The 144,179-nt window shown below is 40.5% G+C and overlaps 2 long non-coding RNA genes across 3 annotated transcripts; one reads left to right on the top strand and one right to left on the bottom strand.

The window, feature by feature from the left end:
- Window positions 1–14,440: 14,440 nt before the first annotated feature.
- On the bottom strand, window positions 14,441–91,190 carry LOC140737468 (uncharacterized). Of its 2 annotated transcripts, none has more exons than XR_012101163.1 (3): window positions 91,127–91,190; window positions 88,729–88,893; window positions 14,441–14,575 (listed from the first exon to the last, which is right to left on the bottom strand). It is a non-coding gene; the product is annotated as an uncharacterized lncRNA (long non-coding RNA). The 2 variants fall into 2 exon arrangements; XR_012101164.1 differs by lacking the exon at window positions 14,441–14,575 and adding an exon at window positions 87,325–87,404.
- Window positions 91,191–94,629: 3,439 nt separating this feature from the next.
- Window positions 94,630–110,854, top strand: LOC140737469 (uncharacterized). The gene is made up of 3 exons (XR_012101165.1): window positions 94,630–94,667; window positions 98,012–98,064; window positions 110,703–110,854. It is a non-coding gene; the product is annotated as an uncharacterized lncRNA (long non-coding RNA).
- Window positions 110,855–144,179: the final 33,325 nt, after the last annotated feature.

Here is a 144,179-nt window from a genome sequence, read left to right on the forward strand (position 1 = left end):
TTATATATTATATATTATAGATTATATATTCCATAGAAAGTACAGGGCAGATAGACAAATAAACTGCAAAGGCCATGATGAGGTATATCAGATTAACAGATCAAGAATTTATCTTTACTTCATAAGAGGACTATTCAAGAGTTTCACACTCAAAATGCTGCAGAACCTCCTTAACCTTCTGAGGAAGTAGAGCCCTGGTTTACTTTCATTAGCATCGGCCTTACTGGAATGGGACAAATGGTAAGACTCTTGGCAGTGTGGAGGATCAGAGGGATCTTGGGGTCTGAGTCCATAGGACACTCAAAGCTGCTACATAGATTGACTCTGTGGTTAAAAAACATACTGTGTATTGGCCTTCATCAATTGTGGGATTGAGTTTAAGAGCAGAGAGGTAATGCTGCAGCTATATAGGACCCTGGTCAGACCCCACTTGGAGTACTGTGCTCAGTTCTGTTCGCCAGAAAGGACGTGGAAACCATAGAAAGGGTGCACAGTAGATTTACGAGGATGTTGCTTGGATTGGGGAGCATGCCTTATGAGAATAGGTTGAGTAAACTAGGCCTTTTCTCCTTGGAGCGATGGAGGATGAGAGGTGACCTGATAGAGGTGTACAAGATAATAAGAGTCATTGATTATGTAGATAGTCAGAGGCTTTTTCCCAGGGCTGAAATGGCTAGCACGAGAGGGCATAGTTTTAAGGTGCTTGGCAGTAGGCACAGAGGAGATGTCAGGGGTAGGTTTTTTATGCAGAGAGTGGTGAGCACATGGAATGGGCTGCCAGCAGCGGTGCTGGAGGCGCAAATGATAGGTTCTTTTAAGAGACTCCTGGATAGGTACATGGAGCTTAGAAAAATAGAGGTCTATGGGTAAGCCTTGTAATTTCTAAGGTAAGAACATGTTCGACACAGCTTTGTGGGCCGAATGGGCTGTATTGAGCTGTAGGTTTCCTATGTTCTATGTTCTAAATGGTTGGTGATGGCTACACCTTGGAATTTAAAGCTCTTAACTATTTCCATCTCACAACCATTGTTGGTGCAAACAGGGAGGTATGTTCTGTCCCACTTCTTGAAGTCAATGAGGAGCTCATTTGTTATGCTGACAATGAAAGAAAGGTTGTCATGACAAAATGCCAGTTGGCTCTCTATCTACATCCTGTATTCCACCTTCTGTTGTTTGAGATCCAGCACACTACATGATGTCATTTGCAAAATTGGATTGTGGAGCTGGTGGATCTGCTGATAAAGATGAGATAGAATACCTCCTCTCCTTCCAAAACTGAAATTTCCAATTTTGGCTACGTCTTTCAGGGAGAGGCTCTGTTTTGATCTTAGTGGCATGTCTGTTTTCTTTTCAAAATTCACAGTTCAAGGTAAATTTGTTCCCAAAGCATGTATATGTCACCATATACTACCTTGAGATTCATTTTTAGGCATTTACAGGAAAATAAAGAAATGTAATTGAGTTTAAGAAAAATTATGCACCAACCTATGTGCAAAAGAAGACAAATTGTGTGAATAATAAAAAAGGTAAATAAATAATATTGGGAGCATGAATATTGGGAGTCCTCGAAAGTGAGTCTATCGTTGTGGAGTCAGTTATGAGGCGAGTGAAGTTATCCACACTGGTTCGGGAGCCTGATGGCTATAGGGTAATAATGGTTCCTGAACCTGGTGGTGTGGGACCTAAGGCTCCTATTCCTCCTGTTTGATGGTAGTGGTGAGAAGAGAGCATGGCCTGGATGGCAGGGGTCCTTGATGGTGGATGTTGCTTTGTTGTGGCAGTGCTCCTTGTAGATATACTCAATGATGGGGAGGGCTTTGCCTGTGATGGACTGGGCTGTATCCATCACTTTTTGAAGGCTTTTCCATTCCTAGCCATTGGTACTTCCATACCTGGCCACGATGCAACCAGTCACCGTCTGTGACGCTGCAGTAAGTTGCCATGATTAGACTTTGAGTGTTCCAGGTTGGTACTACCTGCTTTCTTTTCAGGGTATGGATCTATTGATAATACAGCATCCTTCTCTAACAAACCAGACCCAGGAAAAGAAACTAGTCTTTGATGACATGGCATAGAAGGGCAGAAGCAATAGAACCCCAATTCAAGCTCAAGAAATCTGCAGAGGTTGGAAATCCAAAGCATCACATACAAAAATGAATGGATGAACTCCACAAGTTCAGCAGCATCTTTGGAAAAGAGTAAACAGACAACATTGTAGGCTGAAACCCTTCATCTGGACTGACAGGGAAGGGACAAGATGCTTGAATTAAAAGCTTGAAGGTTATAGGTGAAGCCAGTCACAAACAAGAGAAAATCTGCAGATGATGGAAATCCGAGCAACACACACAAAATGCTGGAGGAATTCAGCAGGCTAGGTACTCTTTTCTGTAGATGCTGCCTGGCCTGCTGAGTTCCTCCAACATTTTGCTTGTGTTTATAGGTGAGGCCAGGTGGGTGGGAAAGATCAAGGGTTGGCGAAGAAAGTATCTGATAGGAGAGGAGAGTGCACAATAGGAGAAAGGGAAGGAGGAGGAGACACAGAGAGAAGTAATTCAAGCTCATGCCTTTATGGAAAGATAATGTAGTGAGCACAACACGAAGAAGATTGCAAATCCTGACTCAGAAAAACAACATGGTTAAGAACGTAGGAGCTGCCTTTCAAAAGCACAGTGCATGTTTTAAGAATTTAATTCAGCCAGGCAAGCTTGGCAGGATAATCACCACTCATCACCTTATCAAACAGAAAATGAAGCCCTGGTAATTCAAGTGTGTGGGAGGAATCCAGTGGTTCACAGATGTCACTTTTGAATAGGTGATAGCGACTGCTTGATTGAGCAAGAGATAATAGCCATGAGGACAGTAACTTTCATCTCAGTCACAATACTGCCCATTTATATAGTGCCTTTAGCAAAGAGGAATGCAAAATGGATTCTTAAAGGAATGTATTCAAAAGGACAAAAGTAGTTGACCTTTAAATGGCATGTCAAAAAACTTCATCGAACAGATGTTAAGGTGGAGCTTCCGATCGGGCTAAGGAGGGAAATATAGACTACAGGGCTGAAAGGCTGACTGTCACTGTTAGGCCAAAGGGAATACTATAGACAATGAATAAAAAGCAAAACTGGAAAGTTTTCAGAAATCTGAAGAGCTGGAGGTCATTCTAGGCACCAATATAAGTCAGTGAGCACAGGAGAAATGGGTAAATGGGTCTGGATGAGACAGAAGATGCAATCTGTAGCATTAAAATTTACCAAGGGAGGGATATGGGAGAAGAGCCAAGTAGCATATTGAACCTGAATGTGACAAGGGCCTGACTGTGGTTTCATGTCTTCACTTTAGCTGCCTTGTTATATGACAGGATTGTTTTTGTAACAGTAGCTTTGTGGTCACTTTTTATTGACACCAGCATTTTATTGACATAAGCCGTTTATTGACATCGGCTCTTTCATTCTAAATATTTTCAAACAGAAATAAAATAGTCAAGTTTCTGATATGGGTACTTAGTCCATGTATCTGGGTTATTAATTCCAGAATATGGCTATTATTCTACGAATTCTAATGCAAAACTTCAGGCAATTCTGCTTCGAATTTGGAGTTCAGTTTCTTGTGGTGGACAAACCATTCGCTATGATTGGTATTGGATTTAAGGTGAGTCTGGATAGATACTTGAATGAGCAAGGTGTAGAGCCATCTGGAATTAATGCAGGCAAATAGGATTAGTATAGATAGGCGTGATGATTGGCATGGATACAGTGGTTGAAGAGCCTGTTTCTATTCTGTAAACCCGATGACTCTAATTGAGTCCTCATGGATCTCCTGAACATATCTAATATTGGGCAAAGTTTATTAAATTAATTTTATATTATTTTTCTCACTGATTCATGATCTATAATAACACCTCTATGGTTCCTTTTGATAGCTGTAAAAGAGCCCACAGATGCCATATAATTATTATCCCAACCTTTGGGGGAATTCATCCAATATTGCCACAAAATGATGGCATTCTTCATTAAGGATCTCCCATCATGATAACAAAAAATCTACAAGTTACCATCAGAGATATATTATCATCATTATGGGACATGTCATATAACATAATTGATCATGACCATGACTGTTCCTGAGATGCCCTCTTTGCCTCGCTACAGGAGCTTGAAGGCACACATTCAAAGCTTCAGGAACAGCTTCTTCCCCTCTGTCATCAGGTTTCTGAATGGACAATGAACCCTTGTACACTCCTTCACTATTTTCTTTCCTTTTGCTCTTTTTTTACACTACTATTTGATTTAATTATATATATATATATATTTATTCTGGTGGCAGTGTGGAGATACATCTCTACCAAAGGAGGTCTAAGACGCACTTTCCCTCTGCTAGCCTACACGTCACCCTTGAAAAGGGTGTAGCACCTGCTTAGCCCCATGATTAGTGTCACATGAATCCATGACAGCAGATGATGGATGGTCGTATGAGCAGCTGATGCATATTACAAGTCCTGGTTATGTGGCCACTAATGTCTGGAGGACAATCTCTTAATAGTATTGATAATGGTTGGGGTCACCCATCTTGTAAAGGCACTGCATTGAAAAAAGCAATAGCAAACCAGTTTGGTAGAAAAATGTGTCAAGAACAATCATGGTCATGGAAAGACCATGATTGCCTATGTCATATGACATGGCATATAATGATGATTATGGTATATTTCTTACTGTAATTTATAGACTTTTTATTTTCAATATATATTGCAATGATTGCTGTTGCAAAACAACAAATTTCACATTATGTGTCAGTGATGCTAATCATGAATCTGATTTGGATTATTATATAGAATGAATCATCCTCATCAGCCTAAGAGATCCTCTCTCTGTGGCAGCCATGAAGCTGACATAGGAATGAAGACCTTGAAGGTGAGCGTACATACAGGAAAGAGCAGAAGTACCAATCTCTGAGGCCCTGATTGATCCAAAACAAACATTATGGTATCCTTAGCAATGATGCATGCGTGATCAAGGGATATGGGCAGATCAGTCTTGTAGGCATCACAGACCAGAGAAAAGTAGTATACGTGAGGGAACACTTGAGTGATGCTTGTGCCCATGAACTGAACAGTGAAATCTGTGCATAGCAGCGCCTGTGAATGAAATATTAGTGCCACAATGGGAACCCTATTATTTACAAATCCTTGCTGATCTGTAGTGGGATTTGTTCCTTGTTTCCTTGTGCCTATTAAATGAAGGTCAACAGTTGAATCTTTATGAACTAGTTTAGTTTAGCAACTGCAGAAATAGCTGCTGTGTACAAAATGTGCAGCTGATTTTGAGCTGGATGAAGTAACACGTACAACTGGGTCCAAATACTCGGCCTAAACAATGTTAGTATTCCTATAATGATGATAATACAGTACTGTGCATATATATATAGCTAGGATGCCTAAGATGTTTGCACAACACTGTCATAATTTTAATGTATTGCATTGTACTACCACCACAAAAAAAACAGATTTCATGACATGTAAGTGATAATAAACCTGATTCTAGTATGGACCTCCATTGTGGTCTGAGAGTGGGAAGGGGGCAGGGAGAGGGGAATTATGGGTGGGAAACGAGGAAAGGAGAGGGGAGGGAGTGGGAAGCGACAGAGAGATATTCTGTAGTGATCAGTAAATCAATTGGTTGGAATAAGATTACTTCGCCTGGTGTCTCAGGACTGCATGAATCTACATCCATTCTACCACCCCCCCAACCTGGCACACCTCCTCTGTCACCTGCCCCACCCTTGTCTTTCCAAACATCCTTTGCTCCCACCAGATTTACAAACTCACTCTCTGCTCCACGTTGACAAATACAGTGCTGTGCAAAAGCCTTAGGCACCCGAACTATATATACTGTATGTACCAAAGATTTTTGGACAGTACTGTATTTTGTTAACCTGAGTTGCTGTCTTGAGGTATTTTGGACAATTCTGACATGACTTCCTTGAGCTGCTCATCTGATAAATGTTTAAAGGTCAAAGTTCAAAAGTTCAAAGTAGATGTATTATCGATGTATGTTTATGTCACTGAGATTTATTTTCCCGCAGGCATTCATGGTAAAGCAAAGAAATGCAAAAGATGAATGAAAAACTAAACACAAACAAAAATTGACAAACAACCAATGTGCAAATGAGGAAAAATCATGCAAATACAAAATACAAAAGTACATGCAAATACAAAAAAAGTATCAAATAATACATAAATTAATGAAGCTGAGAAAATGTGTTGTGGAGTCCTTGAAAGTGAGTCCCCAGGTTGTGGAATCAGTTCAGTGTTGACGTGAGTTAAGTTATCCATGCTGATTCAGGAGCCTGGTGGTTGAAGGGTAATAACTGTTCCTGAATATAATAGTGCAGAACCATATAATTTCAAATGCAGTTGACAGCCTCAACTGCTTTACTGGTAAAGAGTGAGATAGAAGGAACATAAAAACCTAGGTGTTTCTGTGCACAAAATATTGATCATGGGAGGGTAGGTCGAGAAAGAGATGAAAGCAAAAGATACCTAAAGTTTTTATCGATCCTGATGAAGGGTTTTGGCCAAAACGTCGACTGGTTTCTCTTTTCCATAGATGCTGCCTGACCCGTTGAGTTCCTCCGGCATTTCGTGTGTATTACTCTGATTTCCAGCATTGAAGATCTTCTTTTGTTTTTAAAATTCCTTTAGCTTAAAGGAGTCATATATAGAATGCAAAAACAGGGAGAATATTTTGAAGCTTGGTAAAATGAATCATCTGATCACTGTACTAAGGCTGCTGTTCATCGATAATGGTTCAGTGTTCAACACAAATATCTCATACAAACTCATCAACAAGCGTCAACATCAGGGCCTCTGTACCTCTCAGTCAGTAATGATTAGTAACAACAACACAGGTACACATCACAGCTATGTGCTTAGCCCCCCTGCTATACTATTTATATATTCTTGACTGTGTGGTTAAACATGGTTCCAATGCTGTTTCAAATTCATTGATGACACTACTGTTTTTGGATGAATGAGAAGTAGTGAGTGATGTGTCAGGTTACCAGTGTGAGATTGGTCACCTCGGTTGGGTGATATCTCTAAAACAACCTTTTACTCAACCTAACCAATGAGGACACGGATGCAATCATAAGGAAAATACTTTCTGAGGAGCTTAAGTCAATTCTGCTTTTATCGAACACTCTAGCAAATGTCCACACATGTACCGTTGACCAGTTGCATCATGGTTTAATGCAACAATTGCAATTCAAATGTGCAGAAATGTAAGAAGCTTCAGAGAGTAGTGGACTCTGCCCAGTGCATCATGGGCACATCTCTCCCCACCATCTATAGCATCTACAGGAGATGCTGCCTCAAGAATGCAAACTCTGTCATTAAAGATCCCCACTATCCAGGCTATGCCATCTTTTTGTAACTACTGTTGGGCAAGTGCTACAGAACCCCAAACCACGAGGTTCAAGAACACTACACCCCTTCAACCATTCTTTTCTTGAACCATTTGGCAAACCTCAATTACTACAATTTAGATAATTTAGATGTGCTATAACTACTATGACTTTTTTTGCACTAAAATTAACTTTTTTTTTACATTGTGTTTTCTTGTAAAACAAGAGTATTGTTGATGTTTAATATAAATTTTTCTTGTGTATAAGAGCCAAATGGCCTAATTCTACTCCTATACTTATGTCTTATATGATGCAATATACCTATAATGCTGCAAGTAAGTTTTTCATTGGACCTGTTCATACGTGTACTTGTGCATACAAGAATAACTTGACTTTGAATTTGACTTTGTGAACACCTTAGGGAATTGCAGAAAAATGTCAGCAGAATAGTACTGGGAATGAAAGACTTCAGTTTAGTTGCTAATGGAAAAACTGGAATAGTTTTTGTTGGAGCAAAGGTGGTTAAATAGAAGTATTTAAAATCATGGGGGAGAAAAAAAAGATCAGCTGTTCGTATTTGGAAGAAAGTTTGAGGCCAGAAAATGACTGGCAAAGGATCTAGTGTTTCATGAGCATAACTGAGAAGGTGTTCATGTTATGGCACTCATTGTCTGAATGGTACTGCCTGCAGATTCAATTGACACCTTCCAATGAAAACAGGATAAATATGTGAGGGAGAAAATATTGCAGGGGTTTTGGAGAAAGCTAGGAAACAGGATTGGCAGTTGTTCTTACAGTAAGTCAATGCAAGCTCGGTGTGCCAAACAACCGTCTGTGCTGTAATGGCTGCATGATTGTAATTACCATATTGGCACTGAGTACATTTTATATTCAGAATGCTCACTGAACAGAAATCGTGGAGGTGGGAAGGTGAGTGAGGGAAGCAGATCTTCTGCCCATAATTATCCAGCAATTCATGTTACTAGACATAAAGTCCCAGGTTGATTATGTTATAAGCAGTTTTTTTTCCATCCATTTTTTAATATATTCACAAAATCATTGCACATAGTAACTAAAGTATATTATTTTAAATAATGAAAGTAAATTTGCATTGTTAGATGACAATAACAGCATAAATCAGTTTCTATCCGTTGATGTAAGTATAGTTTACATCAGGGTTCTTTTTGACATGTTAAAGTGCCTTGCTACCTAATAGAGAAATTACATTGGTCTAACTGAGGGCTCTCAGCACAACCAAATCTGTGGGTTAATTATCGATCCACATTGCATATGCATGTGCAACTGACCCAAGCCTCTACACATACGCATCCATAATTGATAGTTATTTCTCCTTTAAGTCAGCTGGTCTTACCTTATGTTTCTAACATAGAAACATAGAAACATTGAAAACCTACAGCACAATACAGGCCCTTCGGCCCACAAAGTTGTGCCGAACATGTCTCTGCCTTAGAAATTACTAGGTTTACCCATAGCCCTCTGTTTTTCTAAGCTCCAAAAGTCTCTTAAAAGACCCTATTGTATCCACCTCCACCACTGTTGCCGGCAGCCCATTCCACGCACTCACCACTTTCTGAGTAAAAAACTTACCCCTGACATCTATTTTGTACCTACTCCCCAGCACCTTAAACCTGTGTCCTCTTGTGGCAACCATTTCAGCCCTGGGAAAAAGCCTCTGACTATCCACACTATCAATGCCTCTCATCTGTTTCTGTATTGACTTTTGGTTGGTGCCCTTTTGCTCGATCTTTATAAGAGCTACATTTGCAAACATCGATTCAGCAGGCTAAAATGAAATAAATAAACTTATGGAAAGATGAAACTCACCCTCCACAGATTATGTATGTTAAGATGCAGTCAGTGGCCAGTTTACCATATACACCTGTGTGTTAATTTAAATATATAATCAGCCAATTATGTGGCAGCAACTCCCAAACAGAGACAAAGTTATCAACATACATGAGTCCTACTGAAGGGTCTCAGCCCGAAACGTCAAGTGTTTTCTTTTCCAAAGATGCTGCTTGGCCTGCAGAGTTCCTCCAGAATTTTTTGGGTGTTGCTTGGATTTCCAGCATCTGCAGATTTTCTCTTGTCGAGAGAGAGAGTTATACTAGATCTCCTATTAGGGAATTTGGACAGGGCAGGTGCCGGACTTTTGAAGGAGAACACTTTGCATCTAGTGATCAAAATCTGATTAGTTTCAAGGCAATTATGGAAAAGGATAGGTCTGGTCCTTGGTTGAGATTCTAAACTGGAGAAAGACCAATTGTGATGGTATCAGAAAGGATCTAGCAAGTGTGGATTAGGAAAGGTTGTTTTCTGGTAAGTATGTAATTGGTCCTCTGGAAGAGCAGAGTGATAATCTATGCGTGGGGCTGAAAGGGATGGGGAAGGTGGATTTTTTGCATCTGTATTTACTTGGGAAATGCATACAGAGTCTATGGAAGTAAGACAAAGCAGAATGAAGTTCATGGACCCCGTACGGTTTACAGAGGAGGAGGTGTTTGCAGTCTTAAGACAAATTAATGTGGATAAATCCCCAGGGCCTAACAAGGTGTTCCCTCAAATGCTGTGGGAGAGTAATGCAGAAATTGCCATGGCCCTAGCACAGATATTTAAAACATCATTCTCCATGGGAGGATACCTAAGGATTGGAGGATACATAACATTGTTCTGTTTAAAAGTTCTAAGAATAAGCCATGAAATTATAGGCTGGTGAGCCTTACATCAATAGTGGGAAAGTTATTGGAAGATATTCTAAAGGACTGGATATATGGTCTATTTGGATAGACAGGGACTGATTAGGGACTTTGTGTATGGTAGGTCATGTCAACCAATCTCATTGAGTTTTTCATTAAAGTTACCAGGAAATTCAATGAAGGCAAGAGAGTAAATATTGTCTACATGGACTTTAGCAAGGCCTTTGACAAGGTCCCACATGAGAGGTTGGTCATGAAGGTCCAGTTACTTGGCATTCAAGATGAGGTTATAAATTGGATTAGACTTTGGCTTTGCAGGAAAAGCCAGTGAGTTGTAGTAGATAGTTGCCTCTGTGACCAGAGGCCTGTGGCTGGTGATGAGCCCCAGGGATTGGTGCTATATCTATTGTTGTTTGTCATCTACATCAATGATCTGGATAATAATATGGTATACTGGATCAGCAAATTTGCAGATTGGGGGGAAGTAGAGAACAGTGAGGAAGACTATCAAACTTTGCAGTGGGATCTGGACCAGCTGGAAAAAATAGACTGAAAAATGGCAGAAGGAATTGAATGCAGACAAGTATGAGATGTTGCAAATATGAGGGTTGGTCATGTTGAGTGGAAGGGCACTGAGAAGTGCAATAGAACTCTGGGAATACAGATCCATAATTTCTTTAAAGTGGCATCACAAATAGATAGGATTGTAAAGAAACGTTCTGGCACATTGGTCTTCATAAATCAATGTCTTAGTACAGGAGTTGTGATGTTATGGTGAAATTGTATAAGACGCTAGTGAGGCCTTTTTTGGAGTGTTGTGTACAGTTTAGGCCACCTACCTACAAGAAAAATGTAAATAAGAATGAAAGAGTGTGGAGAAAATTTACAACAATTTTGCTGGGATTTGAGGACATGAGTTATCGGTTAGGACTTTATTCCCTAGAGCATAGAAGACTGAAGAGAGATTTAAGGTATGCAAAATTAAGAGGGGTATAGATGGGCGGAATACAAGCAGGCTTTTCCACTGAGATTGGGTGAGACTGCAACTCAAGATCCAGAGTTAAAAGTGAAAGGTGAAATGATTAAGGGGATCATGAAGGGGAATTTCTTCATTCCGAGGGTGGTAAGAGTGTTGAATCAGCTGTCAATGTAAGTGGTGAATGTGAGTTTGATCTCAATGTTTAAAAGAAATTTGGATAGGTACATGAGTGGGAGTAGTACAGCGGGCTACATTCTGGATGTAGGTCGATGGGACTAGGCAGAGGAATGGTTTGGCATGGATTAGATGGACCAAACGTCCTATTTCTGTGCTGCGGTGTTCCATGACCTGCTCAATAAAGTAATTATCTAATCAGCCAGCCATGTGGCAGCAACTCAATGCATAAAAGCATGCAGACATGATCAAGAGGTTCAGTTGTCCTTCAGTCCAAACATCAAGAGGATAAGATATGCTGACTTTGATTGTTGGTGTCAGATGGGGTGGTTTGAGTATCTCAGAAACTGCTGATCTCCTGGGATTCTGACACATAACAGTCTCTGGCACTTACAGAGAAGGGTGCAAAAAAACAAGAAACATCAAGACAGCAACAGTTCTTTGGCTGAAAATGCCTCATTAATGAGTGTGGCCAGAGGAAACTGACCAGACTGGTTCAAGCTGACAAGAATGTGACAGAAACTCAAATAATAATACATTACAACCATAGTGTTCAGAAGAGCATCAATGAATGCACAACACACTGAACCTTGAAGTGGATGGGCTACAGCAGCAGAGGAGCATAAGCGTAAGTGGTCACTGAGTGAAAGATGAAATACATCTGTAGAGTGGACACAGTAATCAGAGCCTGAAAATACTCAAGGATTCAACAGTAATCACTTTGTGGGAAATGAGATGACAATAGGCAACTACAAACCTGTGGACTGCCTGGTCATCAGAGGGAGAGAGAATGGAGTGGCTGGAGTACATGTGATTGGGGAGGGGTTGGAGAGAGAGAGAAAGGTGCAATCATTGGACGTTCTCAGATATAATTACAAACCGGATTTGATGATTCTTTTCAGGGTAGTATTCCACCATTCATGCTTTCACATTGTGTTCAGAATCAGAACAGCTGTTGTGAAATTTGTTGTTCTGTTGTAGCAGTAGAATGCAATACATGAAATTCACAATAAGAAATACTGTATATTTAACAATAAATTCAGTAAGTAGGGCAAAAAGAGAGCAAGAATAATGAGAAAGTGTTCATGGGTTGGTTCATCGCTAGTTCAGAAATGCAATGGCAGAGGGATGAGTCTGTTCCTAAAACATTGAGAGTGCATCTTTAGGCTCCCCCACCTCTTTTTGGTGGTACTGATAGGAAGGAATGGTACTGGGGATGGAGGTCCTTAATGATGGATGCCACCTTTTTGAGGCATTGCCTTTTGAAGGTATCCTTGGTGTTGGGGAGGATAATGCTCATAATGGAACTGGCTGAGTCTGCAAACCTCTACAGCTTTTTCCTGTGCATGTGGCTTCTCCATATCAAATAGCAGCGCAACCATTTAGAATGCTCTCCATGGTACATCTGTAGAAATTTGCTAGAGTCTTTGGTGACATACCCAATCTCCTCAAATTCCTAATGAAATACGGCCACTCTTGTGCCTTCTTCAAAACTGCATCAATATGTTGGGCCTAGGATAGGTCTTCAGAGATACAGACACTCAGGAACTTGAAACTGCTTGCCATTTCCACCGCTGACTTGTGTATTAACTCAGCTTCCCCTTCCTGAATTCCATAATCAATTCCTTGTCCTACTGACGTTGATTGCAATGTTGTTGTTGTAACATCACTCAACTAGCCGAGGGTTTGGTAGATTCAGCTTCAATATTCCATCCAACATTTTAAAAAAACTGGCAGATGGAATACAGTGTTGGGAAAAGTATGATCCTGTATTTTGGTGAAAGGAACAATAGTGCGGACTATTATCTAAATGAGGAGAAAATTCAGACATCAGAAGTGCAAAGGGAGTGCTTGTGCAAGAGCTCCAGAAGGTTAATTCACAGATTGAGTCTGCGGTGAAGAAGGCAGACACAATGTTGGCATTTATTTCAAGGGGAATAGAATATAAAGACAAGGAGATAATGCTGAAGCTTTATAAGACACTAGTCAGTCTGTACTTGGAGTATTGTCAACAGTTTTGGGACCCTTAACTCAGAAAGGATTTATTGTCATTGGAGAGATTACAGAGGATGTTCACGAGGATGATTCCTGGAATGAAGGGATTAACATATGAGAAGCATTTGTCAGCTTTGGGCCTGTATCACTGGAATTTAGAAGAATGAGTGGGGATCTCATTGAAAGCTACCAAATGTTGAAAGGACTAGATAAGGTGGACGTGGAGAGGATGTTTCCTTTGGCGGGGGAATCCAGAACTAGAGAGTACAACCGCAAAATTCCGGACTGACCTTTCAGAACAGAAGTAAAGGGGAATTTCTGGTCAAAGCATGGTGAATCTGTGTAATACTCTGCCACACACTGAGGCGGAGGCCAAGTCCATGGGTATATTCAATGCCGAAGTTGATAGATTCCTGATAGTTCAGGGCATCAATGGATATGGTGAGAGAGCAAGTGTACAGGTTTGAATGGGATCCAGGATCAGCCATGATGAAACGGTGGAGCGGACGAAGGGCTGAATGGCCTAATTCTGCTCCTATGTCTGATGGACTTCTGGATGTGTAACTCTAGGCTAATTCTTCCTTTATTAGAGTTCTGATTCTCTTAATTTGAGAATTAATTTGCTGAATGTTTTTACATTGTAATTATTGATGGTCTGTTAACAGAGTCCTAACCTTGTATTTTTTCAAATTGTCCATTTGACAGGCAGAATTGACAGATAATCTATGATGTATTTCCCCTCCTGGAAAAGCTGTCTATTTAGGTGAGACCTGTCTCCATTACTCAGCTAAAGCACAAGGATTAATTTCAGTTAATCCTCAGGCCTCTTGGCCCAAGTAACGTCTGAGACTGAGGACGTTGCTAAAAAACTCTCTGGAATGCAGGCCCAATAAAGGCAGGAATGCAACATAGTGGTTAATATAATCCTTTACAAGGCCAATTGTAAGATCGCGGTTCAATTCCCACTACTGTCTGTAGGGAGTTAGTATGTTCTCCCCGTGACCACTGGATTGTCCACCATCCTTCCATACAAGCTAGGGCTGGTAAATTTTGGGCATGCTATGTTGACTATAGAATCATAAAGACACTCGTGAGCTACCTCCAACATGTCCTCAAAGCAGGTGGCACATTTCACTGTATGTTTCGATGTTTCAATATAGCACATTTATTTTTCACCCTCCCCTAGTGTTGCCACCATGTCCTCGTGGACCTCCTTGGGTGATAAGCCCTTGAGACCGAGGTAGCAGATGACTGCACGAAGGCCGATGTTGTCCATTTTCTCAGACAGTGCTTACTTGCAATTTTCAATTATCTGAAACAGAAATATCACAAAAGTTATTAACTTCAAACTTTCTGCATAATCACTCAAAGAGTTGAACTGCACGTCATGTAATGAGAGCTGTATAACTCATCTCCTTCTACCTTAAGCCACTAACTTATCAATCACCCCTGCTGTGGACCACTTTCTGGAGGTCCAAGATGCCGACTTCTACAAAGAAGGGATCCGTATGTTCCATGACCGCTGGACTAAGTGTGTAAGTGTAGGAGGAGACTATGTTGAAAAATAACTGTGCTAGGTTTTCTAAAATTTACTCCTTCTACCATAGGTCACAAACTTATCAATCACACCTCGTACACTAATAAAGCGAATCTTTCTATTTAATATCTTACAGATAAGTCATAGCAGGATGAAAGGTAGGCCCAAAGTGCCAAACTTTGGTCAAACAAAGAACACTTAACCCTTCCTGCCTCTTATTCCTTCACCCCACCTCCTGAATGTGAGGTTTCTAAAAAATACACCTGCGGCACAATTGCAATATGCTGTTAGTGTCACAGGCGTTTTCTAGTTGCTCTTGCCGATTTTGTACAAGTAGTTGATTAGAAAAATTTACAGGTGGCCTGGTTGTTAAAATAGCCCAGTCCTCATTTCTGCACTAGTGGTTGACTGCCCATCTCTCTTTGCTAATCACCCAGACAAAACCCACTGGAGTTAAAATCAGGGCGACATACATTGTGCACAATGTAGAACTGAATGCGGACTAATAGAGTGTTGTTCTTCACAACAGGGAGTTTAATAAAAAAAAAACTCCAAGCAATAGGTCATGGCTCTGGGGTACTGGAATTGTTTCACTGAATCAGATTGGCAGTGGGAGAGAGATGTACTGATTTCATTCTTGCAATTACAGAGACCCAGGCAGGCACCCTGCAGAGAGTATCTTACCTTACATTTTTAATTTGGAACTCCGTCTGTGAAACAGTCTGGCACCTGGCACCCTCTCTCAGTGTGCGGGATAAGTTACGAGCTTGTCTATATTTGGCCTGAAGTGTGATAGGAAAGAAACTATGATGTGGTTGTAATCAAGCTACTTTCAGTGGTATAGGAAAGAATATATGCACAGGATCATTGCTGTTTTCTTCATGCCACCGGATTTTAGAACTTCGGGTGCAACAAACTCCACTGTAACCCAATAAATATTTTACACTTTTGGTAAACAAGCTATTAGGAATTCACTGAGACTAGCCTCATGATTATTCTATCACTAATTGTCCTTCCTTTTCATGTGAGCCTGAATTTAATGTTTCCACACAGCAATGAACTTGAGCTGAAGATTGCAGTGATATTAAACATGACTGGCACGAACTTGGCTTATCCCAAATTCCAACACGCTGCCTGTAATTTCAATTTATAAACAGTTCATTAATTGGTACCTGTCCCTTTCTCTATTTCTCTGTAATTTTCACACTTCAGAAATGGATATTTTATCTGCTCCAAGCATCCCTTGGGATCAAGTACATTTGCTTGTAATCCTCTGTTTCTCGAGCTGCTGCTTATAACGCTGGAACCCCTGTCGATGTACAGTGCTGCCTGCTTCACTGCTGATTTCCTCGAGGAATCCAATTTCGAGCAGTGTTCGGGTAGAAAGGTTACTCATGTATCCCAGGCAAACATTTAGACTCTACACTTGGCTTACTTCTACGTTTATTAATCCTTTTCTCCTGAGTCATCCTTAAAGAGCAGAGAATTTGCTTCCCTTGTTGAGTGTTCAGTTAGTGACTGTGAGCAATGGGTAATCCCCTGTCCTCAGTCTGTGGCCTGAGGATTTGCAGCTAATTGATGAAAGCAAGCCAGAGCCAGCTGACAGACTCTTGAGAATGCTAATGTCTGTCAGTGAAATTATTAAAAATGTTTTGCCTAGCATTTAGCTGCAATGTTGTTTAGAATTGCTGTTAACACGACTACATTTCCTTATATGCATTAGCTATTACAATATTTTGAAACCATTCAGACACAATTAGTAAAGAGTCAAAGTAAAAAGTATCAGGATAGGTGAACTCACTATTTTTAATTTGTAAAATACCTAATCCCTTCTGATGATCAATGACAATTAAGCAAGAAATCAAATTAGGTGCACCTGCACTAATTTTATGCAAGAAGCATATTCATAAATTTCTTTGGCTTCCAGTCACCAGTCCCCTTATCAATTCCATACATAAGTATATCTAAACCGTCCTCTTTGGACAGTAGATGTCTGTTCCAATAATAATGCCAATTGCTTTTACGTTGGTGATAGCAAACTTCGATTGTCCTGTGGTCAGGAAGAAAAGTGTTGGAATTTTTTTTGACAAGAAACGAAAAGATGATTGCCTTCATTGGGTACAAACAGAAATCAAGACTCCTAAGTTGGCATTGTTGGAAAAAAAGAGTGAATTTATGATTTTTTTTACTTCCTGAAGGTAATTGGTGGTACATAAATAAAGAAATACTTTGTATAGATGAGGGGACATGATTAAATTATTTTGCTTAAAGACTGCAAGCATTTGGTCCAATAGATTCTTTCCGGTGTTTATGCTTCACAAAATTCTCCTCCTTTTATAATAATCTGAATTTAACACCATAATCTTCTATTCCTCTCTTCAAAATCTGTTTCTTAATATATCTAAACACAAGTAGTCTGCAGATGATGGAAATCCAGAGTAACACACACAAATTGCTTGAGGAACTCAGCAGGTCATGCAGCATCTATGGAGAGGAATAAACGGTCAAAGTTTCAGGCTGAGATCCTTCATCAGGACTTAATATATCTCATCATGTTTTGGGAGTCAATACTTCATACTAGTCACTTTCTGGGATTTCCGGCATCTCCAGATTCTCTCTTGTTTCTGGGTAAATAAAGATATTTATTCAAGGAAACTCCTTTGTGGATTTATCAGTGGGTGTTATTGACTCTGGATCTTGACCTCGAATGGAAGTATCTTCTTCATGTCTACCTTTTTAAACTCTATCATAATGTGAAAGGCTTCTATCTGGTCACCATTTACATTTTTAAAAATTTAATACATGACTAAATTTCCTTCCAACATGTTCAGCTATGTTTCTCTATGTTCAGCCCAAACCACTAACTGCAGCCATTACTTACTCTTGCTCACACTGCCCCAATAGACAATAGACAATAGACAATAGGTGCAGAAGTAGACCATTCGGCCCTTCGAGCCTGCACCGCCATTTTGAGATCATGGCTGATCAATTACTATCAATACCCGGTTCCTGCCTTGTCCCCATATCCCTTGATTCCCTTATCCATAAGATACCTATCTAGCTCCTTCTTGAAAGCATCCAGAGAATTGGCCTCCACTACCTTCCGAGGCAGTGCATTCCAGACCCCCACAACTCTCTGGGAGAAGAAGTTTTTCCTTAACTCTGTCCTAAATGACCTACCCCTTATTCTCAAATCATGCCCTCTGGTACTGGACTCTCCCAGCATCTGGAACATATTTCCTGCCTCTATTTTGTCCAATCCCTTAATAATCTTATATGTTTCAATCAGATCCCCTCTCAATCTCCTTAATTCCAACGTGTACAAGCCCAGTCTCTCTAACCTCTCTGCGTAAGACAGTCCGGACATCCCAGGAATTAACCTCGTGAATCTACGCTGCACTTCCTCTACAGCCAGGCACTTCCTTAACCCTGGAGACCAAAACTGTACACAATACTCCAGGTGTGGTCTCACCAGAGCTCTGTACAAATGCATGAGGATTTCCTTGCTATTGTACTCAATTCCCTTTGTAATAAAGGTCAACATTCCATTAGCCTTCTTCACTGCCTGCTGCACTTGCTCATTCACCTTCAGTGACTGATGAACAAGGACTCCGAGATCTCTTTGTATTTCTCCCTTACCCAACTCTACACCATTCAGATAATAATCTGCCTTCCTGTTCTTACTCCCAAAGTGGATAACCTCACACTTATTCACATTAAACGCCATCTGCCGAGTATCTGCCCACTCACCCAGCCTATCCAAGTCACCCTGAATTCTCCTAACATCCTCATCACATGTCACACTGCCACCCAGCTTAGTATCATCAGCAAACTTGCTGATGTTATTTTCTATACCTTCATCCAAATCGTTAACGTTAACCAGAGTATGTGGATCCTGGATCAGCCTTCAGAGCCAGTTGAGGTCGCACCAATCGAGAACACTTAAGGAGAATATCATATTTGACTCAAATGATTGTACAATAACAGGACTTCAACTGTGGGCAATCAAGTTTCCTGACTGCTTTTCAATTCTGTATTAGTTGTTAAAAATAAACTTAGAGCTAAATAAGTAATTGATATTCAAAGCAAACTTTTTCAAAGGATTGCCATCTAATGTAATGAATGCAAAACTGATGGAGCATTCAGAAATTAGATTAACTGATTTTTCTAATTAAGCTCAGAGGAGAAAGCTATGTTTTTAACACCATGAAAGAGACAGGTGAACACTGCCTAAGTATTTATAATAAAAAATGCCTTTAATACAAACAGTTATAGATGGGTAGGACATTTATTCTTATAAGGCAGCAGCTGAACCGAAATATTTTTGCAGAGGATACCTTGAAGTGATATGTGTATCTTCATACTAAAAGATCACTTACTGCTTCACACCACAAAGGGAATATAGCAAATGGGTTAAGATAATTGTTTCAACTAGGACAAACCACAGAGGAGAAAATTTGTGGACAATGTAGTCATACATTACTATGCAAAAGTCTTCGGCACCCTGGAGTTTTTAAATGGTTTCAGGTGGTATGGCCTCTTCAGAGCCCTGATCTCAAGATCATTGAGGCAGTTTGGGATAACCTGGAGAGACAGATGCAAGTGAGATAGCCGAAGTCCGCAGAGGTACTGTGGCAAATTCTCCAAGATTATTTGAAAAACCTACCAGCCGATTTTCTTATAAAACAACACGACAGAATACCTAAGAGAATTGATGCAGTTTTAAAGGCAAAGGGTGGTCACACGAAATATTGATTTGATTTAATTTTTTTTCTGTTTACTTCTCTTTAGAGTATATCTTTTGATACTTAGAAACTTTTCATTTCATTATTTTTGAAAGCATCTTCACTTTTTTTATATGTACCTAAGACTTTTGCACAGCTGAAGGGATCACATGAAAAACAGCAATTCATTCAAATATTTCTATACATTTTATTTTAAAACATGTTACATTCAGACAGAAAGAAGTACAATGGTTTTTAAAGCATTCCTACAATGTAGCTATGTCTCTGTGATTCCACTGTGTGGTGCTATCAATGTTTTGTGTTGATGATTATATTGTGCCCATTTTCCTTTTACCAATGAATATACTCAATATTTCCCAGAATTAGCAAAACTAGTATATAAAATGTTTACATATGTAAGTGAGAGCAATGCTCCTCAGACTGTGGTTATCATTCATCTGGCAAAAACTTTTTCCTAACCATTAAGGGTAAAGGAAAAAAAAATGAGATCAATCTTTAGTACATGCACACAAAATGCTGGAGGAACTCGGTAGGTCAGGCAGCATCTATGGAAATGAATAAACAGTCAACATTTATTCGGGCTGAGACCCCCCTTCATCAGGACAGGAGATCAATCTTTACCATGAATCAATGCAAGAGTTCATTTGGCACGTGGCCTTTGGCAGAACATCAGCACAATAATAGGTCATCCATCTCTCTTGCCTGCTCTGCCATTCATTTAGGTCATGCCTATACCATGAACTGAACCTTGTATGAAAACAAGCAGCCCGACATTACAAGCTGGGGAGCCTATTGCAAGTTCATCTGGGGTCACAGAGGATGATTTTCCTGAACATGTTACTGTACGTATAGACTTTGAACATGGTTGCACTGTGATATTTCGGCTGGGAGTGCATTAATTACAGTGCTGAGCCAACTCTTAGGCATGTATACATAGCTCGGGTGCCAAAGACCTTTGCACAGTATTTTAGTAACTCTGGATTGCACTGTACTGCTGCCACAAAAAAAAAAATCATGACATTTGTGAGTGATGAGAAACCTGAATCTAATTTGGGTCACTGCTGTGGAGTAAGAGTGAGAAGGGAGTACGGAGAGAGGTGGAAAGAGGAAGCACCAGAGAGACATTCTGTAATGATTAATAAACAGTTGTTTGTAATCAAGTGGCCTTGCCCCATGTCTCAGGTCCGGGTGTGCCATCCTCCACCCTTGGCACTCCTTCTCTGTACCCGTCCCACATTCCTCCCATGGCTGTCTACCCTCGCCATTGCCAACATCATTTGCTGCCGCCTGATTTACAAACTCGCTCTCCGCTCCATGTTGACAAATAGAGTACTGTGCAAAAGTCTTAGGTGCCCTGGCTATATACAGAATGTGCCTAACACGTTTGCACAGTACTGCACATGTCAGGAAGAACTCACAGAACCAAATCTTATCTGTGTATTGACTCATCAAGGCTGGAGATCTTAAATTGGCAGTTCTCAACATCTGGAGTAACATACGCAAAATGCTGGAGGAATTCAGCAGATCAGATATCATCTATGGAGAGAAATAAACTCCTCTTCTTTCAGACAAAGACACTTTATTAGGTCCCTCCAGCATTTTGTGTGTGTCATTCTGATTTCCAGCTTCTGCAAGATCTCTTTTGGTTATGTTTTCTTAACTCTATAATGGATAGCTGATGTGACTAAACATGCATGACCCCAGAATGGAGTAGGTGCAGGCATTCTGTCTATTATATGGAAATGGTGATGTCAAAGGTGGATTTCCAAGGACAGGATCACAATTGTCGCCCTGACTGAAGGAGTGTAGAAGGCCTGGCAGAGGTCAACCCATGGGCATTATCCATAGCTTCCTAATGTTTGGATTATTGCAGAACATAGGGGCTAATCTGTGCCACAATTCTCACATTGCTATGCATTGAGTCGAAGGTAGGGCATCTGATGCTGAGGAAGAACAGGCAGAGTAAGAATTCATACAGATCTATGAGGACTTAGAGACTTGTGGTTAAGGAAGTGATAGACTGCACTCTTGTGACTCTGTGAACACCCCTTCAGAACCTAAAGTTCTTTGTGAATTAAAAGGACTATCACTGGATTATGCATGAATGTTCAACTTGACCTTGACAACAAGAAGAAATTTGTTATCATTGATGCTTTGTATCAGGAGATCACATTTTTAAGGCTCCTTTCTTCCACGTCAGTCCTAGTCTGTTAAGCTTAGGTCATTACATTGCATCGGACTTCTTGTATCCTACTTATAAGGGAATGCCATGGTGTTTCTGCAGTTTGTCTGCACGTGTTGAATATCATGCAGATGTTTTCAGGCCCATTGAATCCATATTTGTTTCTTTTTGTCATATGTACTGAGAAAGTGAAAAGCATCATAGAGATCAAATCATTACACATTGCATTGAGCTAAACAAGATAAAACAATAACAATGCAAAATAAAGTGCTACAGATACAGAGAAAGCACAGTGCAGGTAAACAATAAAGTGCAAAATCATAATGAGGTGGATTGTAAGAATAAGAATCCATCTTATTATATCAGAGGGCTGTTGGAGAATCTGATAACAGTGGAATAGAAGGTGCCTTTGAGCCTGGTGGTACATTTTCTTAGGCTTTTGTATCTTCTGCCCAATGAGAGAGGGGAGAAGAGAGAACGTCCCAAGTGGGTGTGCTCTTTGATTATATTGGCCTCTCTACTGAGGCAGCAAGAAGTATAGACAGAGTGTATGGAGGGATACCGGTTCCTGTGATGTTTGAACTGTGTCCACATCTCTTGGGTTTAAACTAATGAAGCAGGAAAGACGGAACCCAAAATGATAGCATAGCAGGAGGAGAGAAAGAGGCATTGGTAGTAAATGAATCAATCAAATCTATTGGGCAGCACACCACCAGATTCAGGAACAGTTATTACCCCTCAACGATCAGGCTCTTGACTTCACTCAACTTCACTTGCCCATTACTGAATCGTTCCTACAACCTGTGGACTCACTTTTAAGGACTCTTCATCTCATGTTCTCAATGTTTACTGCTTATTTATTTATTTTATTTTTTTTATTTTTGCATGTGCATAGTTCATTGTCTTTTTGGTCATTGGATGTTTGTCCATCCTGTTGGATGTGGTCCTTCATTGTTTCAATTACTGTGAATGCCTGCAAGAAAATGAATCTCAGATTTGAAAATAGTGACATCTATGTAATTTGATAATAAAGTTGCTTTGAATTTTGGACTTTTCAACTTTGTAGTAGAAAGGCAAGGGTGGGTAGGATAAGATGGTGGTGTGCATAATTGCATTTACTTTGATGCAAGAGCCTTGCAGGTAAGACAAATGTAGAGAGAGTAAATAAACACCTGGTCCGTGCATATTGTTATGATATTGTGGCAATCAGGGTCAGGCAGAAGAGCATGGCTGGCAGCTGAAGTTCCTTGAGTATAATATTTCAAATATGAATAGGTCTCCAAAAGGGGAGGAAGTGTTGCCCTGCTGATTAGGGAGATCATTATACCAATATTCAAGGAAGCCAACCTGGAGGGTTCAGCAAAAAATGTGATATTGGGAAAACACAGAAATAAGTAAGAGGTGATCATCTTCCACGTAGTCAGCAGGATGTAGAAGAGCGAATATATGGACAAATAAGAGTGAGGTACAAAAATAATAGGATTGTTGTCATGGAAGAGTTTAATTTTCCAAAGAATGGATGGTTGTGTAAGGAAACGGGGACATAGAACAGCTGGAAAGTTGGGTGCTTGATGGATGGATAGCGAAGTAATGGATTTTGTGCTTTCTAATGCTGGCCAGACATGACTAGTAAATTTAGAAGGATTTCTAGGTGTGGCTGGGAAGTGGAGTGGAGATACATCTCTACCAAACAAGTTGTAAGGCGCTCCTTCCCTCCACTAGCCTGCAGATCATGCTTGGGCAAAGTGTAGCACCTGTTTAGTGTCAGCCCCCCCCCCCCCACCACCCCATATCAGGGTCATGTGAAGCCATGGGAGTAGGTGGTAGATGGTTGTATGAATAGCTGGTACATATCACAAGTCCTGGTTATGCAACCACTGACGCCAAGCAGACAATCTCTGAAGGGTATTGATAGTGGCTAGGGTCACCTGTCTTGTAAAACAGTGTCCAGAAGAAGGCAATGGCAAGCCACTTCTGCTAAAGAAATTGCCAGGAACATCATGGTCATGGATAAGATGATGATCGCCCACGTCATACACAGCACATGAAGATGACGATGAAGGGGAAGCACAGTTAGCATAAAGCTAGCACAGCATGACTGGCCCAAGTTCAATTCCATGCTGCCTGAAAGGAGTTTGTATGTTTTGCCTGTGGCCGTGTGGGTTTCCTCCCATGTTCCATAGATGCACAGATTAGTAGTTTAATTGGTCATATGGGTGTAATTGGGCGGGTTGGGCTCATTGCACCAGAGGAGCCTTTTATCATGCTTTATTTCCAAATACAAAATAAAATATATAAATATTAAGAAAGACTTTGTGGCGCAAGTTCATTTCTCCAGAAAAATGGTGACACTGGTGAACAGAGTAGTTCAGAAAGCATCTAGTTTGCTTACCTTCATAGCTAGGGATATTGAGTATGAGAGATGGAATGTCAGATGGATCTGACAACGGGTAAGTCATATTGTTTGCAGTTCTGGTGCAAAGGAGATTCACCAGGCTGTTGCCTGGAATGGAGAGTTTTATTTATGAGAAAAGGTTGAAAAGGTTGGGATTGTTCTCACCGGAGAGCAGGCGGTCAAGGAGTAACCTTATGGATATTTGTAAAATTATGAAAAGCATGGATAGAGTAGATGGCCTCAGTCTAAAAGGAGCCTAAAACTAAAGGTGATAGGGTGATAGGTTTAAGGTGAGAGGGGAAATAGTTTAAAAATGTCTAAGGGGCACATTCTTCAGAAAGAGTTTGGAACATGCTGCTGGAGTTTTTGAAAAGCACTTGAACAGGTATATGGATAAGAAGGGAACCAAGGGATATGAGCCAAATATAGGCCAGAGAAATAGGATTAGTACAGATAGATATCGTAGTTGTCTGCAATGACTCAGTCCAAAGAGCCCATTTCTGCGCTGTAATGATTCTATGACTAAATGTGCGTAGAAATTTGGAGGCTACAGGTACAAATACAGAAAGTATCCAGCTATGCCTGTAACAATATTCCAAAGTGAGTGAAAGCAGACTCTTTTAAAACACCGATGACTCAAGAGCAGAGTACATACATAAATGATTTATTGACAACAAATCAGTTTCATAGACTGGCCTGGAAGTCGATGCTGCCATTGAATATGATTTAACAAATAGATGCTATATAATCTTCCTAAGAAAGTAAAATAGAATATTACGCTTCCAGGAGTTATGCCTTGCCAGTACAAATGCCAGGGACTATAACCGTAGATTCTCTGCAGGTCGTAAGTATATGTTTAATCCCCACTGATACCACTGCAGGCATCAGATATTCAGTACTGTCAAATTCTATTTCTTCACACAGTCTCCCTTTTAACTTCCATGGAAGCAAATGAAAATTGCTAATGCTGCATAATTTCTAGGATTCATACTGTATCAGAGACAATGATTATCTTTACTCACCATTCAGATACAGATTGTCTTTATTTTCTATTCAAAGTACATTCTTCGATCAGAAAGTGTTTCATTCAGTCAGTGCCCTGCTAGCATCTAATGACTATAATATTGTCAAGAAAGATATGTGCCATGTTTCTGGCTCATGGCACTATCCTTTATCATCGCTCAATCATCATTAGACAGTCTTTTGAAAAATAATCTTTCCCTGATATCTGGTTGGTTGTTATGTTGTGGTCTGTGTGCTAAATAAATTGCGTACTGTAGTTGCACATTTATGATGCCTTTCACAAAGATCATATAAATCACCACAGGCCAGATCTTGCTGAAATCTGTGCACCCTGTTGAATTTCCACCTGCTGTTCCTGCTCTAGCTGGATGTGAAGAGCAATGGAATTGGCCCTCCTATACCTTACAGCTGGCCACAGATTCAAGCCTCACCCTCCAGAATGCCCCTAGCAGTGTTTGACAGCTGGCAAAGCTGGGGCTGGGCAATTACCTTTTGCCCAATCATGACATCTTAACAAATTTTAAATGTGTCTGGCATTCAATTTATATAAAATAAAGTTATTAAAAGTAAAAAGATTGTTAAAAATCTAATATATAAACAAAAAATAACTTCACTTTAAATATACAGTATATTTAATATACAGTATATATGCAGGGTGACTTGGACAGGTTGGGTGAGTGGGCAAATGTATGGCAGATGCAGATTAATGTGGATAAATGTAAGGTTATCCACTTTGGTGGCAAGAACAGGAAGGCAGATTACTATCTAAATGGAATCAAGTTAGGAAAAGGGGAAGTACAAAGAGATCTAGGTGTTCTTGTACATCAGTCAATGAAAGCAAGCATACAGGTACAGCAGGCAGTGAAGAAAGCTAATGGCATACTGGGTTTTATAACAAGAGGAATTGAGTATAGGAGTAAAGAGGTCCTTCTGCAGCTGTACAGGGCCCTGGTGAGACCACACCTGGAGTATTGAGTGCAGTTTTGGTCTCCAAATTTGAGGAAGGACACTTCTGCTGTTGAGGGAGTGCAGCGTAGGTTCACAAGGTTAATTCCCGGAATGGCAGGACTGTCATATGTTGAAAGATTGGAGCGACTGGGCTTGTATACACTGGAATTTAGAAGGATTAGAGGGGATCTGATTGAAACATATAAGATTATTAAGGGATTGGACACACTGGAGGCAGGAAGCATGTTCCTGCTGATGGGTGAGTCCAGAACTAGAGGCCACAGTTTAAGAATAAGGGGTAGGCCATTTAGAACAGAGATGCGGAAAAACGTTTTCACCCAGAGAGTGGTGGATATGTGGAATGCTCTACCCCAGAAGGCAGTGGAGGCCAAGTCTCTGGATGCATTCAAGAGAGAGTTAGATAGAGCTCTTATAGATAGCGGGGTCAAGGGATATGGGGAGAGGGCAGGGTCAGGGTACTGATTGTGTATGATCAGCCATGATCACAGTGAATGGCGGTGCTGGCTAGAAGGGCCGAATGGCCTACTCCTGCACCTACTGTCTATTGTATATAATTTTATATGTATAATCTTTATAGCCAGAATGTTTCAAGCTGACAGGAAGGTATTGAGCAGAAGAGCATCTCTGAATACACAACACATCGGACCTTAAATTGGATGGGCTACAGAAGCAGAAGACTACAGGCATACACTCAGTGGCCACTTTATTTGGCATCAGTTAGAGCAATGCTATTACAGCTTGAGGCCTTGGAGTTTAGAGTTCTATCCTGGCATCCTCCCTGTTATGTTTTGTAACCTTAAAACATAAAACTAATTAAGAGAAATACAAGGGGGTCTGGAATGTGAGTCTAACTTCATTTTAACTTTAAGCGAGGTGCACATGTATAATGTGGTGGCGTAATGATGTATGCCATTTATTTACTTTTACATATAATATGCAGTACATTATGTAAACAATGATGAATGTTTACCCAAACAATATATTTATAAGATCACTCAAATATTACTGAAATATTAAGTACACAACACTTCCTGTGGAATGCATGGGTTTTCACCAGGTCCTCTGATACCCTCACAGAGCCCAAAGGCACACTGGGTAGGTAATTTGGTCATTGTAAGTTGTCCCATAATTAGGTGAGGATTAAATGGGGGTTGTTGGGCAGTTCATCTTGATGGGCTGGAAGGGCCTGTTCCACACTGTACTCTCAGACCCCGCTTAATGCTGAGGATGCATTCCTCGGAGATGGAGCACTATGTAGATCGGTGCTAAGTAGGGTCATTGTAATACTACATAAATGGGCACGTTTGCCTGATTAAAAAAAATCAAACCTGAGATATCTGATATATTATTTTATGTAACAAGCACACAAATAGGCCTAACCTGTACATCAGCGGAGCAGCAGTAGCGGTGGGAAGCAGCCGGTGGTTACATCTTAGAGGCAGGACCAGGCTGTGGGTCTTTCTCTAACTTTGGCTTCTTCAAGTAGGGGTCAAGATTTGACTGCCTTTTCTTAGGTTTCCTCTCATGAAGTGGTTCTCGCTAGCAGGAAATCATGTCAAGAACACCTATCCTTGCCTTATTGCTTCACTCCCAGTCAGGGTCATTATGAATGAACTGGTCCATGATTTGTGTGATCGTGGTGATGCTGGTGCTGAGGTTTCTTGCTGGTGTTTCCTCTTCCCCATCCTTGTTCTCAGATTCACCCAGGATGTATTGCTCTGCCAATTCTTGAAGCTCTTCGTTATTAAGGCTCTCACCATGAGAATGCAGTAATTCTTCAACATTGCCATCATTAACATCCTCGTGCCATATCACTTGCAGTTTCACATCCATGCTAATGCCTTTCCTAGATTTCTTAGTTGTACTATTCTCACTGGAAGTTTCCAGACATTATGAGTGAAAAAAATGGAATAATTTGGCAAGGGAGCAGGAACATTTACACACACAGGGGAGGCAGAGGGTGAACTAATATGTGATTGGCTGTGAGTGGCTCAAAGTGTATGTAATGCATTCTCATTGGCTGATAGAATGTTTACTGCAATGGCAGCCACTCTTGAGGAGTTTTAAGTGTTGTTTAGAATTAATTAAAAAAAAAATTTCAACAAAGAATTAAATAACTGCATTGTAACAAATCAGTGCTATGTATGGCTACGTTATGCGGGGTCGGAGTGTGCCTCTAAATAAATAAAAAAATGAAAATCAGAATTAAACAAAAACATATATTAAGCAAAAACAAATTAATGAATAAACAATAATTTGCCTCCAAATCCTAATGTTCAAACCAAGTATTCCCATTCAAATCATTGAGATTTCAGATCCTGTGCCAGTTCTGACCAGGCATCGGAAATGTCAGGCAACTCCCTCGCACAAGACTGAAGAATCCCAGCAAACATGAATCGGGCCAATCGACTCCATGTAGAATGCATCAGATCTAGAGGTTGCCCCCAGTGTTGTTTCTCCATGAGTACCAAAGCACTACAAAAGCTCATCTTGAAAAATCCAACTACTTCTGGATAAGTTCAATTGGGATGTTACCACTATCAGAAATTAATTCAGGATTTCTGCAGGTACCAAGAAAAATGTTGATATGTAGCCTTGTGGACAATTTCTATGCTGGTAGTGAAGTAGATTCTTAACGTGTATGAAACTTGTACCATGCACACATAGGAAAATCATTATTCCATAACGTCTGAAATAACCTACCAGGTCCCTCTGTTCAATATCACATGAGGGTGCATACTTGTTATCTGATGATTCTGATAATTGTGAAATTCTAAAAAAACTGTCTTCAAATTTGAGTAAGGTAATTTAGAAGTGAAATTAGGAAGGAACGTTTCATAAAATGGCAGGAATGGCAGGAAAACCAATTTTTGCTCTGCATGTTACAGATACTGAATTTTCAGGATTGAGACTGATAGATTTCTGTAAAAAGTATTAAAGGAGAAAGGGAGATTAGTTTAGTCATTGGTTGACTGAGTAGTGAAATCATCTATCAGCCATTTGAATGGCCTACGCCTGTTGTTTTAAGTTCCTTTCTTCAGTGTTTGGATCCAAAATGAACCATACTTTGTACGTGAAATGATATTCAGCTGGTGTGTTGAATCTGGTTCATATAAGGGATGGAATGGGAGATGTGCAGATGGAGCAAAATCATAAATTAATCTTTATGTGTCTGGATTTCCCAGTGCACAGACCTCTATCACCACTCCCTCAATTACATACTGAACAAGCATGCAGTAGAGAAGCAGCATCTTTTAAATTTGGTGGTTAAATTTCATTGCGGAATTTAACAAAAGAGCATTTAGAGTTGAAATCATCCTCTGCAAATCAAAAGCAGTATTTTCTTAGTCTTTAATTCTTACATTGGTAAACGATCGAATGCAATTGTCGACTGTGCAAGAAATACAAATCCACTCATGTCTGAACACACCCATACAAAACCAATTTGCTATTTACAGTCTTTTATAATATGTGCAGCCACGATGAAACGCTTACACCCCCTAACAAAAAGTGGTCAATGTAGGATTCTCAAAACAGGTGAAGCATTTTTTTAAGTGTTCTTTTGTTTGCCATGAGCACTGGAAAATGTAGATAAAAATATTGTTGCAACAAAACCAATTGTAAAACATAGAGTGTACTCCTTTGATGTGAAATTGGACCCACTTGTATCTTTCCTTAAACTAGAAAATCACAGAAATCAAAGCACTTTAGTGCACAATAGATTTCTCTACCAATCAGCAATGGTTAGGAAACTGGTGCAGTTCTTTACCTTCATTCACCTTAGCATATCTGAGTGGTTACAGAAGGAGACCGACTGGTCCCCTGAGCCTGCTTCACCATTCAATAACATCATGGCTAGCATGACCTTTAGCCTTGCACCAGCTTGATTTTCATAGCTTCTTATTCTCCAGGATTCTCAAATCTAGGGAGCAGAGAATTCCAAATTCCAGACATCCACAGCCGTCCGAGAAAAGAAATACCATTTTATTTTAGTCTTAATTAATTGGCCTCCTCTTCAGAGATTGTACCACATATCTCTGGAGAGTTTCACCAGGGGATGCATCTTGAAACCATCAATATTGACAGGTTCCCTCAAAATCTTGTAAATTTCAATGAGATCATCTTTAATTATTCAGAACTCTGGAAACTATAGCCCTAATCAAACATTCCAAAGCAGGCACAAGATCAATAGTTAACTCTGTAATTATCTTCAGATCAAAAACCCTTCCCAATTATCTCTTTCTTTTATCAATTTCTTTGCCTGCTCCTATTCTTCTTGGTCTATTGAAATTCCCTTTCTAAACTTTCCAACCTTTGTCTCCCTTTCTCTTCCCTAAGACTTTTAGTAAATGTTATTTATTTCCCTAAGCTTATTCCACCTCCGTGTTCCTCTCTCTGAAGCTGGTGTCCGGGTGTGGCTCAATTAGACATGTTTTAAATGCAAGCCCTGCTCCTGAGACACGAGCACCAGGATAGAGTTTAATATTTCGCGCAAGTTTGAGGGAGTTAGGGCCATGCTGAAAATGCTATTTCAAAGTTCAAAGTATGTATACATTGTCCAACCTTGAGATTCACCTTCTTGCAGGCAGCCACAAAGAAGCACAATAGAATCCATGAAAGACACCACATGACAAAAACTGTTAAACATCCAATGTGCGAAAAAATAACAACTCATGCAAACAATAAAAAGAACAAATAATACACAGAACATGAACCACAGAGTCCCCGAAATTAAGTCCACGGCTACAGAGCCAGTTGAGCGCTGAGGCGGTTGCAGCACTGCAGGAAACAGGCGCAGAGTCAGTTCAGTGCTCGGGTTAGTGAAGCCAGTCCAGGAGCACAATGGGTACAAGGTAACAGCAGGTCAGGAACCTGGTAGCGGGCACAAAACTCCTGCACAAAGTGCCGGAATGGTAGCAGTGAGAAGAGAGGGAGAAGTGTCAAATACAGGCAAATGAGCCGGGCTCAGGTTTTCCTTAGCAAAACAATGAGTCTATATCTTTAAGGGTGACATTATTTTTATTACGAACGGGGCAGCTATCCAAGTATTGTGGCCTCAATATACATTGTGCACTCCCTACAGTGTTCATTAAACAATATTCCTTTGAGCAAATTGGTGCCATAAAATATATAATTCACTGTAAAATGTTACGGAACATTCTGATTAGATTTGAAGTGCATTTTATAAATGCAAGTATGCTAGTCTTTATTCTTTGACTCTATTATTTTCTGTTAAGTAATATTGAAACAGTTTGATTTATACACTCTGTGGCAACTTCATTTGGTACACCTGTGCACCTGCTCATTAATGCAAATATCCAGTCTGCCAATCACATGGTAGCAACTCAATACATAAAAGCATGCACACTTGGTCAAGAGGTTCAGTTGTTCAGACCAAAAATCAGAATTACGTGACTTAAGTGACTTTAACCGTGAAATGATTTTGGTTCCAGATGGGGTGGTTTGATTATCTCAGAAACTGCTGACCTCCTGGGATTTTCTTGCATAATAGCCTCTAGAGCTTACAGAGAATGAAGCAAGAAACAAAATTTATCTAGCAAGCTGCAGTTTTGTGGGTGAAAACACTTTGTTAATGAGAGAGGTCAGAAGAGAATGGCTGGACTGGTTCAAGCTGCCAAGAAGGCGACAGTAACTCAAATAACCACACGTTACAACAGTGGTGTGCAGAAGAGCATCTCTGAATGCACGATACGTCAGATGTTGAAATGGATGGTCTAGAGCAGCAGGAGACCATTCAGTAGCCACTTCATTAGGTACAGGGATTATCTAATAAGTTGGCCACTGACTGTATTTCAACATTTTAAAAGTATAAGTTGGTTGTTGCAATGTTTGTCTAATGAATTTAGACATCTGCTTTAAACTTTTCGTTAGAATTATGCACCTACATTTAAGTTATCTAAATTAATAGCTTGCAATGGAGTAGGTTAAGACCTTTCTGTACATATTAGAGATTCCTGTTCAGATTTAGTTAACCATCACCAAATCAGCTACAAGAAAGAAAAGCCAAGAGAATTCTTTACTGTTGGTGAGAGCTAATGCTCATGTTTCTTCCATTAATGCCATCACTGGTTATTTATTCAATGTTGAAGTGTTATTCTCTACTTTGTCTTTCTGGATATTGTCTTGTGTTATTAAAAGAGTCCCTTTCTAATTGGATGTCAAATTTCTCTCTCTTAAGTAAACTAGAAATACTGGGAATATGAAGCAGGTTGGCCAGCGTCAGTGTCCATCACCTTCAGAACTAAAACTATAACACAGACAAACAGCCATCTTGGTTAAGGCTACAAAAGGTAGCAGCTGTGACAACCCTAGAGGAAGCTGACTGAACAGCTTTAATTGATAACTACATGATTCTAATATTCCCCTTGATGTTTTATGAGGGGAACATTTAAACAACAATAAGATCTGAAAAGAAATTAAAAAGATGCTGCTTAGTCCCATGACAAACAAAAATGCACAAACATGGCCCATGCAAGGAAACCTGTTTTTAAAGACAGATTTTCAGCTTCTTGATGTAAAATAGAACTGTGTACTTTTAAAATATTTCTGTGGAAGCAGATCTTGATGCAGCAGTGAGATCAGTGAAAAATCCTCAAAGTGTTCTGAATCCAGTCCCCGAGGAGCCATTCTGGCAGCCTGCCTTCACCTTCAGATAGGACTGGCAGAGATGATTGCTTTAGAATGAAAGAGTCATGACTGCTCCATGGGAAAAGGACATTGACCTGCATAATGATGTGCTCATCATCACTATCTGGTTGCATGTTGATGGAATTAAATCTTTTAACAATGACTTACATTTATGTAGCATCTTTAAGATATAATGTTCTGTCAAGGCCTAAAGTGAAGGCACTAAAGTGATTTTAAGTTCAAAGTTCAAGGCAAATTTATTTTTAAAGTACATATATGCCACCATATACCATGCTGAGATTTGTGTTCTTGTTGGAATTCACAGTGGATGTAAAGAAACACAGTAAAGTCAATTAAAAGTTACACACATCAGAGGCAAACAACCCATGTGCATAAGACAATAAATTGGGCAAATACAAACGAGCAATATAATAATAAATAAGCAATAAATATCTTATTAAAAACAAGAGGTGTAGGGTTCTTAAAAATAAGTCCATATATTGTGGAATCAGTTCAGTGTTGGGGTGAGTGAAATTATTCCCTCTGGCTCAGGATCCTGATCATTAACAGGCAATAACTATTCCTGAACCAGGTGGCATGGGATTTGAGGCTCCTTGTACCTCTTTCCCAATGGCAACAGCGAGAAGAGAACATGGCCTGGATGTTACAGGATGATGGATGCTGCTTTACTGCGACAGCACTCCTTGTAAATAGGCTCAGTGGTGGGGATGGGTTTACTTGTGATTTGCTGGGCTGTATTCACTACATTTTGCAGGTTTTTTCCATTCAATGACATTGGTCATTATTAAGGGCATTATTAATTGATCTAGACCATTAGCTGTTTTTGGAAAACCAGCAATGTGATTACATTGGGAATTTTTGTCATACCTCTGTCTCTGATATGTGGAGAAAACATTGAATGAGTTGTCCTGTAGGAGTGAACTTTAGACATGTGGTGAACTACATATACCTGTCTGGACTGCTCCTGTGGCTCCTCCCACAGACCCCTGCTTACTGCTTCTGTGGCTCCTCCCACAGACCCCTGTATAAAGGCGATTGAGGCCTGAGCCTGGCCTCATTCTCCAGGATGTAGTGTTGTTCATTCTTCCAGTCAATAAAAGCCGATATCTCGCTTCTTACGTCTCAGAGTGAGTTATTGATAGTGCATCAAGACACAGATGTACCTTAATAGTTAGCTTAAATTACAGATGCCCCTGTTTGTGCTCTGGATAGTGTCAGTCAATGTAAAGTTAAAGACAGTAAGAAGATAATGTCCACAATGCTTTGCTCAGTTACCTTTAGGCCTTGGTATTGCCACATGTACAGTAACAACAGTACAGAGTGCAGTGCAGGTAAACAATAAAGTACAGTATCATATGGTAGATTTTGAGGTCAAGGGCCATCTTATGGTACAGGATAAGATTTGCTGGTAATCTCTTCAAAATCCCAGCTGATGGTTTTTAACTCAATAGTGACAAAAGAATAGTGGCACATTTGATTTACCTACCACCTTTACTCTCCGCTCCTTTGTCTTCTTCCATCAAATGCATTGCTATTCAATACTTCAACAGACATAAATTTTGAGAACATTACTGCATTCAGGCCAAACACTGAATTTCATTCACAATAGTAAATGACACTTCAGAAATTCTATAACCATGAGTTTTTTGATTGTTTACCTTTGTTTACATAATTATTAAATGTCCTAAATCTTGGAAATTTTCTGTGAGGATATGGAATTGGAATAGCATGAATCCAGATGATCACATTCACACTCATTTATAAGAGGTAACAGAAATACTTCCTTACAGTGGAGCTGTTCCTTCTGGCCAAAATTTACATTTCCTTCTTTTCTTTCCTCCTTCATCTTTTGATTAGCAGTCATTAGCTTTGCTTATTTACCCATGCATCATTTGAATGCATTAGTAAATGACTTTACATATATCTGCATTAATGTGCATAGCCATTGTGCAAAATAACATTTTCTACTGAAGCTCAGTATAGATTCTGATGTCACAGGAATCTAAACAGTGAACTGTGAAATATAGACCAATATATCCGTCATTTCAGTATGTTAATAGCAGATTGCTGGAATGAAATTGCATGCGATCTTTTATTCTTTCCATCTTTCTTCCACCAGACAAATGGCTTCCATTCCAGAGCAAGTGGGCCTCATGCCAGGATGATGGAGCATCCTTACCAGCATATCGGTTCCTTGTCTGTAACAAAGTGTCACAGAAGCTTAAATGCGAATCATCCAAGAATCCCCATGGACTACGTTACTAATGAAAAACATAAATATCAAAGTGATATAGGTGGAAATTGTTTAGAAAATAGGAAATAAATAATTGGGACCAAATGCCATTTAATTACCAGCAGCATTTTCCTGAAACCAAAGGCTGTAAATATCAGGAGAAAAGAGACTACAGATATTAGAATCTAGAAGAAAGCTGGAATAAATACCAGAAGGAATCTGGTCAGGAATTATGTGTGGAAAAAAAGATGTAATTCAATGTTTTAGATTGAGATCATGCAGCAGGACAAAAGGGAACAGTGTGTGTGTGTGTGTGTGTGTGTGTGTGTGTGTGTGTGTGTGTGTGTGTGTGTGTGTGTGTGTGTGTGTGTGTGTGTGTGTGTGTGTGTGTGTGTGTGTGTGTGTGTGTGTGTGTTGCGCGCACTCACATAAGTGTGTGTGACCACTTGATGAGAGGGTGGTGGATGATAAGTGAAAGGTAGAGTTAGATGAGGAGGGAAAGATGCTACCTATTTGGGAAGAGGAGAAGTGGCAGTGATGGGAAATATGAACCAAGGAAGAAGAAAACTAGTAGACAGGTGAGTGCATGGTGGAAGAATGTAGGGGTGAAAATTATCTGAAGGTGGAATATTCAATATTTATACTTTGGGTTGTAAATTAACCAAACAAAGTGTGAGATGCTTTTCTTCAGATTAGTATTTGGACTCTTTGCAGCAAAGGTAAAGATTGAGGATGGGCAGAGTGGTGTTGAAAGGGGAGAAGAACATTTTGTGGAGAAAGCCGAGGTCTGCAGTAGTCATTTCTACTTTATGGTTGTATGTCATTTTACCTCTCCTTCCCACTTCCAATTCACTCTAAGTGGGATGCATGAATCTAAACCTGTTATCATCGTGGATCTTTGTAGGGACTAAGTCAGGATTGAAGAATTCAGGATTGCTTAATGTCATTTCCTCTATAAAAGTGTAAGGGGAACAAAGGAGATCTGGTGCATCACAAAAAAAAAACACAAACTATAAATAGTAATAATAATAAATGAATATAAATACAAAATAGCTTCCATACAGAGACTGATTGTATGTCCCTAAAGTGACATTAGATTGTACATAGGCTGACTGATGGGAAATAATAAAGTCATGGTGGAGTTAGTAGGTGGAGGTGTTCTCTGAGGTCTCCGCCAGTCAGTATTGACCATGGATATTGCATCCTAGCTGTGTAGATATGCCAGCCTGGGCAGTGCAATATGGAGGGCCCATGTAGCAAGCTCGTCCTTTACACACAACTGATGAACCCAAAGGAATGGGAAAGACCGATGCATTTTGGTACTATCAGGGTCGCAGGAGTTGCCAGTCAGTATTGAACTCAAAGTAGGACTGCCCTAGGGGCTCCAGCACTGTATTTTTTCCCTCAGGGTTTACTCCCAAAGCCTTCCCCATGAGTGGGTATTGCCGCAAGGCAGCAGAGGTTTGAGATCAGAATTTTGCTTCTCCTAGATGAGCTGCCAACCACAGCTAATGAGCCCCATCTACCCAGAGCACCAGTAACCCATCTTTTCTAAGGTTGCTTTACCCCTTCCCCTGTCAACAGAAATGGTTCTGCTGGGTTTAGTAGCTAAGCCACATGTGAAGGCCAGGAGCTGGACTTAGTTGTCAGAGGCTATTTGAGATGCATGCCATTGGGAGCATTTAATGGGTAGTGGGAGCTTATCCCCGTTGCCACCCCCAGCTATAACAACCTTAAGGAACCTGATCAGTGTTACTGCTCGAGAAAAGTAACTGTTTTCGAGTCTGGTGGTCTTGGCGTGGAAACCACATAGCCTCCTCCCTGATGGGTCGGATAAATGGAAAGTAACAACTCTAAAGAAGAGAAATGAAAAAGAGTTGGGTAATATTTGCACCCTTATGAGATTGTTTGTTTGTAAACTATGTTCACGCTTTATGCACACAAATGGTCTCAGAGGAAAATGATGCTGCAGGTGCATCACATGCATAAACACTTGAAAACTATCCTCTGTTGACATACATGTTGAAATTTAGACATATGAGGAAAGTGTAACTTGCAGGGATTTGTCAGAGTAGTTATCAGGTTGATTGAATGAAGAATTTTTTAAATATTAATTTGCAGTGAGTAGTTCCCAAGAATAAGCATACATGGCTGTGTAGCTAAGCAAAATGCCTGAGCCATCTGGTCCATTGGACAAATCACAAGTGCAATGAGATAGGACACTTGGTTGAGTGCTGCTGCACAACCTCTTGCTCAGTGTTAGCAAGAGAGTCACTTATTGACTTCAAGTAGTGAATGAAGTACAATCTACATAGTGCCAGTCTTTGGCGGATTGGTGGTGGAGAGAGTCAGAAGCTTTAAATTCCTGGGCATTAATACATCAGATGACCTGTCCTGGGTCTAGCACATCAGCATTTTTACTTTCATAAGAGGTTAATGAGATTCTGTGTGTCACTAAACAGACAAAAAATTCTAGTGATATACTGCTGAAACTATCCTGTCAGTCAGTAGCATGGTCTAGGATGACATTTTGAATGTGCAGGAATGTAAGAAGCTGCAGAGAATAATGGATTCTACCCAGTACATCACAAGCATTCACCTCCGTAAACACAAGAAACTTTGCAGATGCTGGGAATCCAGAACAACACACACAAGATGATGGCAGAACACTGCAGATCAGGCAGTATCAATGGAGGTGAATAAACAGTCAATGTTTTGTTGCTGAGGCCCTTCATCAGGATTGGAAAGGGAGGGGTAAGAAGCTAGGATAAGAAGGCAGGGGAGGAGGAGAAGTACAAGGAGGAAGGTGGTAGGAGAGCCAGGCAAGGGGTAAGGTGGGTAGGGGAGATTGATGTAAGAAGCTGGGTGATGATAGGTGAAAAGGTTAAGGAGTGAAGAAGAAAGAATCTGATAGGAGAGGAGAGTGGACGATGGGAGAAAGGGGAGGAGGAGGGGCAGCAAAGTAAGGTGAGAGGCAGGTAAGGAGAAGGAAAGAATTAAGAGGGGAGCCAGAATAGAGAATGGGGAGGTGGGAGAAAGCTCTACACAATGGTAATATCTATAGGAGGTGCTTCTACAAGAAGGCAACGTCAGTCATCAAAGATCTCTATCTTCTGGGCCATAGCATCTTATTGCAGCTGCTGGAAGTACAAAGCTTGAAGTCCCAAAATACTAGGTTCAAGAGCAGCTATGTTCTTTCAACCATTCTGTTGATGAACAAACCAGCAAAGCCATAATCACCATGAAAGTTTAACAACAGAATTCCCACCCTGATCACTTTGCACTAAAATGGACTTCATTTTCTTTGTTCTGTGTTATTATTGCTCATAATTTTTTTGTGCTACATTTAATATTTTTCTTGTGAATGTTGCTGATATGATGTGATGTGTCTGTGATGTTGCTGCAAGCAAGTTTTTTTTTGCACCTGTGCATACATGTGCATAAGACAATAAATTTGTTTTAACTTAGTACAATCACTGCATTCCCTAGATGCTGCTAAATTGCACAATGTTCTTCTTGTACTCTGTAGTTATATCCATCCCACATTCCCAACACTTAGTCCTTCTCCCACACACATTCTGTCTCATGTTTTCCTTTCACTTCTCTTTACAACCCAAAAATACTGGTGGTGTTAATAGAGGACTAACACATCGTGTTTTTCAGACATCTTTCCGCCTGAAATTTTTAATGGTAGTCTATTTGTCAGGGTAAACACGACAGTAAAGGAGTGGACAGATAGATGGCATTCAGAAACAATAGGAAACCTTCTTTGTGATGGCAGTAATGTATAAAAAGTCTATTTGCATGTCTTTGAGAAAACTTTGTGCAAAAATCCCGAATAAAATATTATGTAAAAAGGCATCTCCTTAGAACCTGAGCTTCATTGAAAAATGATGTGATGGTAAAGAAAACACCTCATGCATAAAGCAGACTTTGCATTAACTGGTAGCATTCATGCACTTCCAATATAATTCTGCTTATGATTTTTATGTCTCAAAAATTACCATGATTATTGAGTTTATATGCATATTCCACAGAGTTATATTACATGGTAAGATCCGGGTTAGTTTTCTTATTGCAGTCAAGCAGATGACATTTCATAAACTTTTTAGCTCTAATGCCAGCAATATATTACTATCTTCCGAGGAAACGTCCTGAAACATTTACATAATAATGTCACTGGCATGCTGTGACAGATGGAACTCATTGATGTAGAGACACATTGTGTAAGGGTTTGCAATATATTAAAATATCAATATTGTGTTGAAAGATATGAATTTATTGCATAATGCATTACTGTTTCTGACCGAGGTTGAAGCCCAGTCAGGAAAAGAGTTTATCTGAGATGTAGTGAGTTGGATTTTTTAATCAAATTTATTCATAAAGTTCTCCCAACGGCTCTGTTGATAAATTTGCTGCCCAATGTGAAAGTGAGCCACAAAGACGAGTACAATACCAGGTCCTTACTATTTTTTTTTTACGAGCTAACGGACTCTACAGAGAAGCTGGTGGAGGTAATAGAGGTGTAGGTGGAAAAATCAGTCAGGAAAATATTTGAATGATGTTTAGTGACCTTTAATGGAAAGAGCATGACGTTAGTGGGTGGAACAGTGGCATAACTAGTGACCTAGGTTCAGTTGTGATCTGCAGTCTGTCTTGTGGAATTCGTATAAGACTGCATGGATTCCACTGGGTGCTTCAGTTTGCTTCCAAATGCCAGTTGTTTGTGGGGTTAGCAGGTTAATTGCTATGGAAATTTTATGAGGGTGGAGGGGAAATTTGATGGTAATACAGGAAGATTAGATTACAGGGAAAATTAGTGGGAGAATCATTGAACTGACATAGACTCAAAGAACTGAATAGTCTCCCTCTGAGTCATAAGGAAATACGGCAAGTAAAAAAAGATGCCGTAGCAGCCTTGGCCTGCAGTTGAGTAATGGACATTTAATAGTTAGAGGAGGAGAAGTAGAAAGGAAAGATAAAGGAACTGGTTTTCCATAATGGGAACACAAGAGGCAGCAATAGTCTGAATAGATGGTTTTGTATTGACCCATTTTATCTGGATTTAGGTTTTTGAAGTGCTGTCCATCATTTCACTTTACAGAAGCTGTTTAGCCCACTGATTCCTCGAGCAACTCACATCTAGCTCCTGGTTTTCCATAAACTCAGTGGTCTTCATACCTCTGTATGCTGTGAAGAGAGTACCTGTTGAGAGAGGACTTGATACTTGGAACATTCAATAAACTTAAAGAAACTTGAGTGGCTGGAAACCATGTTGCCCCAGAAAAGCAGCCAACATAGTAAAATACACTTTCCACCTCATTCATTCTTTCTTCTGCTTTAACTCATCAGGCAGAATATAAAAAAACTTAAGAACGTATACCACCAGGTTCAAGAGCAGCTTTCCACCTCACTATTGAGGGTATTGAGTGCAGGTAGGTGGGACTAGGTGGGAGTAAGCGCTCGGCACGGTCTAAAAGGGCCAAGATCGCCTGTTTGCATGCTGTAATTGTTATATGGTTATATAAGATATTGTGGTACATTGGACTTGGTAAATCAAAGTATTGAGTACAGGAGTTGGGATGTTACTTTGGGGTTGTATAAAACATTGGTGAGGCCTAAATTGGAGTTTCCTGTGCAGTTCTGGTCACCTACCTAATGGAAAGATTGAAAGACAACAGAGAGAACTGGCAAGGATGTTATCAAGACAGGAGGACCTGAGTTACAGTGAGAAGTTAGGACTTTATTCACTGGAGTGAAGGAGAATGAGATGAGATTTAATAGAGGTATACAAAATTATGAGGTGTATAGATAGGGCATATGCAAACCACCTTTTTTCCACTGAGGCTGAGTGAGACCAGAACCAGGAGGTTATGGTCGAAAACTGAAAAGTAAAATACTTAAGAGGACAGGATTTAATTTCTTCACTCTGGGGGTGATGAGAATGTGGAACAAGCAGCCAGCGAAAGTGGTGGATGCATGATCAATTTCAAAATTTAAGAAAACTTGGATAGGTACATAGAGGAGAGAGGCATGGGTGCCAGTCAGTGGGACTAAGCAGAACAATGATTTGGCGTAGACTAGAAGGGCTGACAGGCCTATTCTGTGATGCAGTATTCTATGATTCTATGACTATAGGGCAGAACTCTGATAAAATAAAAATGAACTTTGATTATTCCATCTGCTGTATTTTATGGCCCTTGTATTATATTTGTGCAGCTGCACTGCACTTTTTCTGTAGCTATAGCACTATACTCTGCATTCAGCTGTGTCTTTCTTTTGACTATCTCAGTGCTTTGTTGCATGGAATGATTTGTCTGGACAGCATACAAACAAAAGCCAAACACTGCACCTTGGTACTTGTCATAGTGATTATATGTGAGAGGTTAAAGGGCATAACGATGAGAACAAAAGGATATGCAGTGTAATATTTTATCAGAAGTATGTGATAGTTAATAAGACCATAAGACTATTCAGCCCATCACATCTGCTCCATCACTTCATCATGGCTGATCCAATTTTCCTCTCAGCCCCAATATCCTGCCTTCTCCCTGATTATCCCCTGATTAATCAAGAATCAATTAACCTCTGCCTTAAATAAACATAAACACTTGGCCTCCACAGCTGCCTGCAGCAAAGAAATCCACAGATTCACCACTCTCTGGCTGAAGAAATCCCTCCTCATTTCTGTCCTGAGGTTGTGTCCTCTGGTCTTAGACTCTCCCACCATAGGAAATATCCTCTACACATCCAGTATAGACTTTCCCCATTCGATAGGTTTCAAAGAAAACTCATTTTCTGAGTTCTAGTGAATACAGGCCCAGAGCCATCAAATTCTCTTCATATGACAAACCATTCAATCCTGGAATCATTTTTGTGACTCTCCTTTGAACCTTCTCCAGTTTCAGCACATCCTTTCTAAGAGGGGTCCAAACCTGCTCACAATACTCCAAGTACTGCCTCACTAGTACTTTATAAAGACTCAACATTATAATCGCAACACGAGTGAATCTGCAGATGCTGGAAATAAATAAAAAACACAAAATGCTGGCAGAACTCAGCAGGCCAGAGAGCATCTATGGGAGGAGGTAGTGATGAAGGGTTTTGGCCCAAAATGTCATCACTACCTCCTCCCACTGATGCTGTCTGGCCTGCTGAGTTCTGCCAGCATTTTGTGTTTTTTTTCCTCAACATTATATCCTTGGTTTATATTCTAGTTCTCTTGAAATGAATGCTAACATTGTGTTTGTCTTCCTTATCACAGACTCAACCTGCAAATTGACCTTCAGGGAATCCTGCACAAGGATTTCCAAGTCCCTTTGCCCTCAGATTTTTGTACTTTCTCTCCATTTAACCCTTACATGCTGTTTGGGTCAAATTTGACCCGTTTTGACATTTGACAGCAGTAAAAACACCCTAAATGCCATTTTTTTTTAAGCTGAAATTTGATGACTTTTCCTAAAGTGATGCAAAGATTCAGATTCAGTTTATTGTCATTTAAAAACCACAAATGCAATGCAGTTAAAAAATGAGACAACGTTCTTCCAAAATGATATCAACAAAGCACATGACAAAATAGACTACACTAGAAAATCCATATAACGTTTGGCAATCCCCAATCCAGAGTCCGGAGAGGCTGCTGCGTATTAATATCACGCTACCATTTTAGCGCGTTCCCCGGAAAGAGCTTCAAACCCACCAGACAAAACAAGACCAAAAACTAAAGCTACAAGACCTGCACAAAACTACATAGTTACAACATATAGTTACAACAGTGCAAACAATACCATAATTTGATTAAAAAATAGACCATGGGCATGGTAAAAGATTGCCCAAAGATGTTAAAAGACTAAGTTCAAAAGAAACCACCACATAGTTTCCACAAATCCTCTGGGTCCAGATAAATTCATCATCTCACGCTGGCAGCAGAAGGGAATACCCCCCCCATGGACTTCCATGGTGCTGCCCGACTCAGCCTCGCAGACGTAGCATACAGTGAAAGCTCCGTCGAACCCAGACTCACAGACACAGCACACACTGAAAGCGACCTGACCGCAGCGGACTCCGAGTCCATCGAACCTCCGAGCCTCCGACCATCCCCTCCGGCACAGTTTCTCCGAGCATCATCCTCTGCCGAGTGTATTAAGACAGCCCCGCCAACGGCCACCAGCAACGCGACCCCGAAGACTGGGGGCCTGTTCTTCTCAGCAGAGACCCAGACCTCACAGCAGCAGCAGCAACGAAGAGGGCCTTCCTGGAGATTTCCAGATGTTCCTCTGTGCTCCCACGTCTGTTTTTCATTAGATTAGGATTGCGCACGGCACCCCGCTTAACAAATAACATTTCAGCTCCGGAGTGGCCGCTGCAAGCTACATCGTGCCACCATCTTGTACCTCTTGATTGAACTATTTAAAAATGAAAAAATGAAAATATTTAAAAAATGTTATACTTTCGTACAGATGCTACAAATTTTTGTACATTGAGGCTGTTCTGGGTCAAATTTGACCTGTATCTATTGAAATGGATTTTAGATCTCTGAAACATTAATTAGGGATTAATCACCCATTTGTTAATGTCAGATAGGCTATTTACACATTCTAAATAGATCTGTGGTTCAAAATTTGGTATAGACACTTGTTATGAGGGGATTCTTGGGCCGGGTCAAAATTGACCCGGAACATACTGTGAAGGTATAGAATATGAACAGGTTGCCTGTGTTAAAAAATAGTCCACTCTTTCATTTTTTCTACCATAGTGCATTACCATACACTTCCAAGCACTACAGGCAGAATAAGAATTGCGAGGACAAGATAAGAATGGAAAAGTGGGAAATGAAACAGTTCTGACACTGTAACTCTATGCACCCACATTAGGGAATGTTTCACTGATGCAAAGTTAGCTAGATATGCTGTGAAATAAGGACCATTTGATTTTTAGATGTAACATTTGAAGTCCCGATTCAGTGGTTTGGTAGGAAGAAGAAATCACTGCTCCCATAACACTCTTCAAAGCCCCCAGCAACTTCACTGAAGATGATACATGAAGTGGACTCAGTAGGCAATACAAGAAGTGTTGTGCATGGATTGATCGGTCACAATGAAGTGGTAAATTGTGTTACGTATCCCGTAACTGGATCACTTACCAGCAAAGATAGAGAGGTCCGCTGAAGTCTGATGGTACCATTTTTAAACGTTTTTATTTATAAAGGGGCACAAAAGTAATACAAACATTCAGATAACATACGTCGTCAATACTCAATCTAAAGTGCAGGTATAGTAATAATCAATAAGAAATAAGCTCTATCGTTGTCTAGGGGTAATGTATATATTGTCCGCTGTATATCTAAAAGTCTCTTGCGTTCACTGCAGTTCCACCAGCTGCCGTCTTTTGGGGCGTCGCGGTGGTGCACTTTTGTTAGAGAGAGAGAGAGAGATAGAGATTGAATGAAACAGTTACCCGGAGGGTTTTTTCCAACCTTTAGGAGTTCGATCTGTCGGAGTCTCATTGGGGGGTGGCCGTTCACTTGTGGCCTCTCCTGTAGCTAAAGCCGTTCTTTCGTGGTGAGGTCGCCAATCCCAGGCAAGGAAAAGATGCACACGAACCCCCCCACCGGCTGTCGCTATTAAACGCTGTCACAGGATTTCTAGCGTGTCTTCTGGTGCGTCTCGGGGGGCCGTCTTTACAACCCCTCTTTTATCTGAACTCACGGGGTCTCAGATGTCAATCAGGTTGGGATGATGCAATCTCTCTCCGTCTCTCCACCCACGTTGCCCTGAGGGTATACACGTAGTACAGTTCCCAATTCACAAAGGTGTCTCCACGAGACAATAACCACAGTCGCCAGCTTTTGCCTCGCCGTGAAACGAGGGACACCGCACGTATCTCTCTCTTCTCTTGGGTCATTGACCCCCCCCTTCACTAGGGCTCTGGCGATTCTCACAAAGGAGGGAGCTGGGATCATAACAATTGAAACTCTTCCTCTCTGTTCATTTCTACATCACATGTGCACCCACAGTCATAACCTCTACTTCCCTTGACCTTCTTTTAGTCACTGTATCATCCCTCACACATCCTTCAGGCTTAATGTCACATCGCATATCCTATTGTCCTCTCATTATGCTCCTCATCTCCTCACATCTGTAATATTTCACACATAAGCTATACTGACGCTTGTTGATGTGAACCTTCTCAAAGCATGTCACAATGCTGCCATCAATACCGTTCCTGTTTTATTACCACAAATCTGGTGAAAAATATGCTGGAAAATGTGATGATCAGTACAGGGACAGCTGCAGGAATATCCTTCACCAGTCAAGGAATGGTTAGTTGACCTTGTGGACAGGACAAGTAACACCATGGAGTGGCAATTTAACACACTGAAAGACAGCTTTTTATCATTATATCCTCCCAGTCCAGAAGTCAAGGCCAGAAGAGCAAACCCATGATCATAGAATTATGGGGTCTAAGCCACTCGTTGGCAAAGTCTGGTGGGCAAAGCTTAAGTTTGATGCCCAGAGAATAGAAAGTCTGGAGGAAGAAACCCAAAGGTCAAAAAATGAAGATAAACACCCAAATGAGTCATCAGGGCCCAGGTCACCGGGATCGAGGTCCACGCGAGTCCAGGAGTTGAGGCTCGATGGCCAATCAGATGATTAGCAATTCCTGGGGTGAGGTCTCATGTTAGAGACTCAATGTCTGTAAGGCTACAAGTCTGGATCAAGAGCTGGAGGCCCAGGCACAGCTGATTCTGGGGGGGAGAGGGGGGGAGGGGGGGAGGGCGGAGGGATTGTGTGAAGAGGGCTTATTTTGCTGTTGTCTGGTTTTGTTTTCTTGTTATTGTTGTTGCTTCTGTTGTACCGCAGAACCTTACAGGCATACTATTCTGGTACCAGACTGTGTGTTGACCCTTGCTGCTACCGCTGCACATCCTTTGTTGTTAATCCAAATTACACATTTTACTGTATGTTTTGATGTACATGTGACAAATAAATCAGAATCTCAAATCCGAGTCTATTTGCTTCACAAGGCTAAGCCACTGTGTAGGTTCATTGTTAAGATGCCTTTGGCAGTCATTCATCTCGCCCTGAAGAGAAGAGTCATAGAACACTACAGCACAGTAACAAGCCCTTCAGTCCATGACAAACAATCAATCTGTCTAGTCCCATTGCTCTACACCTAGACCATAAACCCCCATACTCCTTCCATCCATGTACCTATCCTGATGTTGAAACAGACCCGAATGCTCCACTTCCACTGGCAGTTTGTTCTACACTCTCACCTTTAAACAGATCACCTTTCACCCTTAATCTGAGACCTCTAGTTCTAGTCTCACCTAGCCTCAGTGGAAGAAGCCTGATTGCATTTACTCTATCTCTATTTGCCATATATCATGAAAAAGTCTGTTTTTTCTATTTCAGATACAGAAATTATACAGAATCATTAAACAACAGAGCAGAGGAGAGCATTATTCATTAAGTTGACTTTACTGTAGCATGAAGACTGGAACCAGATTTAGATAAAAGGATTTCACACAACTGTGCATGAGATGTAGTGGGTAAAGAGAAAGACACTGGGATGAGCCTGATGGTGTCACAGGGGGACATGGGGACTGGACCCAAATGCAGGATGCAGGCACCGAAGTACTAGGGGCAAGACAGGAACAATTAAAGCATAGAACAAAATGGGGAGACCACGGCATGCAGTGACACTGGGGTTCAGAGAGTTCATGGCAAAGGCAGGACCCTGGCTGGGTTAAAGGATGGGTCTATGGGACAAGGAATGCTGGGAGAATAGCCCCCTGGGCAGGCCACATAGCTCCTGGGCAGGGCCACCTCCCAGGCAGGAACACGGGGGCCTGAGCAAGAGGCAGAGCACCTGGGCAGGTTGCAGGGCACAACCCATCAGAAGAGAGGGGTAGGAGAGGGTCAGAGTCCCCCGCCAGGCAATGGCAGTCCAGCCTGCTTACCCAACAGAGGCAAGGGATCAGAAGGAAGCTCAGTCCAGGGTGACTACAAGAACAGACTTACAGAACTAGATGATTAACAGTGGGTACTCCAAGCCAGGGTCAAAACAGGATAGCCAGGTGAACAGCACAAACAAGGCAAACCAGACAGAGCAGCAGGTACAAGACACACAGAGGGGAACAAAAAACAACAAAACTCAGTCCCAGAGCCCCTATATGTACACCTGCCAGCCGATAGGTCTCAGGTGCACCTCCTTAAGCCAAGATGATCCTATTTGGGCTTAAGGGTGAAAGGAGGGACAGCTACAAGACCCGGAGTCCGGAGTCCGCGGACCAGATCAAGACACGGAATGCGGGTTTCGGACCGGACCATAACAGATGGACTTAAATCTTCATGCACACATTCTGTATGCAACGATCTGGTCTCTGTTTAAGAAAGAAAACTGACATTTATATTTTTTTTCCTAGGCTGTGCTTCATGATTGAGATCGCTTGCTTCCACTCCAGTTTTGTTAGTACTTGAGATAGCTGATTAGACTAATGTTGGACAAAGATGAGAAAATCTGCAGATGCTAGAATTCTAAGCAACACACACACAAAATGCTGGAGAAACTCAGCAGGCCAGACAGCATCTATGTTAAAGAGTAAACAGACGATGTTTCAGGCCAAGCCTTCGTCTTGGAACCTCGAATGTTTACTCTTTTCCATAGATGCTACCTGGCCTGCTGAGTTCCTCTAGCATTTTGTGTGTGTTGCAAGACTAATGTGGGAACTATTGTAAAGATAGCTCAGTAGATTCCTACCAGAGTGTACAGCACTTAGGTTTTCCTGGTGCATGGGCTTTATTCACTCAATGCCATCCCAAAATATTCCTTCCCCATTCTGTATACTTGTTGGGTCATTGGGTCAGTTCCAATTGTTAGTGAGGATATTACATTTTTTCAAGGGACCTTGAGCTGAGAATAGTGTGTCCATTTTGAGAAGTCCAATGAGCAACGAGCACTTCCCCTCCCCTCCTCCTTATTCTGGCATCTTCCCCTTCCTTCTCAGTCCTGAAGAAGTATCTCAGCCTGAAAAATCAACCATCTATTCATTTCCAAAGATGCTGCCTGATCTGATGAGCTCCTCCAGCATTTTGTATGTCAAACACTTCCCAAGGGTGTTGACTAAGTTTATCTCGGGTTTGGTGGCCTCCATACTATGAAAAATGAAGTTCAGTAGGACCACTGCAAACAAGATTTTCCTAAATGGCAACAATTTGTCCCAAGGGTTCCTAAAGTGTTAAGCCCTTCAAAGAGTTTCTTTCCTGCAAGATCTCACTGAACAGAGCTTCTGACACTAATTCAGACATCCCCTGTAGCTCAGGCTGCTATTGTTTTGGCATAACCTTACATAACATTAAAGAGATGTTTGGCAAGTGGAGCAAAGTTTAGGGGGAATGTCAGAGGCAGTTTTTTTTACACAGAGAGTAGAGAATGCCTGGAATGCACTGCCAGTGATAGTGGTCAATTCTGATACTATAAGGACATTTAAAAGACTCTAAGAAAGGCATATGGATATAAAGAAAAATGAGGGCTGTGTCAGAAAAAAGGTTGGATTGACTAAGGAGAATGTCTGTCTATCAATATCATGAGCTGAAGAAGATATTCTGTGTGTATTGTTTTACATGTTGCTATACAGACTAGATGACTGACTTGCAGAGCACCTGTGCTTTGTCACAGTGGCTATCCAACTCTGCCAGCTGCATACCATTTCAGCTCCCCTTCCCATTCCAGACCATTCTGTCCATCCTTGGCTTTCTTTACTTCCAAGGCCTGCCCAGTGCAAACTTGAAGTATGGCACCTGAAGCTTCATTTGGTCCACCTACAACTGAATGGCATGAAAACTGAATTTTCCACAGGAAAACCTGTAAGGGAGAGTTTTTAAAGTGGAAAAGCCATTGCACTGGGGTAGTTCCACTCTGTCAACCTCTGAAGTCCAGGTCCAGTGGTACAAAAAGACATCACAAACTGGGGTCTTTCTTGATTGCAGTGGATGACCTTAATGTCTTCTATTCAACACACACTAAATGCTGGAGGAATTCAGCAGGCCAGGCATCATTTATGGAAAAAAGTAAACCGTCGATGTTTTGGACTGAGACCCTTTATCAGGACTGGAGAAAAAAATTCTCCAGTCCTGATGAAGGGTCTCGGCCTGAAATGGCAAATGTTTACTCTTTTTCATAGATGCTGCCTGTCCTGCTGATTCCCCCATCATTTTGTGTGTGTTGCATAGATTTCCAGCATCTGTGACGATGCCTTCTATGCTGTTTTAAACCCCTCTCTCCTTTTGACTTACCCCTGTCCTGCCATTTTATTTCCCTTTCCCATACACTATCTCTAGGTTCACATTTCCGATTTTTCTGGTCTCTCCCTCCAACTCTTAGTTCCAACCACTTACCACCCATTCATTTCACCCATTAGATTCTTTCTTCATCTTGTTCCATCAGTTGTCCTTCTGTCCTTCACATTTTCAAGATTCTTACTTATCAGACTGAGCAGTCAGACCCTTGGTCTATCTCCCTTACCTCCCTCCAGTAGCTGTCTCCACATTCACCCTTCCTCAGTAACCTTGTGGTCTACTGACCCCTGACTCACCACCTCACCTTTTCCTATTTATACTTCTCAGAGGGTCTACCATCTCTCTTCACTCTCAGTCTTGATGCAAATTCTCAGCCTGAAATGTTGATAGCTGCTTCTCCCTCCATAGGTGCTGCTTGACCCTTTGAGTTTCTCCATAATTTTCCTTTAGCTCCAGACCTTAGCATCTGCATTTTCCTGCATCTCCACTAATTTCCTCAGTTATACAAAAAGAATAAATAGGTTAGGAATTTATTCCTTGGAACATAGAAGACTGAGTGGAGATTTGATAGTTTTATACAAAATTATGAGGGGTATAAATAGGGTAAAAGCAAGCAGTAATTTTTTCACTGAGTTTGCATGAGTCTACAACTAGAGGTCAAGGATTAAGGTTGAAATTCAAAAAGTTTAAGGAGAACATGAGGGGAAACTTCTTCGCTCAGAAGATGTGAGGGTGTGGAATGAGCGACCAGTGCAAGTAGTGCATGTGAGCTTGATTTCAACACTTAAGAGATGTTTGGATAGGTACATAGGTGGTCAGGATATGGAGGTCTATGGCCGATGGAAGTTGGCAGCTTAAATGCTTTGGTACAACCTAGATGGCTGTGACTCTTTGGCTCACCTCTGACTTCTTTTTATTTAAAATTTCTAGCTTCCACATTATTCTGCTTTTCAGTAGATCCTTTCCTAGCTCAAAGTGAGCTGAACTAATGACCTGTAAGCTTTTTGTGCTCTGCAGCTTAGTTGAACAATAGCTAATTTGTTGCCAGTGAGGCAGCTATTTTTCTTTCTAGAATTATATTGTTAAAGAAAAGGACAGGATGCAGTGCTATTAACAGACAAAGTGACTAATGGGACAATGTATTCAGCAGCCATTAACTTAAGCAGTAATGACAGTATAAAAAGTTGACCAAAATGGAAAACTTTTCTTACGTCCTAATCCCCAAATGGTACTGAGGTTGGGGGAAATGACTTGTTATCATTGTTTACAGGTCAGTTATTACAATCAGCTGATTAACTGCATAGTCTATTAAAGCCTGAATGACTTTGGGATATATTAAGAATCTGGCATTCTGGGATTTCTGATGATGATAATGATTCTCAGATCATTACGAGGAGGTGTACAGAAGGGAGACAGATCAGTTGGTTGAGTGATGTTGCAACAACAACTTTGCACTCAACATCAAAAAGGCAGCATCCATCATTAAGGACCCCCATCACCCAAGGCATGCTCTCTTCATATTACTTCCAGCAGAGAGAATGTACAGGAGCCTAAAGATCCAATGTTTTAGAAACAACGTTTTACCCTCCACTATCAGATTTCTGAATGGAAAATGAACTAACCCATGAATACTACCTTACTATTTGGCTCTCTTTTTCACTATATACATATATACAGAGAAAACATGAGGAAACCTGCAGATGCTGGAAATTCAAACAATAACACACACAAAATGTTGGTGGAACACAGCAGGCCAGGCAGCATCTATAGGGAGAAGCACTGTCGACGTTTCGGGCCGAGACCCTTCGTCAGGACTAACTGAAAGGAAATATAGTAAGAGATTTGAAAGTAGAGGGGGGAGGGGGAAATGCGAAATGATAGGAGAAGACCGGAGGGGGTGGGATGAAGCTAAGAGCTGGAAAGGTGATTGGCGAAAGTGATACAGAGCTGGAGAAGGGAAAGGATCATGGGATGGGAGGCCTTGGGAGAAAGAAAGGGGAATGGGGGGGGGGAGCACCAGAGGGAGATGGAGAACAGGCAGAGGGATGGGCAGAGAGAGAAAAAGTAAACAACTAAGTATGTCAGGGATGGGGTAAGAAGGGGAGGAGGGGCATTAACGGAAGTTAGAGAAGTCAATGTTCATGCCATCAGGTTGGAGGCTACCCAGCAGGTATAAAAGGTGATATTCCTCCAACCTGAGTTTGGATTCATTTTGACAGTAGAGGAGGCTATGGATAGACATATCGGAATGGGAATGGGACGTGGAATTAAAATGTGTGGCTACTGGGAGATCCTGCTTTCTCTGGTGGACCAAGCGTAGGTGTATATATACAGTACTGTGCAAAAGTCTGAGGTATATATAGCTAAGTGAATAAGACTTTTGCACTGCACTGTAGTAATTTTATGTATTGCTCTGTACTGCTACTGCTGCTGCAGAAACTAGTTTAATCACATATGTCAGTGATGATATACCTGATTCTGAGATAAGACTTTGGTGTGGACTGAGAGTCGAAAGGAGGCTTGGGAAAAAGGGGAAGGGAGTGGGAAGGACCAGTGAGATATTCTGGAGTGATCAATAAATCAACTTTTTGGAATCAAATAAGCTTGCCTGGTGTCTCAGGGCTGGGTGTGCAAGCACCGGCACCACCCCTGCCCCTTGCACTCCTTCTCTGCCACCCCTCTTATGGCACTTTACCCTCCCCATTCCTAACGTCCTTTGCGCCTGCCAGATTTACAAACTTGCCCTCTGCTCCACATTGACAAATACAGTACTTGCAAAAGTCTTTGCTATATATATATTTAAAACTTTATAGATATAGTGGTAGATATCTGTAGCTTTCTGTAGTGGTGTGTGTGTACCTAAGAAATCTGCACAAAAATGAATATACCTATAAATGTAATTTATTATGTTTTATATATTGGACTGTACTGCTGCCACAAAACAAGACATTTTATGACCCATGTCAGTGATATTAAACCTGACTCTGACTCTGAATCTCCCCCAGAATACCAGCTGAATGCCGCCTGACTACTCTCACATTTCACACTGTAAACTGGTAGAGCTGGAAGGGGGGGGGGGGGTGGTGGGGAGGGGGAATTATTGACACCTGCTGAAAATATAAATCTACAACTAGAAGGCACAAAATTGTAGGCACTGGGCAGTGAACACAAATGGCAGAAATTAAAATTCTGATGTTGTTTCAAAAACGTGGCCAAGATGAGAGAGGAATGTAAATCAATGTATGTTCATATTTCATATTTGAATGTTCTCCTTTTATTCAGCACAGTTCCACTGCAGGTCATGTTTGATTTTGTTGTCTGTTCCCCTTCCAAAACACAATAATTTTGACATAATAGCAGTTTATAGTGTAGTTTACATGGTTGCTGAAAGAAATAACATATTCTTGAATTATGCATGGGCACTTTCTGCAGATGGGGAGGTATTAAACAGACTTTACAATGAAAATGGATTGCTGTAAGATCCTGATAGTAAAAGAAAACTTCATAAATTTATTTTGTAGTGGATTTCTTCACCTGCTGTCTTGCCTCTTGCTCATGTGATCCCCAGTGTTTCAGGTGTTTGAGCAATCACACTTGAGCCTTCATACTAAATGTCTGAATGCTGCTTCAAGTTCCCGGGCATCAACATCTCTGAAGATCTATCCTGGGCCCTACATATTGAGTTGCAATTATGAAGAAGGCATGCCAGCAGCAATATTTCATCTGGGGTTTGAGGAGATTTGTTATGTCACCATAGACTCCAGCAAATTTCTATAGATATACCATAGAGAGCATTCTGACTGGTTACATCACCATATGGTATGGAAGCACCAATGCACAAGATCAGATAAAGCTGGAAAGGGTTGGAAATTCAGTCAGTTCCATTATGGGCACTAGCCTCCAAACCATTTAGGACATCTTCAAAAGAAGATACCTCAAAGAGGCAGCATCAATTATTAAGAATCTTCATTGTGCAGGAAATGGGGTACCATGGTAGCGTAAAGATTAGCACAACTCTATTACATTTCAGGGCATTGAAATTCAGAATCCAATACTGACATCCTCTGTAAGAAAGTTTGTATCTTCTTCCCGTGTGCATGTGGATTTCTTCTGGATGCTTCGGTTTCCTTGCACAGTCCAAGGAGATCCCATTAAGAAGGCTAATTGGTCATTGAAAGTTGTCCTATGACTAAGCTACGGTTAAATCAATAGCTTGCTGTGCCAAAAGGACCTGTTCAGCGTGGTATCTCGGAATAAAAAGTATTTTAAAAGTACATCTTCTTGTCATTACTGCCATCAGGGAGGAGGTACTGGAGCCTAAAGACTCATGCACAAGGTTTTAGGAACAGTTTCTTCCCCTCTGCCTACATCAACCCATGAACACTTTCTGACTATTTTGCTCTTTTTTTCCCTAATTATTTTTTATTGTAACTTACAATCTTTTTTTGTATTACACCTCTACTGCTGTCACAAAAGAACAAATCTTACAACATAGAGTAAGTAGTTCGTTATATGTCGTATTGTATAACGTAGGTGATCATGGTCTTTGCATGGCCATGATTGATCTTGGCAATTTTTTCTACGGAAAGGGTTTGCCATTGCCTTCTTCTGGGCGGTGTCTTTACAAGACAGGTGACCCCAGCCATTATTAGTATCCTTCAGAGATTGTCTGGAGTCAGTTGTCGCACAACCAGGACTTGTGATAGCTAGATACCTGTGTATGCTGTGGGCTTTCTCCTTGCACCTGTACCTTGTGTTTCCTGCCTGTTCTCCTCATCTTGTTTGGCTCCCCATGCCTCCCTCCTACTTGCTTTCCATGCCAGTCACCTGCGCTTTGATGGCAACTTGATCTGGCCGTGCTCACATTATGTGCTAGCTTCCTCTGCTTCATATCAATGATCCCAGTCCCTGGATCTTGCTTATTATCCCCATTCATTTCTCCTGTGTAGAGCCACTCCCTGTGACCCTTGGTTATGCTCACTGGTCCCTCATGTGTAAGGAGTGTGTACATTTTCTTTGTGGCCAAGTGGGTTGCCTCCCAATGCTCTGATTTCCTCCAAACGATGTATGGATGAAGGTTGGTAAATTGCAGGCATATTGTATAGGCACCGGAAGCATAGCAACACTTGCAGGCTGTGTTGGTTGTTGACACAAAACAACGTACACTTAGTGGCCACTTTATTCAGTACATATGTGTACCTACCTGTTTATGCAAATATTTAATCAGCCAATCATGTGGCAGTGATTCAATACATTAAAGCATGCAGAGATGGTGAAGGGGTTTAGTTGCTGTTCAGCCCAAATATCACAATGCAAAGAAATGACTCAAATCGTAGAATGATTGTTGCTGCCATACGGGTGGTTTAAGTATTTCAGGAACTGATGACCTCCAAGGAATTTTGTGCCCAACAGTCTCTAGAATTTCCAGAGGATGGTGCAAGAAACAAAAAAAAATCAAGTGAGTGGTGGTTCTGTGGGCAAAGATGCCTCATTAATGAGAGAGGTCAGAGGAGAACGGCCAGAATTCACTCAAGCTGACAGGAAGTTGACATAACTGAAATAATTATGCGTTACAACAGTGGTGTGCAGTAGAACATCTCTGAATGCACAACACATCACATCTTGAAGTGGATAGGCTATAGAAGCAGAAGGCCATGAAGATACACTCAGTGTCCATTTTATTAGGTACCTCCTGTATTTCACTGTATGTTTCAATGTTTTGATATATATACAGAATATATGTGACAATTAAAGCTAATCTAATCTATCTAATCTCTAGGTGAAAAAAAAATCTTCAGATCTCCTTTAAACCTTTTCTTCCTCAGTTTAAATCTATTCTGAGTGGCATTAGATACCTATGCCAGAAAGAAAAGTTTCTTCCTTTCTGTCTTCTACGTGCCTCTCTTAATTTTGCAAACCTCCTTCCAAACCCCCTCACCCCCTCATTGTTCCAAGGAAAATTAAACAAAGCCTACCATTTTGCTCCAACTGAAAGATATAGCAAAAAGTACTTTGGAAGGTCTTTTAACCAGAGAGTCCTAATAAAGATTTCATACATATATAAAGGCACAAGTGAATGAAACACCCATTTCACATCTGTGGTCAAGGACTCTTAGCCACACCACCAGCACAAACTGTCCTCAACCAATTCCCCCTTCTATCCTTTCCACAATCTCCAGCACATTTTCACACATTCCCATTAGCCACCTCCACAAATTTTACACCTGGTGATTTTAGCTTTTACTGATGCGTTTGACATGCTGCCATCAGGACATTATGTCTCCATTTCAAATCAAAACACCAAAGGTAAACTCCACTCCACCTGCATCAGAAGTATGCATGTGAAAGCCATGGCTAGAGGATCTTTTCTGCCTTTATCTAGGCTTGGAATGCAGAAGCAGTTGGATCGACTATGTTGTTGCAGTTTACACCCAAATCCCAGTGATTTTGATCTTATCCTAGATGTGGCCAATTGGATGATTTTTATTTCTGACTAGTGATTGATTATTTTCAAACAAGCCATTTATTTCAGTCCTGATAGACTTGTGTTCCAACTGGCTGCCTAAAGACATGGAGAATCATGAAAGAGCTCCAATTCATATTGCCCACAGACGGCACACTTAGAGTTCGATAACAGTTTGTGTTGTATGAATTTAAACATTTTAAGTATAATGGCATTTAATGTACACTCACCCAATTATCCAGTTTCAAACAGAAAGGCTGAACGTGTGAAGAGAGTACTTAAGAACCATTAGAAGCTGAAGTTAATGTTGGATCAATGAACTTTACATTAAGATGCAGGCTGGGAAACCTTTTGTTCAAAATAAGAACTACTTCACATTTAAATATAAGGTTTTACAACATGTCAGTTCTTCATCAATAGTCTTTTTTTCCAATTGCAAGGCACCATTGGACATTAAGAACTTCAAGTACTGCAGATCTACTGCACTGGGGAGTTGCTCATTAGTGCAGGAGCTGGGCTTGGTGAAGACTGTGTGGCTGTTTGTTGCACAGAGGAGTTGGAGCAGGTGCGCAAAAGCAGTGTGAAGTCTTGGGACATTTTTCTTGTCATCGCAAGACCCTGTCAGATATTGATAACATAGAATACTGCAAGTCTAGTTTATTGGCTTTTTGTGAGACAGATGGCGGGGGAGCTGTGTGGCCTCGGTTTTAGTGAAGACTAGGCTTCATGCCGTGGTGTTGCCTGTTGAGATGCTGGTGGCGGTGTGGCACAGTGTGCATGCTGGACTGGGAGCAAGCCCCTCCCATTAGGGAGGGTGTGTGTGTGTGTGTGTGTGTGTGTGTGTGTGTGTGTGTGTGTGTGTGTGTGTGTGTGTGTGTGTGTGTGTGTGTGTGTGTGTGTGTGTGTGTGTGTATTGGCTGCAATTGCTACAGGCTTGTTCTTGCCAGCAGTATCTAGGCATCTGCAATCTACAGTTCACGACACTTGGGGATTTGGGCTACATTTTTCATGGATTTGAGGACTTGGACTACGCTCTTCTTGTGTGACTGTGTATTTACTACTTTCTTATATGTGCAGTGTGTGCTTTCTGCTGTGTATGACTATTGGTATTGTGTTTTGTACCTTGGTCTTGGAGGAACACTGTTTTGTTTGGCTGTATTCATGGGAGGAACACTGTTTTGTTTGGCTGTATTCATGGGAGGAGTACTGTTTTGTTTGGCTGTATTCATGGGAGGAACACTTTTGTTTGGCTGTATTCATGGGAGGAACACTGTTTTGTTTGGCTGTATTCATGGGAGGAACACTGTTTTGTTTGGCTGTATTCATGGGTGTTCATGTATAATTGGATGATTATTAAACTTGGACTTAAACTTGAATTTGAAATTGAGTAGGACACATCCAGCTAGATTCAGCTTTGTTTGCCTAAATTTGGAAGGGATAATTGAAGGAAAATAATTAAGGCGTGCACAACTTGATGGTAGACATCAAAGGAGTGGATCTACCAGTAGCAGAAGAGATGGGGTTGGGTTTTTGGAAACATTGGAATACTTAGAGACGCTAAAGTTCTTTGAGTCCTTTGAGTGAAGAAGAATATGAGAAGACTTGATACAGGTGTTTAAGATGATAAGAGGTATTAACAGAGTTGGAAGCCAGCACCCTTTTTCCAGAGTGGCAATGGCTAATACAAGAGGGAATATTTTTAAGGTGCTTGGAGGAAAGTATAAAGGGAAGGTCAGAGGTGGTTTCTTTTCCACATGAGAGGTGGTAGGTGCAATGGAACACACTGCCTGGATAGTAGTCAAGGAAGATACATTGGGGACTTTTAAGAAAAGCACATAGGATGATACAAAATGGAGGACTGTGAAGGAGAGCAGGTTTAGATTGATCTGGCACAGCATAGTAGCTTGATGGTTCACACAATGCTTTACAGTATCAATGACCCGGGTTCAATTCCTGCCTCTGCCTGTGACCGCATGAGTTTTCTCCAGGTACTCTGGTTTCCTCCCACACTCCAAAGTCATAGTGGTTGGTAGGTTAATTGGTCATTGTAAATTGTCCCATGATCGAGAGTTGATGGACAGCATGGCTCAAAGGGCCAATAATGCCTGTTCTGTGCTGGATCTCAATAAATAAGAAAAATATTAGAATAGGTTGAAAGGTCAGTGCAAAATAATAGGCCGAAGTGCCTGCACTGAGCTGTACCATTCTATGTGCAATGCTCTATGTAAATCTGAGAGTGCTCAGACACCAGTCAGCACACCATGACCAACGTTGGAAAGTTAGCAGCAATGTTAGAAACTCTGGAATAGGAAGGGATTGTGTGAAATTTAATTGTAATGCCCTGGTTCACATCTTTACCGTTATGCTTTAGGTATTTCATTCAGCAGCTCTGTAAGAGCAGTCTGTTCTGCTTTCAGCCTGTTTGGTGATTGCTGAAGGGCATTTAAGGGTATGGGGTGAGAGCAGGGGAGTGGGGATGACTGGAAGAATTGGATCAGTCCGTGATTGAATGGTGGAGCAGACTTGATGAGCTGAATGGCCTACTTCTGTTCCTATACCTTATGGTCTTAAGATTTGAGACTGTCTTCTCTAGACTTACATAGCCAAGGAAACCAAGGTGTTTCACAGTGATGGGGAATTGAATGCACCTCTGGATCCGATCACACAGTAGTAGCTACCAATGCACCAAGAACATTGTGTGAAATTGATATGAATTATGCAAGAACCAGCAGGGTAGATCAGGTAGATACTCAAGTGAGTAATTGAATATCCTAGGAATGTTTCAAGCATCAATTTCTTTAAGCAGTTCTCAAAGAGAGCAGAATCCAATCAAAGACTGAATCCTTAAACCGGAGAGATTCCACAGATGCTGGAAATCTTGAGCAACACGCATAAAATGCCGGAGGAACTCCACAGGTCAGGCAGCATCTGTGGAGGGGAGTAAGCAGTCAACATTTCAGAGCCAGACTCTTCATCAGGATGACTGCTCCAGCATTTTGTCCATGCCCCTTAAAAACAAGTGTTGTGTTTATATTAACCAGAAAACGTTTTATAAGTATTTGGGATATATGTCAATCTTTCTCTTAAAAACACTGAAGCAGTATTATGTATGCATGTACATCTTTTTAAAGAGTGCCAATATAAAATTCAACTTTACTGATATTGCATGATATGTCACTATCTTTGATGAGTAATCAGACTAGGTAAGCACAGCGGACTCTACAGAGAGATTACTTTTCCCATATGTACAATAAATAGTCATTAAGTAAATACAATAACACTTGGTCAAGTCTTTGCATTTCTAAGGAGAAGATTGCACCAACCATCACTGTGAATGTGTAACAATTATTTTGCATAATTGTTCAAAAGGACAGCATTTTGTGGTACACTTCATTGTAATTTGAAATGACACAAAGATAGGCAGCATTGCAAGCAGTTTAGACAGTACAAAGAAACATTAATAGATTAAACAAATGGGGAAAATACGACAAATGGATTTGAATGCAAACAAATGTGAGATCATATACTTTGAAACGAAAATGGATCAAATTGAGCACATTTAAATAAAGGATAGCAAAATCTTACCTACATTTTTCTTGTCTAACATAATTTTTGGAGCAAAATTAGGCCATTTGACCCACTGCACTTGTTTCACTATTTCATTATTGCTGATCCGTTTTCCCTCTCAGCCCCAATTTCTTGCCTTCTCCACATATCCCTTCATGCCTAATCAAGAATCTCTCAACCCCTGCCTTAAATATATCCAGTGTCTTCCCTCACAGCCATCTGTGGCAACAGATTCCACAGATCGACCACCCTCTAGCTAAAGAAATTCCTCTTCATCTCCGTTCTAAAAGAACACCCCTCTGTTCTGAGGCTGTGTCCTCTGATCATAGACTCCTCCACCATAGGAAACATCCTCTCCACATCCACTCTATCAAGGCCCTTCAACATTTGATAGGTTTCAATGAGGTCACCCTTCATTCTTCTGAATTCCAATGAATACAGGCCCAGAGCCATCAAATTTTCTTCATATGACAAGCCATTTAAAACCGGAATCTTTTTAATAAATAGCCTTTTTTTTTTTACAGAGACTAATAAACATAAATAAAATAATGGTAGGGCATTTATGGGAACAATTTTTTTTATCTCTGAAATGTTTTAATAGCTTGCTTTTTTAGAATTACATAATAACTAGACCTGATTGTATCACTTCACTGATTCTTGCGACAGTATTTATGTGATGATATCTGTACGTATAAGCTCAAGAGAGCGTCTGCTCTAATTTGTCCCATGAATATTTGTGCTGTTTTAGGTCCCCAAGGGTTGCTTCTTTCTACTACTTTCTCTGAAGTTGCTTGGATTATAAATCATGGCTCCTCATTGCTCTTTGATACCTCTCTCCGTGATGGCTGGACTCATGTGAATTAATTGCTAAGTTCTATAGAGCAGTCAGAATGAGAATTCACTTTTTTAATTATTGTTTTGATTATTAACACTATTAAGCTCCATCAACTGAGACATAATTGATTATGAGCTGTTGAATACCAGGAAATACCAACACTAAAATATATTTCAGTTTTCAAAGTTAATGTCAGTAGAAATGCAATCGAAGCTGAGCTCCTAAGTTTGGTTAATACACACAAAGTGCCGGAGGAACTCAGCAGGCCAGGCAGCATCTATGGAAAAGAGTAAACAGTCGGTGTTTCGGGCCGAGACCTTTCATCAGGATTCCAGCCCCCTCCTGATGAAGGGTCTCAGCCCGAAACATCAATTGTTTACTTTATTCCATAGATGTTGCCTGGCCTGCTGAGTTCCTGCAGCATTTTGTGTGTATTACTTTGATTTCCAGCATCTGCATATTTTCTCTTGTTTGTGATTCGACCCAGGTTTAATTAATTACTTTCTGAATAATTTAATAATCAATTAATTTTTTTGCATGTTTGGTAATGGATAATGACCTACAAGAAAAGAAAGCACCTTGTTCAAAGGACCACTATTTCATAATACCATATTATAGTAATTTAAAATGACACATGAAACATAATTCAGCAGAACCATTCTTATCATACCATCTGCTTCAGTTCAATAAAATTTAATGAAAATCAAAGATAATCATGTTATCATGCCAAATTTACCATATTGCCATTGGGGTAGTAACATGTCATCATTACAATGGCCAGATTGCTGTACCAGTTAACAATCTTCCTGCAACAACCAATATTGTTTTAATTTATCCTGTCTTAACCTATATGTAGGGTTCAAATACATAGCTTTTTTCTATCTTGTCATTTCTGAATTCCATGCACCTGCATTTTCAAACAAGGAGCTGAATGGTTAGAGGGGACGTGTGATTCTGTTGGGCAGAGCACACTCCACAACCTGACTATCTGTCTAACTGTCTGAAGCACAGTTCTGAAGAACCGTGCTGGTAAACAGACCTTCAGGAAAATAAGTTGTTGTAGGTGTGATGCATTTAGCTGAGCCTTCAATGATTATGTCAGCTACTTCAACCAATCATGAACTAAATATCACAGAGGAAATGCCATCTGCAGTCATGAAGGCAGCAGATTACTTAATGAGAACACCAAGAAAATTAACATTAGCCAATAAAGACAACAGTGTTTAATCAGTGTATGTACGCACTTCTTTATTTAGCATCACTGCAAGGTATGGGAACTGCTCTGTGGCAGACAGGAATGCTTTACAACAGGTAGTCCAAACAGCCCAATGCATCCATGAGGGATTGGTTCTGGGACCCCTCGCGGACACCAAAAACACGGATGCTCAAGCCCCTTTATTTAACCTGTTTCAGTGCGGTGGACGTTAGGACCCAGCGGAACCCCGGCCCTTACTTAACCTGTCTCAGAGTGGTGGACGTTAGGACCCAGCAAAGCTCTGAATCCACAGTGTTTCTGTTCACAAAAATCACGATCACGATTGAAAATAAAGTGGAAATGATAAAGCGATCGGAAAGAGATGAAACGCCATCGGTCATTGGAAAAGCGTTAGGCTACAGTCGGTCAACAATCGGAACAATTTTAAAGGATAAAGTGAGAAAGGCCCTGCCCTGATGAAAGCTACAATTATTACTAAGCAACGCAGTGGTTTAATTATTGAAATACATATGTTTCTTAAGTGTTTTATATGCATAGAAAGGTATATACTATTTTCATGTATGACTAACTGACGCTAAATAATACTGGATATAGCTGTTCCAACTTACTTAGTAAGAGAACTTCTGATTTTTTCCGATCCCAATCCATGATAATCTACGCACATTCTCCCGTTTACTTTAAATCATCTCTACATTGCTTATAATACCTAATACAATGTAAATAGTTGTGTAATGCTATGTAAATAGTTGTTATACTGCATTATTTAGGGAATAATGACAAGAAAAAAAGTCTGTACACGCTCAAAGAACGAGTACTGGAAGAGCACTTCCAGGTTTTCTCGATTCAAGGTTGGTTGAATTTGCGCATGCGGAATTCACGGATAAGGAGGGCCAACTGTATAAACACACAAAGCAGAAAGGTGCTGGAGAAAGGCCAGCAATATCATAAAGGATCCTACCCACCCTGATATCATGGAGTGTGTGTCCAATTTCCTTTACGGAGGAGGCTATGCATGATCCGTGCCAAGATGACCAAACTCAGAAACAGTTACTTTCCCCAAGCAGTAAGACAGATCAACACTCCCACCCACTAACCCACTGGTGCGCACCCCAAACCATACCTGCTTTATCATTTTCTATCAGTCACTTCATAAAAACATAGAACAATAGAAACATAGAAAACCTACAGCACAATACAGGCCCTTTGGCCCACAAAACTCTGACAAACATGTTCTTACCTGAGAAATTACCTAGGGTGACTCATAGCCCTTTATTTTTCTGAGCTTCATATACCTGTCCAGGAGTCTCTTAAAAGACCCTATCGGATCTGCCTCCACCACCGTCGCCGGCAACCCATTCCACGCACTCACCACTCTCTGTGTCAAAAACTTACCCCTGACATCTCTTCTGTACCTACTTCCAGGCACCCTCTCGTGCTAGCCATTTCAGCCCTGGGAAAAAGCCTCTGACTATCCAAACAATCAATGCCTCTCATCATCTTGTACACCCCTATCAGGTCACCTCTCATCCTCCGTTGCTCCAAGGAGAAAAGCCCGAGTTCACTCAACCTATTCTCATAAGGCATGATTCCCAATCCAGGCAACATCCTTGTAAATCTCCTCTGCACCCTTTCTATGGTTTCCTCATCCTTCCTATAGTGAGGCGACCAGAACTGAGCACAGTACTCCAAGTGGGGTCTGACCAGGGTCCTATGTAGCTGCAACATTGCCTCTTGGCTCTTGAACTCAATCCCACGGTTGGTGAAGGCCAATGCACCGTATACCTTCTTAACCACAGAGTCAACCTATGCAGCAGCCTTGAGTGTCCTATGGACTCGTACCCCAAGATCCCTCTGAACCTCCACACTGCCAAGATAGATAGATAGATAGATAGATACTTTATTCATCCCCATGGGGAAATTCAACTTTTTTCCAATGTCCCATACACTTGTTGTAGCAAAACTAATTACATACAATACTTAACTCAGTAAAAAATATGATATGCATCTAAATCACTATCTCAAAAAGCATTAATAATAGCTTTTAAAAAGTTCTTAAGTCCTGGCGGTAGAATTGTAAAGCCTAATGGCATTGGGGAGTATTGACCTCTTCATCCTGTCTGAGGAGCATTGCATCGATAGTAACCTGTCGCTGAAACTGCTTCTCTGTCTCTGGATGGTGCTATGTAGAGGATGTTCAGAGTTATCCATAATTGACCGTAGCCTACTCAGCGCCCTTCGCTCAGCTACCGATGTTAAACTCTCCAGTACTTTGCCCACGACAGAGCCCGCCTTCCTTACCAGCTTATTAAGACGTGAGGCGTCCCTCTTCTTAATGCTTCCTCCCCAACATGCCACCACAAAGAAGAGGGCGCTCTCCACAACTGACCTATAGAACATCTTCAGCATCTCACTACAGACATTGAATGACGCCAACCTTCTAAGGAAGTCTATCATTAATACTATATTCTGTACAGACACTCCCATGGCTAATGTCACTTTATGTTCATACAATCAATCTATGAATACAATCGTTTTTATGTATTTATATTTTATTGTTTTTTTTATTGTGTTTTTTATCTTAGTGTTTTTAAAGCTGCATCATATCCAGAGTACCGATTATTTTCTTCTACTTTACACTTGGGTATTGAAAGTGACAGTAAACAATCTTGAACCTTGAATCTTACTATTCATTCTTCCAAATATTTTCAACCTGATGCTCACCACTTATTTTTCACCTTACTTTCTTTGTGTCATGTCTCTCCACCTACTCCGGTGTCCCAGCATTCAGAATTTTTAATCCATATACTCGCAGTGTCTAAGGACTTTAAATTTTATGGCTCTCACCACACCTCTCCCCATTCCTCAGCTGGCTGGGAATCAATCAGTTCATCCTTTTCTGTAGATTCAAACAGTAAGTAAGACTTACTCAATGATAAAATTAGCAGTGATAATTATTCACACCTTATTTCTCGGCTTCCAAATGCTTGCTCATTTAGAACAATGGGATGCATTCTAATTGTGACATTTCCCTGTGAGCAGTGTTTGATGGATGGACAGACACTGAGATCGACAGATGGATAACAGCTATCAATATTAGAGTCAAGGGAATAATAGCAAAATACCAGACGTACTGAGGCAATATAAACTAAATGGTAACATTTTTATAGGGAGCGCAGGCACAAAGACTTTGTGAGTTGACACACACAAATCTGTGAATCTGTACAATTAGATGACTGCTGGAATTTAGAAGAATGAGGGGGAATTTCATTGAAACCTATTGAATGTTGAAAGGCCTTGAGAGAGTGAATGTGGGGAGGATGTTTCCTCTAGTGGGGTGTCTAGGACCAGAGGGCACAACCTCAGAGTAGAGGGACATACATTTAGAATGGAGCTGAGGTGGAATTTCTTTAGCCAGAGGGTGGTGAATCTGTGGAATTTGTTGCCACAGTCGGCTGTGGAGGCAAGGTCACTGAGTGTATTTAAAGCCAGGTTGTGAAAGGTTATGGGGAGAGGGCAGGAGAATGGGGTTGAGAGAGAAATGGATCAGCCACGATCAAATGGCAGGGCAGACTTGATAGGCTGAATGGCCTAATTCTGCTCCAATGTCTTATTGTCTTATGAACATCTGACAGGATATATTGGTAAATAGAAAACATGCAAAGCCCCTGTCTTAAATAAATTTGCAGATTAGAAAGGTAGGGAAACTACATAAAATAAATGAACATAGGAAATTTTCAGCAGGTCAAAAAGATTAGCGAAGGAAGAACAGAGTTTCAACAGAACATGTTAAGAAGTGAAGGACAGGTGCAACAGGAGGGGGCAGAGATAAGCCAACAGAAACTCAAAGTCAAAACTAATCTGTCACTGGCCCTCAGTTGCATGGTGTTCAATATACAAAACTGAAAGCAGTACAAGAACAACAGAAGTGTATTTACTTTCTTCTCACTGAAACGGAAGCCACTCAAATAACCCTCTAATTTAAAGAGCAGTGCTATTGTACTTTATCCTTCGAAACATGATGCAGCCCTGAAGAACAGTAACTTATGATTCATTTAAAAGCATCGTAGCTTTCCACATTCACCAGTTACGGATAATGATTTTACTATTCCCATTTCAGTCTTTTCTGGCCTTTCTTTTCTACTTTAGTTTGTCCATGACAAACTCTTCTGTTTTGCACTACCAAACACTATGTCATATTGCTTGATGTCTTCCAACCTATCTCGGACATTTACTTCTCTTCGTTCTCCACAGATTTACTGTTTCTAAACTCGCTTAAAAATTGCACGGAGTGCAGTTCTCAATATTGTGACATGAGACACGCACAATGATTGTGATCAAAGGCGGTATTAAGAAAGCAAGTACTGCAAAAAGCATCCTTCTCTCTCATATCTGTGTATCAAGTACCTTCCCCCTCTGTTCTCAGGGATGACACAGGGTCTCAGCGCAAAACGGCGCCAGTTCCTTTCTTCCCACAGGGGTTCCTTGACTCACCGAGTTTCTCCAGTACTGTCTTTTGCATCTGCAAGTCGATGAGAACAGCAAGTAAAATGTAATCTTAGAAATAACTATCACCACAAGTCACTCAGATTCTGAAAATCCTGTTGTGATTGGCACCACCAGAATGTTCATACATTAACGTTGATGTTGGTTTGGCTCTGCTCTGAAAATGTGAGGGAAAGAAAGAAAGAAATAATCAAATAAAGGGTAGTAGGGAGAGGATAATGTAATTTCTGTTTAGCACTGATGTGAACACAATGGGTCAAGTTGTCTTCTGTTCAGAAGTAGGAAAGAAATTTCCAAAACTGAGGTTCAATGGGAGCATTACTGAAGAAAGAAGGCCATGCTCAAGATATTGCTCAAAAGATCATGGGGGGTGGATGGTGTGTCCACATTGGGACTTTGAGGAAGGTAGTGAGCTTAAATGGATATGATACCAGACACTGGGAGATTCATGGTAATGACATGGGGGGGGGGGGGCGGGGAGAGGTAAGCCAGGGAAACCAATGATTTTTTTGGAAAAATGTAGACAGCACCAGAAGGGAACTGGAGAACTGGGAACAAGGAGCTGAAAGATCAGATACAGAATCAGATATATTAGGTGCCATGAAAGCATAGTGGTTAGTGAACCACTATTTAATCTAGGGGCGTTATTGTAAAGAGTTGAATCCCACTGCTGTCTGTAAGGAGTTTGTACATCCTCTCCATGCATGCATGGGTTTCCTCCAAGTGCTTTGGTTTCCTCTCACATTCCATGGACGTCTCGGTCAGTAGGTTAATTGGTAATTGTAAATTGTCCTGTGATTAGGCTGGGGTTAAATAGGTGCACTGATGGGGTGTGTTTCAGTAGGCTGGAAGGGCTTGTTTCTCACTTTATCTCTGAATAATTAAATAAGTAAATGAATAAATTGCCACTGACAGATGTAGTGAAATTTGCTGTTTTGTAGTGTGAGGCATTAAAATGACCTCATGTTATACATAAATAGTGCCAAAGACGACAAACAAGTTAAAGTTCATGGGTTCACGGATCATTCAGCAATCTGACGGTGGAAGGGATGAAGGTATGTGTGTGGGTTTTTACTCTCCTGTACCTCCTCCCTGATAGCTGTAACACAAAGAGGGGATATCCCAAAAGGTGAGGGTCCTTAATGATGGATGTCACCTTACTGAGACTCCCCGTTTTGAAGTCGTCCTCGATGGTGAGGAGAGTTGTACCTGTGACCGAGTTGGCGGAGTCCACAAATCTCTGCAGCCTCTTTTAATCCTGTGCTGTGGTGTCTACTTGGGTAGTGATGTAACCTGACAGTGTGCTTTCTACTCTGTAGAAACTTACAAAAATCTTACTGACATGCCAAATCTCCTGAAACCCCTAATAAAGTGTAGCCACTGGTGTGTCTTCTTCCTGATTGCATCAATGAATCGGGCCCAGGATAGAGATCAAAGCAGTCATGGAAAGGAAAATCTGCACTGGAGAAACTTATGGAACTAAAACGCAATAGATCCCCAGGACCTCCTCAAGTTCAAGTTTAATTATCATTCAACCATACACAAATATAGTCATAAAAAAAAACACATTCCTCTAGGGGCAAGGTGTGAAACACATTTTCAACAGCGCGCAACACACACAGCACGCTGCACACAGCACCTAGCACAAACTGCACATATAGTTAAGATTTCACAGAAAGAAAACATACAGGCACCAAGAGAAAAACATATAGCCCAAGTCCCTGAGAAGCATGACTGTAGATTGTCCTGTTCCAGCTTGTTCCACTGATCGAACACTGGACAGGAGGGGCCAGCTCCCAACCCAGCGCAGATTCTAGAATGCTCACAGAGGCTTCTGCTCTAAAGTCCAAGAGAAGACCCAAGTCCACTCTATCAGTACCGAGCAGCTCGCTGGTGAGATAAGCCCTACAATGCTTGATGCTCTTAGTATCCAGCACTGACTTGCCATCATAAAGAAAAGACTTACAGTACAAGATGAACAAACGCACCTTGGATTGGCATAAGAGGCACTGCAGATGCTGGTAATCTAGAGCAATACATACAATGTGCAGAAGAAGCTCAGCTAGTCAGGACTGAAAAGGAAAGGGGAAGAAGTCAGAAAAAGACATCTGACTTCTTCCCCTGCCTTTCCAGTCAGGATGAATGATCTCGATCAGAAATATCAGCTGTTTGCTCCCATCCATAGATGCTCCTAACCTGCTGAGCACTTCCGTACACTGTGGGTATTGCACCTTTGATTGGACCTGGAGTGCCTATAGTGTCTGAGAAGGCCACCATCTTACCAGACATTCCTGATAATCATTTTTAAAAGAATTGCATAAAGAGGAAAGACGAGCGAGAGTTCATTGCCAACTGTTTTCCTTTTGATTGCTGCTGGAGGAGGAATATGGGAGTGGCCTATCACTATGTGACTCGCTGTGGCAGGAGGGTAGGCCTCCAGGCCTCGTGTGGTGTAACCTCTCTCTCGATGAATGTCGGTGATATCATAGGATGGTATTGTGTTTCTACGTTTATGGATTGGACTATTGCGTTTAAAAACAGTGGACTTGTTCAGACTTATGCTTTTTATATTTTGAATTGTTTTTTTTTATCTCCCATTCCTTTTCTGTTTTGTTGACCAAGGAGAGGATGTTTGGGGATTGATGTTCTGTTGTGTTCTAATAGTTTCTTTTTGTGCAGGGGAGAGGCTTCTTTTGGGGACGATGTTCCGTTTTGTGCTGGGGGATCGGGGTTTTTGGGAGTTGATGATCAGGATGCTTTTCTTTTCTGTGTGGGGCAGAGAGATGTTTCTCTCTGAATAACTAACAGGTTCTGTGCAGGCCAGGCAGCATCTATAGGAAGAAGCACTGTCGACGTTTCGGGCCGAGACCCTTCGTCAGGACTAACTGAAAGGAAAGATAGTAAGAGATTTGAAAGTAGGAGGGGGAGGGGAAAATGCGAAATGATAGGAGAAGACCAGAGGGGGTGGGGTGAAGCTGAGAGCCAGACAGGTGATTGGCAAAAGGGATACAGGAAGAGCCAATGTGATCACATCCTCTTATACCAAATTGCTGATAACACACTCCATTCAAATTCCACTGCTTAAATTAACCAATGAAACAGCCCCTATTCAAGTAATGTTTCCAGAAAGATACAAGGGCAACTGCAACATCTAAAAACTTCACTGAACAAGCACATGAATTATGAGTAATTATATAAAAATACAAACAAGCACAAGAGAGTTAAACTCCAAGGAAAATAATAGTTATGCAGTCCAACCTAACAAGGATGAAAAGGAAAGGTGTGAGATTTATCTCAGGAGTAGCGATCCAGAATTTGTTTTTTATTTAAAGACAGAGGAATGGAATAGACCCCTCTGTCTCAACAAGTCCACACTGATCAATTGCACCCATTTGACCAATTAACCTACTAACCCATACAACTTTGGGGTATTGGAGGAAACAAGAGCACTCAGAGGAAACGTACAAACAGTGGTGCTGCAGTAGCATTGCAGTAAGTGCAAAGTTCCCTAAGTTTGCCATCATCAGAGGTGGTAGTAGGGATAAGCTCCCACTAAATGCTTTCAATGGCATGTGCCTCAAATAGACTCTGACAACCAAGTCCAGCTTCTGGCCTTCATGTATGACATAGATAATAAGCTTGCTGGAACCATTTCTACTCACAGGAAAATGGGCAAGGTTGCTTAATGGAGCTATAAAACCAGTTGCTTCAGGCAAACGGGGCTCATCGGCCATGGCTGACAGCCCACCTAGGAGAAGGAAAACTGAGATCTTAAATCTCCGCTGCCTTGCCCTTACACCCACTCAGGAAGACTTCAGGAGTAAACCCTGAGGGAAAATCCAGAGCTGGAGTCTCTAAGGCAGTCTTAAGCTGAGGTCAATGCTGACTGGCAATTCCTGTGACGCTGCTGGTGGCAAATTGCATTCAATTGCATTCACTCCTTTGCGTTCAACAAATGCGTGGAGAGGGGAGTTTGCTACATGGACAACAGTTTGCTCTCCATACTGTACTGCCCTGCCTTGTGTATTACATAGGCAGTTATGACATAATATCCATAGTCGACCCTGACCACCAGAGAGCCTCAAAAATGCAAAGAGCTACTAGTAAATCCACCAATTTAATGGGGCCTGGGTGTGTCCTTATCTGGAGTACTGTGCATAGGTCTCATCTCCTGACTTAAGGAAGGATATTCTGACTATAGCAGGGATACAATAAATTGACTTCTCGGACCACAAACAAGAGAAAATATGCATATGCTGGAAATCCAAAGCTACACACCACAATATGCTGGAGGAACTCAGCAGGTCAGGCAGCATCTATGGAAATCAATAAACAGTTGACTTTTCAGGCAGAGACCCTTCATCAAGACTCCAAAGATAAAAGGCTTGCAGGTTGAAAGGTTCACTTAATTATCAAAGTATGTATGCAGTATGCAAGTCTGAGATTCTTCTTCTCTAGTCAGAGAATATTGAAAACTCAGAGGAAAGGAATGATCTCATTGAAGCTCAAAAAGCCCTTACAGGGTTTATCAGGGTGGATACAGGATTAAAGTTCACCCTAGCTGCTGTGCCAAGAATGAAGCATTAAAATAAAGAGTCAGCTGCTCAGGACTGAGATGAGAAAATAAAATCTTCACACAGTGAGTTATGAATCTTTGGAGTTCTTTACCCAAGGGGGGCCATGGAAACAAGTTGCTGAATAAATTCAAAACAGAAATTAAAGGATTTTTCAATATTAAGCGAATTTAGGGACGTGGAGTCAGTGCAGGAAAGTGGCACAAGGTGAAGTATAAGCTATGAATTAATGAATTGGAATGAAGGAGCCTCAAGTGCCCAAGTCACTGGAAGAGGAGGTCCATTTGTACCTGGAAGTCAAGACCTGAAGGTCAAACCCATGATTAGTATCCCGAGGTGAAGTTCAAACTTGGAGCCCAATGACTGCGAGTCTGAGAGTCCAGGTACAAGGACTGGAAGCCTATCTTGGTGGGCGGGAAGGTGGAAGGGTTGGGAAAGGGGCTTGCTTTGCTGTTGGTGTCTTGTTAGTACTTTATGCTGTTCTGTGGAACATTATCGGCATACTATGTTAGTGATTGAATGTACAGCGACATTCCGATTTGTCCTGGAAATGGTAGCAATCATATTCACTCTGGATTCATGACACTGGAAAACTAACCTTTTATATCTGAATTTGTGGGGCATTAAATCTCCAACATTTTCTAGTTCCAGGGAATATTTATTGACCTGAAAGGTTAATCCTGTTTCTCTCTCTACTGATGTTGTGTGACCTTATGAGTACTTCCGGCATTTAAACTGATATTTCAGATTTCCAGCCAAGACAGTATTTAGCTTTTGACGTCTGCTGAACTTTTCTAAACCTCCGATCAAGGTATTGGGGAACAAATACTCTATACTTTTTCTGCCATAAATTTTAATGACTCTGCGATTTAAGTGCTGGGTTATTGAATGAAAGCACTACTGTGAAAAGCTGGGTTATTGGAAGCTGGGGGTCACAAAATAGAGAGGCTGCTTCTAAGGTGCTGTTACATGAAATGGAAAAACAAAACTGATTCAAAAATGATAGCCAGAAATACGAGCCAGTAAAATGATTAGAATAGACTGATAATCAAATGAGGATATGTAAATACTAAAAAGACATAATTATTCAAAAATAACAATAATTTCTTAATAACTGCATAAGAGGAGTGTTGCCATAGGTTATAGATATAACAATGGCAAATGAGTCTTGAGTAAGGAAATGTCGTTCCTATAGAAACTGGGCGACTATTTAGAAATAGTATGCTCTTAATAATAGTAATCATGTCAAGGGTTTTTTGATTGATTGGTCACTAAACTGTAATTTTTTTAGCATGCAACCCTTAGAAGACAATGAAATTGCTGCATTTTATATGGAACCACTTAAATGCTGGTGTAATTTTAGAATGCATTTAATCACAATTTTCTTCATTGTCTGTTGGATTTTTTATCTGTTCTTACCAGCCCACTCAACCTTCATCTCCAACAGTGAGTACAAGAAAATCATGCACTACTTTGTCAGTGATTTAAATTATCTGTCTACATGCTTCTGTGGCTGCTTGTTTTCCTTCCATCAGCAAGGCCGAAGAATTGATTGTGGACCTCAGGAAAGAAAACCAGGGGAACACACATCAGTCCACATTGAGGTGCCAGCGGTGGAAAGGGTGAACTGCTTTAAGTTCCTGGTTGTCAACATCTTGGAGAATCTGTCCTGGACCCAGTGCATTGATGCAATTATGAAGAAAGTGTACACACAAAAAAATTCTTCAGATACTGGAAATCCAAAGCAACACACACAAAATGTTGAAGAAACACAGGAGGTCGGGCAGCATCTGTGGACAGGAATAAACAGTCGACGTTTCAGGCTGAGACTTTTCTTCAGGACTGGAAAGGAAGTGGGAAGACCCTTTAATAAAAAAGGTTGGGGGGGAGGGGATGGAGGATAGCTAGAAGGTCATTGGTGAAGCCAGGTCAGTGAGAGGGGTAAATGGCTGGGGAGGAAGGAGAGGAGAGTGGACCATGGGAGACGGGGAAGAAAAAGGGGCACCAGGGGGAAGTGAAAGGTATGAGAGAAAAGGTAAGGGGCCAGAATAAGGAATAGAAGAAGAGGGAAAGGGAGGGACTTTTATTAACTTGAAGTAGAAATTGATATTCATGCCATTAGGTCGGGAGCTACCCAGATGGAATATAAGGTGTTGCTTCTCCACCATGAGAGTAGCCACAGGCAAGAAGAAAGCATGCCTGTGCCTTTACTTCATTAGGAGTTTGTGGAGATTTGGTACGTCTCCAAATACTTTTTGAAAATTTTTAATAAGTATGGAGGAAAGCATCCTGATGGTATGGTGAAGTCTGTAATGGAGGTCCCAAAGCACAGGATTTCAAGAGACTACAGAGGGGTGTAGACTCATTCCTCTCCATCATGGGCATGGTCGAGAAGATATTCAAAAGGCAGTGCCCCAGGAAGACAGCATCCATCAATAAAGATCTTATGATTTGGGACATGCCCTTTTCTCATTACCACCATTGGGGAGGAGGTATCGGAGTCGGAAGATCCACACTCAAATGATTTACAAACAGTTTCTTCCCCTCTTCCATCAGATTATTGAACAGTACATGAACCAATAAACACAACATAATTTGTTTTATGCGCTATTAACGATTCTTTTTCTGATTCCATTCGAAAAGCACTCCAGTAGAAGCCACCTGCCAAAGGGCTGGTTTCTCATCCTGTCCTCCCTAATACCAAATTTCTTTCAGACTTCACCCGAATGATGAAATCCACAATGACTGATTTTACACCCATTCTTCGGGGATTTCATTCTCCATTTTTTTTTGAGAGACTGTTGTTCCTCAAAACCATGCCCATAATGCTGATCTTTTCATTCTTCACCTTCCTTAACATTGCTTCTGTGTTTGGCACTGTTACACCCTCCTCCTTTTACCCCAACTATTAAATCATGATCAAAGTATTACCATTAATAGGTGTACTTCTCGCTCCTGCAGTGTTATATCTGTAGGGATCTGGCTTTGGTCCTTTCATCTAGTTCATTCTGCTTTTTTTAAAATAATATTTTCTGAAGACATACTTCTGGCAAATGGCTCTGTGTTCCAAATCTTCATCAGCCATGATCTCAGAATGGTGGTGCAGTCTTGAAGGGCCGACTGGTCTACTTCTGCACCTATTGTCTATTGTCTATAACTCTCTGTGACTTTCTACTTGCTCTGTTCTACCAGGCTGCATATCTGAGATTATTTCTTGACCAAAATGCAAGTTACACTTGGATTCTAATCATGTGTACCATCGACACACAACTATTCCTGGGCTTTCCTGGCCAATTTCTCTCAAAAGTAACATATAGACCTTCTCTTCATCTGAAGAACAGGGTGACATTACTTACTTTCTAGCATGCAGTTTTAAACTATCTTGTAGAGCAAGAATTGTGATCACAGATTCATAGAGTTCTAAAGCACAGAAAGAAGCCTTGTAACCAACCATGTCTATGAAGGTGATGCAAACATTCACAAGTATGTGATTAAGCTTGATAGGTCCAGAATGGAACATCGAGAACATCACTGGGGCCTCCCTCCCCTCTATTTGTGACATTTACTGGGATCATTGTATACAAAGGGCCCAAATCATTGCTGGGAATCCCTACCACCCATCCCACAATCTCTTTGACCCATTACTACCAGGAAGGAGGTAGGGGAGCATCAAGACTTGGACTGTCTACTGGATAATAACTTCTTCCCTCAGGCTGTGAGCCTAATGAATACCCTGTCATCATTGAGTTCTTGTCACTAGGACAGCAAGCTGTTCACTGTTTCTGTCCTGCTTACTGTTTATCGGTGCTAGGCACTACATGCTTTTTGAATGAACTTATTTGTGGTAATATTTTATGCAATATGCTGTGTGTGATATATGTTTTGTGGGAACACTGTGATCTGCAGGAATGTTGTATATATGTACAGTCAAGTGTCAATAAATTTGAATTTGAACTTGAACTTGAAATGATTCACAAGGATGCTGCTAAGGCAGGGTTATAAAGAGATTTGATTGGCTGGGACAGTTTTTAAAGGAGTTTATGAAGCCACCTTATAAAGTTATGAAGGGCCTAGACAGGATAGGTATCACAGTATTTTTCCAAGTATAAAGTAGGAGGGCATAGGTTTTAACTTGAAAGAGGAATGATTTAAAGGGGAAAACAAAACTTCCTCACTGAGAATGGTAGGTATACAGAATAAGTTGTCAGAGGAGGTGTTAGAGCCAGATACAATTACAACTCTTAAAAGAAATTTGGACGTGGATAGAAAAGGATAAAGAGGGTTATAGGCCAAATGCAAGCAAATTGGACTAGATAGATAGATAGATAGATAGATAGATAGATAGATAGATAGATAGATAGATAGATAGATAGATAGATAGATAGATAGATAGATAGATAGATAGATAGATAGATAGATAGATAGATAGATAGATAGATAGATAGATAGATAGATAGATAGATAGATAGATAGATAGATAGATAGATAGATAGATAGATAGATAGAAACTTTATTCATCCCCATGGGGAAATTCAACTTTTTTCCAATGTCCCATACACTTGTTGTAGCAAAACTAATTACATACAATACTTAACTCAGTAAAAAATATGATATGCATCTAAATCACCATCTCAAAAAGCATTAATAATAGCTTTAAAAAGTTCTTAAGTCCTGGCGGTAGAATTGTAAAGCCTAATGGCATTGGGGAGTATTGACCTCTTCATCCTGTCTGAGGAGCATTGCATCGATAGTAACCTGTCGCTGAAACTGCTTCTCTGTCTCTGGATGGTGCTATGTAGAGGATGTTCAGAGTTATCCATAATTGACCGTAGCCTACTCAGCGCCCTTCGCTCAGTTCAGGTGGGCTTCAGATAAATTGGGTCAAAGTTTCCGTTTCTATGCAGTATAACTCATAGAGTCAATACTACTAGACCATAGTAATAGGCCCTGTGGCTTATCTAGACAGTGCCATTCTGCATAGTCCCATCAACCTGCACCTGGACCATAACACTCCTTTGACCTCCTATCCATATACTTACCCAAACTTCATTGACTCTGTCTATATTCATCCTATTTGCTAGCACCAGGCCCATTATGATTTGATGATTTGAGTACTTTCCCTGATATGTCTTATATTGCAAGAGGGTCTGCCTCTATCATCAAACACTCTCTAAGTTAAAGAAAAATCTTCCTTAGACGCCCTCTAACCCTTTTAACCCTTATACTAAACCTCGACCCTCTGGTTATATACTGTACATGAAGAGTTGTGCTCTTCCTTTCTCTAGATAATAAATCACAACTGTGTGCTTCTCTGATTATGGTTGCTGCTTCTTTCATCTGCTCACCAAAGAATCCTGTTCCTACATTCTCTGTACTCACTATTTAAAAAAAAAGAAATGAAAGAAGGTAGATGGTACAACATCTTCTCATTGGGTCATGTAAGAACGTGATTCCCTCTGAGACTGATGAATAAATGAATGTTGAAGTCCTCAATATTTAGTTAATTTTTTCATTTAATTTTTTGCTAGTTTATATGCTTGATTAACACCATAAGGTTCAATCTAAATTGCAAATAGGTATACATTATGCAATCATTTTGTGTCAAAAGTGGTTGTGAGCTTTCTTAAAATCTGTCTCTATGAAGTCAGCATCAACTTTAAGATAAACCTACGTTATGTACTGTACATTCTATAAATGACTATGTAAATGCCACGAATGATCTCTTGTAAGGTAACATCATGACATTCTTGTATTTGTGATAGGCAGTTAAGTAGGTCATGAGTTGTAGCAATCTTCACATCATGCAGTTTTCTTCTATTACTTAGCCAGAGGCAGAAAATAGAATGACACTGGCGCTGACTTGAAAAATCACACCTGTTCCTGCGAATTCCTCAGTGATGGTATTCCCTATTTTGTCAACAATACAGCAAACTTTATCTTGGATTTTACTCCAACCTAAAGACAACAGCAATGCCAAGCATCATGAAAGAGGGTGCTGGTGAACTTCAGGAAGGTGGTACGGGAGCCTCAGGACTTAGACCACAAGGTTCAGGAACAGTTATTACCTCTCAATCATCAGGCTCTTAAACCAAAAGGGGGTAACTACACTCAATTTCACTTGCCCCATTGTTGAAGTGTTCCCACAACTTATGAACTCACTTTCAAGGACTCTTCATCTCATATTCTCAATATTTATTGCTTATTTATTATTATTATTAATTTCTTTTCGTATTTGCACAGTTTGTTGTCTTTTGCACACTGGTTGAATGCAAAGTTGGCAAGGTTCTTCACTGAGTCTATTATGGTTATTATTCTATTATGGATTTATTGAAATGCCTGCATGAAAATGAATCTCAAAGTTACATATGATAACATATATGTACTTTGATAATAAAATTACTTCAAACTTTTTCCTTTCCTTTCTGAATGGTTGGGGTTGGCTTCATTCATCAATTGTAAAAAAAAAGCCAAACTCTGTGACATTAAAATGTTCCGTGGCAGAGTCAGACAATAAGACCAAAAGTCACACAAGCAGAATTCGGCAATTCAGCCCATCGAATCTGCTACACCATTCCATTGTGGCTGATTTATTAACACTCTCAACACCATTCTCCCCGTAACCTTTGACTCCCTGATTAATCAAGAACTTATCAACCTCCGCTTTAAATATACCCAGTGACTTGGCCTGCGTAGCTGCCTGTGGCAATGAATTCCACAGATTCACCACCCTCTGCCTAAAGAAATTTTTCCTCATCTTTGTTCTAAATCGAACTTTACCCAACCAGCAACTCATTCTGTGCCTTTCTCTGAGGCATTATTTAGACCACACATGAGGGAGATACAAGAAGAACAAAAAAAAAACAGAAATGGACTAAATCCACTGTCCAGTATTCTTGAGTACTATATTTACCTGCCTGTGCGTGTCATTAAAATATTGATTACATCAAATAAATATATGGAATAGAACTGTACATCTTAAGAGAATCACCATGAGATATGTCTTAAACATTTTCAGAATCTTCTTTCTTTAGTGGAAACAGGTAAGGGACCTCAGTTATGAATATGCCATCTGTTTTCTTACTCTTTACCTGTAGACTGCAGCAAAGGAGCACTCTTCATTGCCCACATGTCCTTTTGTGGAGTGTGAGAATAAATCTCAAGGATATTCTGCCCCATGATATCCATTATGCAACATGGTTTGAATACTTTGCTATCTGCAATATTAAAATTTTACAGCAAAAATTAACTCCTTCATGAATTCAGGGGAATAATGATACTTCTGATCATTTTACACTGCTATGCACCCATCCGCAAAATCACTTGCTTTGTGAAAGCCATAGAAGCTCTTTTTGAATGAGACTGAATTTTTCTGTACGCAGCCTGCGGTGAACTACATATACCTGTCTGGACACGCCCCCCCCCCCCCCCCCCCGCTGACTGCTCCTGTGGCTCCTCCCACGGACCCTGGTATAAAGGCGATTGATGCCTGAGCCCTGGTCTCAGTCTCCAGGATGTAGTATGGTGGTCAATTGCTGCTTGTTCTTTCTTCCAGTCAATAAAAGCCTATATCTCGCCTCACATCTTGGAGAGTTATTGATGGTGCTTCACAGCCTCACACAAATATCTATTTTAAGTTAGTTGTAAAGACCTTTGGTTGATTTTGAAGAAAGAGAAAATCTGCAGACGCTGGAAATCAAAGCAATACACACAAAAAGGACCTGATGAAGGGTTTCTGACTGAAACATTGACTGTTCACTCTTTTCTATAGACGCTGCCTGGCCTGCTGAGTTCCTCCAGTATTTTGTGTGCATTGCTTTAATTGATTTTGACTTGGATCCACTCTTATGTTTTGTAGTAGAGTCTGTTATGCATACTGAGCTTTCAGCTGTGAATTTTTTCAAAACAAAATAAAGTATTCATAATAAATAATTACAAGAATAAATTCTGCAATGCCTTTATTTATTTTACTTATTAAGAGATATAGCATTACGGCCCAGCAATGTGAGAGGAAACTGGATCATCTGGAGGAAATCCACATGTTGATAGTGAGAATGTGAAAACTCCTTACAGATGACATTGGAATTAACCACTGATCTCCAACATCCTGAGCTGTAATAGCATCACACTAACTACTACACTATAGTGGCATTTTTTTTTACATTCTTTACATTCATAGTCAATGCTTTCAGTAGTGTTCTATTCTAATTCCTACATAGTAACAGCACTGTTGCCACTCATGTGGCACCTTGGGGTGGTATACCACGACGATAGTTAAGGAGCTTCCTGACCCGAACTAGCCAGTCCCTCTCTAGTTACACTGTGGTCCGTCCCCATTGACACTTTGCAGTGGCTGCAGCAAGCTTCAGTGTGTCACTCGGCACGTAGTCCTGTAGCCTGGAATGTGCCAGTTGGCAGAATTCCTCTATGGACACCTCAATGTGCTGGCACACCAACAGGTTTCTGGCAGACCAAAGGGTCTCTTTCACTGAGTTGGCTGTTCAGCTGTGAACTTCTCCATAGTTACAAAGAGACAAACAAGGAGTAGAATAAATTGCAGTGAAGGTTCATATTTTGTAGGGTCTAGATCTGGTTTTACTCTATTTGCACTAAAAGACCAGTAGAAATTAGGTAAAGTGGAATGAAGAGTTAATAAACAGGTCATAAAGATAAGCTTTATTGGACACCAGTATATTGAGATATACAGTGAAATGATGGAATGGCAGAGCAGACTTGATGGGCCAAATGGCCTAATCTGCTTCTATTTCTTATCATTTTATAGAACTGCATTGTTTGCATCAAATCAAATCAGCGAGGAGTGTGCTGGATAGCCCATAAGTGTCGCAAACATAGCATGCCCACAAAGCACTAAATCTAACCATTACGTGTTTGGCTGGTGGGAGGAACTGAAGCACCCAGAGGAAACTCAGGTGGTCATTTGGAGAATATACAAACTCCTTGCAGACAGCTGGCACTCTAGTACATTATGCTAACCATTACACTACAGTGCCGCCGTGTGTTAATAATAAGATTTAGAAGGAAATGAAGACTGAACAACACAGTGCATTTCCAAAGATTTCTGAAATATTGTTTGCATTGATTTATATTAAGGTCAATGCTAAAGGCCAACAGGGGTTGAGTATTTTTTTACCTAGCAAGCAAAGACCAAACTCTGAATTGATGAATAAAAATTTGGCCAAGTCCAAAATCCAGGTGGAGCACCATATGGTCAATCTTCCTGGCCAATGGAGCAACAAAGACTGATAGCAGAGATCACTAGAAACAAAATGAAGACACGTCTCTGGTTGACTTCAAAATGATCAGGTGCCTGTGAACCAATTAACCATTCCCTGCAGGTTTCCACTACTGATTATTTGTAGTATTGGTGGGACAGATTTTATTTTAAGCCTGGTGCTACTGCAGATTGCAATTAATGGGCATGTGAGGAAGCACAATCCAGTATTAAATTTTACAGGTTTAAATCTGTTTTTAAGAATGAGAGAGAAATGGAGATAAAATTTCTGTGTGGGCCAACAGGAAATATTGTGAGAATTGTAGTGTGAATAGAGGGTTAGGTGTATAAAATAGGGCTCAAATATTTTGAATTTTTAAAAATTAATGTATACGGAGTGAATAATACTAAAATGCTCATTTTGTGGGAATTTAAAGCTCCTTTGTGCTATTCACTTAGAACAATGGGAGACCATAAGACCAGAAGACATAGAAGCAGAATTAGGCAATTCGGCCCATCAAATCTGCTCTGCCATTCAATTATGGTTGATTTATTATCCTTCTCAACCCCATTGCCTTCTTTCTCCTCATAACCTTTGACACTCTTACTAGTGAGGAACATTTCAATCTCCGCTTTAAGTATTCCCAAAACCTTGGCCTCTACTTCTGTCTGTGGCAATGAATTCCATAGATTCACCACCCTCTGGCTAAAGAAATTCCGTTCATCTCTGTTCTAACGACATACTCTTGTATTCTGAGGCTGTGCGGGCACAAGTCGAAAAAAAATCACATCAAGATCTGAGTAGACTAAAAAAAATCTTTGTAGAGCACTAAATGAAATGTATAACTCCTTGTCATTACACATTATTCAAACAAAATTATGCTAATTGTAAATTTAAAAATAGGAATATTGAAAGCTATGGAGAGCAAGCAGGAGAGCGAGACAAGAGAGGTTGTGTAGACAGAAAGAAAACAGTATAATTTATTTAATGAAATGAATAATCTGTGAAACTGTCCAACTTGTATCAAACTGAAATAGCAACATACCTGCAGCTCTCCAGATTTGGCAAACCTGGGTGCTAAGAATTTCACAAGAAGCCTCAGGTCCATGCAAATGGAAAGAACCATCTTCAGAGCATGATGTAATGGCTTCACTTGCAGGGTATTACATCCTAGGGATGGAAAGCTGTTAAGATTAGCAGACTATATCTGTATCTGCTACCAATCAGGAACAGATTGGAACGTGGCAACAGGCTAATTGCCAAGGAGAATGGGGAGATATGTTATTAAGACCACTTGTACTCTATTAAGTATCAATAATTTTGGTTAATTCAATCTCAAGTACAGAGAATTGAATGATCTTTATTGTCATTATACATAGGTACAATGAAACTCTGTTTAGCTTCCTCTCAGGCAATTAAGTAAAGCAGTAGATAAAAACAAGACAGTAATAAAAAAAACAGTATTAAATAGATAAGAGAATATATATTGAGACTTCCATTAGGTCTTTTTGAGGACGTGAAACATGTGGAACTCATTATTCCCCTATCCTTTCCTTTCATCATGTTCAGGATGTAATAGAAGCTCCGTCTCTCTTAGCCTAAGAATAATAGTTTTGCCGAAACATGGTTTTTGCTCCATTTTTATTAATCTCACTTTTGGCCTAGGATTTACATTTTTATTTTTTTGGACAATTAAACTGCTTTTGTAAGGGATACATTTTCTCATATTACCAGAGTACTTCTAAAGCTGAGTTAATCTTATATGTTCATCCTTCGCTCAGAGTGCAAGTCAGAAAAAAAATATCTACAATATTTGCATCTCTCAGCATTTTTCAGATCTGAGTCATGGATCCCTCTCAAACAGGCTTAGGTTTGCAGGTTCCTTCTCATAGCAACAGTCAGTTCATTTATAAACATTGCTTTAAGTAAGGGAAGTGCCAACTTTTCAAAGTGACAATGAAACCTTCAAAGCAACATTGCACTGAAAATGTTACATCTGCAACATCCAAAGGATGGACATATAACAACTTGGTCAGTTTAAGGGACTGATCCTGTGAAACCTTTGCAGGTTGGCCATGTGGCAGAGTCCTACTCCAAAGAGATACAAGAGTTTAATTCAAAATCTTCTCCTGCAAAAGGAGATTCATGACCTTTGAGTTAAAAAATGGTCTCTGTTTATTTCTTAACCTGATTATGAAACATTTCTGTTGCCCTTTTGCCTCAGATGACTGTTTTGACCTTTCATGTTGCGAGTCTTTGATCTCGCTTCTTATCAGACTGAGGGATAACTGCCTGGGGGATTATATATTTGTCTTTTATGCATCTGATGACAGCAGGTACTGCCAGGTCAGACACACCCTGCATACTGCTTCCCTGGCTATATTTTATATCACTCAACTTCAAAAATGCTCCCTGTTATGAAAACGCTGTGACATTCAGTTATTAAAATAATCAATTTAATGCTGTCTTGGATAGAGCTTTATGCATGCTATAATTTTGATTTTGAATCTATCTTGTTGAGATGAAAATAAATAAAGTATAATCCCTTTTGTCTGGACTGGATTTGAACCTACCATCCCAGAGCTAAAGCAACAGCCTTCAGCAATTCATTTTTCTTTAATGTTTTGAACATCTAATTATCCTTTCTTATTTTGTGGTTAAAATAATGTCATAGAATTGTTTTCCATGTTCTCTAATAAAGGAATTGAAATTGAGCATACACACATTTAACCATCCAGCTAATAGAATAGCAAACAATGAATATATATATATAGGAATATGTTTAGCATTTGAGATTCTATGAATCTAACCCAATTACACAGTTATGAAGTGTATGGTAAGTAAAACTGACTGTATTAAAACACACAATAAGCATTTCTTGGTAAAACAGAATGACAATCAGTTTATACGCCTGGAAATATTCACGGTTTTGCTGTTGTCAACTGTTTCAGGGACTTTAATTTTCGCTGGTAAGCACAACTCTCATATAACATTGTCAAAAATGAAATAAAGTTATGTCATTGAATATTAAAGCAGTAAGTGAGTGAATGCCAAAACAAATTTCTTTGAATTTCATGCTGTTATTACTAAACAGCCAATTAAATACACTTCATTCTATCAAAGACCGCAGTACTGCTGACCTGAAAATTGCAAAAATTAATAGAGCATATGATGTTTGGGTTTGCAGAATGCCAAAGTGTTATTTTTTAACTGTTCAGTTAGTGATTAATTCGACAGATATTTTTTCTTACCTTTAGATGTACATTCAGAGGCCACATCATTAGAGACCTCTTGTGCCTAATAAAGTGGCCACTGAATGCATGTTTGTGTTCTTCTGGTGCTATAGCCCATCCACTTCAATGTTTGCCGTGTTTTGTGTTCAGAAGTGTTTTTTTTTGCGCACCACTGTTGTAACACGTGATTATTCAAGTTGGTGTTGCCTCCCTGGCAGCTTGAACCAGTCTGGCCATTTTCCCTCATTAACAAGGCATTTTTGCTCTCAGACTGCTGCTCAATAGATTTGTTTTTTGCATCATTCTCCATAAACTCTAGAGACTTGTGCTTGAAATTCCCAGAAGATCAGTAGTTTCTGAGATACACTAACTACCCTGTCTGGCACCAACAATCATTGCATGGTCAAACCATTTTGATCATATTTCTTCCCCATTCTCAAGTTTGGGGTGAACTACAACTAAACCTCTTGACCATACCTGGATGCTTTTATGCATTGAAATGCTGCCAGATGATTGAATGATTAAATATTTGCATTAACCAACAGGTGTACAGCTGCACCTGATAAAGTAGTCACTGAATTACATGTTTTTCTTCATTCCCAGGTTTCAAGTTTAATGAAATTTGATAACCATGAAGTTGGCATACCACCTTAAATATAGTTCAAATTAACAGCTATGAGATTAGTGAAAGCACGGATAAAAAAAATGCTGGAGGAACTCAGCAGGTCAGGCAACATCTATGGGAATGAATAAACAGTCGATGTTTTAAGCCAAGACCCTTCTTCATGACTGGAAAGGAAGTGGAAAGACGCCACAATAAAAAGTTGGGGTTGGGGAGAAGGGGAAGTAGGATAGCAAGAATGTGATAAGTGAAGTCAGGTGGGAGGGAAAGGTAAAGAAGGGGAGGTCACCACTTCCCTGGCTATAGATTGACTCATTACAGAATCTAATCGCCAGAGGGTAAGAAGGACCTCTCTGGAGCAGTGCAGTTGTCTTAGTCTTTTACTAAAAGTGCTCCTCTGTTCAGCCAAGGTGGCATGCAGGGGTGAGAAACATTGTCCAGAATTGCCAGGATTTTCCAGAGGATCCTTTGTTCTACCTCAGCCTTCAGTGTGTCCAGTTTGACTCCTGCACCACCCTTCCTAATCAATTTATCGAGCCTGTTAGCATCACCCATGTTGATGCCATTGTCCCAGCACACCACTGCATAGAAGACTGGTGCTGGTGACATCAGACTGGTAGAAGATGTGAAGGAGAGGTCTACATACCCCACAGGACTTCAGTCTCCTTAGGAAGTAGAGGTGACTTTGGCCCTTCTTGTATATACCCAGCCTTTGTGTTGGTGATCCATTCAAGTCTGTCATCCAGGTGCATCCCCAATCACTTGTAGGTCTTCACCACATCCACTTCCTCACTATCAATAGTAATAGGAAGCAATGCATGCGTAGTCTTCCTAAAGTCCATCACCATCTCCTTGGTCTTACTGATGATGAGCTGCAGATGATTCAGCTTGCTCCATTTGACAAAGTCGTCCACCACGGCCCTGTATTCATTCTCCCCTCCTTCCTTCATGCAATTGTTGCTGAGTCATCAAAGAATTTCTATAGATGACATGACTCAGTATTGAACCTAAAGTCCAAGATATACAAGGTAAACAGGAAGGGAGCCAATGCAGTCTGCTGTGGGGTCCCTGTGCTGTTTATAGCCATGTCTGATACACAGCTCCGAAATCACACAAACTGTGGTCTGCAAGTCAGGTAGTCCATTATCCAGGATACAATGGAAGTGCCAACCTGCATTGAACAGAGCTACTCCCCCAGAAATGAGGGCTGTATAGTATTGAAGGCACTTGAGAAATAAAAAAAAAATGAACCTCACAGTGTTGCCCCGCTTATCAAAATGGGAATAGGCTCTGTTCAGCAGGAAGATGACAGCAGTGTCAAATTCAATGTCTCCTGGTAGGCAAACTGCAGGAGATCGAGGGTTGATCTGACCAGGGGTCGGAGGTGAACCAGGACCAGCCTCTCTAGGGTCTTCATGCTGTGTGGAGTCAGGGCCACTGGGTGGTAGTCATTCAAGACTTTTGGTTGGCCCTTTTGGGTACCGGGTCCACACATGATGTTTTCCACTCAGTCCACACACTTTCCAGAATGAGATTGAGATTGAAAATGCACTGAAGTACTCTACAAAACTGCTGAGCACACTCCTACAGGATCCTAGGGTTCACACCATGCAGCCACAGTGCGTTGCCGTGGCTAAGTTTCCCCAGAGACCTTCTCATCAGCTCAGTAGTGAAGGCGAGTCCTTAATGACTGAGGAGTTGGTGGAAGGTGGGGGCAGGGGGAGATGAAAATCCCGACAATAGCAGCTGTTATGTGGAGGTGTGGATGGTAGCTGCAGGGTAAGGAAAGGATGAAGATAATAGCGGCCTCTGTTGTTAATCCACGTGTTGAACTGGAGAGGAGAGGAGGGAGGAAGGGATATATCAGTACTGAGGGAGCATTGGGTGCCTCGTCATCTGGACCGGTGTGCTGAGGGGGGTGTGAACAGGAGGGCAATTGTCAAACATATTGAAGAATTGGTTTTACTCATTAGCTAATTCATGGCTGCATTTCGAGGCTGTACAGCTAGGCTGACTGAAGCCAGTGACGTTCTTCATGCCTCTCTACACCTTCCATGTGCCACTCTCCCCAGGCTTGTTCTCCTGCATTCCTCTTTAGCCTCCTTGATCTCCTCCTTTAGCTCCCTCTGCACATGTTTCAATTCCACCCTATCTCCTGGTCTAAAGACTCACTCTTTGTGGTTGAGAAGAGCCTTTAGATCAGTAGTGACCCACATTTTTTTGTTAGAGAAGCAGCGGAGGGTCCTTGATGGTATTATAGTGTCCTCACCCGAGATAATGTAGCCCGAGATTCTCTGTTCTCTTTGATCAATAGCAACACTACTTAATGCAGCCATTAAGCTGTGAGTAAATATTGCTACAAGAGGTATGATATGAGCATGTTGTAGTCCTGACCCTACCTATACGTCAAGACCCAATATACAAGCGAGGAAGTATAATTGAAGCCCATCAAGTCTGTTCTGTCATTTGACCATAGCAGATTTATTTGTCCTCTCAAACCCATTCTCCTACCTTCTCCCCATTACCTTTGACACCCTTACTAATCAAGAACCTATCAACCTCTGCTTTAAATATTTCCAATAACTTGGTCTCCAGTCATCAGTGGTCATTTAATTCCTCAGATTCCCCAAACACTAGCTAAAGAGATCTCCGTTCTAAATGGACATCCTTTTATTCTGAGGTTGTTCCCTCTGGTCCCAGACTCTCCCATTATTGGAAACATCCTTTCTGCTTCCATTCTATCTCGGCCTTTATTTGAAGGGTTTCAATGAGATCTCCCCTCATTCTTCTAAACTCCTGTGAGTACTGGCACACAGCCATCAAACACTCTTCATGTGTTAACCGTTACTTTCCTGGGATCATTTTTGTAAATCTCCTCTAGACCCTCTTTAATGCCAACACATCCTTTCTTTGAGATGGGGCACAAAATATTCATGACTTCTTATAGATGCACAGTGCAGAGTATCCCAATATGCCAAGTCACAGTGTGGTACGGTGTGGCAGACAGGAGGGCTCTACAATAAGTAGTTAAATGACTACTCATCACCTACATCAGCCTACCCACCACAAAGAAATATGCTCGAGAAAGACTCGCACTACGATGAAGGATCCCATCTACATTGCTTATGGACTTTTTGTCCGGCTCCCATCAGGGAAGAGGCTACACTGCAACCACAGCTGGACTGTTAGACTCAAAAACAGTTATTTGCCAAAGGGATTTGGCCTGAAACGTCGACTGTACTCTTTTCCATAGATGCTGCATGGCCTACTGAGTTCCTCCAGCATTTTGTGTGTTGCTTGAATTTCCAGCATCTGCAGATTTTCTCTTGTTTGTGAACAGTTTCCATCAGACTGATCAACACCTTGCAACTCTTACGATACTTCAAATGCAGTCTGACCAATGTTTTATAAAGCTTCAGTTTTGCATTCTCTCAGAATGGTTGTTAACATTGCATTTGCCTTCAATACTACCAACTCATCCTACATGTTAACCTTATGGTAATTCTGCACTAAGACACCTAATTCCAAATTTGAATTCTGAGTCTGCTCCCCATTTTGAAAATAGTCTATGCTTTTATTCCTTCTGCCAAAATACATGTTCAGTCCTGATCAGCAGCTGGAATCTTAGTCTGTTTGCTTGGTCAAAGATGCAAAGAGGTGATTTTATATTTATATTTCAAAAATTTATTTTAAATTCATCCGTGCTGTCAGCTTTTTTTCCATTTATTTGGGTGATGGTTACAGGAGTAATTCAGAAAGATGGATGAAATCTGATCTCAGCAGCTTGTTTTCTGAAGAATGGTATATCGTTCTTCAGTACAATGTGTTCCTCCATTGCATAGCTGAACAGAAACAGAATAGAAAAAGAGGCTTTATAAGGTATGGTCGGATTTCACTTGGAGTATTATAAGGAGTTTTGAGGCTCTTATCTAAAAAGGGATGTGCTGGCATTGAAGAAGGTCCAAAGGTGGTGCACAAGTATGATCCCAGAAATGAAAGATTTAACATATGAGGACAGCTTGATTACTCCAGGCCTGTACTCGCTGAAGTTTCGACAAATGGGTGGGTGGGGGGGAATCTCATTGAAACCTATTGAGTATTAAAAGGCCTTGATAGAGTGGATGTGATGTGAATGTTTCTTATGGTTTGGGAGTCTAGGATCAGAGGGCACAGACTCAGAATATAAGGACTTTCCTTTAGAACAGATGTGAAGAGGAATTTATTTAGCCAGAGAGACCACAGGCTGCTGTGGAGGCCAAGTCATTGGGTATATTCAAAGTGGAGGTTGATAGGTAAGGGCATCAAAGATTATGGGGAGAAGGCAGAAGAAAAGTTTAAAGTAAATATATTATCCTTATTCTCAACCCCATTCAATAAATCAGCCATGATGAAATGGCAGAGATGACTTGGTAAGCCAAGTGGCCTAATTCTGCTCCTATGTCTTATGGTCATATGCTCTAATTATATTGATTAGATGCATGTAAAATTTATTGAGCATTGAACATTTTTGGAACCTGAAGGTCCTGAAGATGGGTCTTGGCCCAAAACGTTGACTGCGCGTTCATTTCCATAGATGCTACCTGACCTGTTGATTTCCCCCAACATTCTGTATGTGATATTTTATGATCATTCACTCCTTTTCCTTTCAAAGAAGCTGAAGTTTGTAAGTTTTTTTTCAGCGTTTAATAAATTGTTTTAGCTTGTTTACGTGAGGTCTCTATTTCAACTTCGCTGGCAATGGAACAGAAAAGGGGAGTGTTTGGGGGAGGCATTTTAAATAAAACCAAACACCCATGTTCACTGTTCACACTGTTGGCTCATTCTGTCTAATGTTAACCAGCTGTTTTGTGAAGGACAGCCACAAGTAGGAAGCAGTATTTAACTTTATCTGAGCAAATTGGCATCGTTAATCTTCTCAGCAGAACCATATCTGTAATCTTAGTTAAGACCTAAGCATGGAAGTAATGCTTAAACTACATTAAACTATATATATATCCTTTCCATCCATACACCTATCCAAGAGGAACAGGATGACTTTTACCTTTCAAGCACCACCATCCTCACTCCCCCATCCAACCTCCTTTGTTCACCACTTGATATTTCTATACATTTTATCCTCAGAGCCTGGGTAGCTGTGGATATTGGTAGCTGTGAGATGTTCCTTACCATCATTGCTCAAAGCTGCCTGTCCATCCAGGTATATGGTGGATCTTCATTTGAACAAGTTCCTGCCCATGTCTGCTTGCAATTGTGTTTTGTTTTAACACTTCCACCTTCCTCCTCTTCGGGAAATCACAGACAAGGGTATTAATCTTCACTAATAAAATGGTGCTTCAAAAAAAAAGTGCAAGTATTCTCTATTAAGAAGTGTAAACTAAGTAATGTATATCAAAAATTTAATTCAAATTAATTGCATTATCTGACCACCATTTCATATTTCGAAATAGTATCCTTCTCAGGTTCCATTGCTGCATCCAAAAAGATGCATTCATACAATAACTACCCTTTTCCTTACACCAGAACAACAGAGAGGGTGAACTCGCTAGCTTCTGATTCAGATTTAGATTTACTTATCATGTGTACAGTGCAATGCATCATTTGCATTAACAACCAACACACCTCATGCTGTGTTAGGAGCAGCCCACTATTATCGCCATACAGTATGCGGGGGAGGAAATCCATTGTTCATTTTCCCTTCTCCTTATTCCCCTGTAATCCTGCAATTTATTCTCTTTTGCACACACCCATTGATACCCAATTAATTATTTTTGCAATAACCTCCACAAACTGGTGATTTGCCAAAGTTAGCTACCCAGCCAGCATATCCTTGGGTCTTTGGGATGGCTGAAACCTAGACACCTGGAAGTGTGTGGCAGCAGTACTATCTGCAGTGTGTGCATTGCATGTACCAACTAAATTACACAAATAGCCCAAAGGTAAAGTAGTTCAAATTTCAGACCAAATCTTCAGTATCAAACTTGTTACCTCTGGGTCAGGACACAGTTATTCATCATTGTAATAGATTGGCGACCTTTAGACAACAAAATGATGTGCCTCATTTGATACAATAATTCATGTCCGGTGAAAAAAAATTGTTGTCCACTCTTCTCCAATTTGTAATTTATAATAGTTATCAGGACCAGTAGATTCTAATCTTCTCTGTGAACTAGGTTCAAAGGTGAGGTTGCAGGAATAAAACAAAGACACAGATGTATAATGGTTAAATTCTATTTTACTTCTCGGTTTTGAGATTAAGGCGATTACGTCATCTAGAAACTTAAATCATGCTTTCTAAAACAGGTTTGACTGTGGAAATTTTAATTTGATTTAGTATTCACCTAAAATAATAATCAATCTATCTCTTTCAGTTAATAACTATTTTATACCTACAGCTTTTTCGTTCTTCATTTTAAAATGCCATTACTCAGCTTTTTCTTTCCTGTCTGCTAAATGGAAATATGCCCCTTCCATATGACAGTGCTTTTATTAACCATCTTGATTCTGCAAAACACTGTTGAAAACTTAACGTGTGTGCATATTTTATGTACACTTAATATGGATGTAGAGGTTGTAAATTTTATAGTTTACTGAAATGCAAAAATAAGGAGCTTATCTCAGACATGGGTATAGCTTAAGCAACGGATTTAATGAATTGCAAATCTCATTGCCTACAAAATAATTAAAGCATAAGTTTAACTTGCAAAGGAGCACACACAGAAAATAACACTTTGAAAGACTTGGTATTAAGTGTACTAAATTGGCATTCTTTTACTACATAGTAAATGATTCAGATTTAACTTTAGAGAGAGTTCTATTCCATGGATAGCAGTTTTGGAAAACAAAAGGATCTTTCTTTTTAAATTAGACTTGAAGAATTATTGACAAGTGAAGATTATGCCACGTATCAACGTATTGCCCAATTTTGTCAGATCTTAATATATGATCACTCACGCCAAAGGTTAATTATCTAGTTTAGAGAACAGAAAAGATGAGCCAAAATCTTATCTACAGTTTCTGAAATCTTTGCTTCTTTGTGCTTTAGTCAGGAGAAAATGTACCCACAATTGTTTTTAATATTTAGATTAAGGAGCCCAAGCTCAAGAACAGTCTGTAGTCTGGGCAACACAAAGCATGGAAATATTGGTCAGTTTTAAAATTGTTGATTGAGTTCACAAGTCTTTAAAAGCTTAGGTTCAATCAAGGGAAACTTAAACTAAATGTGATGAAGAAGTCACCCGTTCTAAGGTGTTAAGATAAACATCATTTGGCAAAATGGTGATGTTTTGAAACACTCGCATTCTTTAAGTTCATTCATGCCAAGTCTGACTTTTTGGCTCCGATATCTTAGTAACTACAATTTGTCCAGATTTACCACTCACCAACACACAAATCTTACACTTATCTTTACTAAACAGCAGCAATAATCAAAGCCATTCTGATCCTTTAAAACTGGCTATATACTCTATCACATAGAATATACGGCCATCATCAATAAACTGTTGTAAAAATTATGTCTAGCTGAACCGTTCATACTTAAAAATAAATTCAATGAAATTGCACTTACAGATCCATTGTTCCTTCTTCCTTAGCATTTAGAAAGTAACTACTCCCTTCACAACACCCTGGCCTATTTGCCCATCTCCATGGAACTTTTCCATGTGAGCAAAAGCACACAATATCTGTCTTTTGTTTATTTGATTTAGTCTACTGGGTTTGGTGCTCAGAATTCTGTCTTCTCTCCATTGGACAGACCACACACAGATTTGGTGACCGTTTCGTGGTGTATTTGCTTTCAGCCTTCTGAGCTTCCAGTTGCTTGCCACGTTAATTCTCCATACCACTCCCATTCTGATCTGTCTGTGGTCTCCAGCACCGTCTTAACAAAGCCCAAAATCAGCTTGACAAACAATAACTCATGTTTATCTGGCCACGAGGTAGCCGTTGAACCTGAATATCAAAGTCAGCAATTTCAGGTAACTAGCTGTTTAGTTTGTGGTAGAACTGCAATATTGACTCAATCTGTCTCTCTCCACTAGGAAAATCCTGATCTGTGAGGCATTTCTTACAGCACTCTATCCCACACTTTTTACTTGTAGCTTTGCATGTGATTTCCTTTTTCTCTAACAGACTCATTAACCTATTAACTACACACAATAAAACAACCTGCTGGTAGAAATTGCTCCAGGGTTTGTTGTTTTTTGTTTGTTTTTCAGTCCAGATGCCAACACGTGTACCTAATAGAATGCATCGTCAACAGTTTAGCACCATGATGACTTCAACCCCACCCTATCAGAGATATTCTGCTGTTTCAAGCTCTCAATTCTGATAATAATGTCTATAACCAAAAATCTTAACCCTAAAGCTTTCCTGGTTAGTCAGAAAGCTGAGGAGCCAGTTACAGATGACATCAATCCTTCTGAATTTTTAGTGATGCACCATAGAAAATAATTACACATAAATGCGAGAGGATTCAGCATATCAGACTGCATCGATGAAGGGGAATAAACAGTCAGCTATTTAGTCTGAGACACATCTGTGCTCATGAGCCCTGATGAAGGGTTGCAGCCCAAAATGCCGATGACATATTCCCCTGCATAGATAATGCATGACTTGCTGAGTTTCTCCAGCATTTTCGAAGTGTTGCTCAAGGTTTCCAGTATCTGCTGAATTGCTTCTGTTTATGTCCTGGATGCATGACAGTTTGCCACAGGAACTGTTGTGTATGTGGCAACAAGAAACTACAGACACAGGTCAGCACATCCTGGAAACCAGCCTCCCCTCTATGGATAATGTTTGTACTTCCTGCTGCCTGTCAGTAAAACAGCCAGATAATCAAAGACCCCTGACCCTATACATTATCTCTTCTCCCCTCTTCCACTGGGTGGAAAATGCACAAACTTAAAGGCACATATTGTCATGCTCAAGGACTGCTTCTGCCCCACTGTTATAAGACTATTCAATGGTTCTCTAATATGAAAAGATGGATTCCTGCCTTCACAATCTAACTTGCTTAGAGCTTATACCTTACTATTTACCTGTTCTACACTTTATCTGTAGCTGTTAGCTTGCATCATAGACTGGGATGCTCCCTTCAGTTACCAGATGAGCTAACCATAGCCTTTGGGAACACAGACCCCTGTACCTCATTCCTGAAGGCAGCTGTGAGAAGAGGTCATGGGCTGGACGTGGGGATCCTATGCTTTCTTGTAGCTGTGCTCTTTGTAGATATGCACAGTGATGGAGAGGGCATTTGCTATGATGAAGTGGGCTGCACCCATCACTTTTTGTAGGTTTTTCCATTCTTGGCCACTGATGTTTCCATACCAGTCCATGATGCAACCAGGATATTCTCTACTGTGCATCTATAGAAGCTTGTTACAGATTTAGATGGCATACTGAATCCATGCAAACTTCTAAGAAAGCAGTTTCTATGATTCTGTTCTGTTATTTCCATAATTTGCATGTACTTACCTTTAGTTCGACTTCCTAACCGGAAGACCACAGTCTGTGTGGATTGGTGATAACTTATCCTCTTGGTTGATGATCAACATTGCACACCTCTGGGGTGTGTGCTTAGCCCACTGCTCTCCTCTCTATATACACATGACTGTGTGGCTAGGTATAGCTCAATACCATCTACAAATTTGTTGATGATACTACCATTGTTGGTAAAATCTCAGGTGGTGATGAGAGGGCGTACACTAGTGAGATATGCCAACTAGTGGAGTGGTGCCAAAGCAACAACATGGCACTCAACGTCAGTATGATGAAAGAGTTAATTGTGGACCTCAGGAAGGGTAAAACAAAGGAACACATACCAATCCTAATAGAGGTATCAGAAATGGAGAAAGTGAGCAGCTTCAAGTTCCTGGGTGTCAAGATCTCTGAGGATCTAACCTGGTCCCAACATATTGATGTAGTCATAAGGCGGCAAGACAGTGGCTATACTTTATTAGGAGTTTGAAGCGATTTGACATGTCAACAAATACACTCAAAAACTTCTATAGTTGTACTGTGGAGAGCATTCTGACAGGTTGCATCACTATCTGGTAGGAGGCGCTACTGTACAGGACCGAAAGAAGCTGCAGAAGGCTGTAAATCTAGTCAGCTCTATCTTGGGTACGAGCCTACAAAGTACCCTGGATATCTTTAGGGAGTGATGTCTCAGAAAGGCAGCGTCCATTATTAAAGACCTCCACCACCCAGGGCATGCCCTTTTCTCACTGTTACCATCAGGTAGGAGGTACAGAAGCCTGAAGGCACATACTCAACGATTCAGGAACAGCTTCTCCCCCTCTGCCATCTGATTCCTAAATGGACTTTGAAGCTTTGGATACCACCTCATTTTTTTTTAATATACAGTATTTCTTTTTTTGCACATTTTTAATAATCTATTCAATACATGTAATTGATTTACTTGTATGTTTATTAATATGTTTTATTTTATTTATTATTGCTTTTTTCTCTCCCTGCTAGATTATGTATTGCATTGAACTGCTGCTGCTAAGTTAACAAATTTCACATCACATGCCGGTGATAATAAACCTGATTCTGATAATCAATTACTAATGTGCAAATCATGCAGGTGAAGCCCGCATTCAGTACTTTCAGTGTAGACGTTAAATTAATCTGCTTAAAATTACTCTCTATTGTGGAATAAGCCAGGAGCTGTCTATTGAATGTTAAGTAAGTTTCTAGTAGATACAAGGATTTATTATCTATGTTGGTATCAAATTTACATATTGGAAAAGATTTCTATGTGCTCAATGAAAATGGCAATTGTGAGTTTGTAGTCTATACATACATTTACCATTTTATTCGAGGAAATGTTTCCACCTATCGCAGATGTCACACAACATTCTCCAGAGCATTATGTTATTTTTGGAAATTTTCTCTTTTCAGTTTGATTCACAGCATTTCCTGGAGCTGGACCTTGTCCCCTGACACTATAATCCTGAAGCTAAATATTTATTGAACATCTGGCCTTTGCAGACAGCCAATTATCTTGCATGCAGTAATCTCCTTGCCCGATAATATCTTTTCTACAATTTCACTCTCTTTGGATTGGCAGAATTGAAGAAACAGCAGAAAATCTACTGGCTAAAGCAAGTTAAAATATTTATTTTTAATTATATTTAAAGAAATTATTACATGCAAAATAATGTACCTGACAAGTAGAATATAAAGAATATAACATAATTGCTTTAGCAGGTTAATTAAGTTTTTGAAAAGGTCCTTGGAAAACAACAGTGTGATCTTGGCCTTTAATTTCACTTTTGGTTCTGTTGATTCTGTTTTGCTGGGATGTTCACAATGCAAGTCCTATGTCTAACCAAATCTCAAAACTCAAGTGGATTGCTAGACTGAAATACCTTGCAATTCAAAGTACGTGTACCTCACCATATCCTGCTGAGGATCAGATCAGAGGCATTCAACTCTGGCAGCCAAGAATGTTACAACAGGTCCAGGTATAATCATCTGGAAAGCCATCTCACGGGTGAAGTGATAATTCCAGACTAAACTCGAATCAATGAAGGATGCTGGACAATTGTGACAGGACTTGAAAGCTATCACCTCTTATAAAGTAGAATCAAGTGACATAGGTGAAAATAGGGCCTTGCTTCCAAATGAGCTCAATGCATTCTATGCTCACTTTGACCTTCTAAACATAGAGGAGCCATTAGGAACTCTCACAGCCCCTGATATTACTGTGACTTCAGTCTTTGAGGTCGACATTCAAGCATCCTTCAGGAGGGTGAACCCATGAAAAGCATCTGGCCCAGATGGGGTACCTGGCCAAGTACTAAAGGCCTGCGCAGATCAACGGGCTGGAGTGTTCACTGAGATCTTTAAACTCTCGCTTCAGCAGTCTGAGGTACCCACCTGCTTCAAGTAGGCTTCAATTATATTGGTGCCTCAGAAGAACATGGTAACCTGCCTCAGTGACTTGCGTCCTGTTGCACTGATAGTGAGGAAGTGTTTTGAGAGGTTGGTGCTGAAACATATCAACTCTTGCCTGTAAAGTGACTTGGATCTGTTCAAATTTGCCCTCTGGCACAAGAGGTCCAGAGCTGCTGCCATCTAATAGGCTCTTCACTCAACCTTGGAACATCTGGACAGGAAAGATGCATACATCAGGAGACTCTTTATCGACTACAGCTCAGCATTCTTTGTCATCAACCCCTCAAAATCTAATCAATAAGCTTCAAGAAATTGGCCTCAATTTCTCCTTCATGCCATTGGATCCTTGATTTCCTCACCTGCAGATCCCATGAGTGCGGATTTGGAGCAACATCTCCTTCACCATCTCCATCAGCTCAGGTGCTTCACAAGGCTGTGTGCTTAGCCCACTGCGATACTCGCTTTACACTTATGATTGTGTGGATAAACACAGCTCCAATGCCATATTCAACTTTACTGATGACACCACTTTCAATGGCTGAATCAGCACATAGGAGGGAGATTGAAAATCAGACTGAGTGGTGCCATGACAACAACTTCTCACTCAATGTCAGCAAGATGAAGGAGCTGATTATAGAATTCAGGAGGAGGAAACCAGAGTTCCATGAGCCAATCCTCATCAGAGGATCAGCAACTTTAGTCTCCTCAGTGTTATCATTTCAGAACATCTGTCCGGTGCCCAGCACATAAGTACAATTATGAAGGGAGCACTGCAGTCTCTCTACCTGCTTAGGAGCTTGTGAAGATCTGGCATGGCATCTAAAACTTTGCCAAACCCCCATAGATGTCTGGTGGAGAGTATATTGACTGATTGCATCACAGCCTGGTATGGAAACACCAATGCCATTGAATGGAAAACTCTACCAAAAGTAGTGGACACAGTCCAGTCCATCACAGCTAAAGCCATCCCCACCATTGAACAGATCTACATGGAGCACTGTCACAGGAAAGCATCATCCCTCATCGGGGGTGCTGACCACCCAGGTGATGCTCTTTTCTCACAGATGCCATCAGGAAGAAGGTACAGGAGCTTCAAGACTCACACCACCAAGTTCAGAAGGAGTTCCTCATCCATCAGGCTCTTGAACCAAAGGGTATAACTGCACTGGACTTCACTTGCCCTATCACTGAAATGTTCCTTACAACCAATAGGCTCACTTTGAAGCACTCTTCATCTCATGTTATTGATATATATTTGTTTGTTCATTTGTTTATTTATTTATTATTTCCTTCCTTTTGTATTTTCACAGTTTGTTGTCTTTTGCACGCTGGTTGAAAACTCAGGTGATGCAGTCTTTCATTGATTCTATTATGGTTATTATTCTATTGTGGATGTATTGAACAGGCCTGCTGGAAAATGAATTTCAGGGTTGTACATGGTGACCTACATGTACTTCGGTAATATTGTGACGTTCTGGGTGGGGGCGTGGTCCACAGCCTGCCCCTGCATTTCTAATGACCAGCACTGTTTATTGTTCTTGTGTTAAAATGCTTTTGTGGGATTATGGTGGGAATTTCCAGTTCATTTATTGTTACATTTTAGCTTGGGTTATACAGTTATTTGCTTGTGTATTTGTGGATCACCCTAACTGTAACTGGGGTGTGTGATGGTGACCTCCCCCGTCGGTGTAAGACTGGTTTAGTTCACTCTCTGGGCAATGGTGCTTGATCTGTTTGTGTCTATCACGATAAAACTGTTGTTCAGTTCAAGAGCTTCCTCGTCTGCCATTATGGACCAAATGCTCACCATGAAAGATTAACTTTGAACTTTGAATTCTAATCTATTGAGATCAAAGACCCCTCTGTCCGGGAAATCTCTAATATTTTCCTTCCTGCTCAAAAGCAAATAATGATTCATTAACAAACAGAATTTCTTTTGGATCAGTGAATTCACCCTAACTTCCTGCTGGCTTTCAAATAAACAACTCAAAAAGCGAAAAATTCTGCAAAGAAAGAAAGACACTGTAATCTTATTCCTATCACTGTTACTTTGCGGGTTAGCAAAACACTTGAATATAACCTGCAAAACACTCTGTGTCCATGGTTAGGTATTTATTGCATTTTAATTAACAATGAGATGCATAACTTTTATTTACATGTTTTCCAGAATCATCCTATCTTTTCAGGTCTTTCTCGATCTTTTGAACGTGCAAGTTCAAATTCTGCAAATAACTGGTCATTGGATTGGAATTCATAGTTAAAAGCGACACCTGAACTGTTTTTGCTCTTAGAAATATTCATGTGTAAATTTCAGGGAATAAAAATAATCGTTAATCAGAATTTGTAGGGGAAACTTCACAATTTATAGATGCAAACAATTGCCTGAATTATGGCTATAATTGTAATGGCCAGAAACTGGCAAGGTGGTGTGCCCATTCTCTTCTGCCCAATACTTGCCAATTTGAAGTGAAAAATCTCTTCCACTGTTACAATCAGAACACAAGGTTAGATAAATATCGACAGTAAAATTGTACTTTTGTTATTCTAGATTTCTCCAGTGGAATCCAGCAACATCTTGAAATTCAAAAGAGGATGAATTAGGTATGTAAAGAAAAGGTAGATAGTTTGCTCACCTGGTCTTTGATTCATCTGGATTTACTTTGCTTTTTCACTCTTGCTCCTACCTTCCCTCTGTTTTCAGCCCAGGTGGCAGGTGATGATCTGAAACATCCACTGTCCATTACCCTCAAAACATTTATTTATGCACATATTTAGAGAAACAGGGTGGATAGATCCTTCCAGCCCAACAAGCCACACTGTCCAGCAACCCACCTATTTAACCCTAGCCTGGATAGGGTTGCATTTTGGGACACTTCAGGAAAAGTCATCAAATTTTGGCTAAAAAAAATGGCATTTAGGGTGTTTTTTACAGCTGTCAAATGTCAAAACGGGTCAACTTTGACCCGAACAGTATGTAAGGGTTAACCCACTAACCAGTACATCTTTGGAATGTGGAAGGAAACCTGAGCACCTAGAGGAAGGCCACTTGTACACGGGGAGGATGCAAAAACCCCATACAGACAACACCAGAAATGAACTCCAAATACTGATACCCCAAGCTGTAACAGCATCATGACAACTGCTACACTGCCATGCTGCCCTCATCGGCTGAGTTCCTCCAGCTTTTTGTTTGTACCAGCAAGGTATAGCCTGGATTAGAAAATGTTTGTGATAAGAAGAGATTGGACAAACTTGAATTGTTTTCTATGGAGTGTCAGAGGCTGTGGACTGACCTAATAAAAGTATCTAAAGTTATGAGAAGCACGGATGCAGTAGACTGAGCAACATAGAGAAAATGCTAAAGGAACGCAGCATGGAAATGATGGAGTGTTCTGATGAAGGGTCTCGGCCTGAAGCATCAACTGTTTATTCATTACATAGATAATGCTGAGTTCCTCCATCATTTTGTGGGTGTTGCTCTGGATTACCAGATTCTGTAGAGTCTCTTTTGTTTACAGGGTAGATTGATTATTTTTATTCTCAGGGTGAAAATACAAAATACAAGATGACATAGATTTAAGGCAAGATGGAGACAATTTAAAGGAGATTAGTGGGTGCTTGGCGAGATGATGGAAGTAAATGTGATAGAGCCACTTAAGAGGCACTTAGGCATGATTATGAACAGACTGGGGTTGATGTACACCATGTGTAAGCAGACGGGAGTCAGTTTAACTTGACAACATTTCAGCAGACATCATGGGCCAAAGGCCCTGTTGCTGTACTTTATTGCTCTGTTTTTTTGTTCTAATGGAAATTATACTGTTGTAACACCATTGAAAAATACCACTGATGCTGAAAATGATTGGCATGCTCACTAAGTCATCAAGTCAAGTTGCAACTGCGGAGAAAGAAACACAGTTTACATTTTAGGGCGTTGAACTTTTATTAGTAAAAGAAAATGGAGGCAGTGAAACGGGTTTTAAATAAACCCAGGAACTGACAAATCATTGGTTGGAAAAGTAAGAGTAAGAAGAATCCTTACAATGTGTTAGAAGATTCAGTGATATGTGGTGAAAGCTCAAAGCAAAATAGGTGGCAACTGCATAAGAAATTTGCTTCTATGGGACCTGTAAATCACCAAACACAATTATTGCTAGACTTCCAAGAATAGCAGTGGTGATGATGCAAAATTGTTAAAATCAATCCTGAGCTTGGAAGGCTATAAATACTGTGATTTTTCTCGGGTTCCTTGAGTAGATAAGTGTTGTATCACCTCTGGTTTCATTGTAAGGTGCAATGGAATGTGCAGGAATGCAGCATCCATTATCAAGAACCCCCATCACCCTGACCATGCTCTTTTCTCACTGCTGCCATCAGGAAGGAGGTAGAGGAGCCTCAGGACCCACACTGCCAGCTTCCGAACCCCTCAATCATCAGGATCTTGATCCAGAGGGGATAACTTTACTGAGTTTCACTTGCCCCATCATTGAACTGTTCCCACAAACCGTGGACTCACTTTTAAGGACTCTTCATCTCACGTTCTTGATATTTATTGCTTGTTTATTTATTATTATGATTTTACTTTTGTATTTGCACAATTAGTTGACTTTTATACATTGGTTGTTTGTCCATCCTGTTGAGTATGGTCTTTCATTGATTCTATTGTTTCCTAATTTTCTGAGTATTCCTGAAAGAAAACAAATCTCAGGGCTGTATATGGTGACATATTTGTACTTTGATAATAAATTTACTTTGAACTTTGAACTTTGAGATGGAGGGTGGTGGGCTGATCAATGCATGAATTGCCCATTGAATTTAGTACTGAAATATAAGTATAATGATCAATGATAAATGTATTTTTTAATGATGCAATAGTAGTTAATAATGACTAAGAAGTAACCCCTTCAGGTAGCAGATACTAGCTGGATACTTTAAAGATATCAAAGAGGAAGTTTATCTTGAGCTTTAATGCATAGTCACCTGTGTTGTGACAGACACATTTATCAGTTACTGCCCAATTTCATTGACAGCAATGTAACTGAATCTAAATGCAAATGAAAATAGAATTTTGGAACTTTTTCTCTGAATTGTACAGAATGCATTTTGGCTGGACATTTCTTTTATTTTGCTACTTAAGTATTTAATTTCCCTTTTGGTCTTATCATATCTTTGGTCTCACTACTTCTCACTTGTAAGTGATTTACCTGAAACTCACTAAATTACTACGCTACTGTGCATATGACAATAAACTCGATTTTGACTTTGGTATAGTCAAGGATGTTTTCAGATTTAAGCCTACTGTTTTGCCAGGTTTTCTCAGTCATGGAAACTAGAGAGCCACCATGCACCCAGATTGGAGAAGAGTAATCTCCTTTCAGTTTCCAAGAAGAAAATCCTTCTAACTTTCTGTCTACCAAATGAGGACAAGATTAAATTCACTTGTGATATGTGCCACTAACTAATCAACTGTGACACTCACCATTACAGACTGCCCCTGATTAGCTGCTTGAGGGAGTGCCAGGTTACCAATACAATTTGAGCAATAATCAAGATATTTTAGAGACAAAGATAGCGCAAACGTATCATAAACTGCTGATGATCAGCTTGTCTGTGAAAATCATTAATTTCAATCTTACCTCAATCCAAAAATCACCATTATCCTTAGTAAGCCATAGATTTTTTCAGTACCTTGAATATTTATCAATTCAAAGTAGAATTTGCTTGAGAGAAAGATAGTTAAAAACATGTATCATTTTAAGCTCTGTATTTTTGACTGTAGTTACAAGTGTGATCTGATTTTGCAGTGTCAACATCTCCAGCACCCTATAATTAACAGTGCCCATCCAGTTAGCTGTCACTCTCCAAAGTCTACCTGCACCCATCCTTTACTGCCTGTACAGTGTTTCTGTGAGGTGAAGGATGCACAGAATAAATAAAAGTGTAAGTGTAAGATCACACTGTGTGGTTTAATAGGCATATGCAGCATCTTTGAAGCACGCGTAGGTCTGGAAATCCTCACTTTCGATTCCTTACATCATATATGTCAAACTCAAGGCCCGCGGGCCAAATCCGGCCCGCGGTGGAATTATCTTTGGCCCGCGAGATAATATCTAATTACTATTAAAGCTGGCCCCAGTAATCGAAGCGCCTATGGCGTATGACATGGCTAATGCTGAGTTTATTCAGGTACCAGGTTTTCAGGGTTTTTAGTGTTTATTCGGCAGTCTTGCTCAGCAGACTTCTTCATAAGAAATGGAATTTGTAAAGTGAAACACTTTGTAGTTATAGCAGAGACTGAGACACATGAGAGCAGGCTGAAAAAACGGAGGCAACGAAAGCTGCGTTCACACGCGTCCGACTGATCCGGCCCGCATGAAGCTGCATTTTGCTCAATCCGGCCCGTGACCTAAAATGAGTTTGACACCCCTGCCTTACATGTACTGAATTAACGGAACTCAGAGGCTCAGCATCTCTGGATTGGTGGGTGAAGGGGAAAGAGGGAAAAGGAAAGGAAATTCTGGCTCGGTCTGAGTTCGCCCATGCCTGAAATGCAGAAGGCATGCAGCATCTCAGCAGCTGCATCACAACACAAGTTGCAATGCTCTGGAGAGGGAAGAGGAGACATCCAGAGGGAGTGGGGGGGGGGGGGGATGGATAGGGAAGTAAAATGTCCATAAAGATAAGGAAACGAACAGCAGCATAAACCCAGTTGGAATAAACTGCCCACCATTTCATTGTCCAAGTGACAAAGTCCACCAGCACATAAACTGCAATTGGGGCCCACAAAGTTACCACAAAGATGATGAGAGGCATTGATCATAGTCAGAGGCTTTTTCCCAGGGCTGAAATGGCTAACACAAGAGGGCACAATTTTAAGGCACTTGGAAGTAGGTACAGAGGAGATGTGAGGGGTAAGTTTTTTATGCAGAGAGTGGTGAGTGTATGGAATGGGCTGCTGGCGACGGTGGTGGAGGCAGATACGATAGAGTCTTTTAAGAGACTCCTAGATAGGCACATGGAGCTTAGAAAAATAGAGGGCTATGAATAACCCTAGGTAATTTCTAAAATAAGTATATGTTTGGCACAGCATTGTGGGTCAAAGGCCTGTATTGTGCTGTAGGTTTTCTATGTCTCTGTGTTTCACTCTACTGATCTGTTACTATGTTCATTCCTCAGTTCTTAAACTTTTGGTGAATACATTCATTGACAAGAAACTTAACTGGAGCAGCCCCAAGAATATTGAGGCAACAAGAGCAATTCAGAGGCTGTGTATCCTGTGCCAAATGACACACTTCTCAAAACTAAATGGTTTTCCCATTATGCACAAGGCACATGTTAGAAAATGGCACTTGCCTCGGGGAGGCCAACACTATCCACTCTCAAGAAGATCAACACATCCCGAAAACCAGACAAAAAAGAGGTGGTAGATGCTGGGAATTTGGATCAACACACCTAAAATGCTGGAGAAACTCAGTAGGTCAGGCAGTATGTATGGGGAGAATAAATGGTAAATGTTTCAGTAAGAGACCCTTCATTAGGACTCATGAATGAAACGCTGACTACTCATTCCCATCCATAGATGCTGCCTGGCCTGCTGAGTTCTTTCTGCAACTTGTGTGTGACCAATCAGGACATCCTATTATAAGAGTACTTGATGACATCCTATTATTAACCTTGTGGACTTTATTTGTCTGTTTTGAAAAGCTTGGGGGCCTTTTGGGGCTTGTCTGCAGGGTGGGAGTTTATGGAGAAAGTTGGAGACAGTTCCTTGTAGACTTTTTGTGTCAGTTTTAAAAAGTGAGTGGGTCCTCTTGGGACTTGTCAGTGGAGTGGGGGGTTGCTTGGGTTATAAATAACATACCGAGGACTAATAAAAAGAAGCAAGGTTGAAGTAAAGTGACCATTGTGGGAGCAATCAATGTTTGAGTGGGCCAGTGTTAGAGTAGTCAGACTTTGGCTCAACAGGCTTCAGCATGAACAGGTGGAGGCTGAGAGAGCTGAGTCTTTTAAATCAATTTGTTGACTGTAGAACTTAAGCTTAAGAAGTTAGAGCCAAATATATAAAAATGTGTAGGTAGGATGGGAGTTAAGGCAGTGGGATGCTTCTCCTGAAAGATGTGGCACTGCAGATTATCTAATGGTCTCCCTGATGACTACATCTGCAGGAAGTACACCCAACATCAGCTCCTGACTGACAAGGTCAAGGAACTGGAGCTGGATGCACTCAGGATCACGTGGGGGGGGGGGGGGGGTGGGGGGAGGGCGTTGTTGAAAGCCTTATAGATGAAACCTTTACTGAGGTGATCACACCAGAGTGAAAGATCACCAGGAGAAGTAAAGGAAGTAAGCAGTCAGTGTAGGGTTCCCCTGTGGCCATTCCCCTTAGCCTCAAACATATCCCTTTGGATACTGCTGGAGGAAAGACCTATCAGAACACAGTAGCAACAGCAAGGCCAGTGATATTGTGGCATGTTCTGAAGCTTAATGGGGAAGGCAGAGTGATAGGAGATTCATGGACAGGAGATTCTGTGACTGTGAAAGAGGATGATGTGTTGCCTCCATGGTGCTAGGGTCTAGGATGTCCCAGAGCAGCTGCAGAAGATTCTCAGGAGGATTGTGAGTAACCAGAGACTATGGTGCACTTTGGCACCAATGACAGAGGTAGTAAGGGGAAAGAAGTCCTACACAGTGAGTATATGGAGTTAGACCTTCAAGGTAGTAATTTCTAGATTACTTCCAGTGCCAGGTGCTAGTCAAGCGAGGAATAGGATAATATTACAGGTGAATGAGAGGCTAAGGAACTGGTGCAGGGGGCAGGGTTCTTGGATAATTAGAAACTTTGCTGAGGCAGGGTGACTTGTAGAAGAGGGGAATGAATACCGTGGCTGGAAGATTTGTTGGTGCCACTTGGGAGGGTTTAAACTATTTTAGCAGGGGATAGGAACCAGAGCACCTGGTCAGAAAGTGGAGGGATGGAGGTTAGGTTCGAGAGCCAGTAAAAATGGGCAGGAGCAAAGTAATAGACATAATAGGATGGATAGTTTGAAGTGCGTGTATTTTAATGCTCATTGTATTATGGTTACAGTGATGAACTGAGAGCATGGATTAACACATGGAACGATGATGTTATAGCCATTACAGAGACTTAGTTGAGAGAGGGACAATAATAGGTGTTTAATGTCTCAGGGATATGAGGTTTTAAAAAAATATAGACAGGGAGATAGAAGAGGTGAGTCCACAAACTTGGGTTCACAAACCCTTTGGTTAATGGTCAGGTTCCATGGCATGAAAGAGGCTGGCTACCCCAGCTGTAGAAGCTTTCCTTCTCTGTTCAGGAATCCTGTGAGACCCTCCCTGCTGCTCCCCCTCTGTGATCCCTGCTGCTATCTGTCTCTCAGTCCATGTGCTCACGGAGACTTCGAGTCTTCGTGAGAGGTATCGGTTGAGATACCAAATGCTAATTTTCCTCCATAGATGCTTTCTGTCCTATTGAGTTCTTCCAGCATTTTATGTGTGTTAGCTAAACAGATGTTAGCTGCAGTTCATTGCATGTTCCATCATTATGTTGATAAATCACATTTTCATATATTCAGGTGATCGAAAGTAACACATAAGAACATATCAGAATTGGATTATTAGTTAATTTAAGAATATTGATACCTCAAAAGGTGTGATTATAGTGCTTGTACAAACTTACTCTTATAGAATCATGCATTGGTGATTGTCCATCGTGTCCGACGATGATAGGAAACGTTTAAAATGGAAAACCCTTTGCACTGAGGCAGTTCCACTCTCTCGACCTCAGAGGTCTGGGTCCGGTGGTACGAACAAGCAACATAAACTGGGGTCTTCCTCGGTTGCAGTGAGTGATCATGATGTCTTCTGTGCCTTGTCACTATCACTCTCCACAAAGCATTACAGTACAGCCTTTCCTTTTTTTTTGTAATTTATTTTTTTATTGAAGTTCATCAAACAAACATTTCCATAAGATGTATTTCAGACATTGTACATATACATCATCTAATCATATATATAACAAATCTCCACAAAGTATTTATCTGAGGTATACACTTACAGAAAGAGAGTGGAAAGAAAAAACAAGCAAAAGGAAAGAACTACGTACAAGTAGAGAGTGATCTTTTTTGGACAACAGATTCATTGATTTGTGAGAATAAAATCAGGCCTGTGAGGCATTTGTAGTTAAACCATTTTCCCAGTAAGAATCAAATTGTTCCAGCTTATGATTAACAGATGCTGTTAGCTTCTCCATTTTGTAAATGTCCATTGTAATTTCCATTGTATTTAAAGTTGGGCTCTCCCGTGATAACCATTTCCTAGTAAGAGTCTTTTTACCAGCCACCAACAGTATATTCATTAAATATTTATCTCTTTTCAACCATTCTTGAGGTATATATCCAAAATATATGGTCTTACTCTCCAAGGGTATTTCACATTTAAAGATATCTTGTAGGGCATTGTGTACCCCCCTCCAATAGTTTTTGATAACAGGGCAGTCCCAAAAAATATGATAATGATTTGCATTTTGATTTCCACAATTTCTCCAGCAAACAGGGAGGTTACTATCATAACGGGATTTCTGAGAGGGTGTAATAAAATATCTTATCAAGTTTTTCCATCCAAACTCCGTCCATTTCTGTGAATTGATACACTTCCATTGATACCTCCATATTGTTGTCCATTCTTCCTCAGATATAATTATCCCTCCTTCCTTCTCCCATTTTGTTTTAATGTATGAAGTCGAATGTGTTTTAAGATTTGACAACCCCTTATACATGCTTGAAATGATTCTACTACCGTTATCTGAATTATATGCTTTTCTAAAGAGCTCTATCAAGCATGTATTTGCCTTGGTTACATTTTTAAGCGTCTTATTAACATATTGTTGCATTTGTAAAAATCTTGTTTTTCTAATAAGTGTTTCTCTTTAAGCATTTCAAAACTGAACAGTGTTCCTTCTTTCATTATGTTGCAAAGAACTGTTATTCCTTTAGCTGTCCAGTCCTTAAATCTAGCATCCAATTTATTTGGTGTAAAATCAGAGTCATATGCACACCATTTAAGAATTGCAATAGCTCCCTTGAGATTATATTCTTTTATAGTGGTTTTCCATATTTTAAGAGTCAATTTCACCCATGGGTTATCAATAGTATTTATGTACCTTTGCAGGTTGTTATCAGCCAAAATTGCTTGTATGGGGATGGGAAGTACCCGCTCCTCAATGTTTTTCCATTGAGCGTCATATGATGGGTTGCACCAACATATCACAGCTCTCAACTGTGCTGCAAAATAATAATCTCTAAGAGAAGGCAAGCCCCATCCCCCCCTTTTCTTTTGCTAATTGCAAAGTTTTGAGATGAACTCTAGGCCTTTTACCCTGCCAAATATACCTTGATAGCATCTTGTTCCATTCATTGAATTGATTTTGATTAATCTCTATTGGTAGGGTCTTAAAGAGATATAACAGTCTGGGCAGTATTTTCATTTTAATAGACTCAATCCTTGAACTGAGACTGAAAAAAGGAATCAGGGTCCATCTTGCCACATCTTCCTTAATTTTTTTAACAGTACCGCCTTTCCTAGCCATTGGATCTCACTGTAGGTTTCATTCACCCAGTCCGCCGGAGCTGACTCCACACGCTAGGATAGGTGTGTCCCCATCTCACTGAGGTATGAAGCTGCCTGCTACCTTCACCTAGTTTAACCTGTCTGTCAAAGCAGTGTAGCAGAGAGTGGCTGCTGTCACATGCAAACAGCTTCTTGGAGCCATAGGTGAGAGCTGAGTGCTCAGTGGGGACCAAAGGTGAGTGAGCTACCCTGGAAGGAACACGACAAGCCCCTTCACCAGAGGTGCTATCTGTCCCTGACACCCCATACACTCCAAAAAACTATGCATAGCTGTACTGTATAGTCATACCACTGTACAGTAATTCTACAAAAGGTAGTGGATCAGCTCCCAACCATTGAGCACATCTACATGACACACCGTTGTAGAAAGCAGCATCCATCATCAGAGATACCCACCACACAGGTCATGCTCTCTTCTCACTGCTGACATCAGGTAGAAGGTACAAGAGCCTCAGGGTTTGCACCACCAGGTTCAAGAACAGTTACTGTCCCTCAGCCATTCAGGCTCTTGAATAAAAGGGGATAACTTCTCTCATTTGCTCCATCATTGAAATGTTCCTACAACCAATGATCTCACTTTACGAACTCTTTATCTTGTTATCTCATGTTCTTGTTATTTATTGCTATTTATTTATATCTGCACTTGTACAGTTTGTTGTCTTCTGCACTCTTGTTGATCCTGTTATAGTTACTGTTCTGTAGATTTTCTGAGTATTTTGGCAGGAAAAATAATCTCAGGGTTGTATATGGTGACATATACGTATTTTGATAATAAAATTTGCTTGTATTTTGAGTTAAAATGTACAGAAGTGTTCGGACAGATAGGCTTTCTGTGCGATATGATATTAGAGCTCCTAAAGGGAGGCACTAGGTAGGAAGATTTGACATTATCCAGTTGTGGAGGGCACTTGTGGATTAATCAGTACACTTATATTATGTTTCAATGGCTGTAATCCTAAATCTATCATTTCTGTTTAGCCTGCGGCTCCATAAGATTAATGTACAGAAAAAAATAATCTGCCCCAAATGCTGAACACTTTTTATCACTGAAACGGTGGTTCAGAAATTCCTTTAGATTGGTCTTCTCCAATCTTCTAATGCCCACAATAATTCCGCACATCTCCTATGTTAGAATTTTAATATCCTAGAAGTTTGATTTTCTTGGGACTGTACATTGCTCAAGTTTATCAAAGTTTCTTCAGTTTCAGAAAAAAAAACATACAGCAATGGATTTCAAATAAGTTTTGTTTGTACACAGTACCTTTAGCAATCAACATTGCATTCCTCTGTTTCTTTCATGAGAAACTGGATTCAGCATTTGTCAATTGCAAAACCACTGGACTGCTTTAATATGTTGTTTAAATGTACAATTGTTATCCATAGCTTAATAATAAACAATTGCTTCTCCCTGCTTCCTTCTGCAGCCTGGCTCTCGACCTCACATTATATTTAAGGTCTGTTTATAGATGACATTCGTCAGTGACAAGAAAAGTGGTTTTGATTTTAAATTGAAGAATAAAATGCTAATTTGCCACATTCAAAGTTAATTAATCATTTGTCAAGTTGAGTGATCAGATTGTTGCAATTGAGCAAATATATCTGAAGACATATGGTGTGGATGTAGCCAGGACAGGAGTTTGAACAGATGACTGAATGATTTGTGATACATTTACAATTCCCACCTGAACAATCCCCACCTGCAAGAATCCCAGGAATGGATCAATTACTTTCAGAAATGAAATAGGATTAGCTTTTTCAGAGTTAGATTCCACGAACTTATTGTCCCAATCAATGTCTCCATCAGCAAGCACATTTAAGCACACCATTTAAATTCAGTCAGGGAAGGCACCATTTAATCACACCACTGTCAACTCGCTTGGACGATTATTTTTCACTCTAAGTAGCAGAGACATGGAAAAGGATGTAAATCCAGTGAATTGGCGATCACCATCAACTGCAGTGCCGAGCTGTGGAACAATAATAAACCACCATTTGTGAGATAGATTCTATAGAGAGATAGAGTAACACAAATGCCCCAACTCATGGCTAACTCACCTCAGAAAATAATGGTGACAAATAATTGCTCCTTCTGCAATCTGATCTAAGGTGTTCATTATCAATGCAGGGTGTTCAAGTCAAAGATATACAGGATTTAGAACAGTACAGTACTATGTACAGGTGTGGCACAATATTACAGCACCAGCAACTGGGTTCAATTCTGCTTCTTTCTATAAGGAGTTTGTACGTTCTCTCTGTAATTGTGTGAGTTTCCTCCTGGTGTATCAGTTTCCTCCCATATTCCAAACACGTACAAGTTAGTAGGTTAATTGATCACATGGGAGTAATTGGGTGACATGGGCTCATTAGGTTAGATACAGCCTATTACCATGTTGTATTGTAAATAAAAGGTATAGGCCCTCCGGCCCATGAAGTGGTGCTGATCTTTAAACCTACTCCATCCCTCAAATATAACCCATAACCCTCAGTTTTCTTCCATCCAAGTGGCTATCTAAGAGTCTCTTAAATGACCTTAATGTATCAAACTCTCACACACCCCAGGCAGTGCACCCAAGACATTTACACTCTCTTTATAAGAACAAACTTACCTCTCACACCTCCCCTAAACATTCCTGCACTCCTATGCAAGGACTTAGGTTTGACCACATTGACAGATGTGTTTTAAACAGAAGCATATTGGATAACCATAAAGATCAGACCTTGCCAGACTTGCTCGGGACCTTGGACATCAGCAAGAAGAGCAGGTGGAGCCAACATATTGGACGTCTAGTCCACTGTTACAAATGTACCTGAAAAGTAGCTAACAGGTACTCGCCATACAATCAGATGTTTGGGTACGAGGTAAGGTTGCCCATTGACCTTTGTTTTGGGACTGACGAGGGCAACTTAACACCGAAGATTTATCAGAAGTATGTGCCTAATATGAGAAGGGAGCTGAAAAGGGATTACGAATTAGCTGGGGTCATGGCTGCCAAGCAGAATCAAGGAAATAAGAAGAGGTATGATCAGAAGGTGAGGTTCCCCCAACTCCTGCCAGGAGACCGAGTTCTCATAGTGGGACCCTGCAAGGGATGAAGCAGAGCTTAGCCAAGGGACAAAGGGGTCAGATATGCAGGTGGGCATGCGTGATAGACCGGGAGGGGGTTCACCAGGTAGACCAGAAGTATCCCCAGTAATGTTGGAACATGAAGAGGTAGATGAGGGGGTACAGAGCTCTCACAGAAGCTGGAGACCACCAGATAGGCTGGCCTACAAAGCACCAGGGGAACAGAGTGTGGCCCCTACTGATTTGGGGAGCTATGTCACTGCCTTTTACATCTGGGTTGGACTTTGTGCTTTGCAGGAAGAGGTGGCGAATTATCTCAACGTCATGAGGACATGACTAAATTTGTTGGTGGGAGAGTGTAACACCCTGAAAAAGGTTTCACTGCTAATGTAATTGTTTCTCTCTAGCAGCAGTATTTGGGTTACGACTAGAGATAGCAGGAGCTTCGGAATGTGTACCATCCAATGAGAGGCGTGTTGTTTCTTCTTGTGTGTCTGAGAGAAGGGATTTGCGGGCTTTTTCTCGGCAGGAGAAGGAGAGAGAAGATGCCAGAACAGAGAGGTCGTAGACTGCAAGACTGAGTGGACATGGAATGGGGTCAGAAGTCGATAAAACCTGGGGGAAATCAATGGAGGACGAACAGACAGGAAAACCATGAGCTCCAACGTGCATGTGAGACTGTTCTATTAAAATGGGCCCTTTTCTTTTTGTTTTCTTTACTAACCCTCTTGTCAAATTAAGAATTATAAAGCTAAATCATTTAATTGCATATGATGTACCGTTTGTTATTTCGTGGTAGTGATTTGTATCAGGGGAAAACATCACGCAGCATCCATACAAACAAGATTTCACAAGTTTGGTGGGGCCAGAGAGTGTCTTTCCCTAGACTAATACAGCCCAGCGAACCTAAGGGTTACATCTGTATCATCACCAGTTTAGAAATCTAATAGTTCATTCATTCCTCCAGGTCATTAACATAAAGAGCAAATAAATGAAAACCAAGAACTGATTCCAAGATATTCCAGCCTGAAATGGATCTATTTATTCCAATTCTTTGTTTTCCATGTGTCGGCCAATTTTGAATCCATGTTAACACACTTCCTTTAGTACATATATGGGATTCTTAATTCACGGACCAATTTCTTACGTGACACCTTATCAAGCACCTTTTGGAAATCAAACTACATTACACCAATAGGTCCCCTTCTAACAATTCTTCCTGTCACATCCTCAAAGGATAGGAACAAATCTGTCAAACACGATTTACGTTTTGTAAAATTATGCTGACTTGATCAAGCATATTAAACTCATTCAGGGGAATTTAAATAATTTAAGAAAAGCCCTGGTCACCGTGCAACCATGTGTCTGTAATAATTACCAAATCACACTCATACTGTGCTGACAACTCTTTGTTACAAATAAGTGCGTTCAAAGAGAAGCAGTTAAGCTTTGAATTTTTAGTGGTTCCACCAACTCTGGATTTGTTTTCTACTTTTGTTTGCTATTTCAGCCCTATCCCATCAGTTTGCTTGTCAATATCTCCAGCACTGTCCTGTTCTCTCATTTCCTCCTGATTTATGAAACACTTTGTTCTTGGAGCCCACCCACTTCCTACTTAGCCTAAAGCGCTGTGTACAACCCCAGTTTCACAATTCACTGGAGTACTGGTCCCAGCGTGATTCAAGTGAAGCACTTACTCAACATAATCGTATTATCCTCACCTTTTCAAAAACAGCATGCTTTAATCTACATCTAATCTTATTTATCCTTTGTCGCACATATAATAATCTGGATGCTATAATGTTTGTGGCACTGCTTTTGAATTTTACCCTGAATTCCTCATAATCCTTCAGCAGAACTTCTTTCTTAGTCTGGTCCGATGTCATTAGTGAATGATTCATGACAGCTGGATCTTCTCCATCCCATTCCAAGTTCTTCTCCAACTCTGAGATTAATGATTTGTGTATTTAAATTACCGGTATGTCATCTTTGTTTTTTAACATTACTGTAAAACAATGTGAACTAATTTCTACACTCACTGTAAAATACATTGAGCAAAGTCTGCCTGCAGGTGATTACTATTAACAAACACAACTAAAATTTGTTTGGGTGTATTGTTCTATATCTAGTCGCATAAAGTCTTATGCCATATTTAACTTACCTACTCCAATGTCCTCTAAACTTCAATGCCATGGCCATTTTGTGATAGGAATTATCTGTAAGTCTCAACAAGGCTTCAAATAGCAGATACCGAAGTAATCTCTCTGCTTTCAAAGGCCTTTCAAAAGAATTTAAACAACCAAAATGTGTTAAAAGTGATTAACACAGAGTAGTAACTTTGCTTGAACAACACATTTATGATGGTAGTAGATGTAGGCCGATATATCACGGCCACATTTCTCCCCACAATTGGAACTACTCAAAATCAGAATTAGCTTTATTATCACTGACAAATGTCATGAAAATTGTTGCTTTGTGACAGCAATACTGCGCAACATATAAAAATATTGCTGTAAGTTACAAGACTGTTTATTTCCCTCCACGGATGCTACCTGATCTTCCAGCCTTCGGTTTCATCCAGCCTCCTTCAGCAGATAAGTTCTTCCAGCATTTTCTGTGCTTTTCAATGTGATTAGCTTTGAAATTTGTTAGAATTTCCATAAGCATGTGTTGAATGCAAGCAAGCTGATTAAACAATTGCAAGTGGGAAACAACAAAAAATCTGAAGAATTTAAGCTAAGATTTAAAAGAAGCTCAAAAACTCCCAATTGCAATTTAGTTAATTTTAATATGAGCTGACCAAATACATCCAGCTGCTTGAAGAGGGAAACAATACAGAAAATCTAGTTCGCTAATGATTCAACAATGCTGTATTTTGCAAAAAGGACAAAAAGTTTGAAAGCGTTGAATATTACATTAATCTTAATGAATTTGCTAATCACAGCCTGTAAAGCAATTAATTAACATGAATAAAGCCATGTGTCACTATTTATCATCCGCTTTTGAACTGCATAAATTATCTTGTGCCTCACTGGCATTCACAACACTCCTTAGGCCAAATCTATTAATGGAACAATGTCCTTCATGTCTCCATAAATGAGTTATCCATACTGAGTATTGCTGCAAATATCCCTGAGGTTAGAGTCGTTTTCTGTGGAGGACAATAACATGACACAGGTGAATGCTAATTCCTCGGATGAGATGGAACTATGACGAGACATCAAAGATGAGCTTTTCATATCCGACCAAGTAATCAGGGAGACATTTGGATCTTCTCAAGGTGTTTACAGAACCACCTACAGAGCACATCTCAAAATGTACAGTAAATAGAGAAGGAAGTTAATACTGCTAATGTCAGTAAGTCATCTTCATTACTTCCCGTGACAGTTCAAAACATGATTGAATCATAAAATTTCAGAATCTTCCAGTGCAGAGGAAGAGTATAGCATGCCATTACTGTATCAGTTCTTTGTCCAGTTTAGTCTCACACTCCAACCTTTACTCCAATAATCTTGTAGATTATCCTCCTTCTCAATCATGTTTGGAAAATTTCTGTGGATGCTTATCCACCACCATTAGAAATCAGTACTCTAAAGCTGAACAATCTTCCATGTGAAAAAAAAATCCTCATTCTGTCTTGTGGTTCTTTTGTCCTGTGTACCCCTTCTAACTGGGTGGTGGGGGGAAGATACATCTCTACCAAAGGAGGTGTAAAGAGCTCCTTCCCTCCACTAGCTTGCAGGTCACCCTTGGGCAAAGTGGAGCTTAGTCCCTTAATCAGGGTTATGTGAAGCCATAGGTGGTGGATGGCCTTATGAGCAGCTGGGGCATATCACAAGTCCTGGTTATGTGACCACTGACTCCAGACAGACAATATCTGAATCTCTGTGTTCACCTGCCTTGTAAAGACACTGCCCAGAAACAGGCAATTGCAAACCACTTTGGTGAAAAAACTAGCCAAGAACAATTGTCGTCACGAGACCATGATTGTCTCTGTCATAAATAATGATGATGATGATCCCTTTCTAAGGCTTTAACATCTTCCCTAAAGTCTGTAATAGAGATATGTGTACAATGGCCCAGGGTTTGCCATCATTAACCACATGACAATAACAAAAGGGTCATGAAAAGATGTGAACAGTGGAACATTACAGAGAGAAGCCAGATTACAGTGCATCCTTGTGTAGAGACAGGGTCATAACATGGGTTGTGTCAAAAACACTTGATGAACACACAAAATACTGGAAGAACTCACCAGGCCAGGCAGCATTCATAGAAAAGAGTAAACAGCTGATGTTTCAGGCCAAGAACTTTCATCAGGACTGGAAAGAAAGACGAGAAGTCAGAATAAGAAGATGGGGTAAGGGGAGGACAAAGTACAAGGTGTGAGGTGATAGGTGAAACCAGGAGAGGGGGAGGGACTGAAGTAAAGAGCTGGGAGGTTGATTAGTGAAGGAGATAAAGGGCTGGAGAAGGGGGAATCTGATAGGAGAGGGTAGAAGACCATGGAAGAAAGGGAAGGGGGTGGAGCACCAGAGGGAGGTGATGGGCAGGTAAGGAGATAAAGTGAGAAAGGGAAACAGGAACTGGGAATGGTGAAAGGGGGCTGGGGGTGGAATTACCGGAAGAACTTTATTTAAAGATACAGCACTTGTTCCAAAGCATTTTATATCTAAGTGATTTAAATGTCTATCTTGACATATTTTTAATGCTGTTAGTGATCCCGATTCATCCACTCCCTTAGTCGGTGAACTTCAGGTACTAACCACTCCGTCTAAATCTTTTGCACCTAACCCAAAATCATTGTCCTCCTGTTTTACCTTCCCCTGACGCGAGGAAGTGTTCCTGCACTCCGCCCTATCCACATTCATAGAGTAACTTGCACATTTACCATTGTTCATGACTCTGCAACAATACGCAGGTCTCTTATCACCTCCTCCTTTCCTCATCAATCACTGTCCAGATGATAATTTGCATTCATATTTTTGCCACCAAAGTTATTGACTCATATTTACTCACACCCTACTAAATCTGCCATGTACCTACCCATTCATACAACCCTTGCAAGTCATACAGGAACGTTTTTATATTTACCATATATCTCACACACACAGCTTTGAGTCATCCACAGGCTTGAAGATCTTTTAATTACTTAATTGAGATAATTCATATTTATTGTGAATAGCCGTGGTTGTGGAACCCTGTGGTACTCCACCAATCACAGAAAAGCACCTGAGCCAACATTTCTCCAAGCACATAATGCACTGTGGCCACTTGCCAGCTCCAGTGAATCTTCATATTGTAAACTAACCCATTTCATTAAAATTTGGGCTGCTACAAGTCCAGACCAGTGCAAGTTATTTATACATGTTTCCTGCTGAAAGAATGTGGTAATTATTGCAACCTTGCACTCCTTTATTGGACCCCATTAGGAGCATAACATCAAATTGCATTTGTGAAAAATTCACTAATTTCCTTATTTTTACTTTTACTTAGAGATACTGCATGGTAACAGAACCTTCTGGTTCAAAGAGCCCACATCAACCAATTGCACTCATATGACCAATTAACCTACTAACCCATGTCAGAGGTGATGGGGAGAATGCAGGAGACTGGGATTGAGGGGGATAATAAATCAGCCACAATGCAAAGGGAAAGCAGACTCAATGGGCTGAATGGTCAAATTCTTCTCCAATGTCTTATGATCCTATGTCTTTGGAATGCAAAAGGAAACTGTAATACTCAAAGGACACCCACACAGTCACAGAGAAAACGTACAAACTCCTTACTGACAGTGGCGAAACTCAACCCGGGTCACAAGTGCAGTAATAGCAATATGCTAGTTGTTGCACTAACATGCCACACCTAGGTGAAAGTTCTGAATTTCTCCATTCTTCTAGCAGTCCCAAAGAGTCTATTAAGTAGGGTATTGCCTCCAAATCCATGCCAGTGATGCAGTCGAGTCTTATCATTGATGAATAGGGGCAAATGTGGTTCCTTGGTTTACAAAGCTAATTAGTCTACGTGACTTATTAACCAGTTTATAAACCTGACCAGCCGTCTCCAGAAACACGTGGGTGTATGTTTATATGTCTGTTCTTTTATATCCTCACAATTTTACAATATCTATTTCATCAGTTGTTTTCCCTAGAACTTAGTTGTGTTCAGCTGCATCTGTCTCCTGGGTGACCACTTCAGCAGACAATTTGTCCTTTTGAAGTGTCCTTCTATCATCATCATCATTTTTTCCTAAATAGCCATAAGACCAAAAGACCATAAGACATAGGAGCAGAATTAAGCCATTCTGCCCATTGAATCTGATCCTCCATTCCATCATGGCTGATCCCAGAACCCACTCAACTCCATACACCTGCTTTCTTGTATTCTCCTTGATGCCTTGACTAATCAGGAAACTATCAACTTCCTCTTTAAATATACCTGCAGTCTGTGGCAGAGCATTCCACAGATTCACCACTCTCTGACTTAAAAAAAAATTCTCCTTACCTCTGTTCTAAAAGGTCCCCTCTCAATTTTGAGGCTGTGCTGGATAAGCCCACCACAGAGAACATCCTCTCCACATCCACCTAATCTAGTCCTTTCAACATTCAGTAGGTTTCAATGAGGTGACCGCTCCCCCCCCCCCCCCCGCGTTCTTCTAATTTCCAGTGAGCACAGGCCCAAAGCTATTGTGTTAACCATTTCATTCCCAGAATCATTCTCGTGAACCTCCTCTGGATGCTCACCTCCAATGACAACACATCTTTTCTGAGATACGGGGCCCAAAACTGTTGACAATATTCCAAGTGTGGCCTGACTAATGTCTTATAAGGCCTCACCATTATTTCCTTATTTTATTCTATTTCCCTATATCCCTTGAAATAGATGCCAATATTGCATTTGCATTCATTACCACAGACTCAATCTTTAAACTAACCTTCTGGGAGTCTTGCATGAGGACTCCCAAGTCCCTCTGCACCTCTGATGTTTGAACTTTCTCCCCATTTAGGTAATAGTCTGCACTATGTATTATCATATATTTCTCAGCATTGCATTCCATCTGCCACTTTTTTGCCCATTCTTCCAATTTGTCCAAGTCCTGCTGCAATTGCATTGCTTCCTCAGCACTACCTACCCCTCCACCTATCTTCACCTCAAAGCCAACAACTCCACTATCTCAAGTCAAGTCACTTTTTATTGTCATTTCAACCATAACTGCTGGTACATTACACAGTAAAAATGAGACAATGTTTTTCAGGACCATGGTGCTACATGAAACAATACAAATGCTACACTGAACTAGGTAAAACAACAAAAAAACTACACTAGACTACAGACCTACCCAGAACTGCATATAGTGCACAAAAACAGTGCATTACAATAAATAATAAACAAGACAATAGGCACAGTAGAGGGCAGTAAGTTGGTGTCAGTCCAGGCTCTGGGTATTGGGGAGTCTGATAGCTTGGGGGAAGAAACTGTTACGTAGTCTGGTCGCGGGAGCCTGAATGCTTTGGTGTCTTTTCCCAGATGGCAAGAGGGAGAAGAGTTTGTATGAGGGGTGCGTGGGGTCCTTCATAATGCTGTTTGAATTGCGGATGCAGTGAGTGGTGTAAATGTCTGTAATGGCAAGAAGAGAGACCCTGATGATCTTCTCAGCTGCCCTCACTATCCGCTGCAGGGTCTCGCAATCCAAGATGGTGCAATTTCCAAACCAGGCAGTGATTCAGCTGCTCAGGATGCTCTCAATACAACCCCTGTAGAATGTGATGAGGATGGGGGGTGGGAGATGGACTTTCCTCAGCCTTTGTAGAAATTAAAGATGCTGCTGGGCTTTTTTTGCTACAGAGCTGGTGTTGAGGGACCAGGTGAGATTCTCTGCCAGGTGAACACCAAGAAATTTGGTGCTCTTAATGATCTCTACTGAGGAGCAGTCAATGTTCAATGGAGAGTGGTCGCTCTGTGCCCTCCTGAAGTCAACTACCATCTATTTTGTTTTGTTCACATTTAGAGGCAGGTTGTTAGCTCTGCACCAGTCTGTTAGCTGCTGCACCTCCTCTCTGTATGCTGACTCATCATTCTTGCTGATGAGACCCACCATGGTTGTGTCATCAGCGAGCTTGATAATGTGGTTTGAGTTGTGTGTCATTAAATCATTAACAATAAATGTGAAAAGTATTGGTCCCAATACTGACCCCTGAGGAACACCATTAGTCACTGGCAGCCAACCAGAAAAGGCCCCCTTTATTCCTGCTCACTGCCTCTTACCTGTCAGCCATTCTTCTACCCATGCCAGTATCCTTTCTGTAATGCCATAGGATTTTATCTTGTTAAGCAGCCTCATGTGTGGCACCTGATTAACTGCCTTCTGAAAAACCAATAAATGACATCCACTAATCCTCCTTTGTCCACCCGTCTTGTTACTTCTTCAAAAAGATTTGTCAGGCAAGATTTTCCTTTACAGAAACCATGCTGACTTTGACTTATTTTATCATTAGTCTCCAAGTATCCCAAAAGCTCTTCCTTAATAATAGACTCCAACACTTTCCCAATCACTGAAGTCCGGCTAACTGGCCTATAATTTTCTTTATTTTGCCTCCCCCCCTTCTTAAAGTGTGGAATGACATTTGCAATCTTCCAGTCCTCTGGGACCATGCTAGAATCAAGTGATTCTTGAAAGATCAAGAGCATCTCTTTTGCAACCTTTCTCGGGACTCTGAGCTGTATTCCATCTGGCCCAGGTGTTTTATCTACTTTAAGACCTTTCAGTTTACCTAGCACTTTTTCTTTTGTAGTAGCAGTGATACTCACTCTTGCACCCTGACATTTACGGACCTCTGGCACACTGCTAGTGTCTTCCACAGAGAAGACCAATGCAAAGTACTTTTTAACTTCATCTGCCATTTATTTGTTCCCCATTACTACCTCACCAGCAACAGTTCCAGTGGCTCAATATCGATTCTTACCTTCTTTTTACTCTGTATATCACAAAAATAATCTTTTAGTATCCTGTTTTATATTATTGACCAGTATAGCTTTTTTTAGTTGCCATTTGTTGGAATTTAAAAGTGTCCCAATCATCCAACTTTCCACTCACTTTTGCTACCTTATATGTCCTTTCCTTGGCTTTTATGGAGTCCTTAACTTCCCTTGTCAGCCACAGTTGCCTACCCCTGCCATTTGAGAACAACTTCTTCTGTGGGACATATCTATCCTGCCCCTTGTGAAGTATTCCCAGAAATTTCAGCCATCCCTGCTCTGCAATCATTCCCGCCAATCACTCAGAAACATCCAAATTTTTCTAGCTATAATCAAGGTCAAATTATTAATTGCTAACTAAAAAGATGCCTGGAGTACTCTCTTATCATCAAAGTATCTATTCAGCTTTAACTTCTGACATCCATTTCACAGTTATTGTCAGAAAGAAAGGAAATGGTTCCAGGAGTGAAAGGGTTAGCATGTAAGGAGTGTTTGATGGCTCTGGGCCTGTACTCACTGGAGTTTGGAAGAATGAGGGAGTATCTCAATTAAACCTATTGATTATTGAAAAGCCTAGATAGAGAAGATGTTGAGAGGATGTTTCCAATAGTGGAGGAGTCTAGGACTAGTGGGCACAACATCAGGATTCAAGGACATCCCATTAGAACAGTAATGAGGAGGAATTTCTTTAACCAAAGGTGGTGAACCTGTGTAATTCATTGCCACAGATGGCTGTGGAGACCAAGTCATTTGGTATATTTAAAGTGGAGGTTGATAGGTTCTTGAGCAGCAATGACAACAAAGATTATGTAGTCAAGGCAGGGGAATGGGATTGAGAGGGATAGTAAATGAACCATGACGGATTGGTGGAGCAGACTCAATAGGCCAAATGACCTGATTCTTCTTCTAACTCTTTTGGTCATACTGAATGTTCATATACAAACAGGCTGTTCAGCCTTACAAGTTCTCCTAAACATCAAGCGCTCTGTTAGTCATCGATAATGCCATCATTACTTTAAAGTTATTGCTGCTGCTTTCTATCTAAATATTTTATGTGGCCAATTAAAAGTCTAGATTTTCATTCACCTTCATCAGACATTGTTCTGCCTTATTAGAGGGTCATTAATGAGAGGGTTAAAAGCAAATCTTTTTAAGTGGAATGAAGTTGTCTACCAACAGTACTCATAATTGGCAAATTTGTTAATTAAGTAGGTAAGTCAGACATTATTCCCGGGGTCCATGAACCCCTGAAGCATGCAGATGTAAGGTATTAAGGAAAGCGGCAGCTTGTATTATTTTTGCTATGCACAGAACTCTTTCAGTTGAGAAAGTTGTGTTTTATAAGATTTTCAAAAATAAGAGAGACTAGTTCAGTGGAAAATATAAAAATCCTCCTTACACGTCTATCATTCAGAAATAGTTTTAGGATTGTAACTGACTGGTATGCATAGATTAGAAATGAATCACAGGCTTTCTTGATTATATAAGAGTGAGCAGTGACTAAGCTCATCGGACTTCTGTCCTCAGGCCAGAACATGATCGGTGCCAAGGACCTCAAAGAGTCTCGAGACAATTAGTATAAATTGGGGCCCTTGATCAGAACGGCATAAGAATGGCTATTGTTTCCATCATTCTTTACTTTGTTTTAGAAATGTTGTATTGTTAATTGTTTGTATCACTAAATAGAAGGGTGTGGAGTTTGTTTATCAATTATTTTAGACTTTGTTTTGGACTTCATTTTACACTCCAATAAAGTACCCTAAAGCAACCTGAGTGTGTTGGCTTGCTCTCGCTGATCCAAATTCTCAAAACTTGTTTACCTTTACAATCAGGTAACGCTTTAACAAATACCTAATGACCTTTTTCAGTGAGAATGAGTTTTGCCATTGACATGCTGGAATATGTTTATAATATGACATAAAATGCTGTGTGTTTGAAAATATGTGGCCCCATTGCAATCCCTCACTGATAGCACTCCGGAAAGCTCTTAGAATGACGGAGCTATACTGCTTGGAAGCAGGCACTTCGGCTCTTCAGGTTCATGCCAAACAAGGTTCCCATCTGAGCTCATCCCATTTGCTAACGTTTACCTATATCCCTCTAAGCCAATGTCTGATGAAGGTGAATGAAATACTAATATAGTTTTAATGGTAAGACTCTTGGCAGTGTGGAGGATTAGAGGGATCTTGGGGTCCGAGTCCATAGGACACTCAAAGCAGCTGCGCAGTTTGACTATGTGGTTAAGAAGGCGTACGGTGTATTGGCCTTCATCAATTGTGGAATTGAATTTAGGAACCAAGAGGTAATGTTGCAGCTATATAGGACCCTGGTCCGACCCCTCTTGGAGGATTGGGCTCAGTTTTGGTCGCCTCACTACGGGAAGGATGTGGAAGCCATAGAAAGGGTGCAGAGGAGATCTACAAGGATGTTGCCTGGATTAGGGAGTATGCCTTATGAGGATAGGTTGAGTGAACGCGGCCTTTTCTCCTTGGAGCGAAGGAGGATGAGAGGTGACCTGATAGAAGTGTATAAGATTTTGAGAGACATTGATCTTATGGATAGTCAGAGGCTTTTTCCCAGGGCTGAAATGGTTGCCACAAGAGGGCACAGGTTTAAGGTGCTGGGGAGTAGGTACAGAGGAGATGTCAGGGGTAAGTTTTTACTCAGAGAGTGGTGAGTGTGTGGAATGGGCTGCCGGCAAAGGTGGTGGAGGTAGATACGATAGGGTCTTTTAAGAGTCTTTTGGATAGGTAGATGGAGCTTAAAAAAATAGAGGGCTATAGGTAAGACTAGCAATTTCTAGGGAAGAGACTTGTTCAGCAGAACCTTGTGGGCCGAAGGGCCTGTACTGTGCTGTAGGTTTTCTGTGTTTCTATGTTATTGTCTGTGCATTGAAATATAACACTTTGAATACTGTATTTGATAACCTTTTTGATTTTGCATCCCTAATACACTGATACTCATCCTGCTGGCTGCAATTACGTCCTATCATCTGCTTGCCATTCCTGGCAGCCTGACTGCACATTATCTTTGCCTTTTTAACCACTCGGCATATCCTGAGACCCTTTTGGATAGGTACATGGAGCTTAGAAAAAATAGAGGGCTACAGGTAAGCCTAGTAATTTCTAGGGTAGGGACATGTTCGTCACAACCTTGTGGGCCAAAGGACCTGTATTGTGCTGTAGGTTTTCTATATTTCTGTGTTTCTAAACCGGGTGTTTCCGATGTTCTTATGCCATGGGCCAATAACAGTAAGCAGGGGTCCGTGGACACCAGGTTGGGAACTCCTGCTCTAAACCTTTTCTATCGATTCACCTGGCCAAGTGAGTTTTAAATACTGTTAATGTACCTGCCTCAACCACTGCCCTGGCAGTTCATTCCATATTTGAAGTACCCTCAAGCTGCAAAAATTGTCCCTCTCACCTTAAGCATCTGCTGCAAAGAACTACTGTATATTTCCATTTGGAGACCATTAACAGTCAGAATGTGCTGAAAACCAACATAGCGGAACAATACTGCTCATAATTTTCTACTATCCAATTCTTATAATTAATTTCAAATTACGGTGAGCAGATGTTCACCTGCTTTGAATAAATTAATATCACATTTCTGTATTATTGGTGCAGGTGTTTATGGGAATGCGATCTCAGAATGACGGTTTGTTTTTAGTTTGCCACTGGAAACTGGTAACTCTCTTGGGAGGAAATGTAAAATGACTGATTAATAAATTTTAGGATGACACAAAAACTGTGAATAGTGAATGAAGCTGTCAAAGGATACAGCAGGATGTAGATCAGCTGCAGATGTGGACAGAGTAATGGCAGGTGGAGTTTAATCCAGGTAAGTGTGGGATGTGGCGCACTGAGAGATCAAATCTAAAGGAGTGTCAGGAGGAGCATTGAAGTACAGTGGAATCTTAGGGTCCAGGTCAATAGCTCCATGAAAATGGCAGCATAAGCTAATAGGTGTTAAAGAAGGTGTATGGCATGCTTGCTTTCAGCTGTCGGGCATTGAGTATATGATTATTGAGGTTATATTGCAGCTTTTGTCAGGCTGCATTTGGAGTATTGTGTGCCGTTCTGGGCAACCCATTACAGGAAGGGCATGGGATGCTTGGAGAGGCTCACTAGCTTAGTGCGTGGATTAGTTTATTAGCTATAAGAGAAGGTTGTTCAAACTTGGGTTGTTCTCTCTGATGTGTCAGAGGCTGAGAATTACAAAATTATTAGAGATATAGATAGGGTAGATTTGCAGTCTTTTTTCCCCAGGAATGAAAAGTCACATATTAGAGAATATGAGGGTGATGCGGGAAAGTTTAAAGATGTATGGGGTAAGGTTTTTGCACAAAATCTGCACAAAGGGTGGTAGATGCCTGGAATGTGCTGCCTGGGTGGTGGTGGAAGCAAGTATGTTAGCAGCATTTAAGAGGCATCTAAACAGTCACATAAATGTACAGGGAATGGAGGGATACGAATCCATTGCAGCCTATCAGGTTTAATCTAATATGGTGTCATGGTCAGGACAGATGTCATGGGCCAAATGACCCGTTACTAAGCCACGTGTTCTCAGTCTCAGGTTGAAAGCCGCATATTTTTTTTTAGCAGAATTCCTTTAAGTTGGTGTTCCTGAAAGGGAAGCGGCATGGAATTTCACAGCAGGTGGAAGTGTGCTGGTGTGATAGACTGACAACCTAGCAACCAGGAAAGCTCAGGGCAGAAGACAGTGGACAGAATCAGAATCAGGTTTAAGATCATCGGTATATTTCATGAAATTTGTTATATTTGTGGCAACAGTGCAATGCAATACATAAAAATGGAGAAAAACCCTGCAAATTGCATTAAGTATATATATTAAATAAAAAATATAGAAAACCTACAGCACAATACAGGCCCTTTGGCCCACAATGCTGTGCTGAACATGTACTTACTTTAGAAATTACCTAGACTTACCCATAGCCCTCTATTTTTCTGAACTCCAAGTACCCATCCAAGAGTCTCTTAAAAGACCCTATCGTATCTGCCTCCACCGCCATTGCCGGCAGCTCATTCCATGCACTCACCACTCCCTACATAAAAAACTTACCCCTGACATCTCCTCTGTACCTACTCCCCAACACCTTAAACCTGTGTCCTCTCATGATAGCCATTTCAGCCCTGGGAAAAAGCCTTTGACTATCCACATGATCAATGCCTCCCATCATCTTATATACCTCTATCAGGTTACCTCTCATCCTCCGTCACTCCAAGGAGAAAAACCCAAGTTTACTCAACCTGTTTTCATAAGGCATGTTCCCCATCCAGGCAACGTCCTTGTAAATCTGCTCTGCACCCTTTCTATAGTTTCTACATCCTTCCTGTAGTGAGGCGACCAGAACTGAGCACAGTACTCCAAGTGGGGTCTGATCAGGGTCCTATATGGCTGAAATATTACCCCTCAGCTCTTGAACACAATCCCATGGTTGCTGAAGGCCAATGCACCATATGCCTTCTTAAACACATAGTTGAACTGCGCAGCTGCTTTGAGCATCCTATGGACTCGGACCATCAAGATCCCTTTGATCCTCCACACTGCCAGGAGTCTTACCATTAATATTATATTCTGCCATCATATTTGACCTATGAAAATGAACCACTTCATACTTATCTGGGTTGAACTCCATCTGCCACCTCTCAGCCCAGTTTTGCATCCTATCAATGTTCCATTATAACCTCGGACAGCCCTACACACTATCCACAACACCCCCAAACTTTGTGTCATCAGCAAATTTACTGACCCATCCTTCCACTTCCTCATCCAGGTCATTCATAAACATCGTGAGAGAAGGAGTCCCGGAACAGATCCCTGAGGCACACCACTGGTCACCAACCTCCATACAGAATATGACCCGACTACAACCACTCTTTGCCTTCTGTGGGCAAGCCATTTCTGGATCCAGAATGCAAGGTCCCCATGCATTCCATGCCTCCTTACTTTTTCAATAAGCCTTGCATGGGGTACCTTATCAAATGCCTTGCTGAAATCCATATACACTACATCTACTGCTCTACCTTCATTAATGTGTTTAGTCACATCCATAAAAAAATTCAATCAGCCTCGTAAGGAATAACCTGCCTTTGACAAAGCCATGCTGACTATTCCTAATCGTATTATGCCTCTCCAAATGTTCATAAATACTGTCTCTCAGGATCTTCTGCATCGGCTTACCAACTACTGAAGTGAGGTTCACTGGTCTATAATTTCCTGGGCAATCTCTACACTATTTCTTGAATAAGTGAATGACATCTGCAAACCTCCAATCCTCCGTAACTTCTTCCGTCCCCATTGATGATGCAAAAATCATTGCCAAAGGCTCAGCAATCTCTGCCCTCGCCTCCCACAGTAGCCTGTGGTACACCTCATCCGGTCCCAGCTCCAGCACATCCTCTTTCTTAATGTCTATATGGTCAAGCTTTTCAGTCCACTGTAAGTCATTCTTATAACCACCAAGGTCCTTTTCTGAATACTGAAACAAGGTATTCATTAAGTACCACCACTACCTCCTCAGGATCTATACACAGTTTTCTCCTGTCACTCTTGATTTGTCCTATTCTCTCATGTCTTATCCTCTTGCTTTTCACATACTTGTAGAATGACTTGGGTTTTCTTTAATCTTGCTCACCAAGGCCCTCTCATGGCCCCTTCTGGCTCTCTTAAATTCATTCTTAAGCTCCTTCCTGCAACCCTTATTATTTTCTAGATCTCTATCATTACCTACTTTTTTGAACCTTTCAAAATAGTTAAATTAAATAAGTAGTGCAAAAATAAAATTTTTTAAAAATAGTGAGCTAGTGTTCATGGGTTCAATGTCCATTCAGAAATTGGATGGCAGAGTGGAGGAAGCTGTTCCTGAATAGATGAGTGTGTGCCTTCAGGCTTCTGTTCCTCCTTCCTGATGGCAGCAATAAGAACAGGGTATGTCCTGTGTGATGGGGGTACTTAACGATGGGTGCCACCTTTCTGAGGCATCACACCTTGAAGTCGTTCTGATCACTATGGAGGCTAGAGTCCATGATGGAGCTGACTAAAGTTATAACTTTCTGCAGCATACTTTGATCCTGTGTAGTAGTCCCCGATACCAGACGGTGCTGCAGCCAGTTAGAATACTCTCCATAGTACATTTGTAAAATTTGCCAGTGTCTTTGGTGACATACCAAGTTTCCTGAAACTCCTAATGAAATATGGCCTCTGTTATGCCTTCTTTGTAACTGCATTGATATGCTGGGTCCAGGATAGATCCTCAGAGATATTGATGTCAAAGAGCTTGAAATTGTTTACTTTTCCACTTCTGATTCCTCTGCGAGGTCTGGTGTGTGCTTTCTAGCCTTACCCTTTCTGAAGTCCACAATCAGTTCTTTGGTCTTACTGACATTGAGCGCAAGGTTATTGCTGTGACATCACTCAATTAACTGGTATATCTGGGGATCTGATTGAAACATATAAGATTATTAAGGGATTGGACACACTGGAGGCAGGAAGCATGTTTCTGCTGATGGGTGAGTCCAGAACTAGAGGCCACAGTTTAAGAATAAGGGGTAGGCCACTTAGAACAGAGATGCAGAAAAACTTTTTCACCCAGAGAGTGGTGGATATGTGGAATGCTCTGCCCCAGAAGGCAGTGGAGGCCAAGTCTCTGGATGCATTCAAGGGAGAGTTAGATAGAGCTCTTATAGATAGCGGGGTCAAGGGATATGGGGAGAGGGCAGGAACGGGGTACTGATTGTGTATGATCAGCCATGATCACAGTGAATGGCGGTGCTGGCTAGAAGGGCTGAATGGCCTACTCCTGCACCTATTTTCTATTGTCTATTGTCTATTATCTCACTCTTGTAGCCCCTCTCCACACCATCTGAAATTCTGTCAATAATAGTTGTGTCACTGGCAAATTTATAGATGGCATTTGAGCTGTGCCTAGCCTCACAGTCATGGGTGTAGAGAGACTAGAGCAGTGGGCTAAGCACACACCCCTGAAGTGAGCCGGCGTTGATTGGAGGTGGAAGCAGAACTGAAGGAAATATGAAATTAGAGATGGAAAAGGACACATAGTACAAGGAAGCAAGAGGGAAGATAGATAGATAGACAGATACTTTATTGGTCCCAAAGGAAATTACAGTGTCACAGTAGCATTTCAAGTGCACAGAAATACAAATATTAGAAGAAAGGTAAGAAAGAATAAAAATGCTTCCTTAAAAATACAATGTACAAGATTTACAAGTCAAGGATTAGAAGACCACTTCCCTGGCTATTGGTTGACTCATCATAGACCCTGATGGCTGAGGGTAAGAATGATGTCATACTTGGAGCAGCAAAGTTGTCTTAGTCTACTACTGAAAGTGCTCTCTGTTCAGCCAATGTGACAAAGGGGGGGGGGGGGGTGAGAAACATTGTGCAGTATTGCCAGGATTTTCTGGAGGGTCCTTTGTTCTACCACAACCTCCAGTATGTCCAGTTTGACTATTATAACAGAGCCAACCTTTTAAATCAATTTATTGGGCCTGTTGATGCCATTGCCCCTGCAGACCACCACATAGAAGATTGTATTGACAACAACAGACTGGTAGAACATGTGAAGGACAAGCCTGCATACTTCAAAGGACCACAGTCTCCTTAGGAAGTAGAGGTGACTCTGGCCTTTACTGTACACAGTCTCTGTGTCGGTCGTCCACTCAAGTCTCTCAACCAGGTGCACCCTCTAGTACTTGTAGGTCCTCACCACATCCATGTTTTCATCATTAATAGTAACAGGGAGCAGTGCAGGCTGAGTCTTCCTAAAGTCCATCACCATCTCCTTTGTCTGACTGATATTGAGCTGCAGATGATTCAGCTCGCACCATTTGATAAAGTCCTCCTCCAGGGCCCTGTATTCATCCTCCTGTCCTCCCTTTATACACTCAATTATTGCTGTGTCGACAGAGAATTTCTGCAGATGACATGACTCAGTGTTGTATCTAAAGTCCCAGGCATACAGGGTAAACGGGAAGGGAGCCAATACAATCCACTGTGGGGACACAGTGCTGGTTATGGCCATGTCTGACACACAAACTGTGGTCTGCCAGTCAGGTAGTCTGTTATCCATGATACAATGGAAATGCTAACCTGCATTGAACAGAGCATTGGAGGGAGTGTCATCAGGATAGGAAGTACTTAGGATGAAACTGAAAAATGCAGATGTATATAAATGCCATTTTTAAGTTTGCTAATTACACACGCCACTGTTGTTGGCTGAATCAAAGATAATGGCAAATCAGCATATAGAAGGGAGATTAAAAATCTGGTTGAATGGTGCCACAACAACAAACTCTCACTCAATGTAAGCAAAACCAAAGAGTTCATTATTGACTATAGGAGGAAAAAATCAGGGTCCACGAGCTAATCTTTATCAGGGGTTTGGAGGTGAAGAGGGTCAGTAACTTTAAATTGTTTGGCTTTATCGTATCAGAGGACTGCTCTGTGACCAGAACATACCATTACAAAGAAGACATGGCAATGTCTATACCTTCTCAGAAGCTTGTGCAGATTCAGCATGCCATCTAAAACTCCCGAAGCTGATGAAGTGCATATATTTATATTCATTCCCTTCAACACTGAACACAACCCGTGGACTCACCTGTAAGTACTGTACAACTAATGCTCTCATAGCTCCGCACCAGGACCACCAGACTCAAAAACAGTTACTTTTCCCAAGCAGTAAGGCTGATCAACTCCTCCACACACCTGCACTGCCATTATTTCATCATTTCCTGCCAAAGTCACCTTATATACAAACACTCCTGTGCCTAACATCACTTTATAGATCTACAATTTATGTATATAAGCTATTTTATGTAACTATATTTATTGTATCTTTTTATTATTGTATTCTTTATCTTATCGTCCTTTTTGTGCAGCTTTGGATTATTTCATTCTCTTTCACACTACATACTGGAAATGACATTAAACAATTTTGAATTTCAAATTTTGAATTCTTTATTCTATTATGATTCTATTGTATTTCTCTATTCTACTATGAATACCAGAAAAAAAAAGATTTCAGGTTAGGATATAGGACATTAATTTACCTTGAACTTTGAATTTAAATAGGAGCACGGTGCCCTTTTTGTCTTATTTTTAGAAGGTATGTTGGTTGCCATTTTATCTAGTTTCCAATAAAACTGGAAGCAGACATTTTGTGAATGGGTTTCAAAGTTACAATTGCTCTGATTATTTCTCCTTTAGAAAACAACACATGGTGTAGATAAATTCTCAGTGCTTTCCCTGCTTCCTCCAATTCTGCCTTTCAGTGAGAAGTCACGTGTGTTTGAAAACATTTCACTTTCTTGAGTACAAAGGTAATTGTTTCCAGAATGTTTGCTCACCTGGGAAAACCACCTTCTTGTGGTTCCTGCTGTCAATAAATGCAGTAAAATGGTAACTGAAGGCTAATATTGACTGCCAGCTCAAGGTAACAAATCAGTTACAGAGCTCTATAAGCAGGTGGGAGAGGCAACGGGGAATTAGAAGATGATAATCGATACCGCTATAGAAAAATGGGCTCTCAGGGTCAATCAAAAGGGAGGGGAAGGGCAAAATACCTTTGGTTGCAAGCAAACCAGGAGATAATTCTTAATAAGCCACTGGAACCAGGTTACTTGAAATTGGCAGGTGCCTGAATTCATTTATAATTTGAGAGTGAAGGAGTGATTACAGTCTAATCATAAGGGAAGAGTTGGATTTGGCATTAAATATAGATAAAAAGAAGTCTTTAAAAAGTCATAGGCTTCTAGGAAGGATTAAACAGCCAGAGGAACTAAAGAAAACAACAGAGAAAAACATGATTATCCTGAGAAGAAGGATTATGGAAAGAGAAGTATTCCACATTAGAAGAAAATAAAAAGGAAATAATTCATAAATGAAATTACAGATAATTGTTGGAGTTCATGATAATTTGGTTCTATTCCATGGGAGAAGATTCTTCACCTTGGCTCTACTCTGAATCTCCAATGACACTTACATTGACATTGACAATCACAATGACAGTTCTACTTTGTTTCTGTAGACATTTGTGAATTTGTAACAGTGTCAGAATTAATAGCTATTTACCAAACCATAGACTTGCCTGTAAAGGTCATTTATATACATTAGCCAGAAAATTTTTCAATACTAATCTATTCCATTGACCTCCCTGAATTACTGACTCCTGTTCTATGGATTGTATCTTGAAATTCAGATAGGTGCTTTGGGAAAATTAGAATGATGGCACACAGTAGGAATCTATAGAATACTGGTTGTTCCCAGTTCAATTCCTGATCTAAAACTGCAACCCAAACCCTTCACTTCTTTGCCTCTGACTCTCTCAGTTCTCTGGTGCCAAATGCATTCGCTCATAATTTCTATCTGCCCCAATCATCCCATCTCCCTGCACCCATCCCTTCCCACTCTAAAATTCAACCCTTAACCCAAATCCTTTTCTCTGCAATTCAGTCTTTGGTAATGATTCAGTCCCAATTGTCTCTATGTTCCTTTATTCCCTGATTTGCACGTTCCTTAGCTGCATCTCCAACTTTCATGGTTTCTTGAATCCTGGCTAAATCCTGAACCCATCACTCAAAGGCCACGTCTGTAAACAGTTCTTCATTGTAGTTCACCATCTGTCTCTGAATCTCAGTAATGAGTGTGTGACCCTAATATCTAAAGAATCTAGAGAAAATATCAAAAATAGTAGCGGTGATATTATTTGTGTTAAATTGGGCTTGCAGGTCATTTGCAATACCAGAGGAAACAGCACACTGGACCATACTTCCAATATAACTCGGAGTCCTGCCATGTGCAGAAGTTCGCTGATGACACGGCCATAGTGGGGTGTGTCAGGAATGGACAGGAGGAGGAGTATAGGAAACTGATACAGGACTTTGTGATATGGTGCAACTCAAACTACCTGCGTCTCAATATCACCAAGACCAAGGAGATGGTGGTGGACTTTAGGAGATCTAGGCCTCATATGGAGCCAGTGATCATTAATGGAGAATGTGTGGAGCAGGTTAAGACCTACAAGTATCTGGGAGTACAGTTAGACGAGAAGCTAGACTGGACTGCCAACACAGATGCCTTGTGCAGGAAGGCACAGAGTCGACTGTACTTCCTAAGAAGGTTGGCGTCATTCAATGTCTGTAGTGAGATGCTGAAGATGTTCTATAGGTCAGTTGTGGAGAGCGCCCTCTTCTTTGTGGTGGCGTGTTGGGGAGGAAGCATTAAGAAGAGGGACGCCTCACGTCTTAATAAGCTGGTAAGGAAGGCGGGCTCTGTCGTGGGCAAAGTACTCGAGAGTTTAACATCGGTAGCTGAGCGAAGGGCGCTGAGTAGGCTACGGTCAATTATGGATAACTCTGAACATCCTCTACATAGCACCATCCAGAGACAGAGAAGCAGTTTCAGCGACAGGTTACTATCGATGCAATGTTCCTCAGACAGGATGAAGAGGTCAATACTCCCCAATGCCATTAGGCTTTACAATTCTACCGCCAGGACTTAAGAACTTTTTAAAAGCTATTATTAATGCTTTTTGAGATAGTGATTTAGATGCATATCGTATTTTTTTACTGAGTTAAGTATTGTATGTAATTAGTTTTGCTACAACAAGTGTATGGGACATTGGAAAAAAAGTTGAATTTCCCCATGGGGATGAATAAAGTATCTATCTATCTATCTATTGTTGCGCCACCATGCTATTCCATGCCCTCATTTCAGGAAGTCTGATCACTTGGCTGTATTTCTACTCCCTGAGTATAGGCAGAGACTGAAGACTGCAGCACCAGTAGTGAGGACCAAGAAGGTTTGGACAAGGGAAGCACAGGAGAGCCTACAGGACTGCTTTGAATCAGTGGACTGGACTGTATTCAGGGATTCATCTTTGAATCTGGATGAGTATGCTGCAGTTTCTGCCGACTTTATTAAAACCTGTGTGGCAGAGTGTGTGCCTACAAAGACTTACTGCACATTCCCAAACCAAAAGCCATGGATGAACCAGGAGGTACGTTGTCTGCTGAATGCTAGAACTGTGGCATTCAAGACTGGTGATGCAGGTCTGTACCAAAAAAAAACAGGTATGACTTGTGGAGGGGTATTTCAAGGGTGAAGAGACAATTTCGAATGAGGTTGGAGGCAACACTGGATATACAACAACTCTGGCAGATTTTGCAAGACACTACTTCCTACACTGAAACCCAATAGCATGAATGGCATTGATGCTTCACTACCAGATGAACTCAATGCCATCTATGTCCACTTTGAAAGGGAGATTATAACTACAGCTGTGAAGTTCCCTGCTGCACCTGGTGACCTGATGATCTCTGTCTCAGAGGCCAATGTTAGGCTGTGAACCCATGCACAAGGGTGAACCCATGCACAGAGGAAGGCCCCGATAGAGTACTTGGTAAGGTTCAGAAAACTTGTGCCAACCAACTGGTGCGAGTATTCAAGGACATTTTCAACCTCTCACTGCTATGGCGGAATTTCCCTCTTGCTTCAAAAAACCAACAATTATACTAGTGCCTAAGAAGAATAACGTGAGCTGCCTAAATAACTATCATCCATTAGCATTCACATCCACAGTGATGAAATACTTTGAGAGGTTGGTCATAACCAGACTGAACTCTTGCCTCAGCAGAGACCTGTACCCACTGCAATTTGCCTATCACCACAATAGGTCAATGGCAGACAAAATCTCAATGGCTCTTCACACAGCCTTAGACCACCTGGACAATACAAACACCTATGTCAGGATGTTGTTCATCAATTATAGCTCAGCTTTTAACACCATCATTTTCACAATCCTGATTGATAAGTTACAGAATCTCTGTACCTCCATCTGCAATTGGATCCTCAACTTCCTAACCAGAAGACCACAATCTATGTTTTTTTTTCTATCTGTGCAGATTGGTGATAATATCTCCTCCTCATTAACAATCAACACTGGTGCACCTTGAGTGTGTGTGCTTAGCCCGGCTAGGCATAGCTCAAACACCATCTATAAATTTGCTGATGTTTCAACCATTGTTGGTTGAATCTCAGATGGAGATGAGAGGGTGTACAGGAGTGAGGTACACCAACTAGTGGAGTGCTGTGCTTCAACAACCTTGCACTTAATGTCAGTAAGATTAAAAAGCTGATGGTGGACATCAGGAAGGGCAAGACAAAGGAACACATACCAATCCTTAGAGAGGGATCAGAAGTGGAGAGAGTGAGCAGTTTCAAGTTCCTGGGTGTCAAGATCTCTGAGAACCTAACCTGGTCCCAACATACTGATACAGATACAAGGACAGTGACTATACTTCATTAGGAATTTGAAAAGATTTGGTATGTCAACAAAAACACTCAAAAATGTCTATAGACACATTGTTGAAAGCATTCTGACAGGCTGCATCACTGTTTGGTATGGGGGGGGGGGCGGTGGCTACTGCACAGGACTGAAAGAAGCTGCAGGGGGTTAGCATGATGGTTTTACAACTCAGGATGTTCTGGGGTTTGGAGTTCAATTCCAGCATTGTCTGCAAGGAGACTGCACATTCTTCTTGTGATTTGCATGTGTTTCCACCGGGCATGCTGGGCTCCTCCCACAGTACAAAGACATACCTGTTAGTAGGTTAATTGTTCACTATAAATTGTCCTGTAATTAGTCAAGTGTTAAATAGGTATGTCGTCTGTTTGGCAGAATGGCCTGTTCTAAGCTGTATTGCTAAATAAATAAATAATAAGTAACAAAGCCTTATTTCGGATGCAACATTAAACTGATGCTCTGCCTGCTACTCAAATCTGTGTTGAAGCAATTGTCCTTGTGACCCAGTTAATATTTATCATTTAACCAATATCATCAAAAATAGAGTAATTGACCATTCATTTCATTGCTCTTTATGGGACCTTTTTACATGGAACTAGGCACAGTGACTACACTTCAAAAGTAACACATTGGCTGTAAAGCACTTTCAGACATCTTGAGGACATCAAAAATGTTATATAAATGCAAATTTCCTTTTTTACTATATGACAGTTAGAATTGAATGCTCCGTTATGATTGATATCGTTTGATGCAGTCGTTTCTTTTGCTTGACCATTTATTTTTACGTCAGATAATGCCAAACTGCATATGCATAAATCATAAAAATACATCAAGTTTTCCAGTTATATATCATGATTATTTTACTGTTGAGTTCTAATATCATCTAACAATGAATATTCATATCCCCATCATATGAATCTGGCCTCTCCATCTTACTTTTGCTCTGCTAGATAGGAACATATTAAACAGTTAAAGGAAGTGACTAACATGCAAATTTCAGAATACTTTGTGTGTGTAGGTTTAACATCTTCCCTTAAAAACAAGTGTGTGTTTGTGTGTGCATGCATATATGCATGTGTTTATGTGTGTGTGTGTTTGTGTGTGTGCATGTGTGTCTGTCTGTGTGCATTTGATAATTCATACCAACCTTGCCAAATGTGGGTAAAGCTGCTAACTGACCACAACAGCAAGCTGAAGGCAGTATACGTCAACATGATCTCATGCTGGAGGAAGCATAAATATAGAGAAAAGAAGCTTGCATAAATAACCTCGGCTGAGATGTTACTTCCTCTCTTCTAATGATTTCTTTTGACAAATCTGATTTCTGTCATTCATAACAAAATATACCAAAGAATTTGCATGGAAAACCTGGATACTTAGATTTGCAAGCAAAATATGAGAGATCCAGAATGGAAAGCAGATAAAAAGCAATGTAATGAAAATGGTATTTCATTCCTTCTGAGTTTTTTGTGCAAATGATATTCCATGTAGCTTCACAGTGATGTAGTCAAAAGACATTATAGAAAGGTACAGGTTTACATGTTCCATGAGAAATCAGTAGCATGTTTTCTCAAAGCTTTTCAGAAAATGGTCAAAAAAACTTTGTGCTTCTTATTTAATTCACTGTTAATCACTTGCACTGGCTCAGAATCTAAGATGGGAAACAATATTGGGCCTTTTTACTACAGAGAGGTTAATTTTCATCTTCTCCGTGGATTGTCACCTTGTCGTGGTGGAGCAGCTTGTGTTGTCCTGAGATCCCGAGAGTGATGCCGTCTGGAGCTAGGTCACCCACGGCGGTAAAGTCGAGGGTGAGGTCCCTGACAAAGAACAATCCTACCAAGACCTCAACGGTGGAACAGGCGGACGAAGTTACTTCGAACTCAATGGCTGTGAAGGCAGATGAAGGCTGCAACAAATCCATCAGTTCCAATCGTCGTGGTTTCCATGCCATTGGAATCAGTTGGTTGATTTGTGAAGTGTCATGTGCTTCTTGGCGTGCAACATCAAGTACATGTTAAACAAATACATGCATAGGCATCTTTGCTCTGTGGAAAAGGACCGAAGACCATCATCCTTGATCTCGAGGGATAGCCACGATGACGACAACGAATTTTCATTTTATTTTACAATGTACCAAGAAGATCCAATCTTGGTCGAATTTGGCCATTCTTTCACATTTTATAATAGTGTTTGGCAAATTTAGTTAACTTCAGTTTTAATGAAAAAATTAAAAGAGATGCCCCAACACCAGCCTCATCTGTTCAGAGAGAAGGAATTGTCTCTTTGCACAATTTCTATGTCAGTCATTCTCAGAATCTGAATCAGAATCAGGTTTAATATCATCAAGATATGTTATGAAATTTGTTGTCTTTGCAGCAGTTGTACAATGCAATGCATATTAATAGAGAAAAAATCTCTGAAATACAGTAAACACAGTATATATATTAAATAAGCAGTGCAAAAATATCAATTTTAAAATGTAGTGAGGTTGTCATGGGTTCAATGTCCATTCAGAATGAGATGGCAGAGGGGAAGAAGCTGGTCTTGAATCATTGAGTATATACCTTCAGGCTCCTGTACCTGCTCCCTGATGGTAGCAATGAAATCAGAGCATGTCCTGGGTGATGGGGCATCTTCCTATTTTGGTCCTCATTACAGAATGTAGCATGATATTTATTCTTAGATTGCTATGTATTGCAGAGATTTCATCAATTAGAATAGCTGTTCTTTTATTACTTGCAAGTATCTAATGCACTGCAAATCACTTTGAAAAAAAAACTTGTGTGAACCTTGGATGACAGAGTTCTCACTGCAGGAACTCATTTTAAGTTTTATGTGCTGCACCGCATTGTTGATTTGAAATCCAATAGATTTGTTTTAACAGGTGTCTCTCACATGATATCTCTGGACTCGTTACAGACTGGTTCGAGTTTTCCCTCATTTCTTTTGCAAAATCTTTTTTTTCACTTAATTCAAGGTTCATCTTTTAGTTGTGGACAAAGCCACATGCAGCTTTTCGGAAGCAAAATGTGAAATCTTCATGATAAATGTTAGAGTGGATTGTGGACTTCTTTTGGTGGTAAAATAAAGTTTTGTTTTCAAGTAGGTCTTAAGTAGTTTTTACCTGGTCTTTAAAAATGTCCCAACTTAAGTCCACCTTTGTATCAAAATGCTGGAGGAACTCCACAGGTCAGGAAGCATCTACGAAAAGGAATATAGAGCAGATGCTTGAAGGGTCTAAGGCCAAAACGTTGTCTTTATTTTTCTCTATAGATGCTGCCTGACCTGCTGAGTACCTCCAGCATTTTGCCTGTGTTACTTCGAATTTCCAGCATCTGTAGAAACGCTTGTATTTAGAAAGAATAGTGCTGAAAGGCAAAGATTTAGGGAAGATTCTGAATCAGGAAGTATGCCTACAAGATCCTTCATCTAATCATAATAATCTATAAAACAGTAGAGATAAATCCTACTTGGATAAAAGACAATCCTTCATTCTGCAGTTTAAAATAAAACAAATCTTTCTTTACACGTATAACCTTATTAATTCAAATAAAATTACCAGAGATAAAAGCGTATTTTTAAAATACTACCAGGAACTGTGGGACTTGAACATCTAATTTGGAGGAAAAGATGCTGCCATTAATTCAAGGTGAGATACGGAGTTAATTTTACTTTTATTGTACCTTGCAGAGTGCAAAGAACGAAGTTAATGGAGACTAGAGATGCCATTTTTGAATTGGATGGAAATTTCAGGATGAACACGATTCTCTCTGCTATGTGCAGCCAATCCTTTATTCCTGCATAAATTAAGAACATCTTCACTTTATATTTAAATATACTTAACCTTAGAAATATGTTTACAGGCTGAAAAAACATCTCAACAAACAGGGATAAGTATTGATCTTAGCTGAGATCAGTAAAAATTTGATATCAGAACAGCCTAAAGGAAGATTTGGAAAGATCATGGATGGGTGTGAGGGGTGTGAGGTTTTATATATATATATATATATATATATATATATATAAAAGAATCAAGAGCGTTAAATACATCTCGATGACCAGAGCTTCTGCAGATGTTGGAAATCCAAAGCAACCCACACAGAGTGCTGGAGAAACTCCACAGGTCAGGCAGCATCTATGGAGCATAATAAACAGCCAAGACCCTTCATCAGGAGTGATGATTAAAAAAATCATTCTTATCTTTGTCGAAGGAGTCATCAGAAGGATGGCATGGAGTGCCAACAGCAGATCTGTGTAGAGTTTTTGATGAACATTAAAAACATAGAAAACTGACAGCACAATACAGGCTCTTCGGCCTACGATGTCGTGAAAAAAGTAATTATTTTAGAAATTACCGAGGGTTACCCATAGCCCTCTATTTTTCTAAGCTCTATTTTGCACAGTTTTTCATGATTGAGTGTATTTTGGGTTGCTAGCAGTAATGATGGTGCTTAATATGTCAAAGCAGATTTGGATATAGTCCCAAATAAGATCAGTGATCTTAAAATGAATTAGACTGTTAGCTCCAAAGTTATTGATACAACTTGCTTAGAGAATAGGAGCTGACTATTTGATGAAGATGTGAAAAGGATTGCTAGGCGCTGAAATTTGGCAACTGATAACCTTGTTCAAAGTAAATTTACTATCAAAGTACATATATGTCACCATATACAATCTTGAGATACATTTTCTTGCCAGCGTTCACAGTAAATACAAAGAAACACAATGGATTCAATGAAAGACGGCACACAAGATGGATAAACAATGTACAAAAAACAACAAACTATGCATATGCAAATAGAAAGAACAAATAATAAGAAACAGACAAGCAAACAAGTCAGACAAATAAATAAATAGACAATAAATATTGAGAACATAAGCTGAAGAGTCTAAGTCAATTTTTGGATTTTCATTAGACTGCCATTTAATAAAGAGGGATTAATAAAGAAAAGGTATGGAGATTAGAAACAAGAAAATCTGCAGATACTGGAAATCTACGCAACACACACTGAAAAGTGCAGGAACTCAGTAGGTCAGGCAGCATCTGTAGAAAAGAGTAAACAGTCTTGGCCTGAAACGCCAATTGGTTACTCTTTTCCATAGATGCTGCCTGGGCTGCTGAGTTCCTCCAGCATTTTGTGTGGGTTAGATCTTGTTGCATTTATTTTACAGAGAAAAGACAAGACCCTGTTCAGATTAAGTTTCTGTGCCTTAATAATGCCTAAAGGCTCTCTGAAGGAAACCTGGTATAATTCAATTTTCATGTGCCCGGGGCAGCATTGAAAGTATATATTTGTACTAATGACGGATCTTACAAGAGTTTCGGCCTTCGCCAAGAAATGAGGTCATCCCAAGCAGAGTGCAAAAAGTTTCAGACTTTTCTAGATAATTCCTAGTAAAGCAGGCACAACCGTAACTATAATTCAAGGTAGGTTTGATGGACCCTTCAGAATAGTTGCTGACCTGTTATAAACACTCATTACCACCCATTCATCCTAAAGAGTCTACTATGTCATTCAGTGCTTAATCTCCTACTTCAGCATCATTTTCCTGCTTTCTTTTTCTGATATCCAATGATGCTTTGCTTCTAAATACCATCTCCTTCTTAAAAATATCCAGTAATTTGACCTCAACAGCCAGCAGAATGAATCTATTCCACAAGTTCATCTTCCTCCAAGTGCAGGTAATTCTCCTCATATCTCTTGCCCTGTAACCTGAGACTGTGATTACCCCAGCCAAGATAAACATCTTCCCAGCATTCAGTCTGTCTGCCTTTGTCTAAATATTAAATCAATTTTTTTTCTTTCTTCTAACATCTAGTGAGTGCAAATCTAGTCAACCTAATCACTTCTTATTACAGCATTCCTCCCTTTCAGAAATTAGTCTTGTGAATCTCCTCTGCACTCTGTTTCAGGCAAGATGATCTTTTATTTCAAGAGGCATCTGCACACAATACTTCAAATGTGTTTTCATCAAGTTCCTATGTAAGTTTAGCAAAAAGCCTTTGCTCCTATCTTCACACCGCCTTATGATGAAGGCCAACTTACTACTTGGCTTTTAAGCTGCTTGCTGAACTCTATGCTTGACTTTGGTATCTCTTGTACTTTACATTGCACCTCAACACTTACTAATAGAGCAAATGCCATATTTATTTTCCTCTTACCAAAGTGGATACCTCCTTATTTATCCCTGTACACCACTTCTGCAATTATTATTGTTCACTTGTTAAATCATTCTAAGTTGCCTCGAAACTTCTTTGTGGCCTCTTCTGAATCATCAATATACACAATGAACAGACCCTGTGGTACTTCACGAGCCACTGCCTGAGACTCTAAAAGAGACTCAATTATTCCCCCTCCGTTTCGTGTCCTTCAAGCAATTCCAGAGATTCAAAGTATATTTACTAACAATGCACTTGCAATCATGTTAGTTCATTACATCAACACCAGTTATTTACCCTTGCACACATGGTGTTTGCAAAGTTCAAAATAATTTTTTTATTAAAATACATTTATGTCACCATTTCTTATGGGCATTCAAGAGAGTGTTAACAGAAAAGCTTTCTGAACTACAAGTACACCCCAACTATTAGGCCTCCCTTTGTCTATTCTACAATTACTTCTGTCAATTTTCAAACACTAGCCTCTGTGGAAAACCCACACTGACTTTGTTGAATCTCTTTGATAATTTCTAATTGTCCAGCAATCTCATGCTTTATAAAAGCCTCCCTATTAAACAATGTTCTGTCTCTACTTTTAAATAGCAGGCTCACATTTTCCACTCTCTAATTTGCCAAAATCATTCTATCATTTATAGAACTCTGGAAAAAGAAATCCACTATTTCCATGGCTACCCCTATTAGTATCCTGGGATGAAAATTATCAAGCTCTGGAGAATTATTGACTCTTAGTGTCATTAATTTCTCCAGCAATATTTTCTTACAATAGCCCATTTCTTTTAGTTCTCAATCATTTCCACAATTTTCTTACTTAAGCAGTGTGACAAATAGAGACAAAGCTGTTTCATGCTAAGGTACACGATTCTGATGGATTGATAAGAAAAGTGGGTCGTCTGCTCTACCAGAGTATCCCATAGGCTGTGAAGATTAAAATTCACCTTGACATGTTGAAGGGAAAGGTCAGACTTCCATCATCCTTGACCTTTCCTATTGTCCCTAAGTGGCCAGACTTATGAACAAATCTGTTAATGTTCAATTTATTATTCATTTCCACCACTTTCCCTACCTGTTATATTTTGGTTTAGTTGACCAAATACTGAACATTCAGGAAAATCTAAGAATTCTAAAAAAAAATTGCTGTTTGTTAAGTTGGCCCTGGATCTTGCGTAGACGCTCAGACTGGGACATAACGTATGCATGAGGAACTGTCAATCTATACATTTATATTTACTGGTAGCGATTTGATAGAACACACTGCATCTCACAAATTGACATAAAAAAACCTGTGGATTGTTTAGTTTTGATGAAAGATCATCAACCTGCAGTCCACAGATGCTAATGACCTATTAGGTATAACCAGGATATAACATTATCAAATTATTTATATCTTTAGTGATACCACGTGGAACAGGCCCTTTCAGCCCAAAGAGCCACAATGACCAGCAAGCCACCTAGTTAACCCTAGCCTGATGGTAGGACAATTTACAATGACTAATTAACCTACTAACCAGTATGTGTTTGGACTGTGGGGGGACACCGGAGCACCGAATGGAAATCCATACTTACAGATGACACTGGATTTGAACTCTGAACTCTGATGCTCTGAGCTGTAATAGTGTTGTGCTAACCACCATACTGTTGTGCACCCCTAATTGTTTTTTTTTAATTTCTGAAATCCTACATCTCCCATCCTTTACTCCTACAAGATTTTGTACAAACTCTGACTCCATTCTAAATACACCACTATGCACCTTGGTATTGGTTTTCCTAATAAACAGACCTCGTATTGTCAGGATGTATAACTGTTCCTCCATCCTCTTGATCCTCAACACGAGTGCCCTAGAGGGCTGTGTGCTGAGCCCACTGCTGTACAGCCAAACACCTGAGTGGGGATCATCACCAACAATGATGAGGTGGCTTGCAGAGAGGAGGCGGAAGAGTTTGAGACCTGATACCAGGCAAATCACCTCTTCCTCAATATCAACAAGATAAGGGAGATGGTTATTGACTTTGGGAGAATTTGCACTGTCCACACATCCCTTTTCATTGGCAGCACAGCAGTGGAAACTGCAAGCAGTTTCAATCTCCTGGGAGTCCATATCTCACACAACCACTCATGGTCCCAGAGCACATCCTACACAGTCAAGAAAGCTCACCAACACCTCTACTTTCTGGGGAGGCTGAAGAGAAATGGACTTTGCACATCGATACACACTCATTCTACAGATGTGTAGAAGACATCATCCTGACAAGCTTAATTACCATCCAAGCCAGAACTACTAGACTGAAAAGCAGTTACTTTCCCCAAGCAGTAAGGTTGATCAACACCTCCAGCACTACTTTATTATTTCCCGTCAGCCACCATATGTCTATTTATTTATGTATTTAGTGATACATGTAGAGTTAGCCATTCAGGCCCTTGAACTATGCCACCCCAGTAACCACCGACAAACCTAATCACGAGACAATTTACAATGACCAATTAACGTACCTAGTAATCTTTTAACCATGGAAAGAAACTGGAGATTCCAGAAAAACACACACATTCCATGGAGGCTCCAGAGGATTTGAACTCTGAACTCTGGAATGGTGCAAAATGAAATAGTGCTCGCACTGACCGCTCTGCTACTGTGGCACCAGAACTTTAAGTATGGCTTAGCATCACTTTATGGACATATAATCAATCTATTTACAGTACTGTGCAAAAGTCTTACACACACACACACACACACACACACACAAACACACACACACACACACACACACACACACACACACACACACACACACACACACACACACACACACACACACACACACACACACACACACACACACACACACCCTATGATGCCTAAGACTTTCGCACAATACTGTATTTGTCAATGTGGAATGAAGAGTGAATTTGTAAATCTGGTGGGAGTAAAGGACGTTAAGAATGGTGAGGGTGCAGCACTGTGAAAGGGGTATGGGAAAGGAGGCAGCGAAGGAGTGCCAGGGGTGGGAGCTGGCAGCAGTTCAGATACACCCAGCCCTGAGACACCAGACAAGGTCATTCGATTCCAAACAATGGGTTTATTGATCATTACAAAATGTCTCTCTAGTGCTTCCCACTCCCTCTCCTCTCCCTTCTCATTTTCCCAACCATGATTTCCCTCTTCCTGCTCCCTTCCCACTGTCAGTCCACAAAAGAGACCCATGTCAGAATTGGGTTTATCATTGCTCATATATGCTATGAAAGGTTTTATTTTGCAGCAGTACAGTGAATACAATGATGAAGAATATTGCACAGTACAGCATATAAACAATCTTATATATTTATATTTATTGTATATTTTTATTATTATTATGTCCTTTATCTTTTGTGGGTTGTTTTTAGCTGTATCTGATCTGGAGCAACAATTATTTCATTCTCCTTCATATTTGTGTACAGGAAATGACATTAAACAATCTTGAATCTTATGTTATGAAAATAAATCTCACTGCCCTCCTAAAGGGGCTGTGGATTACTTCTGTAATTTCATTTTAGTTCCTAACTTTAGTAGCTTGCATCAGGCTTGAACTATGCACACCAAAAAATCTAATTCCCTATTACTTTTGTTCTAATGTGTGGTTTATGAAAATAGAAAGGATTGAACAATTTTGTTGAAACAGGCTAATTTCTGATTACATAAAAGCAGAATGATAATTATTTGGGCTTGGTGAAATGAACATTATCCACTAATGGTCCACAGCAGTCCTATCCAAAAACTAGTAATTATAAAACACTAATGCCATGTCATCAGCTGTAAATAGTTTGCTAAAGGAAAGCTGACTGTAATTTTTGCCAAATGCATTAATTTAATGTATAAATGATCTTCTAAAATAAGGGTTGCATTTTGATTTCAAAAGGGTTGGTTAGGGTCATCTAAGGTATTAAAATGAAAAGAAAACTTTAAACTCAACCCTACCTTTCCAATAGTATCTAGATTTAAGGAGAGAGAACAGCCAATCCACTCTCAAGAGCTCGGCTGAAATTACAAAAGAATTACATTCAATTGCTGCAAAACAAAAGAGATTCTGCAGGTGCTGGAAATCCAGAGTAACACACACAAAATACAGGAGAAAATCAGCAGATTAGGCAGCATCTATGGAGAAGAATAAAGAGTGGACGTTTCCGGCCAAGACCTTACGTCAAGATCAAATTAGCTTTATCAATTATTTTTATCAGGTGCTGATGAAGGGTCTTAGCCCGAAATGTTGGCTCTTTAAAAACATTTGATAGGTGCAGTTGTCAACTATATCAATGACCTGGATGATAATGTGGTTAACTGGATCAGCAAGTTTGCGGGTGTAGTGGACAGCATGGAAAGCTCTCATGGCTTGTAGAGGGGTCTGCATCAGCTGGAAAAATGGCAGAGGGAATTTCTTGCAGATAAGTGCAAGGTGTTGCACTTTAGGACCAACAAGAGCAGGTCTTACACAGTGAATGGTAAGGCACTGAGGAGTGTGGTAGCAGAAGA

Source organism: Hemitrygon akajei, chromosome 13 (assembly GCF_048418815.1).
Source record: "Hemitrygon akajei chromosome 13, sHemAka1.3, whole genome shotgun sequence".
In the NCBI taxonomy this organism is placed as follows: Eukaryota; Metazoa; Chordata; class Chondrichthyes; order Myliobatiformes; family Dasyatidae; genus Hemitrygon; species Hemitrygon akajei.